This window comes from Perna viridis, chromosome 9 (assembly GCF_037379345.1).
Source record: "Perna viridis isolate PV_CMFRI_1.1 ecotype Kerala chromosome 9, ASM3737934v1, whole genome shotgun sequence".
NCBI lineage: Eukaryota > Metazoa > Mollusca > Bivalvia > Mytilida > Mytilidae > Perna > Perna viridis.
In genome coordinates this window covers 974,216-1,118,394 of record NC_142453.1, presented here as the reverse complement: position 1 = coordinate 1,118,394, position 144,179 = coordinate 974,216, and the positions used below count along the sequence as shown (strand labels likewise).

Sequence of the window (144,179 nt, the reverse complement as noted above, 5' to 3'; positions counted from 1 at the left end):
AATGGTTTCAGTGGAAGTGAATAAGGCGCAGAAAATATATGAGTGATTGATTATTGTTGAATGTCTTATGGCAAGCATTACATGCATTTCAGGAGGAGGACGATTGACTAATCAAAACAGACCCTAGTTTATACGAGTCCGACACACTGAGTTTGATATTTATTGTACTTGCTCACAGAAGCAATAGCCCGTAAGTAAGCATGCCATCCACTCGTTTGATTACGAGCCATTCAGTCGTCACTTTATCTCCTTAAATAGATACTGAATACACACGTTGCAATGAACCCACGACCTTCATTTGAGGCGCCGTACACATGTACCATCACGACCAACTTTCTCGACCACATGTTCCTATATTACAATTCTTCAGTTAGAGTTGTCCGAAGCTACGCTCTGATCATGAGGCACGCTAGATTGTTTTTTATTTTTAATTCTTCAACGAGAACTCGTGGATCGCTATATTTTACCATGATTAACGTTTTGGTCACCGTAAAATTGTCCTTTCTTAATTCGTCAATCTTCGTAATATTTTATTAGTAATTCGGAGGTGTGTCTACAGAAGAAAAGAACGATAACCGTTCCGTTGCAATCGATCCAAACTCCCATTTGTTTGTGGAGTATAGATTGCTCATTTGTTTTAAATTCTACATGCATGTTTTGTTTTTTTTATTATGTTTGTTGTTGTGTTGGTTTATTTTATTATATTTTTTTTTTGACAAGATGTTAACCTTGGACAATCAGAACTGCTCGTCCATTTCCGCTTAACTAATAAACAATCTCGTACGCAGAAAATTGAATTTCTTCTTGTCGGAATTGTATATATAGGCGACTCAAAGTAAGTCTATGCACCAGGTGGCACTAAAAAGATATCTCTAGAAATACAGAACAATAATTTTGTCAAGAGTTTTGGCGCGAAGCAAGAGTTGGGAAAAAAATAATGGTAAAAATTTCAACCAGTAAAACTATAGTATTTAAATAATGGAATCGGTAAAATTCCGGACAAATTCTTCAGCCTAGTGCCTCCGATATTTTTATTTTGTGTAAATAGACTGAGAAGTTCCAATTGGTTATTTGGATTATGTTTTTTTATTACTATGATAAAAGTCTTACCAAAATCTACACAAATGTACTCTAAATACTTTGAAATGGTACATATTTTACTTCTTGAGCATGGGTTTGGCCAGCAGACATTGCTTTCCTAAAACGTAAGCAATTACAAAAAAAAAGCATTAGCTTATATTTTAAACGTTCAGGCAAAAATTATGATACCCTGCCGCATGTCACCGTTGCAGAATGCTCTACAACATTAATATGTATGATCTTTCATTTAATTATTACACAAAATTAACTGTAGGGTAGGTCTTTGTCAATGAAGAATTCAATGTCTGCTCGGCAATGTCACTACTCCTTATTTCCAACGGCTGTCAGGAAAATAAACGACTTAGGTATTCTTATCATAATACATTTACATTAGAAAGCAAGCTTAAAAATGACATATGTTAGGCTCATGATTTAAAACTATATTCTATATTTATGATTAATGTAAGTGCTACAGGGAAGGCCTTTTACCTTTTACCTGCCTTATTGGTGGTATGTTTCATTATAATAAATGTAGCATTTGTTTGGTATTATTTAGCCCCGTGCATTACTGAAGTACAAAGACTCAGATTCCTGTGTTTGAAAATAACCATTCGTGATAAAAATGTTCCGAGGCAATATTTTCCCTCTGGTTGTAAGATGTTAAATACAGCAGTAGCCACTGAAGTTAAAATTTTGTAGATATTTTTAATATAGAGAAGAAAATATATGGCTTAGTCATTCAAAACCTATCCTGCTACAACAATGTCCATTGTAGAGAAAGCAAAAGCATAACACATTTTCATTGCATGTACTTACAATTCGAAAAGCTGATTTATCCAAACAATTGAATGTCTCATCTTCAACATATTTCCCGGACAGTGTATCCTTCACTAACTAGCAGTATATACTACTTCCTTTGAATGTAATCGCATTACAGTCAGACATTTTGCTGCATCTTTGCTCACACATTTTTGGTCCTATATTTTTAAATATTGCAAGGACATGTGACAAACTTTTGGTCCTCTTTCCCATTGACATATTTAACAAAAACTGACTTAAGATGTAAAATATATATGTGGTTTTGATGAACATTTCTGTCTGATCAAAAGTATCTAGTCCTTTTTGTAATACACGTACAAGAACCACTCGCTGGAAGTATTTTAAAAATTCAAATTAAAAGAGCATGTTCAAAAGTGTGCTATTGAAATATTAAACCAGACTTTTTGTTGGTTTGTCCTTCAATCGATTAAGTAAATTAATTTCATATGGTTCATAGATGCAGGCATTTCATATGCTGTGTTATACTTAAGGTAATAATAATTTTGAAACGACTTATTCGTTAAGTTAACGATTGATTATTTAATGCCAAGTCGTGATATATTGTATGAATTATTCTGCTGATTGCTTGCTTTTCAATTAGGATTTTACTTTTATTGACTTATATCTCCTTGGTGTTGGTTTTAATATTTACGTTTCATTCCATGTCATGCTACTTATAATATATTGAAAAACATTCTGAATTGTAACTCATCGTACATGAGCCTAAATAGACAACCCAAAATCATATTCTTAAAAAAGGTAATAGCAAAATGATCCTGTGTAATCATTTCAAACGAAATGGTGTGTTTAATCTAGTTTTTTACTGCACGCCAAATGTCCCTCTTCAGATGCGGGGTGAATGTACCGGTAGTGATTGGACAATAACAACAAAACAAGAACAAAAGCAAGAAAACGAAGACATAAATAAATAAATAAATAAATAAAAATAAATAAAAAATAATAATAAAACAAATCATTATTTTAGTAGGACCAAGGACTGTTTTTTTAAATAGAGATTTCTTCATACCCCATATTTAGGAGGCTGTTACGGAAATTTGTATGGCGTTCAGGGAAATTTGAGTAGTAAGTACTTGCTCAAGTACGAATCATTTGTGAAATATGAACACAAAATACAGTAGATGTACCTATTTAACTGCAAAGGTAAAGAAAATTTGTAATATTAAAACAAAAGTCTCTCATAAATATTAGTACTGAGAAAAGGTGTGTACAAACATTTTGTGGTTTTGAACTTCTTAAATGTAGATAGGTGGGCATACACATCAAACAATCCTTATCTTTTAGATTATTGTTATTGGGCTACATTCGCGTTTTATTTTTCAAATATAACAAAACCGTTGTCAAATCTTGTTAAGTGATAAAATTCAATAATTACTACAAGAAGAAGCTTACTCTGTCGTTATGTGTAATATATCAGAAGTCAATGAAATATTAACTCTTATAAAAACACCTAAAAATATATGCGATAAAAAATTAATTCATTGAGTCAATTAGTTATCAAAAAGTTTTTTTCTTCTGTCTTAGAAAGCTATGCAGGAGTGCACCAACCGACTACCTAACGAACAGTCCTATCGTATGTAAAAAAATATTATTGAAAAAGAGAGGATTATTGGATACGCAGGCTAGCTAGGTACTGCAATAACTTACAGGTGCTATGATAATATTAAAGGTATAGGAAATACTTTAAGTCAATATAGCAATAACGTTAATGTGATGAAATTATTCTATAATAATCTAAGACTGATAAGGATTCATAGCAATTTATATATATTTCACTTTATATGGCTCGGTTGTTTTCCCTTCATAATCAGTCCTTGCACTTCATTACATTCGCATTAATGTTTACTCAATCCTCCTTACTTTACTCCACTCTCTGAGCCTATCTCATTATTAGACATTCCTGTGACCATTATTTTCAATATTGTTTGTCACAGACTCTTTAACCCACTTAGTGTTAAAGATCAAGATAAAGATGAAGACACTCACTTCCTGATCATTTTGTCAAACATCCTCCATGATATAAACACCGTAAGTCAAATTTTACCCGTAATATAAAACAAATCCATATCAATTATTACATAATCCTTTACTTCATATGTTTGATTTAACTTTTTCAACTACACATGTGTAATACAGGACTTTGAGATTTAGGATTTGAAGGGTAAACCTCGTGACAAGCATTCTCTGAATATGGTCCGTCCGGTCACGTTTTTTAGATATATATGAAGAATTTCTCTTTATTTCCTTTAGGACCAAAATAGCGTGAACTATACTGTGGAATTATAACTTTAAAACTCTTCTGAATGATAAGAAGACAATGTCAGAGAATGGATGAGAGGAGAATAAGAAGACTATGATTTACTATCTGAGTGGGTAGAAGGGTAATCAAGGGAACCAAGATTCCAGCGGAAATAAAAATAAGGTAATCCAGAGACAAAGACCATACATGAAAAACAGATAACACAACAAAGAACACGAAGTAACCAAGATAATACACAAAACAAAAGTAAATAACTAACTCGGACTAAAAACTGGATGTATGGACCAGGTGCATTTGTCAGGAAAGCTGTGAGGTCTTTAATATTGTAACCCAAGAGAGATAAAAATGTGTCTACCAGTGTCAATGTTACATTTCGTTTTAAATATCCTGACGTGCAAAACAGATCTACCTTACAGTTAACTTTGTGTAATTTCAGGATTAAATAAAAAATCATATATATCAATGGTGTAGATCATTTTGTAACGGTGACTTGTTGCAGAGATCAATAAAATAAAATACCAGGGCATCATAATTTTTTTTTGATGACGACCAATAAACTTCTATAGTGATGACTTCAATCTTGTAGCAACATAACCCTGTTCCAGAGGCCTATTTGTTAGAGATTTAGCGCGATACAAAACGTCTGTGTAGTTTCGGCAAACTCTGGCATAACGTATGAGTTGTGGTATGAACACTCCATACGCAGGTGCCGAACGGATGTTGCCACAGATGAAAGGAAAGTTGACAATTCTGAATGAAAAGTCATCACGTTTGTCGTAAAGTTTGGTCAATAGTTTTCCTATACCATCGATTTCTAATGTAGGTCAAGATATGAGGCTTACTTCACAGTGTCTGTAGTATCTTTTATCTCTAGTTCTTTTGGGTAGATGCGATGTATCAAATCCCCGAAATTACGATTGTTTAAACATAATACGTCATCTATATAGCGGAAACAGAGATTGAAGGATCTAGCCAAACAATATATCAGATCAGCTATAAAGTCAGCCTCATAAGAGTGAAGGAATAGGTCAGCTAGTAAAGGAGCATAATTTGTTCCCATTGGAATGCCGACCGTTTGGTGAAAAACACGTCCACCACACTGGACAAATATGTTGTCGATTAAAAATTCCAGCATTTTGTAAACATCTTCCTCTGTATATTTGGAAGATGATTTGGAATTATTTCTTACAAAGTATGAGGAATCTCTACCAAGAACTATATATTTGTATCTAGGTGTACCATCTTTTTTGGAAAAAGAACGATGTATAATGTTTTTAAGTCGGGATTTTAACTGAGTATGGGGAATAGAAGTATACAGTGTTGACAAATCATAGGTTTTAATGCTATTATATTCAGATAATAGTCTTGGTATATTGTATGAATTATTATGCTGATTGCTTGCTTTTTAATTAGGGTTTTACTTTTATTGCATTATATATCCTTGGTGTTGGTTTTAATAAGTACGTTCCATTCCATGTCGTGCTACTTATAATAATAAGTCGAAAAACATTCTAAATTGTAATTCGTCAAAATGAGCCACAATGGACAACCCAAAGTCATACTAATGAACCATGAGACAAAATACCCTAACACTAATCCGATCTACAACCAAGTCAAGATAAAAACAAACCTGACAAAAATGTATTACACCACCGGAAAAAAATTGTGCCGCACTGATCCTTAATGCATTTCCAAAAGAATGGTGGATTATCGGGGAAATCATGGTAGTCAGTACTTCCTTTGGCGTAGCGAATCAATTGTGAATTATGAAAATGCAGGAGATGAAGTTATATAACTGCACAGGTAAGGATAATTTATAATATTTATAATAATAAATATAAAATACTTATAATAATAAAGTCATCTCTTTTATCATAAATCTTAGTACTGAGAAAAGATCATTATCCTTTCGATGATTGTTAATGTGCTACATTCGCCTTTTAGTTTTTAAATACGATAAAACCGTTGTCAAATCTTGCCAAATTACAATATTCATATTATGAATACAAGAAAAAGAAGCTTACTATGTACTATATATATCAAAAGTCAATGAAATATTAACTCTGTCTAATAAATATCGTTAACAAACATAGGCAATAAATATTCTATTCCTTTAATCAGTTGTCAGAAGGTTTTTCTTCTGTTTTAAGAAGCTCTGCCAGAATGCACCAGGTTGTGGTGCTCAACTGAAAAACATGAATTAATGATTTCATTTGCAGTCATATATATGGTAAAACTGAATACCTTTATACTAATTTCTGTTGCAAAACCAGGCTTGATTGAATTACACATTTGTTGATAAATCTGGTGAAAGCAAATTCATTTTCAAAGATGTCAAAATGAAAACATCGATTTTGTTCTTAGTTTACCATGCAGTTAGAAAACCTTAGACACCATCAACTTTTATACAGAAATTGAACGAATAGGCTTCTGTCGTTCAGAATAAATAAATAAATATATAAATAAATAAATAAATAAAAAACAAACAAAAACAAAAACAAAAAAACAAAAAAAAAAAAAAAAAAAAAAAAAAAAAATAAACAAAAAAAAAAACAAAAAAAAAAACAACGAGGACTAACCAACTACCAAACGAACAGTCCTGTCGTATGTAAAAAAAAAGAAAGAGAGGATTATTGGATACGTAGACTAGGTACTGCAATAACTTACGGGTGCTATGATAATATTAAAGGTATAGAGATACTTCAAGTCAGTATAACAATAGCGTTAATGTGATGAAATTATTCAATAATTATTCAAGAGTGATAAGCACTGGTAAAAAACCGATGCCCGTAGCTGCAGTTATAGGTAGCCCAAGGCGGACGAAATTACAGGTAATATGTTATCAAACTGTTAATCCTATGTAAACATTATATTGCTAAATTTTGCAGTCACGTTAAAAAGTACTAGTCTCAAGATTAGATACAGACCAAATCATGTCTAATGTGTTACAGTGATTTGTTTTGCAAGCTTGCAAAAAAAACCAAAAAACAAAAAACAAAAAACAAAAACAAAAACAAACAAAAACAAAAAAAAAACATACTACAATCGATGTGCCCGTAACTTGTAACGCTGATGTCCGTAAATGGTTAGTGTATTGATTGCAATTTGGACTAGCAGAGGTATATTTGTATATTATTTTTAGGGTTTATCGATCGGTAATATGTAATTTTCGCTATCGTTTCATTTCCATCATCGAGACTGTAAGTGTGCATTTTTGATGACGTCATCAGTGTTCATGAATATTTTGTAATATTACATATCTCTTAAACAGTTAGAATGGAAGACGAATTTCAAGAGGTGGAGAGTAGGACAGTAAAGTAACTTAGACTGTTTAGCGATTTTTGAAACAATCTAATTTAAATATGTCAATGTTGCATAGACGTAGAAAAAGGGGTAGGCGTTATTACTACTGTATAAAACAAGGGTATTCGTATAATGTGAAATTTACTAGTATATGTTTGGAACACATATATAATAATTTTTTAAAATTAAAAAAAGAAACAAATTAGGATGTGTCTCTGAACAGTATAAATGGTAAAATTCTCTCAGTATTTGATATGTCAATCTTAGTTTATGAAAATAAATGTAGACATCTTAAAAGCTTATATAACATCTTTGTCCTTGAACATATACCCAAGTTGTGTTTCGTTTCAATTGTATAGAGCATACATTTCTACGCTGAAATCCTTATTTCAAGTATGAACTATCGAGATTGATTGGACTTTTTTTTATAGATTATTACCCTTCTTAAAGAACAAAACAATGTGTTAAGAACGTTTTATAAACAAGCGGAAAAAAAGACACATTTTGCGTGAATACATATTAAGTCTGAAGGAAGAAGTACTGTAAGGAGTGTGTCTTTCTAATTATTGTTGGTTTCCTTTATTTTCTTTTTCCCTGGAACATTTTCTCCCCGGTTATCCAGAATGCTAATGTCTTTGCGCTATATCGGTAGCCGTATATACTAGGATGAGAAAAAAAATATTTCCTACATCTAGTAACTAATAAATGAAAGACAATATTGATGCGCAGAAATCCTTTTGAAATTAATTGCTGAGAAAACGTTGGTAAAATCCTCTAAACGGCCCAGTTCCTTTAACTTGATAATTACATCTGGCAGTAACTGGAGTATCTTTTCGTACCCTGTCTGTGTTCCTTTATTGTTATGTTCATCATCTTCTTTTGTCCTATTAGTCACTACTAAGTCTTTTAAATATAATCACTTTTCTTTCAAAGTGTATTCTTGGTTTGAAACCTTTTTGGACCTTATCATATAAGTCTTTTACATTTACATCGAAATGAAAAGATCTGTATGCCTCATATCCGGTGTTTTCATAGAAATTACGAAATCTCAAACATAACTTTTCTTGAGATCTGTGTTCTTCAATGGTATGGTAAAGTATCTTGTCTGCATCAGAAGATTTGACTTTATAGGATTTATAGTAACAGATGAATAATCTGAAAACAATATAAACACCAAATGTAATTTTGACCGTGTTAGAGATTTCACTGAAATTTTCAAGAAGAAGGGCAGATCAATATAGTTCGTTTATTTAAGATTCTGTTGGATGATATGCATGCTCATTGTAGCGACGAGATGATACGGATAATGCTTTAAGTTATTTTTTTTTAATTAAAAAAATTAGTTTCCTTCTCAGTTCTAACATTACTCAAGCGACTAAAACATTTGGAGAATCCATGGCTTCAATTAAAAATTAACCCGTTTAACTTTTCAAAATCAAAAGTTTTTTGGATCAATCATTATAGTAAAGATATAATAATTTTTGTTTTGGTCTAACAGTTACGGGTATCATCTCTAAGTTACGAGCATTCACTTTTCTAAATCTACGCTAGTTACGGGCATCACTATCGGCAGTTACATGTATCAGGACTAATTCTCATTTGCAGATATTTGCATGAGTCAGATGTAATTTTGTTCTTCCATCGCCATCTGCAGTTACGGTCATCGACTTCACACCAGTGCCACTTTGGATCACATGGGCTACTGCAGTTACGGTCATCGACTTTATACCAGCGCCCCTTGGATCACTTGGGCTACTGCAGTTACGGTCATCGACTTTATACTAGCGCCACTTTGGATCACTTGGGCTACTGCAGTTACGGTCATTGACTTTATACCAGCGCCACTTTAAATCACTTTATATGTTTCGGTTAATTTCTCTTCATAAAAAATAACCTTTGCTTTAAATTACTTTCGCATTAATGTTTACTCTATCATTTGTACATCACTACACTCTCTTAACAAAGTAGATCCGTGTGTCAAAAAGAATAGGCCTGCAGCAACGATAAGCTTGTCGTAGAAGGCGATTTAATAGTGAAGTTTGTTTTGAATCCACAATTGGTAGCTCAAAAAAAAGTTCAAGTTCAGTTATAACAAAGCAACCAAATATTGTTACAAGTAAAACGTTACCTTCCTTTTTTTTATTGAATTTCAATGCTTTCTATGTTATTTATTTCTCTTTATCGTTGCAGGTAGTCGAAACCAACATCACTCTTTGAGAAATGATGCATTTGCGATATGAAGTGGGCGACAAATGTTTGAAAACAAAATTTGTTATGTGCCACCAACTGCCTGGTTTTTGCTTGCACGCCCTCTTGACAAACAAACACGGGAATACAAAACAGTAACTGACCCAAATGAAACTAAACATAGGCATAATACGATTTGTTCAGACGCCTTCTTAAAATGGTTGGTAATATTATTTCTGGTGCTAAAGAAGGTTGATTTGTTCATGTCTCTTATCAATATTCGTGTTTTTTTTTATATAAATTTAATGGTTGTTTGAGGGACAATAAACACATATCACAGTCATTTGTCACGTGTCGGGAACACCATATTTGCCAGTTAAATAACTTGCGTCTCTCTTTCACCATAGTTCTTAGCTCGTCCTGTGTGATGTTTGTCCCTTTTGGTAAAACCAGAAAAGAACATATAAGACAAAAACTAACAAGAAAATGGACTGTTTTAAAAATTTCCTAGCATTACTGAGGGAATTAATTACTCACATCATTTTTCACAATTTTAATGTTTAATTGAGACGGATAGCGAAAGATGATATAAGTTCGATTAAGGATGTAGACCTAGGGTAAGGGGCATAACTCAAGAAGGCATTGATATTGTTCTTGGTTGCTTTTTCCGTTTTTTTCGGTTGTTTTTTGTTGTTTTTGTTTTATTTTTTTAATTTTTATTTATGATTGTTTTATTGTTCTGTTTCTGTTTTTGTTTTTTTCGTTTTTAATATGTATTTTTGATGACTCATACTATTAGTTAATATTAGTTCAATTTATGTTGCATAATTTATGCTTTTATATAAGAAGTCAAATTTCCTGTCATAAAATCCCTTTTTCGACATTATTTTTTTTCTAGGTAAATCAAACTTACGACGATATACACAAATTCCATATTGCATTAACCAACCAACATACTGACATTTACATGTATGTTAAGGGTAATCAAGGGAACCAAGGTTAAAGTGTCTTTATTCTGTATCGACATCAGGAGTTATATCCAAACTCAACATTGTTTTAGTTGTATTATTATTGTATTTCCCCCACCACTCTCACAGGTGGTAAGTTGGAGTGTTGAGTATTGAGTGTTGACATGTTAATTTCCCCCCAACTCACACACATATCTTATGCGTCTGTCCCAAATCACTATCTTTAGTCTGGTGGTTGTCGTTTTTTATTATCATTGTTTTTTCTTTTTTACGTTTTCCACATATTAGGTCATTTTTTGTCTTTTATGATTTGTTTCATTTCATTTATTATGGGGCCTTTAACAGCTTGCTTTATAGTGAGGGTTTTGCCCATACGGTTTTGAAAAACTGAATAACTTAGCTGTTCAGTCAATGAAAATTAGTGACATTGTTCTTATGACGGTAATCAGATCGTGTTAACTCGTGTTATATCCCTTACCCTAGATCTACCCCCTCAATACAATAATTCATGTAACTTAATGTAACAAACTTCTTAGAAGTCTATTCCAACATGCCTATGTGTTTTGAAATTTTGAAAACCAAACATATTTGTCATTCATGAGCAAAGTCATTTATCCCAAATATGTTCAGTCCTACCACAACACTTGTTACTCCCGTAGTGCTATTAATTCAATGTGAACCCTGAAAAATTCGAAAGTTCTTTTGGAGACAATCAATTCAAGACTATTATCTGAATATAATAGCATTAAAACCTATGATTTTTCAACACTGTATACTTCTATTCCCCATACTCAGTTAAAATCCCGACTTAAAAACATTATACATCGTTCTTTTTCGAAAAAAGATGGTACACCTAGATATAAATATATAGTTCTTGGTAAAGATTCCTCATACTTTGTAAGAAATAATTCCAAATCATCTTCCAAATATACAGAGGAAGATGTTCACAAAATGCTGGAATTTTTAATCGACAACATATTTGTCTAGTGTGGTGGACGTGTTTTTCAACAAACGGTCGGCATTCCAATGGGAACAAATTGTGCTCTTTTCCTTGCTGACCTATTTCTTCACTCTGATGAGGCTGACTTTATAGCTGATTTGATCCGAAAGAAAGAATATCGTTTGGCTGGATCCTTCAATTTCAGCTATATAGATGACGTATTATCTTTAAACAATCCTGATTTCGGGGATTTGATACATCGTATCTACCCAAAAGAACTTGAGATAAAGGATACTACAGACACTGTGAAGTCAGCCTCATATCTTGACCTACAATTAGAAATCGATGGTAAGGGGAAACTATTGACCAAACGTTACGACAAACGTGATGACTTTTCATTCAGAATTGTCAACTTTCCTTTCATCTGTGGCAACATCCATTCGGCACCTGCGTATGGACTGTTCATATCACAACTCATACGTTATGCCAGAGCTTGCCGAAACTATGCAGACTTTATGTATCGCGCTAGAACTCTAACAAATAGGCTTCTGGAACAGGGTTATGTTGCTACAAAATCATCACTACAGAAATTTTATGGTCGTCATCATGAACTCGTGGATCGTTATGATGTATCCATCAGCACCATGAAAACTGATTTATTCAACGGGTCATAGTTCACATTTCCTCGTATGTCTATCCCGAACTTGACTTTTTATGAGCAACTCGGTGAGTGTTTCCAGAAAAGCAGAGAACGCTTACCCTACCGGTGCACCTGGTCCATGCTCCCAGTTTTTAGTGGAGTCCGAGTTGCACATTTACTTTTGTTACTTTGTATGTATGATTTTAGTTACTTAATGTTCTTTGTTGTGTATGTCTGTTATCCATGTCTGGTCTTTGTCCCTGGATTACATTCTTTTGATTACCGCTATTACCTTGGTTCCCTTGATTACTCTCTCATACATTCAGTAAAACTGAAAGAGGTATCTGGATATTTCCTTTTTATCAAATAGTGATTGTACGGAACCGAAAACAAAATCCGACACTGTAAAACCTTTCCCGACAACCTGGTCGGCACACCCGGCTTAAATTGCGAATGGTTTAATTGAGGAGTAATAAAACTGATGAAACATTGTGTGATATATACCGAAGATGTTCGTTGACTACTTGTCGAAACGCTGTCTTGCTATCTGATCCTGCATTGGTATAATGCATTTATTGACTTCTAATTTCATTTAAAATTAACAAAATGAACTAAAATCAAAACTTCAATATTTACATGATTTAGAAGAATTCATTACAGTAAAGAACAATAAAATTCTGAACTTTGAGAGAAGATAGACCCCTTTTAGACATATTTTTTTTTCATAACTATTATGTCATATTAATATATATATATATATATATAGGCAAAACTTTTCTCTTGTATATTTTATTAAGCAAAGAACACAGTGTGAAAGCTGGGTGAGAGTGTGAGTGAAAGGCCTTTTCCTTCTTCCTTTTACCAGGTGTTATTTATTTGTATTAGATTTACACTAAAACTGATAGTCAGTCATGCTTTCTTTTTGTTTAAATACCCGAAAACACCCTAGCTCAGATGGTGGAGTAGGGGATTTTGTAAAATCCTGACTATGAAAAAAACAAACGCAATATAAGAAAAAAAAATTCCAGATTATATGCATCCCCGGCAGATCAGAATGTGCTATGTGTTATGCTACACGATTTCACTTTACTTCCATAAATATAGTACACGGCGAGCAAACTATTTTGAAAAGGTCAAACTGTGATGTAGAGTTTATTACGGTGAATCCTTTTTAACAGCATTTCGTTAAGACAGAGGTTCAAAATCATTGAAGATGAACAAAACAAATCAAGAATTTATTTTAATTTGAACCATTTCCAATGTACATTACATTTTCTCAGTGCTTGCAAATTTTAAACATGCTCCAATTCTGCTCAGTCAATATAGACATTTCATGATAGATTGTACAACATAGTTTGGACTATTACCCCCATTTAAAAGTGGATAGTTTATAACTCTTTAAAATCAAATATTAATTATGTTATCCAGGAAACTTCATGAACCGGCAATAATGATATTTAGGAAAACCAAATAGCATTCAAAATTTTATTTCAGGTGGATGCTCGTTTTTTTTCTAACAAAAGAGACATTTCAATGGAAAATGTGTTTTTCGATAAGTTTGTTTTCGAACTTGTTTGTGAGAAGTGTAGCATTTAGTGGTGTTTAAATATGTTCGCATAATTATTATTGCAATACTTTTGTGTTATAAATGAAAGGCAACATCTCAAGCGAAATCGAACGTCACAAGTCTGGTAAAACGAAAACATGAAGAAGAACAAAAAGAAGACAGGTTAAGGAAAATTGGTGAAATTAATAGAAAAAAATATCTCATTTGAAGTGGTCCATCCTAGTTTAAAAACTAAGGTTATATCTTCAATATTTATCTTCGTTATCTTTTCAATATTCGTCGAACTTCGTGAAACGAAAACGTAGTGCTGGATAAACTCTGAATTAAGAACAACGGACACTTGAATGAAATGCAAACAAAATAGTTCTAATCATTAAATAAAATGTATTGGAAACTTAAAAATCTTTGCAATCTTAAAAAGGGCGATATAAACTATGTACAGAAGACATTTGTCTTACAAAGTGAACCAAGTGCCCAATGTCACCGATTATTTTTGAATTCTGTGAGCCTGAAATTTTTTAATTGTTGAAAGATATAGTCAAATAAGGGGACATGCGGAAAACCCATGGGAATGAAATAGTGTGTTACTATAAGCCGAACCGTTCCTACATTCGTCTTTTTAAAGGGCTATTACAGAAAAAAAAGGAGTACCCCAGTCCATCAATTTTAGTTTTATTTTGTTTGTTTGTTTGTTTGTTTGTTTGTTCTTGTTTTGTTTTGTGTTTTTTCCGTTGTAAATATGATGTATTATCTCTGAAAAATGCTAGTTTCAAGGATTACCTACATCTTATCTAACAACATTAACTCAAAAGAGAAAACTGACTGATACAACTTCATCTGCCTCACACCTAGACCTTGCATAGAAAACAAAACAGGACTTTGGAAATTGAACCTTTATTACAAACGTATTTTATACGTAATGATGTATGAAAACATATCACTCCAGTTTGAAGTCTGTGAGTTTGTTGCTACATTCTGAAAAAAAACTTACTAGAATATCCTGAAAAAAAAACTTCTTAAATCATGTAAATGATTACTTTGGATCGTGATGTTATCTTGGAACTTTTGTTCATATATCAGCATTAAAAAAAACACTTGGAAGCCATAATTTTTAACAATCATACAAAATTTAAACAGAATCCTTTCAGCAAATAGAAAGGCTACATCACCATATCTATGTCCCCTTCCGCGTTACGGCGGGGACACATTTCTGGAAACAACTTATTTGTCCGATAATGAACTCAGGACCTTTTTTGCGTAGCAAAAGATTTTCCCAAACAAACTAATGTTGTTGTATCTGCATTTTAAATGAGGTTACTCGATGTATAAAGCCTGAACTTGCTATATATGGCTGGGGAAATCTAACGGGTACGTGGCATGGTAACAATTAAAGGTAACAACAAAATTATCAAACATTAATACGATCCAATATAAGTCAAGTCAAAAACAAAGCTGGTAAAATGGATATTTCACCGCCGGAACAGCTGGAACCGCAATGGTCCTGACTTGATACACACGATTTTAAGTCATAATTGGTACATCAGCGGTCAAATCAGCACAAAAACAAAGCAAAAAAACAAAAACAAAAACAAAAACAAAAAATGAAAATCATTACTCATTATTTTAGTATTTTTTAACAATTGATAATTTCTGGAATCATATTTGGAAAATGACCTTGCATATTGCTGTTTGGTTGGCTGTTTGTTTTCGGGTTTATTGTGATGAATAGCTGTTTAATGAGCTGGAGTTGTTTATTGTCGTAATATCTCTTCAAAGTTAAAAAAAAATATGATTTACAATTTTTTTTTATAATGAATACTTACCCTTTAGTAAGAATTTCCGATACTTTAATTTCGCCCCATCATGATATTTGATCAATTTAAATTACGAATATGACCACATATTATCGTCGCAAGTACTTTTAGAACCAGTTTTAGGAAAAGAAGATGATAGCGCTTTAATTTCAATACCTGTTTTGTTTTCATTATAATACACTGTTATTTGCTTTTATGTTTGCTGTCATTCTCCAATTGTCGCTAATTCTTTGTTGATAAAAGTCCGACCAGTAAGGCATGTTGTTGTTTTGCGACACGAATGAAATTAAAACAAATAATCTGACTAGTCAAGAGCTTGTTATATTCGATGGACAGCAGACAATGTAAAATATCATAAGCGGAATAATCGTAACTTTGTTCAATTGTTGTATTTTTTTAATGACCAGATTAAACCATTCATTATGTGCTTCGTTAGAAGTTTCAACTAACAAATGTCATACTAGAAATGATATACTGTGTTTCATGGGTGAAAATAAAAATCAATAATCATTAAATCTATGAAATGGTTATTACAAATTAACATTTCTATGGGATGTAAACAACTACATAAATAAAACCATGGAATAAAAACAAGATGTTAGGAAATAGGCTGGAACTTTTATTATGTAAAGTGTGACTTCAACGACGATGAAGGAAACCACATCATGCAAGCTTTATATCTTTCAAGTTTATCGGAGTAGAAATGCTAATTTTTTTAATATGTAGTACTTGAAAAGACAAAACAGACAAGGATTACACGGTAGTTTATTGTGTGACGTAAACGATTTTGCACATGCAAAACTCACAATTTATAAGCAAGATTATTATTCTTCCCATGATATTATATTCGTGCGTCTGTACATCTGTACGTATTAACTTTTCATTTTCAATAAACTTTGTTTTTCTATACCAATACCGGTCTAACCTGGAATAGACTCGGTTTTCACAAATGCTTCAGTTTTCATAAGAGCTGGATTTGTATCTGGAAAGTTCGATTATCACAGTAGTTGGTAGTCTACCATTACAAATTTAGCAATAAAAACTTATGAGTAGTTTACTCAATTCTTTATTTCAATTGTGATATGCTGTAGCAACATTTATCAGAGACGTTTACATAAAACTTTCAACATCAAAATCGACTTTTTTCAATCTGAAAGTTGCACACACGAGTGCAATGACTTGTACCTTCCTTATAGATTGAGAAAATTAAACACAAAACAACAAATAGTATGATGCACCAGTATAGATGACATACATCTATCCATATGCAAATACATGCATTTGGCCATTTTCAAAGTTTCTATATAAAGTGAATTCCGATTCGGGTTTTTAAACAGAAATTGTTTTGTTCATCTTCAACCTAATGTGTATCGTTTTGGAAATTATTTCGTTGAGGTTACTTCAAACAACCCAAAACGAGTCATCAACCATGTAACATTTTTAAAACTGATGTCAATCAAATTATATAAATTAAGTAACATTTACCATTTGGTATCAAACATATAAAATGGCATTTACCTTTTGATATCAACCATATTAGATTAATCACGTAACATATACCATTTGATATCGTTCATATGATATCAATCATGCAACATTTACCATTTGCTGTAAATCGTACGAGTCAATTATCTGTCCTCTTTGACATAACATCGATTAGCTTTCATTATTCATATTATTTCAATCATTAACATGAAACATGTGACAATAATGTTTTGACGTCATTGTTTTACATTATTCCCATGATATCATTAATTTGACATCAACCAATTGATATCAAGAAATAGATATCAAGCATTTGGCATAACATAAAAAAAAACAAGTGATTGTATCACGTCAAAATGATTTAAACCACCGTTTCACAAAGTACTGATATGTGCAAATAAGACTCCTGGGTCATGATCAAGGGCTTCGTCCTAGAATCTAATCGTTGCAAGCAATTTCAACCACCTGTCCATTTGTTTTAGGTCCAGAAAAAATTGACCACAGGTATCCATCTGTTCTGTGTTAGCTCTAACGATGATATTTACATCCCGAAATATTTGACCCGAAGATGAATTGAAACCATTACATTAAAAAAATTAGTGAGAACGACAAAACAAAGAGAGAAACAGTACTCAAGGGAACCAAGGTTCTAGCGGAAATAAATATAAAGCAATTCAGGGACAAAGACCAAACATGGAAAACAGACGTCACAACAAACAACATTAAGTTACTGAAATAATACATACAAAGTAACAAAATAAAATTTAACAATTCGGACTCCGCTAAAAACTGGGAGCATGGAGAGATGGACCTTTAGGGTAAGCGTCCTCTGATTTTCTAGAAACACCCGCTGGGTTGCTCATAAAACGTCACGTCCGGGGTAGACGAAAGAAAGAGGAAAGGAAAACTATGACACGATGAATAAATCAGTTTTTTATAGTGAATATGGATACATCGTAACGATCCAAGAGTTCATGATAGCGACCATAAAACTTCTGTAATGATGACTTCAATCTTGTAGCAACATTACCCTGTGTTTGTTGTGTGTGTCTGTTTTCCATGCCTGGTCTTTGTCCCTGTATTACATTCTATTGATTACCGCTATAATCTTGGTTCCCTTTGATAACTTTTCCAGAAGCTTAATTGCGCAGGCCCTAAAGAGATGTTCCAAATTGAATCCATTATAAACAGCTGTTATACTATTTTCAAAAAGTCAAAAATCACCAAGTGAAGTAGAAATATAATCGCCCACTCGTACAAAGAAAAAAGAATTACACACATAAAGGACAGCAGACTTTCGTCATGTGCTACGGGCGGGTCAGTTAATCTTGCATCTTGCAAACTAATTTTTAGCTATTTGTTGAAAGTTATCTGAAATGGAATGCATATCTATGACAGAGCTATATTTTATGGGACAACCTGTGATGTACCTTCCTACACCTTAAGTACAAAGCAATGAAATAAAATTTGACACTGCCAATTGAAGAGATGATCATTGCATATGGTGCAGAGAAATACACAAAAACACATCAATAAATTCAGGACAATTTCATTGGACGAATATACAGACCTTTGACTATGAAAATGTAGGGTTAGTCAATATGCTTTATGACAGTTCATATTCATTATATGTGAAGGAAAGAAGAAAATTCCGTCTTTATTTTTGATTGACGTCCATTTATTGATGTCAAATGATTGATGAAAAATTATTAAATAAACAGAAGGTTACCGTCAACACACATTTACTGTGCAGTCAATATTGCCTTTATAATTACAACGTTCAATTTTCTAAGGTTGACTTAATTTTGACTATCGTCATTTTTGATAGGCTGATTCACAAATATAACTGATCGAAAGAGTAATCAAGGGAACCAAGGTTATAGCGATAATCAAAGAGTAATCTAGGGAACCAAGGTTATAGCGGTCATCAAAAGAATGTAATCCAGGGACAAAGACCAGACATGGAAAACAGACATACACAACAAAGAACATAAAGTAACTAAAATCATACATACAAAGTAACAAAAGTAAATGAGCAGCTCGGACTCCACTAAAAGCTGGGAGCATGGACCAGGTGCACCGGTAGGTTAAGCTGATGGATACACCATAACGATCCACGAGTTCATGACGACGACCATAAAACTTCTGTAGTGATGACTTCAATCTTGTAGCAACATAACTCTGGTCCAGAAGCCTACTTGTTAGAGTGCTAGCGCGATACAAAAAGTCTGGGTAGTTTCGGCAAACTCTGGCATAACGTATGAGTTGTGGAATGAACACTCCATACGCAGGTGCTGAAGGGATGTTGCCACAGATGAAAGAAAAGTTGACAATTTTGAATGAAAAATCATCACGTTTGTCGTAAATTTTGGTCAATAGTTTTCCTTTACCATCGATGTGTAAGTGTAAGTCAAGATATGAAGGTGACTTCACAGTGTCTGTAGTATCCTTTATCTCAAGTTCTTTTAAGTAGATGTAATGTATCAAATCCCCGAAATTAGAATTGCTTAAAGATTATACGTCATCTATATAACGGAAACTGAAATTAAATGATCTAGCCAAACGTTTGTTGAAAAACGCATTCACCGCACTGGACAAATTTGTTGTCGGTAAAAAATTCCAGCATTTTGGAAACATCTTCATCTTTTTATTTAGAAGATGATTTTGAATTATTTCTTACAAGGTATGAGGAATCTCTACCAAGAACTATATATTTGTATCTAGGTGTACCATTTTTTTTGGAAAAACAACGATGTATGATATTTTGAATTCAGGATCATAACTGGGTATTGAGATTGGAAGTATACAGTGATGAGAAATCATAGGCTTTAATGCTATTGTATTCTGATGATAGTCTTGAATTGATCGACTCCTAAAGATTTTTCGAATTTTTACACACTACATTAATACCACTACGGGAGTAACATATGTTGTGGTAGGACTGCAGACCCTCTTTGAAACCTCACCTGAATTTATGTATGGGTAAGATCTATATTAATCAAGTGTACCGATATTCTAGCGGAAATCAAACGAATGTACAATCAGAACAAAGACCAGACAAGGCAAAATTGTATACACCGCCTGATTGATGAAGTGTTGATCTGAAAATGTCAGTTGCTGGAGGTTGCAAAAACGATGCATCCTATTACGAAAGGTGCTTGAATAAGACAAATTAATTTTGCAAATAAATGAATTAGTGTTTCAACATTTTAAGAAATAAAAAGCATCAGTGTGTTCTTGTTATTCTATGCGTGAGTGCAGTAATTTCTTTTGGTAAAATATATAAATGAAAACTTTACTCGGAGTTGAAATTTTGCTACTGTGTGTGCATCTTCCCTAAACGTTTATTGTAGAGTAATATTGTATTTCTAAAATGTGAGAGTTCGTGAATTTTTAAATTAATATAATACTAAAATTTAATAGCTTTTCTCAATATAATGCGTTTCACGTTGGACGATTTGTTTAATATTTACGGCATTTGAGATGGTCACTCTAAACCGACCTGTTGGTTCAGGGGTTACAAAATCGAATGCACGACGTATTTTTCCAATTGAAACACTCGGCCTTTTTCTTGCGAGGATGGATTAATATTCAGAATGAGCAAGTATTTAAGTCAGAAAAAAATAGTACTGTGTAAACACTTACTGTCAACCGATACTTCGATGAAGTTCAACGATATTAGTTCAAATAACTTAGTGAAATTCATTAGAAATTTTAAATATCCTTGCAATGCTTGACAAGGTGCAAAATAGAATATTTACCAAAGAAACTTTCCTTCAAAATATGATAAAGATGGTTAAAGGTGCTAAAAAAAGGCCAAAAAATGTATGCTTTTCTAATGTGCATACGTCATATTTTAACGTTAGTGTATATTATAACGTTCCGGTGCACTTGGTCCATGCTCCTAGTTTTTAGTGGAGTCCGGGTTGCTGTTTTACTTTTGTTTATTTGTATGCAATATTTTGGTAATTTTATATTCTTTATCATGTGGGTATGTTTTCACTGCCTGGTCATTTTCCCTGGATTGCATGTTTTTCATGTCCGCTAGCATCTTGGTCCCTTTGATTACTCTTTTTGCATACAGATCTATATTTTGGAAAAAAAGTTCAATTTTATCCTGATATATTAACCACATTTATAATGATAACTTTTGTCAAGGGCTAATCATGTATAATCGTTAAAATTTCAATACCCAATGAACGACACACGAATGCAAACTGAGACTGATTCATGTGGTTTTTTGCATTAATCAACTCATGTCTGCCATAAACGAAGACTGTTACTTGAGTACATGTAATACATTTAATACAAAACTGCAATATCAGAAATTAATCAATGGTTTTTAAAGAGAAACATACCAACTTATTGCAATAATCATGAATGTTACATTTTATAAGCCATCATGGTTAATACACCCTGAAAGTTATTTAACTGACTCTCTATTATTGTAAAGAAGTAAGTTCTTTGGATTGTCAAGTGGCCAATGTCATATAAAACAAAAAAAAAATGTAAAACATAAATTTAATAAACAAAACAAACTAAAGTAAATTCAAGATAAATGACATCATGAAATGAATAAACATAAATGTAACTAAATATACACGCACAAGACAGAACTAAATATAATGGAATGAAATAAACACATAAACTAAATGATTCGCAGTCTCAACACACCACCATTTTTTTCTGCACACCTCCCGGTAAGGTCGAACGTTGCATGTACTGTAAAATTAACGAATGAAATGGGTTGTTTCCCTTGGACTTTTGTTATAATTATAACTGGACGAAATTACCTTTGCATAATATGGCAATTTCTCGTACATTCTGGACCGCGAGCAAGAAATATCATCTCGACAGCAAAATAGACTATAATTTACCATATAAAATTAATTATTAACTTACCTGAGTATTGTAAACATTAGCCTAGGGATATCCATGTCCTGAATTGACAATTATAATTCCCCACTGCTACTTTACCAAACTCAATGCTTCACTCAATGACCATGTGCCGACTGATATAAAACTCACCTGTTAAATTTCTATACGTGTACAATCTCGTGATTTCACAAAAGGTCTACTTGATTCGATTTACCGGTGTTAGTGGTATTTAAAGCTAGGATAGTTTAAATAGTCCTGTATGGAAAAAACGTAAACGACAATTAACTGAAGTTTGTTACAATTATCATTCATCTGCTCCAGCTAAAATACATCTTCCATCACAAAAGTGTAATTTCAAACATTGTAATTAGCCTAAATTAAAACGGATAAAACAATAATAATATATATTACAAATTAGAATAACAGGTATTGGGGTCAGTGGCAGAATAAGACAGTGGTTGAAAAACTATATGAAATGAGTGTCACGTTGACAGAGTAAATTAATTATTTGTTTTGTAAGAATCAGGAAAATAAGGCTTGTTACACCATTTCTATGCAATGCTTTCTTTATTTTTTAACAATTCACTGCAAAATGATGTATAAAATATGATACATACATTAGTCATTCTACGCTGAAAACCTTAAAGAACCTTCATACCAAGTTTGGATCTGATTGGTTAGTTGTTTCAGATAACAAAGAGTTTTGAAAATAATAACATTGGAAATTGCCACGATACAAAAAAAAAAAAACAAAAACAAAAAAAAAACAAAAAAAAAAAAACAAAAAAAAAGCAAAAAAAAAATTGAATAGCGGTAAAAACCCTTACATTGTTTAACGGGCGAACATGGAAATTTCAAATATCAGTTCTATGCTACTATCAACATTATCTAGGAAGTAATGTAAAGCTAAAAAGAAGCTTTGATAATAATGTAACTTGTGTTGTTTAACTGTTAGTTCAGTACGTTTATGTGTGTGCCCTTGATTCTTCATAAAATTGTTTGTCCGTCGTTGAAATATTTTTTTATGTCGATGGGAGACAATTCAATCATAGTCAAGGGATTGGAAGGTGAGATTGGAGCTTCTTATGAATCTTGTTGATGAACCTTTTGTACAAAAGTATTAGAAAGCGAATTGAAATATTATTAAAATGTCGGTGTATAAGAGATAAGACTTAGTTATTTGAACTTATGACAGAGAAGATTAATACACTCTGAATCCCTAGATACAAAAAGTTAATGAGAATATATGGACAGTGAACCAATTTAAAGAAATGAAATCTTGTTGAAAACCGCTCTCACGATGGTTTTCATACTTTAAGATTCATTAAAATAGTAATTTAGATAACAATGTATTTGTTTGTTGACTGTGATCCATGGGGATATGATTTATACCATGTAATTGTTTTGATTTGTGTGTTTGTGTTATTGTTACAATTTGTATCAAGAAATAAGATCGTTTTGTATAATTGTAGGTGATTTATTGGACTTACTTGTTTTGTTCTCTTATAATTAATTTCTTATCTTCAAAAAATATCAACATAACAAAAATATATTATATTAAAAAAGCCTTTTAAGAGATTATGGTACAATTTTAATGATATATTAGGATCCAAGTTAATAAACAGGGGTAAGATATAAAAGAAAATTTTCATACAAATATCATATATTACTTAGAAAAAGGTTTACCAGTTTAGCTTAAATTTCAACAATTAGAATATGAAGCCATTGTCTCAGATACATGTATACATTATTTACCTATTGTCAGCGAATATCTTTTCTACATACGGGTACTCAGCTTCTGATGTCGGAAATCTACTCGACGATCTATTTGTTAAAAACAACTACAGAAAAAATGTTCCGCCTTTAAAGGACCAGGATGATGTTATAAGTCTTGACACGGATTTGTATATAAATGCCTTAACAAGTGTCAATGAGAAGGACCAAAAAATGGTAACAAACGGGTACCTGTTTATGATGTGGTATGATGAATACCTTAAGTGGAATCCGGAAGATTATAATGGAATACAGTCATTTCGTATATCACAAAAAGACATTTGGAGACCTGATGTATCGTTGAAGAACGGTTTCAACAAAATTTCAGAACTTGGTAATGACTTTACTCTTGTTAAGATTAAATATACTGGAAAGGTTTACTGGATTCCACCCGATGTTTACGAAACAAAGTGTACTATAAATATCAGGTATTTTCCATTTGATGAACAAAGTTGTGATATAGAGTTTTGGATTTGGATGTCCTCCAAAAACACAATAACATTCTCTTCAGAAAACAAAAAGGTGTTCGTGGAAACTTTTGACGAGAACGCTATGTGGCATGTTATAGGAAGCTCTCTTGTCATAGAAAATGACAAAGATGGCGAAGATCAAAACATTAAATTTACTATAAGATTGAAAAGAAGGCCTACATATTATGTCATAAATCTTCTACTGCCACTTATTCTTTTGGGTCTCCTTACAGTCTTCTCGTTCGCCCTACCAGTTGACAGTGGAGAAAAAATGGGATACAGTTTAAGTGTATTTCTGACATTTACAGTGTTTCTTTCTATTATCACCTCGGAACTCCCTAAAACATCTGGATCACTTCTTGGATACTATATGATATTTGAACTTACTGCTAGTTCAATAATTGTTTGCTTCTCAGCCATTCAATTAAGGTTCCACAACAGGAATGAACCAATACCGAATTTTCGAAATATTCGATTCTGCTTCAAGCCTTGTAGTTTGAGGAAAAACACCATACATGACGACGACAGCAACCATGGTAACAGTACCCCTAAGAATAAGGAAATAACATGGAGTGATGTTTTCAAGAAATTAGATATTGCCGTGTTTTGGATTGTAATAGTCGTTAAGTCTGTTGTTTTATTAACATTTCTTTTGTTTTTGATAATTTAACATTTGAAGTAACAGACACGTCGTTTCAATTACTTATTCATTGCTAAATTGAATTTTTTGACTAACTGTTAAACATTCCCCGTTTTTATTATCAATTGTTGACGTAGTACAATTTTGTTTTTCGATAACCAAGAAAAAAATATCTCTTTTCAGGTGAAATTGTATCACAGGGTTTTGAAATGAAAGGCAAGTAACTGTTTTTGAGGAGTTTGATTTATTCATGTTTACAAATATGACCAAATATAATTAACAACAAAACTACTGTTAGCCCTTTATAGAAAAAAAGATGAGATTAGTTCCTTAACTAAAAAACAAGCTACTAGCAACAAAAATACCGAACACTGATACATAATCAAGTCTTGTCCAAAATATATTTGACAAAATATGATGTTGCAAAGGTCCTAACTAAGTACATGCATTTCAAACGAAAATGCGGGTTAAATCAATTGTGGCATGAATATACGGTGTAGTCTGAGTTTTAAATTTGAATAGTTCCTTAATTCGTTTTTGGTGAATTTGCCGTCCTTTATGTTGGCGATTCTGGCGTTTATTCTTTGTAAATGTAAGAAAAGTATGGACAATTCACCATGCTGCTTGATGAACTAACGATCACACTCAGCCTGAGGAAAACAAACATAAGAGAACCACTACTAACACAACTTTGGAGATATAATAAAGTAATCCAGGAAATAGAAAAGTAAAATCAACACAAAATAACACCAAACCAAACAAAACAAAAGGCAAACAAACGAACAAAAAAAAAACAAAAAAAAAACGAAAAACAAAACAAAAAACAAAACGAAACGAAAAACAAAACAAAAAACAAAAAACAAAACAAAACAAAACAAAACAATAAAGAAATAAAACAAAACAAAAAACAGAGATATTGTTATTCTGATTTTAATTATTTCTGTCTAAATGGTTATTTTTGTTTTACTTCTTTCGGAAGCGGATCTACACATGCTTATTTAGCATATAATCATATAATAAAAAAAAGCGTGCCCGACAAGAAATGAATATTTGAACTATATCGTTTATCCGTTAAACGTATATGTAATAAAATGCCATTTAGCTGTGTTTACATTTTTCTTTCAAATGAATCTGGGTAATTACATAAGCCTAAAACGGAAGAAAATATTTAATACTTCGGGTGGAATATTTAATAATGAAATGTGACTTAGATAATAATGCTCAGAACCCTAGCCGGGGGCTAGGGCGCTCTGCCCACAGAGCAACTGGAATGTCTGCCCCAGGTGGTGGAATGGGGTACCCCTGGCGTGTTACGTGCTGGGGTTGTCAGGCTATGAAAGGAAAACCTGACTGCAAGCCATAGTGGTGCACCGTGTTGGGAAAGATGCCACGTTCCTCGCACGTTAAAGAACCCTACTGTGGTATTCTCTCGGAGTATGAACCATAGGGCTCCGCCACAGGAGGCTAAATTGCCCGACCCTACCCACCTCTCCCTATTTCCAGTGGCAATCAAAATTTGTCGACCCCATTGTCCTTATGGCCCCATCCCTTTTTCATTTCATCATCATTTCATGTTTGTTCTATCATCGTCTGATTTTAGCTGAAATATTGCTGATCGGACGTTAAACCCCAACAAACAAACAATCTTACATGTAGCCGTATATCTTTAAATGGTAGCCTCGAAGAAGTACTGTTTTTATTTTTATCCTTAACAAGACAATATAAAGCGAACAATTATTATTATTGAGCCGAATAAGCCATTTTGTAACTTTTGATTTTTTTAGTTCAAAAAGTGAAGTAAAAAAAAATACGCATGCAAATATAATGAAAAATATGCATGATTTTAAGTTCCAGTGGCTATCGTTTGCATAAGTACGTCTGTAATTTTGATTATTTTCTGAATTTATAGTTCAGTATAATAATGCTGTATATATCCTATACTTTGAGGGACATTTTCTTTAAAATTTGCACAAACAGGTTCTATCGGTTGACCTTTTATTTCATTAAAACATTCTTTTGAAACAGGTTTTCTGTTGTAATACCACAACACCCGGAATGTGTTATTCAATTAAGTTGCAACACATTATATTTGCGGATCATGAGGAGCTGTGGTGTCATAAGAACGACTTTTAGGTAAAACAAAAATAAGCTGTGAGATTATTGCTTTGTATAAAATACTTGTTTTTGGGATTTGATACATCGCATCTACCCCAAGCAACTTAACACAAATGATACTACAGACATTATGATGTCAGCCTCATATCTTGACCTAGACTTGGATATCGTCGGTAATGAAAACTATTGATCAAACTTTACGACAAACAAGATTGAAGTCATCACCATATAAGTTTTATGGTCGACATCATGAACTCGTGAATTCTTACGGTGTATCCATCTGCAACATGTAAACTGATTTGTTCAACGCGTCATAATTTTCCTTTCCTCTTTCGTCTACCCTAGGATTGACTTTTTATGAGCAACTCGGCGGGTGTTTCTAGAAAGGCAGAGGACGCTTACCCTACCGGTGTACCAGGTCAATGTTCCCAGTTTTCAGTAGAGTCTGAGTTGCTCATTTTTCTCTGTTACTTTATGTTCTCTGTTTTCCCTGTCTGGTTTTTGTCCCTGGGTTACACTTTTTCCGCTAGAACCTTAGGTCCCTTGATTACTCCTTAAAATCTTCATTGATGTCAATGCAATAGAGCTGATGTAGCATTTGTTGACTTAACTCTTTTGAGAGCAGTTTTTTTCTAAATCTAGATACAGAGTAAGCAGACAGAATATTGAAGAACAATTAACATTAATAATGCCAATAATCGAATATGAAAAGTGAAAAATGAACACGTGTAAAGTTATCAACGTATTTTATTTATCAATCAAATAGTTTTTGTTAATGTACAAATTAAACATAGCTCCAAATGTATTTTGAGGTGAAGAAAACATTGCTCCCACAAAACTCAAAAAATACAAACCATGTTAGCAATTTATAGTGTTATAAAGCTTTAACTGGATGACAAAACACCCATGAAGTATTTATATATATACCGTACCTATAACAAACAAAACAAAAACATGTCAATTACTTGTCAGTTGCAAGTAGTATTTACTTCTTTACGACTTCGCAATTGCATTCCTATTTATCGTTTAAATTTATGAATAGAATTACATTAAATCGATAAATATTATAAATATTGTAAAAACCAACCACCAAAGCACGGATCAGAAACAACCGAGATATTGGACAATTCATCCTTTTACGTACATTTATACCACATTTATAAAACTAGGAGATGTTGTGAGATTTCTAATGAGAAAGTCAATTACATGTACAAAATGTCAATCACTAAACAATTAAACATCTACATGTAACCAAATGGTCTTCATTGATGGACAAAACACATACAATAGCACAAGCTGTAAAAGGCCCAAAATAAATGAAGTGAAACTGTTCATACAGAAATAAAATTAATCTGTACATAGGAAGGAAAACGAAATAATTAATAAAAATATCAACGACAACAACCGGATTACAGGATCTTGGCTAAGGACAGGCACATAAAGTACTGTATGTTGCGATGTTAAACATATTTTTAAGCGCTCAATCCTCATCCTAACCATAGACAGCAGTAGGGAAATACAATAATAAATCTTACTAAACATTATTGTTGAATTCGGATTCGACTTTTGAAATTGAAACAGACGTAACTACTACAGATTCTTGAATATCAATCAAGAGTACGTTTATTTGTTCTGTGAATCTGTAAACAATTACTTTAGTGTTCAATTGAATTTGTGAATTAATGTTTCAGTCAAATCACTACGCTGTTGCTTTACTTCCTTTAAAATAATAACACATTCGATAACAGAAACACATAATTTATATATATCCTGAACGAGTGTCAAATTAAAAGGGCACGGCATCTTTTTAACATTAAAAATGGTCGTTTTAATTATTTTTTTGTATTAACATTAAAGAATATTCAACGCAACGTTTAACAAAACAGAGTCTGTCATGTTTATGAGTAATCAAAGAACAAAGGTTATAGCGGTAATCAACAGAATGTAATCCAGGGACAAAGACCAGACATGGAAAACAGACATACACTACAAAGAACATAAAGTAAACAAAATCATACATACAAAGTAACAAAAGTAAATGAGCAACTCGGACTCCACTAAAAATTGAGAGCATAGAAAAGGTGCACCGGTAGGGTAAGCGTCCTCTGCTTTTCTAGAAACACCCACCGAGTTGCTCATAAAAAGTCAAGTCCGGAGTAGAAACACAAGGAAAGGAAAACTATGACCCGTTGAACAAATCAGTTTACATGTTGCAGATGGATATACCGTAACAATCCACGAGTTCATGATGACGACAGTAAAACGTCTGTAGTGATGACTTCAATCTTGTAGCAACATAACCCTATTCTAGAAGCCTGTTTGTTAGAGTTCTAGTGCGATAAAAAATGTCTGCGTAGTTTCGGCAAGAAAATTTAACAAAATAAATCACTTATGGAATTGGAATCATATTTTCGATCTTTAACTTCTTATGATCGATGTACTTTGATAAATATCTTGCTCGTATTTTATTTATCTAGAACCATATTTAACATATGCTACTAAGATATTTAAGTAATCATCTGTTCCACGTTCAACCACTTTATAAGCTGAATAAATGTTTATACTCGTGATAACTGAAATGGATTGTACTAGACTTTTACCAGACTTTTGAAGCCATACCAAGGAAAAAAAGAGGTGTCATAAATATTGAACTAATTGTATTATACTGTTTCCTTTCAACAAACTATTCATAATAAAACTCTTTTGAATCTTCTTAATTAAAATTCCAATGGAATGGAAACAATCATAATTTGAATTTTACATAATCTGTAATCGTAAAGCGACAAAAACCTTGGGAATAAAATCGAATATTTTATTATGAATATTTATTATTGCTTTTGTATCGCGATCCTTTAAGGATTGTGTATTGGTAGCTGGTAAAAACTGGTTTTTCCATCCATTGTAGTTATTCATAAGAACATTAAGGAACCAAAAATCATTAATCCGTCAAAACCATCCCTATTACTTTTTATAGTTCTTGTGTCAAGTTGTCAATTTATAAGGAAAAAATATAAGAAAGATTTGTAAGACGTTTTCCAGACTACTGCTTACCTTTATTTTTATATCTAGACTAATTTCAGCGATACAGTTTGTTGCTCGCTGATCACATTAGTTTGACAAAACATTTTTTACTTTAACGTTCGATTAACATTGGTGAAGATTATTAGGACAGGATATTCTAAGTTTAAAACATCATAACAGGTTATTCTTCCGAAATGAGTGTATTTCGTAAATCAAGTGCTCTCACTCTTCTTTTTATGGCATTAAGTTTTCTAATTTCAATTCAATTTGTCACAGGGAAAAGGATATACGATGTTTCAGATATAATAAAGGTATATACGAACATTGGTCCAAAAATGTGCGCAGAAAGATGTAGTAAATATTTTGACTGTGGTTCTTTTGTTTTCAAACGAAGCAGTTTATATTGTGAACTGATAAAACCAGCACCCTCCATACAGTTCATCGACGACGAAAGCTTCACTTATACAGACATATCATCTATTTTTAGAGTAAGTATAGTGATACCTGTCTAAACCAAACACTTAATACACACGGATTATGTCAAAATTACCTGTCGTAACTGAACAAAAAAGTTGAGCTCTATGGGAGTTTGGTTTTATAGGAGTTTGCCTTTGAGTTTAAATATTTGTGTTGTAAAGGAACAAAGCTCCACTTTTCTATTTTAATTTTACAAACCTTACATAAAACAAAGACATGCAGTAACACACCACATAACCAGTCTTCAATAGTTTATCGGTTGTTGCCCTTTTGAAATAATTATCATATAAAATGTGTATGAAAATGGCACTTTGCAACACTTACCATTCTTGATTTGGTTGGTTGCAGTGGGGCATAAAATGAATGTATAGTATTCTTACCAATACAGATCTCAATACACAAAAAGATTATCGTTACCTAAAAAATAGCATTTGTAGTGTAAAAGAGCATCTGTTGTTCGTTGGGTTTTAATACACCATTAACTATATCTCCATGGTCAGTGTCTGAATAAGCAAATTGCTTAATCCTTTATCTTTACATACGGATATATTGGTGATGTGTTGTCCATTAACAACCCTTCTTTTGGTAATTGTTACCTTCAATATATTAACCAGATCTCGTTATGAAGGAGACTACAAAAACAGTTTTTTTCTGCACCTTTTGGCGGCATACATCTCGATTTTGACAATAGTGGTCATCTCAGCACTAGGTTGTTTGATTAAAAAGATGACTTTAAATTCAAAATCCTTACTTTTCTTTACCTGGGCAGAAATATATTTTCATCTCTTGCATATAGTATATATTTTTCACATTTGATTTGCTACACTAGAGCAAATACTAACTACTCTGAAGGGACATAATTCAGATTCTATGTGTTTGATATAATAGTATTTTAGACTTTGAACGAATAACTACTGGTTAGCAAATCAAACCACAAAACGAACGAATGTAACTATGACGTTCACACGTACTTGCTATTAACGTCATCGATGTTGTTTAAATGTGTACGAAGTACCCGCCCGATGGTTTCTAGAAAAGCAGAAGACGCATGCCCTATCGGGGTACCTGGTCCATGCCATCATTTTGTATGGAGTTGCTCAGGTTCTTTTGTATCTTTCTACGCATTATTTTTGTTACTTGTAATTTGTGATTTTTTGAATGTGTATCTGTTTTCCCTATCTAGTCTTTATCCTTGGAATATTCTCCTTTGATTTCCGGTTAAAACATGGTTCACTCGATTATTCTTTGACAGTTATTTAAAACTTATCGTCAAGTTATCTTTCGTTTGTAACATGTTTTTTTTTTCTTAGATTTGCTTCAGTGCTTGTATTTTGTTGCAGTCTGAAGATAATATTTGCTGGCCAAATCCTTGCTCAAGTGGGCAAATGTGCACCATGCCGACAAAAGGGAAACATGTTTGTTTGGACATAGGTAGGTAAAGATGATATATCAATTATTCAACAAAAGGTAGGATGAGAATTAAAACAAAAACGGATATTGTGAAGCCCAGCATATATTATTATAATTTGAATTCAAAATATTCACACTTTTGAAACGTTGCATAGATAATTCGTAACTTTGTTTTTTTTTCCCAACATAATTGACAATTTTCTTTATGCTTATTTGTTACATATATTGACATATTTTTCCTTTTGGACATATGTTTATGTTTTGCGTGTGTTGACATATAAAATTGACACATGTTTCTCTTCATTCCTGTGACGTTTCCGTTGGTTGCAATTGGTTGATATGCCTTTTCTTTTATTCTATTCAACTTTCATTTCCAAGAATAAATCTTAATAGTTTAAGGTTGAAAGAGTTAAGATTGAAATATCATTGTGATTTTCCTCTATAATAATGGCATTTGTACATTCGCTGTATCTGTTTTCAGTGTATTTCATAATTGATCCATTACAGACACTCACTTCACAAGTACTGAAAAAAGTTTCATAACTGCAGAACGAGGTATGTTGAATCACAACAAATATAAACTATACAAAACTTCCTATAATAAGGATTTCATTGGATAATTATATAATAATCAAACGACAAATTATAATAAGTTTATCGTTTTATTACCATATTAAGATATTTGTTGGCAGGCATACGGTCTTTATATGATAATACAAATAGTTTAATCTGTCTAAACCAAACCCCAAACTATGAAAACCTGGCACTGTTGAAATTTCATTTTATGATTTTGAAAGCCGAATACCTGTCTAAACGACGCAAATGTTAATGTCAAAATGGGTCGGTTATGCCGGTTCACTGTAATTTTATTTCAAAGAGTAATCAAGGGAACCTAGGTTATAGCGGTAATCAAAAGAATGTAATCCAGGGACAAAGACCAGACATGGAAAACAGACATACACAACAAAGAACATAAAGTAACTAAAATCATACATACAAAGTAACAAAAGTAAATGAGCAACTCGGACTCCACTGAAAACTGGTAGCATGGACAAGGTGCACTGGTAGGGTAAGCGTCCTCTGCTTTTCTAGAAACACCCGCCGAGTTGCTCATAAAAAGTCAAGTCCGGGGAAAGGAAAACTATGACCCGTTGAATAAATCAGTTTTCATGGTGCTGATGGATACACCATAACTATCCACGAGTTCATGATGACGACCATAAAACTTCTGTAGTGATGACTTAAATCTTGTAGCAACATAACCCTGTTCCAGAAGCCTATTTGTTAGAGTTCTAGCGCGATACAAAAAGTCTGCGTAGTTTCGGCAAGCTCTGGCATAACGCATGAGTTGTGATATGAACACTCCATACGCAGGAGTCGAAGAGAAACAAAGTGAAGGCAAACAAAGTTCGATAATGCCGAAAATGTTACAAATCAATTGTAACTGCAATTAATTTATTATAAAAAAAAGTGTCTCCAACTATATACTATATATTCTACATATACATGTTAAACAAAAAAAACAAAAACAAAAACAAAAACAAACAAAAAACAAACAAAAAACAAAAAACAAAAAAAATTTACCCTAGAATGACATTGCGTGTTCTTTTTTCCCAGCAGTTTTTTTGTTTTTGTTTTTGTTTTTGTTTATAAAAAATGTAACATAGCATCGCTCGTTGCTTTTATAATATATTTAATATCAGATTATCAAATCTATTCAAAGGTTCAACAAACTTACTATATATAAGGGTCTGAAAAATTCTAGTCGATGTTAGAACTGTCAAATTTGCGAAGTGAATTTATGGTCTTTCCCTCCGCGGGACTTGAACTCGTACCGCTGTGACATCTATGTTAACACCGCCTGCACTAAGTCCAGCGCCCTAGACTACTCGGTCAGCTAGGCTATATGAAATACAATTGTCGCTGGTTAGGTCATTCCTCCTTGTAGGATTAATCTATGGCTGTAACTTAGTACACGATGTATGGTAGTACGGAACAGTTCATATAGGTGTTATTATGAAGGATATAGAATCGAATAAATGATACATGTCACAACAAATCAATATCATACAGCGTCTTAGAATGTAACGACTCTATTCGCTACATTGTTCCATCGTATCAAATGGATACAGGGAAGTTCTAACATCGTTTGGAATATTTCAGACCCTTCTATAAGTTTACATTATCTTCCCTGTATCACTTTGATCCACTTGCATTTGTTTTTACTATTTCTACATAAGATCATTTATAATCAAGTGAAACAGCTTTCACAAATGGAGTATTCAGGGAATGCATTTATCTAAAACATAAAACATTATATCTAAATTCGACATTTTGCCTCAACGCATTCAAATTTCCGATGCATATATTTCATAATAAGAAACACAGTTATGGAGATACTCACGGATTTTGTATTATATATCTTCTTATTATAAGTACTACTCTTTTAACTATTGTACCGGTCGCACCTTTCAGCTGTATGTAATACAATATACCAGTATCAATAATGGAGAACAGAGGTTAAGTGCGCAATAAAATTTATTATAAACGACCATTTCAATTGAAAAATCTTTACAAATCAGTGTCTTTGTGGTTGTTAATGACTTCCCGTTTTTACCGTGATATTGCGTTATACTGACCTATTTTGACGATTGCCTTCGGTTTGGTATTTTTGCTATTTTCCAGTTTTCCATATTTTTAGAGCTACAAAACGTAGCAATAGGTAAAATTGCATCCCAACACCCTGATGACATCGATGAATATGAAGGCTTATATCGTCCAAATGATGCAATTGATGGTAACATTGAGAATATGGCTCATACAACGTTTTATAACGAGTCTCTCCATGATGGAATCTATTGGATCGTTGATCTTCTCACTAATTTTCTTGTAAGAAAGGTTGAAATCTTCAACCGAATATCCGAATGCTGTTGTAAGTTATATTTAAAAAAAATCATTCGAGCATAATTGTTTTGCAGTCTTTCATGCACGCTGTTGACATAACAAAATGTTAATTTGTAATTTTAAAGGAACGATCGGATAGTTTTAAGCTATTACATGAATGGAAAAAAATATTACAATAATGGTTTTCGGTATGACGTCATAATTTTAGTTTGTCCTTTTACGTTTATCTGCAAGTATCTTTTGTTCATATATTCTTTACTGCTTTAATCACCGATTTCGACATGTGATAATTTTATGTTGCCCGTTTGTGTTGTTATATATCGGAACCAGTAAATACAAATAAAATGCGACAGTTAACGCGCTATAAAGCATATTACATTATTATTATATTCTGTTTTATTATCTTGCAAAATCATACAGACATACATATTTTCTATGCACTAATAGTGATTGAAAGGATGTAAAATTAGTATCTTTTAATAATAGTTGCCACAAAAAATAAATTGGTAAATTTAAAAACATTATTTTTTAAAAAAGAATCTGTCCAGGAATACTAGGCGGGAAAATTTATTGAAAAGGAAGATAATTAGCAAGAACATGTTTTTACAGAATCCATATAAAATATAGTAAGATATTGGCTATAATAAAGCTCAATTAATTTAAGAAAAAAAAACAAAAAAACAAAAACAAAAAACAAAAAACAAACAAGCTCGTTGGCCTCTGCTTTCTACATTGAATTTCTAAAGTATGTTCATTTAGAGTCATCCTTGAGAAAAAATTACTAGAAATATCAGGTATGATCTACCTTAAATCTACTTTTCCATCGAAATTCCTGTACCAGGTCAGAACTATTGCAGTGTTTCCAACTATCTTGTTTAACCTTGACATTGCAATTAGCCTGCATTGCGTATTTTCTTGTTTGACCTTTTCATTTGGCTATGGCTTAGACTTTATTTGTTCGCTAATTCTTATATTACCCTTTATTTATTGTAGCTCATAGAATGCAGGATATGGATGTTACCGTCGGCTTGAAGAGGGAAGAACAAGTATTGTGTGGACATTTTGATGGCCCTGGAACGTCAGGACAACACATTGTCATAAATTGTCCCGAAATATTTCTTGGTAGATATGTCAAACTTGAGTTACTCAATCCAAATGTAAACAGAGCATTAAATGTAGCAGAGGTTATGGTTTTTGCATTTGTGTAAAAGTCAAACATCGGAGAATATATTTGTGTTACATCATAAGTCCGTCAATCTTTCCGTGCAAATTGCATGCTACTCATGAATTGTTCTCTTCATATGTTGGTAATGGATTCATCATGATATGTGGTTTACAGATGCATTTCATTTTTAGGTGATTTTAGATTTAAATGCCTCCTGCTGTGACATGCATGATCGTTCTATGTTCATCAAAAACAAATGCTGTAAATTTCCGAATCGCAATTACTAAATTAAAATATTAGTGCATTTTGTGAATACAAATTGTGTGTTAAAATAAAGTGATGTACACTCTACAATAGTCAATGATTTTCAATCTCTCAATTTTCCGGTAGGAATCGATTTTCTGTACATTGGATTTATCCCCACTTAATATTTCAGAATCTCCTTGCGAGTCTGCCCGTTATTCCGCCAGTTTCATCACAATTATCACGACTTCGAATTGATAGTTTGATTTCAAATATAAGATTTGGCTGAATATAAATGTTCCTTAAATTGATTTGTTAGCGATAGTGATAGAGAAAGTTCATACTTCATACTTTAGACAGGAAATTCAATTGTTTTTGTTAGTTTGAGTTATGGGACTTATTTATGTGATTTTTTTTTTCATATATCGCACTTTTCTTTAAGAACACCCCTTTCCACATATGAATCCTAATTCCTTTGATTACTCTTGGAAAGGGTAATCAAGGGAGCCGAGGTTATAGCGGTAATCAAAAGAATGTAATCCAGGGACAAAGACCAGACATGGAAAACGGACATACACAACAAAGAACATAAAGTAACTAACATCATACATACAAAGTAACAAAAGTAAATGAGCAACTCGGACTCAACTAATAACTGGGAACATGAACCAGGTGCACCGGTAGGGTAAGCGTCCTCTGCTTTCCTAGAAACACCCGCCGAGTTGCTCATAAAAAGTCAAGTCCGGGGTAGACAAACGAGGAAAGGAAAACTATGACACGTTGAATAAATAAAGAAGTATTACATATAGTTAATAATTATATCAATACAACATATTCAGTATTTGTGTACAAGACTTTATTTTAGCCAAGACATGATTTGAAATAGCAGTTACGTGCGTCTTTCAATACTATATAAATAAGGGAGTTATTATATTATCTAGTGGAGCCTGCATAAAAAGCAATATTAGCAATCATCCCGAACTTAAAAAAAAGCTTTATGTACTTAGAAGTTAGTTATGAACGAGAGTAAAATGTATGCTAGTTAACGTTGCTAAAGTAAAACATAAGTTTGTTTAGAAATACTATTAACGCGGTCAAAAACAAACCTAATACAGTTAGAAATGTTTTATTAGTAGACAGATTTTTATAAATTATTACAGATGAATTATATATAACATACCGAACGGAAGGCGTTTAGGAAAATAAGTTATCACACGAAGCAAAATATTGTGTATTAAATGTATCTTAAATACACGACCAGTATTTAACATCGTATGTAAACAAATCGTCCCGTAGAAACCAACATATTAGTTGGTTATTATAGTCGGCGTCACATAAATAACATACTGTTAAAATTTGAATAAAAATATTTTCTACGACTTTATTGACACCTACCGTCGTTTAAATTGTCTTAAATGACTTGCTCATTCGTTTAGCCAAACGGCTTCTCCCTAAACATTGAATCGTTAAATTCCGGTCAGATTTTAATTCTAGGTGGCAACATTTACATTGTAAAAAGTCGGCCATGTTTACTGTGATCAGGTTGCTAGGAGATGTTGTTTACGTTTAAATGGTTTGTCCAAAAACCGAAGAACCCAGAATGCAATTCGGCGTTATTTCGGATATCTCGGATTTATTTTACGCGAACAACGTATAATACCGAGAAGTTGCTCAAGCAGACGATTGTCACCGGAGTTCGACGGGAACTTACGCACTTCGTTTGTAAACAAATCGTCCCGTAAAAACCAACATGGCGGATATTAGTATGGGATTTTCCCGTAAGGATTTGTTACGCATGATTTAAGCTAATAAGCGACTTGTTTTTGAGAAGCTGTTTGGCTAAACGAATGAGCAAGTCATTTAAGACAATTTAAACGACGGTTGGTGTCAATAAAGTCGTAGAAAATATTTTTATTCAAATTTTAACAGTATGTTATTTATGTGACGCCGAGTATAGTATGGGATTTTCCCGTAAGGATTTGTTACGCATGATTTAAGCTAATAAGCGACTTGTTTAGGGAGAAGCCGTTTGGCTAAACGAATAAGCAAGTCATTTAAGACAATATAAACGACGGTAGGTGTCAATAAAGTCGTAGAAAATATTTTTATTCAAACTTTAACAGTATGTTATTTATGTGACGCCGAGTATAAGAGTTTTCAGTTCAATGTCGAATATGCTTGTCTATACATACCATGATTTGTGTAAACCTCTTTGATTTTTTTCTTCTCATACAAGATCTATGTCATTTATGATTGTTTTTGTCTACTTCCTTTACAAAATTATGCACACGGTTCCCTAATTCAAAGCCTGATATTCTAAAATTAAGAGGATTAGGGCCCGTAAGGCCTTATTCGACTTACTGAAATAATCGGTAAAAAATTATCATCAATTCGAAAGACAACTAAATAATATTGTAATTCATTTTGTTAATTTTCAATTTTATGATTAAATGATTTAAGATTGTGATTTGAAATGTAAATATTGAGGATCAAATGCACAAAAAAAAAACGAAAAAAAAAAACAAAAACGTTTGGACCGCTATTCAGTAAATGGAATAGCACTTGGTAACTCTTTTACCACTTGTATTATAGTGAGATCAAGCGTTAACCCGCCTCCCGTAAAAAAATAAATACTGATATTGTGCATTTATTCATTTTGTTCTCAAGGAAAAAAGAAGTTTTTGGTTCACCCTGGGTCTCTTTGTGCATTTAGCAAAACAACGTAAAAAATTACGCTTAAAATCGCTTCAAAACTTCTTAAGTCGAACTTAACTGTACATGTATCATGTGATTTAGTTAACTATTACATGATTAAGCACGTTGATTTTTATGGTTTTAACATTTGAATCTATCAGTTTTCAATATTTGTGTGTTCTTATTCCATAAAAATCCTCGATAAAATTAAATTATGTTCTACACCATGATTTACTTTTGCGTTGACTGTAATACAAACATGAGACGCTAGAAATACAGTTATGATATCAAGCGGGATTAAAGCTTTTGAACTCACTCCTGTTTTTTTTTAATTAAATTTTGAAAATATGAAAAGCAAACACAACTTGCATTGTTTGCCCGTTAACAAACATCCAGGCTCTAGATATTAATCTTATGCAATTATAAAGCACAGATCTATCAAAGTTCTTTCAAGACTGCTTTCTCTATCCGAACAAAATATCTCCAATACATGTACATTTTTACTTTGTGCAAACATATTACTACATATATTCAGTATTGCAAAGTTAATATATGCTAAACGTATGATAATATTTCGCGCATGTTTGCATAAACTCATATTGCTTAAGTTTTGTTTCAATGATTTAGATTTTAAAATATTGTACATGCATCAGTCTGACTGTCTGTCTGTAATTTAGCGCGATAAACATTAGTTACTTTTAAACTTTTTACTTTCTACTTTTTATTATCTTTAAACAATCCTAATTTCGGGGATTTGATACATCGCATCTACCCAAAAGAACTTGAGATAAAGGATACTACAGACACTGTGAAGTCAGCCTCATATCTTGACCTACACTTAGAAGTCGATGGTAAAGGAAAACTATTGACCAAACTTTACGACAAACGTGATGACTTTCCATTCAGAATTATCAACTTTCCTTTCATTTGTGGTAACATCCCTTCGGCTCCTGCGCATGGAGTATTCATATCACAACTCATACGTTATGCCAGAGCTTGCCGAAACTACGCAGACTTTTTGTATCGCACTAGAACTCTAATAAATAGGCTTCTGGAACAGGGTGATGTTGCTACAAGATTGAAGTCATCACTACAGAAGTTTTATGGTCGTCATCATGAACTCGTGGATCATTATGGTGTATTCATCAGCACCATGATAACTGATTTATTCAACGGGTCATAGTTTTCCTTTCCTCGTTTGTCTAACCCGGACTTGACTTTTTATGAGCAACTCGGCGGGTGTTTCTAGAAAAGCAGAGGACGCTAACCTTACCGGTGCACCTGGTCCATTTTCCCAGTTTTTAGTGGAGTCCGAGTTGCTCATTTACTTTTATTACTTTGTATGTATGATTTTATTTACTGTATGTTCTTTGTTGTGTATGTCTGTTTTCGATGTCTGGTCTTTGCCCCTGGATAACATTCTTTTGATTACCGCTATAACCTTGGTTCCCTTGATTACTCTTTAACTAGTTATTAAGATTTAATCACTCATGTTATGTTACCATGTAACGGTAACACATGATACGTATATTTGCTTCACCACAGCAGATCATACTCTGAAAGTCGATGGTCACCGAAAATAAGCAAGTTTGATTCAGGTAAAAAGCTATTTTACGGAAGGGGACGAAATGATTAGTTGCCTAAAGCTGTATAAAGTGTAGAAATAAAGACACAAATGCAGAAATTCTTTACAGGGCTTAGTAACGTTTTATATACTTTATATACCATTCTAACAAGCTAAGCACTACCCTTCCCTGTGCCTATGGGCTTAGGGCGCGACTATACCAATTCGAGTCTACCCAACGCATTGTTCTTCACATTCATATCGGGCACTGAAGGTAATTTGATATATATGCCTTCTTAATGAGTGCTTCATACGCAGACAAAAAAAAAAAAAAAAAAAAAAAAAAAAAAAACGCTACAGGAAATGTTTCTCTGGCCGATTCGAGAACACAAAACCATGAAATATTACCGTTACATGTATTATATGATCATAAACATCATTCACTTGTAAAATATTGTGATATCGGAAGTTCATTCATCTAACATATCATTTAAAATACCGCACACAACAGATGAAAACGAACCAAGAAGAAAAAAAACTGCATTAGCTGCTAAATTTGATCATTTGATTCTACTGAATTTTGTTTATTCAAATGAAATAAGCTTGTAGTAATGCAATTGAAGCAACAAATTCCGATAATACCTATAGAATATAGGATCCTGGCGTTATATTTATGGCTTGAGTCCGTCGGTTTTCCTTGCCGTTGATAAACCCCTTTCACTTTGGAATCAGATTTTGCAGCACATACGCGAATAAAGTGAAAACCAGAAGAAAGTCGCACGCATACGAATTTATTTAGGTCGAAATTGAGTCATGCAAGACAGTAATTATATCGACACCTATTTCATGTATTTTATACATTTTATGTATGGCTATCAATTGAAATCATGCCGGAAATGTACAATTTAGTAGAAATAATTCATAGTTAACATAAACATATTAATTACAAAAAGGACATCTAATGCAGCTGTGAGTTATCTTACTTTGTATGCCTCTCAGACCAGGTTTTCCTTCAACATCATTATTATATATGTCTAACGGATAGCATTAAACATATCACTATAGTCGGCGTCACATAAATAACATACTGTTAAAATTTGACAGCTTTGCTAACCTGGACGGACTTTATATGTACAAAACGAAATAAATATTGTACTTCAATAATTCTAATAAAGAAAAAAATCAATGAACACAATTCTTGTAAACTGAAAATTGAAAAAGATAATTTGAACGATTGTCTACCTTAATTTCGTATACTCTTTGGTCCTGTAGATTTATGAAGGACTCACTGAAAGAGTAATCAAGGAAACCAAGATTATAGCGGTGATCAAAAGAATGTAATCCAGGGACAAAGACCAGACATGGAAAACAGAAATACACAACAAAAAACATAAAATAACTAAATTATACATACAAAGTAACAAAAGCAAATGAGCAACTCAACCTCCACTAAAATTGGGAGCATGGACCAGGTGCACCGGTAGGGTAACCGTCGTCTGCTTTTCTAGAAACACCCGCCAAGTTGCTCATAAAAAGTCAAGTCCGTGGTAGACGAAAGATGTAAGGAAAACTATGACACGTTGAACAATCACTTTTCATAAATAACACATAAGAATATTTTATGTGTTAAATGAAGTCCTCAGTTCTTTTAATCTATGATATTAACGATTGAATAAACTATCATCTTAATAACGAAACAACATAAAAAAACTGAAGTCATACATGTTACCAGTAAAACAATTCTCTAAGTTGTGGTAAGTTGTACCTTAAATTGTCTTTGTTTTAGTAAAATACGGTTGTAACTGTGTGCAGAACCGGCTCGACCGGTGTTCATCTATTATTGACCTACTAACATACATCGAGCAACTGTCATAATCAAAGATTTAAAAATCTTCATCTGCCGATATGTGTATTGAAATGATAAATATATTACAACCCGATCGAAAAAATGTAATTTGATACTAGTAAATGTCTGTTTATATAATCTTCTTTAAATGGTTTCAATTAACTTGTAAAGTACTTTTTTTAAAAGAACTATCTAACCAGGGATGCAAATATTGTTTTCCTTTCAATAATATTCAATTGTATGTGAAATTGATTATCTAATTCATTTTAACCCGTGTGGCCGTACGTGTGGCTTTTTAAATGACTGACCAGTAATTAAATTGCATGACAGATAAGCTGATTTAAATTATACTATCTTTACAGAGATATTTCCCAACTCCAAACTGCAAACCCGTGGACAGCAGGACAACTTTACTAATGGTTGATATTTAAATCACTTTGGTGACGGTATGAAATCTCGAGTTAGAATATTACCAAACTTCAGCAGTTTTCAGCTCAGACTGACAGGGAATTTGACTTTTTATTTGTGAATAAATATTCCCTGGAACTTAGATGCAGGATTCAATTTTGATTTCAAGAATTGTATATACAGTTAACAGAAGGAAGCATTTAATTGCCATATTTCATGTGTACATTTTACATGTGCATTGAAATTGGATGTATTAGTAAAATACAAGTAATTATTTGTGTTCAATGGAAAGTGCATTTGAAAAAGTTTTGTGTCACATTGTGTTTTAACTGCATTCCAATGACTGGATAGAGGTGTTAATGGAATCATATCCTATAGGACAGGTACAATGATCAATGTGATTAACATAACTTTCTATAATTGTGCTAACATTTAATAATGTTATGTATACATAATTATTTTGAAATAAAATGTTAGAAAGAACATAATTCATATCATAAATATTTTGCAGGGAATTTCGTTTACAGTACATGTTCAAAATATGTTCAGTCATAAAATTAGATCATACCTTTCCTTTTGTAATCTTAATCTGAACAAAAGTTAAAAACTCGGAAATTTTGAAGAAGCATGATCCGTCCTGTGAATCATACATGTGTTAACTATGAACATTAAAACAGACTTTGAAGTATATTCATAGCCATATTATATAAGAGAAAATCATTGAACTATTGCATGAATATACATGTACATGTATAAACACTTAGCCCGAGCATCTTTTTATAACAAATATTTAAGTAGCGTTGAACAGATATATATAAATTTAAATAAAGCTAAATATAGCTTGTTATGTACCCACTGCAAGTAACTGTTTTTAAACATGTATTCCTTGAATGATGATACTTCATTTGGTACTATGGTGAAGTGTATTTAAGTCTGTGTGTGTGTTGGAAGGGGGGTATGGGGCTATGTCAAAATCAATATCAAATTTCATTTTGCATTTGTATAACTATTTTATTCTTGTATTGAGCAAAATCACCACAATGTTGTCTCCTCTTAGTTGACACATTGTTCATCAAGTTCAAATATCTATGATACCTTTTGTTCCTTATGAAAAAATACGTGAGAGAGTTCAAAAAAAAGATACATTCATGTAGTGGCTTAAACATTCCACGTTTACACCAAATGCTAAGCGCTACTTACTTTAGTTATCCCCAAAAAATTTTGCATTCATTTATGCAAATTTTGGAGAATCATGACAGATTTTGAATGAATGGAAACATTGCAAAGAAATTTTGGATATGGAATATTTCCTAATATACCATACAAAAGGTATGGGAAAGCATGTTTTGTTAAGCAGAAAAGGGAATCATCTTAAACACAGGTTATTGACTTTTCTGCAAATTATTATATAATTTATAATTTCTACAATATTCAATGAAAAATGTTTTTATTCGTCGAAATATAAGTAACTCGAAGCGTAGTCTACTATCACAACTAAATCGGTTATTCACACATATCCGTCACATGTCAACGTGTCTGAGGTCGCCAGCGGCTTGTTTCAATGTCGCCACTATGTATAAAAAATATATCGTTTAGAAAATGCAAATATGCAGTGGCATGCGCTATGTCGATTTACTTGATTTATACTTCATTTCAAAGTGCATATTTTATTTTGCCTAAAAGCTGCTGCGGGGAGTTATCTATCGATAGCGTTTTGTTTTAATATTCGTTGAATATACAATTAAACGCAAAAATATTTAATTACAAGCAAGTTACGAGCCATTTTCTAACTTTCATGTAGATGTTTCACACAAACCGCAGCACTTTCTGAAAAATATACATATTCATTGACCTACTATTAAAATTTGGATGTACAATTTTGTCATCTTCCCACTGCACTTTTGACATTGGTCCGACCAATGCTATGTTAACCGATCACGTGATTCATATATATTGTACATTTTGACATTTTGCTTATCTTTTTGTGTTTTGGAAGTTTTATTTTTATGAACTTGTATACTTAATATATGATCATCGACGAAATTTCATGTCTTAAGATGAGTTTAAAAGTAGCTCGTTTCCGTAGATGAAAATGTGATAATTTATGACATTTCTCCTTTATACACCAGCGTAATTTTCAAGATTTAAAAAAAAATATCATTCATATTAATGTATGTAGGAATAACACTTAACTATTTGGCACACATTTTTTTTAATGTCTTTATCTTGGAATCCTATGTCAACAGCAAACAAGGCACAGTTTTAACAAGACAATTAACAAAAACACAAACACAAACAAAACACAAACAAACAAAAAACAACACAACACAACACAAAAAATAATGTTAACAAAATAACCAAATACGCACTAAAAAACACTTTTATTGGTTGACCCGCCATTTCAACAGTTGACTATTCGATACCCACTTTCGATACTTATAAAAGGAGTGAAATAACACGATTAACTAGAACATGTTACATCTTGAACAAAAGATAGAATAATAACAAATAACTTGTCTCAAAGGTGTAACAATTATAAAGTAATCAATCCTTGGATACTAACTACAATTAAGATACTCAGAATAAGTACAATTGAATATACATTGTAAAACTTTAAACAAGAAAAAATCTCCACCATTAATTGTAGCTACTAAATCCAATTTCCAAGACCTCGGTTAATAGCTTATAAATCAACTGAAATACAAAAGGATATTAAACCTCAACAAAAACATATTCAATCATGGTAAATGGAAATTTTATGAATATACTCAGGTCTAAAAAGGTTCATCGGTTGTTATACTCTCTTTTTAAATTAAATGTTTCAAAATCTATCGGTTAAGAAGGATACCCGATAGGGATATACGCCCTTGGTCGTATGATCTAAATAATATCCAAAAACATACGTTGAATAGTTTGGAACAGTACATTACAGATGGAATTACATCAGGAGAATGCATGCCAAGGAAAGAGAGGTACGAAATACACACATAAATCAATATTTAAAGTTTGTTTGAAATATGAAGCAAATATATAGCTTAAAAGAAACCATACTGAACTCAAAAACTGAATATAAATATCATGAAACAAAATAACCATCAAGCACAATGAACACATATACGTTGCAATAGAATTATCAATCGGAGTGATAAGACAATCATTTATCTAATATAAATATGAAACTTATTTCGAAAGGCACATGGATTGAGTTTGCATGGATGGAAATAGGTTTACGTTTATTCCTTCAATTTGTTTCGAGTTTCGGACCTCTCTCAGAAGTGTATTGGTATTTCAGTTATGTATGCTTTAACATTTTGAAGTAGGTTGACCTTTTACTCTCACTATGAATATTAGATAAAGCTTTACTTAATATCACATGATAGGGACGATGAAACATTCACTGTCTTTAAAGTGAATATAATTTGACATTACTTTTCTATTGCCTGTGCAGAGGGTATATTCGCTATTTTAAAGCTGTTGTATTTATATGTTAATTTTGGCAATAGTAGAAGTCTTATTTGGTATTAAAAAAATATATATAAGCATTGTGTCTGCTAATTAGTACACCTACACCCAAAGAAACGTTTTGATGTAGTATATGAATTAAATTAAACTATTCGGTTAGCATACGCTGCATAATTTCAATACATGTGCAAATTACCTCGTTATGAATAAATACATTCATCACACATGGTGCCTGTGTCACTGCTAATAATAAAACACGGTTACATGGACCATTTAACAATTTGATTGTATAACTAATCTGAGCTTACGTCTGAAATACTAATTGTCGGATTTAAAGTATAAATAGAAGACTTATTTCAATAATTTCATGTTTGGCAGGTGATATTAGCGTAAAAAAAAACATATAAGTAGCAATGATGTTGCTGTTTGACATTTGAAAGACTGAGTTAACTAATGTAGAATTTTTATTTTTTTTTTACAATTTTAACCTTTTTTCCTCGGATAAGAAAGCCAATTTCATCTACATATTGTAATTCTCCTATCACCTTGTGCGTGTGGTGTGTCTATCAAGACTATTTATTTGCAGAACAAATATATAGTTTTTGTGTAGTTTGTCTTCAATGCCCGGTAAGAGAGAAATGTCAGTGTATTAATTTAATTCATTATTCAAGGGAGCGCTTATAAACAGAAATTAAAGATCATCAAAATTTTAATATATCATTAACAGACCAGCTGCAACACCGTATCTAATGACATTTCCTAATATTACTGATTTAGCCACAAATATGTGGCACAGGACGAACTGCGTTCTCATCGCAAAAAAAAAAGAAACAAAAATCAATTCATTAATGCTACATTGACTCATTCTTGTAAGCAGAGTGTCAAGTGACCTACTATCGATATAATTTACATGTAGTCCTCATCAAATAATACTTACATTCAGATCAAATATTCGTTAGTTCCAAATAATATTTTTTTATTATATACATGAATTATTCAATAGTAGCGCTTTGCGAATTCAACCTTTAAGTGTAATATTCTGCATATGCATGCACAATAACACAATAATTCTGCCAACTGCTGTTCAAATCGATAGTTTCTTTTTTATCGCGAAAAAAAACCGTAAAACTTCATAACTACAAAGGACCTATTATAAATCCAATTTAAGGACGTTAATACTGATGAACACATTTATAAGAACACTAATTCAAGCGCAATCATTTTAGGTTCAGTCTATACAATTATATTCATTAACATTGTACACGGGCTACAGTTCCTCCAACTAAAACACTATTATGCCATAATAAATTAATGCGCACGCCACCGATTTTCAGTTTCGCGTTTTTTTTATATGTATATTTTTGACGATTGTTTTTGTTTATATTTTTTATTGTTTTTTATTAATTCTCAGTCGTTATTTATTTGTGTGGACCCCTGGCATGCCTACATTTGTCACTTTATCTTTCCACATTGTAAAATGCATTTGTCGATTTTTAGCACATCACTCACAACAGTGAACAATTTGTGACAACAAATTGAAACATACATAAACAGGATAAAGTTGTTAATCACGAATTTTTAATCTTTAAATAAATATAAAAGGTATCCGCTGTTTTGCTACCTGGCAAGGAAAAAAAAAGATAAAATATCCAAGACATATGTTATTACATATGAATAAGATTAACCTTTGTTTAATGGTTACTAACTAGAATAGCCTAGTTAATACTTTTCTGTCGAATTTTTGCAATGTATAAAACCAGTTTCCAAGAGAAATACTATTTCATTGCAAGCCTTAAATTATAACAGCTATGTTTTCGATCAAGTTATTGTTATTAGGGCTTTGGTTTTTGAATTTTATCCCTAAAACATCCACTGGAAAAGGAGATGCTATAGGTAAGAAATAATTTTTAACTCGATTCTTTATTTTTTTTCTAGAAGATACCGTAATTTGGAATGTCTCAACGATTGGCATTTTGTCAATACTAATTTTATTTGACACATTTTCTAAATCTTCTGATAATAACTTTTTTAGGGAAACAACATTATTTTTTGTTCTTCCCTTTTTGTAGTCCTAGTTTTGTAAATTAAGATATTTGTATTGATACAGTACTTCTATAGAGAAAACATCCAATTCTACTAAAATAGGTAATATTGAAGCGTAGAAGGGGATTTTACATGGTGTATCTGTAGGGAATTTTGTATAGGGAAAGCGTAATCAAGGGAACCAAAGTTATAGCGGTAATCAAAATAATGTAATCCAGGGACAAAGACCCGACATGGAAAACAGACATACAAACAAAGAACATACAGTAACTAAAATCATACATACAAAGTAACAAAAGCAAGTCAGGAAAATTAGTTTTTTACGCATTTATTGATATGATTAAAGTATTTTATCAAATCAAAATAACACATTAAAAGTTGAAGAAATCCAAATGTGTTTGTTTAGAAGACAATTATATTTTTTGACTTCAATTTTCATATGTTTTTAGATAACGTTTTTTTAATTAGTTTTGTTCCTTTTCACTTTTAATTTTCATTGATAATTTTACATAGAAATCTAATTGTAACCTTGATCTAGTTAAGATAAGATAGTCGTTGTTTGTCTGGTCATCCAGTACATGGAACTAATTAATTATTTTGATAGCGGTCAGCTGTTTAACATATTTAATGGTCTGTATCAGATGGACAATGAGAAAGTAAAAGTTCAAATTGGTAATTTGGGGAGTTTTCCGATACATTTAGGTTAATTGGGGAGTTTTCCGTTGCATTTAGGTTATTTGGGTTTATTTTGTTCAGATTCGGCACATAATTATGGTCAGTTAGAAATCAGAGTTCGATCGGTAAACATTGTATTCAAATATGTGAATGTATATATTGTGTAAATAAACGTAGGGTTAGAAAGATCGAAATCATGGTCGTAGACAAAAGTTATAGTGCTCGTCGTCTAGCTTCCCAATTACATAATTGAACAAACAATCGTAAAATCGCTTCCACTGCGCAATCACTCTGCTTCAGTGTTATACAATTTGATAATGTAACTATTTGGTTAAGGACACTGCAAAGGGAGTCTCAATACAGAATAGGGATGAGGACAATGGAGATTTTGGGATGTAGAGTACCTTAATTGGATATATGTTCGATTTTATTGGGTTTTGGGCAATGGGGACAAGGGGACATAGCGTAAGGGTGATTTAGCAACAGCGAGTAATGGGAAATGGGGAGTGTGGACTATGAATTGGACAATTGGGAATGGAGGAAGGACATACGTTTGTTTCGTAAATAGGTAAATTTGCTATGCATTTTGTAGCTGCAAGAAAACATACTTCCTTAATTACCTTTGTTAATTTATTTACATTATTTTGGGTATGTCATGTTTTCTGTTTAGTGTGTCTGTATTCCATGTCCAGTATTTTTCCCTGGATAACATTAGTTGGATGTCCACTAGAGTTCTGGTTCCCTTGATTACTCTCCCTTTTCAGGGATTGAAAGGGTTTGAAAAGAAATAAATGTATTGCAGTGCAATATTTAATTATATTTGCAATATGTTTTAGTAGTTTTTAGTATAATAGTTGTAGCATGCCCTATTGTGTGAGGGTTACCTTGTTTTTCATTAAAGACTCATGGGTGCCCATTAACTGACATTTTCCATTTCGATGGGGGTTGTTTTCTATTTGTCATTTTATCCGTATTCTTTCTCGTTTTATTTCACCATATTTTATTAAAAATTATCGTGTTTATACAATTTATAGAAATTGTACTTTTTTGAAAAAATGGACTGAAAAAATCATGCGCCAAGACATGCGAATTTCATCAATATTGGTATAATTAACATTTTATCAAATTTAAAACCATTATAGAAATTTAATGTGCCACACATATACACTTTGCAGAACTGTGTAATATTTAAGAAAAAAACTGACCGAAATAATTATTCATCAGGGACATTCGCATGATACTGACATAACTGTACGTCAGGGACATTAGCATTATAGCGGTAATCAAAAGAATGTAATTCAGGGACAAAGACCAGACATGGAAAACAGACATACACAACAAAGAACATTAAGTAACTAAAATCATACATACAATGTAACAAAAGTAAATGAGCAACTCGGACTCCACTAAAACTGGGAACATGGACCAGGTGCTCCGGCAGGGTAAACGTCCTCTGCTTTTCTAGAAACACTCGCCGAGTTGCTCATAAAATGTCAAGTCCGTGGAAGACAAACGAGGAAAAGAAAACTATGACCCGTTGAATACATCAGTTTTCATGGTGCTGATGGATACACCATAACGATCCACGAGTTCACGTTGTCGACAATAAAACGTCTGTAATGATGACTTCAATCTTGTAACAACATTAGATAAAAAGTATTTGCAGTCATATGTTAGTGAAAACATGTATATCTTTTTAAAATTTGGACTGAAATTTATTTTTTCTGCCATTTACATTATTGAGGTATCTATCATTTTCAAAAACAAATAATATCGGACCATAGAAATTAAAAATATTTGCACTCATACTTTTTACAAACATATATATGTGTAATAGGCACAAATATATGCATATATTCACAAATTCAACATATAGTTTTCCTTTTCTCTTTCGCCTACCCCGGACTTGACTTTTTATGAGTAACTTAGCGGGTGTTTCTGAAAAAGCAGAGGACGTTTACCCTACCAGTGCACCTGGTCCATGCTCCCAGTTTTTAGTGGAGTCCAAGTTGCTCATTTGCTTTTGTTACTTTGTATGTTTGATTTAAGTTACTTTATATTCTTTGTTGTATATGTCTGTTTTCCATATCTGATTACATTCTTTTGATTACCTCTATAACCTTGGTTACCTTGATTACTCTTACATTAATTTGTCATCTTTATCTTTATTTCGTTTCTATTGGTTTTTGTTCAGTTATTCTTTTATTTTCAAAGGTACCGCATTACAATTTTTAATTCGCATCAATGTACAATTTATATATCAGTTTATATTTCATTCGATATATTGCAAAATTTTGATTGAAATAATTTTGTATGATTTCAGATAAGTCAACTGTACAATCAGCTTTAAAAATTTCATTGACCCAGATGAAAATTACGCCATGTACAATTTCAAGGATAACATGTGTCATGTAAGTTTTGTTTTAATGCCTTTAGCATGAAACTGTACTCTTCCGATTGAAATTCCCGATAACTTTATCGTTTCCAAATTCAAAAAAAAAAATAAATACCCGTAAATACGGCAACTTAATCTTTTTGATAGATTGTAGACAGTATATAACAACATATTATATGGTTTATCTTTTAGCACCAGTATAATACCTACGAACACCCCGACGATAACTGTTACACCTTTGAATGGTTTAATTAAAATTGTTATCAACGTGATATTAAGAGTAGACGGAACATGGACATTTTTATCTATGTAAGTATACAAGTCGATTCTGAACAAATGACAAGCACTGCACCAAGTAGAATTTGACATATCACAATTTGCAATATTAATACACGAATAATCATTTTTCTAATTTGATTTGTTAAGCGAATCCTTTTTGATGTATTTGGTTTTTTTTTGGTTTTTTTTGGTTTTTGACTTTTTAGTCATAGATATCACATTAAAAATAATTTCTGGTTGTAAATTGGTTCAAAGAACAAAACAGTAATATTGCTTGTAAGTTTATTAACAAACAAGCACAAAAAGATTGTCGTCATCTAGGTTTAAAAAATAAAAGAAAACATTTTGAATCAATATTGCTTGCTACACATATTGCTAAATCAATAAGTCTATCGTGGTATATTACTAAAAATCCTCGTCGAAAAAAAAAAAAAGAAAAAAAAAACAACACATTATGATCATTTAACCCAAAACAAATATTCTAATTTTGAAAATGTAGTTATAACATTGAATTATTTACTATTCCCTAAAGATCATGGCATTAAACATATTTATGTCTATCTAATGATAAAAATGCTTTCTAAATTTCGACTATCGTTAATAAATCATAAACTTCCAATTGAATACCGAATGACTGGATGTTTTGCGGCAGTCTATTTTAGCTTTTTTTCGCGATTACCTACATGTAAGGCAGGCAAAATGTAAAATGGTAAAATATATCTTCCTTTTAATCTATGAAAAATTGTCTTATGTACAGCAATACCCCTAAGCTATGGTGGATTGTCTACATGTAGACAATTACCACACCTAACTTTCTTGTTTGCCTTTATGGGGCTGTCTATTTGTCGTATTTTTTTCGTGCAAATCAGACAGCCCCACTCTTTTGTTAAAGTAGATATAAGAATAGTTTTCATAATGCATTACTAATGCTACCACGGTTTATTAATTAAAATGATACGATGTTGGTTCTTTTCGACAAGTCAGCTCAAATATTAACGATAAGTGTCTTGTTTTGAGTTTACCAAGGGTATCAATTAAATATTGATAACAACACTTTTATTTATAAATATTTTGACATCTGAAATCAGTTCATCAAATGGATTAAAGAATTAGTGACCATTGTTTTTACTGTCATCTTGTATTATCTGCAAAATTAATGGCAAACGGCTCAAGGAGAGCTTGGCACTTCGTTTTAGGTGTATTACACGCCGTGTCGCACACATAGTTGAAGTTGCCATGAGAATGACTTTAAAAACATATACTTGATTGAGTATATGTGAATTTGAATTCAGAGTTATGTATGTTCCTTTTTCCCCCACTGAAAAAGAAATGTTATTCTTTTTTTCTTTTTGCAGCACGTAGGAAACCGTAACAGATTAATTAAGCGGAAATAAAATACGTATACTATGACACACAACTGCAAACAATTGTTTCCCAACTTACAGGTTATACGGTATAAAAGTGGAGAAACAAAATATGCCCTTTACATAGCGATAGCGATAAAGGTGATGAATGTCATTTATCCTAAGATGCAAATTTTACATTAAAGTAAAGTTTATGCATAATTTTAAACAATAATACTTTTGTTAAATAAGCTGTTAGATAAAATTATGATGATCAGATGAATTTCATATATGGATTCTAGTTCGATATTCCGAAATTGTAACATATCTATATGGCTCAGTGCTTAAACATTCTTTTTACTGGTGCAGAAAAAAATCTGCGGAAAACAAAAGATATACTGTTATGCATTTTAAGAAACTTCTCTTATAGGAAATCAAAACATAGAGAAGCGATACATAATAGACCATTACTTGGTGGTACAAAATGCAGGAAATCATGTACACGTAGGACAATGAACTACGTGATTGCGAATATATCCAGCATTGGGGAAAATGGTCCCCGTTAAAACAAAAAGTCCGGTTTCAACAGCAAAACCATCTTTGTTTGACAAATAAACTTGACAACTTGAAGAAGGAATTGATTTCGGTGATTTCCTTTTTTTTTTTTTTTGTCATTAAATCGTAACTTTTATGTATTCAAACGTATTTATTTATTTAGCTCTTGTGCTTTCTGTCTGTTTTAGGAATGGCACATTTAGGTGTATTACTACTGTGCGCATAACATTAATCTACGGTAGGTGTCATATGCCTTGTTACATTTTTTCGTAAATTGCGCATTCCCGATGTCTTGATTTGAAAAAAACTCACCGTTCATTGATTTTATGTTGTTTCTATGTTTTTCATTTGCTATTTTGTAGTGCTCGTTTTGTCTTCTTATCTGTTTTGTTTTTCTAAATTTAATTTCTGAAAAAAAAATGTTTTGTTTCTTTTTTTATGTTCAGTGTTTACTGGTATGTGATATTTGAACTATTTGATTTCAAAACTTTACAGCGGAAATACTACAATGTTGCTACAAGTTAGTTATGTTGCTACTCGATTAAACTCATAACTACAAAAGTTTTATGGTCGTTATCATGAATTCGTGGATCGTTATGGTGTATCCATCTACGCCATGAAAACTGACTTTTTTTCAACATGTCATAGTTTTTCTTACCTCTTTCGTCTACCCAGGACTTGACTTTTTTTATGAGCAACTCGGCGGGTGTTTCCTGAAAGGCAGAGGACGCTTACCTTACCGGTGCACCTGATACATGCTCCCAGTATTTAGTGGAGTCCGAGTTGCTCATTTGCTTTTTTGCTTTGTGCAAATGATTTTATTTGCTTTACGTTCTTGGTTGTGTATGTATGTTTTCCATGTCTGGTATTTGTCCCTGGATTGCATTCTTATTATTACCGCTAGAAACATGGTTCCCTTGATTACGCTTTCTATCTTATACCCAAAGAAAATTCTTTCAAGCCATAATGGCTTTTGCGTATGGTGTTATTTTTCGATTGACCGTTTCTGTAATACAGGTGTCACTTATAAAAAAAAAGAAGACAAATACAACCAATCTGAACTAATCATGGCTGATTTCTCTTCCATAGCAAATCACAAATTTGATCATAACTATTACAAGTTTGAGAACGAGACACTTAAATTTAATTCTGCATATATTGTAAACACCCAATTACGGCTTATTATTTTCAAGAGTGCAAACATTATTGTCTTGAGTACTTATACTAAACATTTGGCGCCTATCTAAACACTATTCATGTTTATAGAGCACAAAATGATCTAAAAAAAAAACGTTTCTGAACGGGGAGATGTTTTAATTATTCGCCATATCGAATTTGGTTGATATCCAACAGAAAACAAAAATATGCTCGATGTTATATAATATGAACAATCTTTTGTAGACGTTCAAAAGAAAAGGATTATTCGTTGTAGTGTCCGGTTCAGATCCTTCAAGTGTACATGTAAACCTGAAAATCCTGCAGTTATAAAGGTTAAAAAACGTTTGATTCGGTGCCTGAAACGGAAAATTAGAAGAGCGGTTCGTAGTTATAATTATTTGTATCCATACAATTGACTCGTTACCCCTATAAAAGCTAGGCGTTTTTACTATTGTAGAAATGTATCATGTCCGTCTCAATTGAAAAAAAACATCAATAAACATAAAGAAAGAATACATGTTGGAAAAAGCAAATTTCAATATGAATTGTTGCATTACATTTCAATGTAGTAAAGTTTCAAAATGCAAAACATGGTAATGTTTGTTTTCTCAAATGTATTGATAAATAAATCAAAATTAATAATTAATGATTTCAAATCGTCATAAAGTTAAAAGTTACAGCAATTGATGCAAGTCAAAAGTTGATTTTTCTTTGTTAGTGTTAGTTTTGTCTCGAAAACATTGAATTTAGCTGTAAAATTGCGTGATTTTCAAATAATTAATGAATCCCATTAGATAGTCGTCCGCATTTTCTCCGCTACTTTCCCCTCATATGCCTTTTTATCTGGTTAAGCGGATGTGTATCTTTGTTTGTCTTAAAAGTGTCAATTTTAAGTTTCAATAAACCTAGAACGGTAAGACGGTACTTATTGAGAGGGTGAAAAATTCAGCGCGTTACGAGTCAAAACATGAGGTAGTCATGAGAGTTAAGGCTGAAAAAATTTCAGTCATTCGATTTTTTTTAAAGCCTGTGACCAAGCGTATATCTAACTGTTTTGGAACCGTCCAACACCACCCTGCGAACTAAGACCGTTTTTTTTTAAATCAAATTTATCAAATTAAATGTTAAATATAACAGTCAGCTTCTTTGGAATCTAAAACGGATTGCCTTATGAAACAAACCATCTACCGCCATCATCTACTGAAAGCATGTACGTAATTTGAAAATGCCACATGCCAAAATTTATTTTAAAGCTTAAATAGGATGAAACCAAATAACTGAAAGACCTTTTTAGACATATAATCTTTGTATATATTACTGCATCTGATTTTTATTTTTTATTTTACCTCCGTGATCAGAAATACCATCAAAATATTTAACGTTATAGTACTTTCCGTATTATACATGTCTTGTTTTGTAGCTGTGTCGACTGTTGAAGAAAAGAATAGTGGACGGCAGAGGTTAATAGAACTTGGTTCAAATATTGAGAGTAGTTGGAGTAATTGCCGTGGTATTAAATACAATTTAACTTTTTGTTGTACATGGACAAAAAGATACATGGAATTACATGGTTTTACTCAATTCATTTTTTATTGTAACGAGAAGAATTTTTCATTTAACTACCACGTTCATTTATAATTAGGAAGTGGGTAAAGTATGGTTTTACAAGTTCACGGAATTAACTGTATAATCTAACTATTAATACAATAAAAAACACTATTAATTATAATATTGTTAAACAAGTTAAAATGAAATTGTTCTAATTTATTTTTAACTTTCTGCTCATTTATGCATATTGTCACTGTTAAACATAATAAAAAAGCTCTTTCTACATACTTGTTTTGTTCTTCGGCAGATCATAAGAAAATAGAGAAAACGTATTTTACAATAAACTCTCATGTTGCCCAAGTCAAGTAAAATGCTGAACTTTTCAGTACTAGCTTAAACAGTGCTGAAAAGTTTGTGAATACCGTCATAGTATGCTGTCTTAATATCTGATTGTTTTGCCAGTACGATTAAGGTTTATTACATTTATTCCAGATTCGATTTGCTGTACACATTTTTCAAGGAGTAAACTAGTTTAAGCAGCACTATAATAAAGTAAAGTGGCGTAATAGTAATCAAAGAAGCAAAGATTCAATCCGAAATCAGAAGAATGTCATGAAAAACAGACACACACAACAAAGACCATAAATTAACTAAAATAATACATACAAAGAAACAAAAATAAATGGGCAATTCGGTCTGCACTAAACACTTGGAGCATGAACCAGGGGCACCGGTAGGGTAAGCGTCTCCTGCATTTCTAGAAACACCCGCAAAGAGTTGATTATAAAAAGTCAAAGCCGAGGAAGACAAATGAAAAATAGAGACTATGATACATTGAACAAATCAGTCTTCATGATGCCAATGAATACACAGAAACAATCCACGAGTTCATGATGACAACCATAAACCTTTTGTAGCGATGACTTCAATCTTGCAGCAACATAACCCTGTTTAGAAGCCTAATTATGAAAAGTATAGCGCAATACAATGAGTATGCGTAGTTACTGCAAACTATGGCATAGCGTTTGAGTTGTTAGATGAAAACTCCATAGGCAGATGCTGAAGGGATTTTACCACAGATTAAAGGAAAGTTGACAATTCAAAATAAACATTCAAAACGTTTGTCATCAAAGTTGGTCTATAGTTTTCCCTTACAATCGATATCGAAGTGTAGGTCAAGACATGAGGCTAACTTCTACTTTGGGGTAGATGCAATGTACAAAGTCCCGAAACTAGGATTTTTGTTTACGATAATACGTCATTTATAGAGCGGAAACTGAGATTAGATGATGCTGCTAAACGATGTTTTGTCTTTCGGATCAGATCCGCTATAAAGTCAGCCTCATAAGTGTGAGGGAATAATAGGTCAACAAGTAGAGGAGCACAAATTTATTTGCAATGGAATGCGACTATGCCGTTTGTTGTAAAACTCGTCCACGACACTGGGCAAATATGTTGTCGATAAACAATTTCAGCATTTTGACAATGACTTCTTCTGTATATTTGGAAGATGATTTGAAATCTCTACCAAAAATCATATTTTGTATCTGGGTGTACCACCTTACTTGAGAAACAACGATGTACAGCTTTTTTTTTTTTTTTGGCGCGATTTTAACTGAGTATGGGGAATAAAAGTATAAACTGTTGAAACAAAATAAAAGGTTTTGATTCTTTTATACTCTGATGATAATCCTGAATTTAGAGTCTTCAAAATATGTTTCGAATTTTTCAGGATCCACATAGAATTAAAACCGATGGGGGAGTAATAAAGTTGTGGTTAGACTGGAAAACCTCTTTGACAGCTATGAACACAAAAAAATAAAGTTTTGGAGGTTTGGTTGTACATTTCGCAGACCCAGCTATGTTTCATGGTTTGTATGGATTCTTGCGGAGTTGAGGTATCCCGTAAATGTACAGTAAATCATAGTCATCGTCTTTGGTAGACTGTATTCACGAAATCAATTACGTACAATACCCCCATTTCCTTATCAAAATTGGATACATAAAATAATACATGAGTTATACTGTTAGAAATCTTCAAAAAAAATTTCATAACAATCTTTGTGTGTAATGTCAAAAAGCAAAAAAAATGTTTTTTTTTGTGATTTCAAAATGAATTTTAATTCGTTTGTTCAGAGCAAAATGTCTGTAAATGGAATATGATGGTTTTTTTCAAAATCAGGTCAGAATATTGAGATTTGGAAATCGTCTAGAGGATAGAAATGAGCACCCAAGAACCAAAACATCGTATATATGTGATATCACAAAGAAAAGCATCAATTGTTAAATCGCTATTATTTTTCAACATACACCATACTAACAAAATAATATAGCCTCTAAAGAACATTCTTATTTACTGAAAGTTATCTGAGAGCAAATTAGAAACGTATAATACAATCAAAACTACGAGCTTTTAATCAATCGATTATTGCTCATTTACTTTTGTTACTTTGTATGTATGATTTTAGTTGCTTTATGTTCTTTGTTTTGTATGTCTGTTTACCATGTCTGGTTTTGTCCCTTGATTAAATTATTTTGATTAACACTATAACCTCGGTTCCCCTGATTACTCTTTTCAAACATCCAGTGTAGTGAATATTTAGTGCTTGCATCAAATACTAATAAATATATAAGTAAGTTTTGATGTAATTCAATACTTTGACAAATGTCATAGTCTTCACGTATACGCAGGAATATAAATTGGATCATATATCACTATTTACGAACATAGGTTTCAAAGATAAGAACATATGTTGAACCTGTGTTCTTTCTGAACATTCTACTAAGGGCAGTTGATAAATCCATCTGATTTTGTTTAAAATATTGTGTTTTTACAGGCTATACTTACGTACAAACTGGATGAAAAGGACCCCAGCAAGTGCTACTATTTTTTTTGGATTACACCTTTGTAACGGAAATAAATGTTGTTTTTTTTTGGGGCGAAAACAGTACCCCATGATGCAAATACGTTGATGTAAGGAATATGTAACGTTAATTAAATTCTGACATTTTTTTGTATAAATACGAGCAAAATGGACTACTAGTGAAATGTTACTAACGTAGAAGGGTACTCGAAGGATATCGCGAACATGGAATAGACGATTTACAACAGAAAAACAAAATGATCCCTTTTGTCATAAATTAAATTGAATGAAGAGTGTCGAACATCAACTTAAATACGAGAACGTGTGTACCAGTACTTTCATTGGTAGGCTGGGTCAGCTAATGTTTTTTGAAAACAAACCTAGAACATATTTTTCGAAGTTTAAATTTATTTTTGCCAAACCACCAAAATATCATAAAGTATTATTACATTCATGTATTTGAATATAATAAATACTTGGGGTATATTTCACCCCTTATTTTGCTAAATATTCAACTTAAAGCACGGAAAGTTCAATATTTACTTACTCATTCGTGAGGGATAAACACTCATCAATATTTTCCGAGACATATTATCGTTAAAAAACCTTAATTTCGGGGATTTGATACATCGCATCTACCCCAAAGTACTTGAGAGAATAATCAAGGGAACCAAGGTTATAGCGGTAATCAAAAAATATAATCCAGTGATAAGGACCCGACATGGAAAACAGACATACACAACAAAGAACATAAAGTAACCAAAATCATACATACAAAGTAACAAAAGCAAATGAGCAACTCGGACTCTAAAACTGGGAGCATGGACCAGATGCACCGGTAGGGTAAGCGTCTTCTGCCGAGTTGCTCATAAAAAGTCAAGTCCGGGGTAGGCGAAAAAGGGAAGAAAAACTATGACACGTTGAACAACTAAGTTTTCATGGCGCAGACGGATACACCATAACGATCCACGAGTTCATGATGACGACCATAAAACTTCTGTAGTGATGACTTCAATCTTGTAGCAATATAACCCTGTTCCAGAAGCCTATTTGGTAGAGTTCTAGTGCGATACAAAAAGTCTGCTTAGTTTCGGCAAGCTCTGGCATAACGTATGAGTTGTGATATGAACACGCCATACGCAGGTGCTGAAAGGATGTTGCCACAGATGAAAGGAAAGTTGACAATTCTGTATGAAAAGTCACCACGTTTGTCGTAAAGTTTGGTCAATAGTTTTCCTTTACCATCGATTTCTAAGTGTAGGTCAAGATATGAGGCTGACTTCTAAGTGTCTGTAGTATCCTTTATTTCAAGTTCTTTTGAGTAGATGCGATGTATCAAATCTGTATTCCATTTCTTGCCTCAGTATGAATATAAAATTAATCCCTGGTCAATCTAGATGGATTCTTATACTTTAATCTGAATATTTAAACATCCCAGTATATTATCTATAAATGTTTTAGCCTCTCTGTATATTAAACCACTTCCTATTTAGCCTATGTGCACTTTCATACTGCAGATTTTAACAATTTCAAATTAAAATTATACATGCTTTTATTATGAAATGAATACTGGCACTCGAGCATAATTTTGACAACACAATTGGCAATTATGTGGTTAATACATTTACACTTGACATAACTATTCCATCAGATGCTATTAAAAAGGGGAGGGGTCTCATTTTTTTCCTTCATATTTTAGTACATTGTAGTTCAAACCCAAAACTATCAATGCCATAGATTTTCCACTTTCATGTGAATTTTATTCTTCTTGCTCTTTTAACATTGAATGTATACAAATGGACACTTATGTGGGTTCAAACGAAAATGTACAGGTACAGGTAATGCTTGTGTAAAATTATTCATACAGTGGTAGATAATGAAATAATATGTTACCATCTTCATTATTGTGTTACAATATTCATGTACATTTGTTGCTTTGGTAAAATTTGATAGACAGTAGAGTGCCTTCACTTATGTGGATATTAATAATTCACATGTTTATTTACAGACTGTTAATACATGTATGTACATAATTTTAATAACTAACATTTTTGTACATATATATATATATAGTTCATCTAGGTGTTATTATGTATTGATTTGTTGTGACTTGCAGCATTAATTTGATCCTCTGTCCTACATCATAACACCTAGATGAACTGTCCCGTACTACCCCTAGATTAATCTTACGAGGAGGAATTACCCGGCCAGCGAAAGCTATATTTTTATATAGCCGAGCTGGCCGAGTGGTCTAGGGTGCTGGACTTAGTGCAGGCGGTGTTGCCATAGATGTCACAGCGGTACGAGTTAGAGTCCCGCAGAGGGAACGACAAAAATTTGCGAAATTTGACAGTTCTAACATCGTTGGGAATTTTTCAGACCATTCTATAAGTTTACGTTATCTTCCCTGTATCAATTTGATCCGATGGAGCAGTGTAGAGAATAGAGTCGTCACATTCGACTTTATATATATATATATATATCTTTTTAACTTTGTGTGGTTATACTTAATGCCCACAAAGTATAATCACTGCATGTCATTTATATTATTTGCATTTGTATTTGTATTTATAGACATACATTTTGTGTTGTTAATAAGGGCAATTAAGGGAAGTTTGTGGAAGATTCCATACAGAAAAAAGCAAGTCTCTTAAGCAAACCAGATCTGGGTCTGCTTAGTTATCAAACAGTATCTTATGAAAATTTTTAATCATACTTGTAATGCATATCAACTGAACAGGTCATTATGTACTTTATCAGTAACATAAAGTCCCTGATGAAATGTAAAATCTATACTGTCCTATAAAAAGTGTCCGAACAACATTCAATTTAATATATATATTTGTAGAGTGCTCCGCTGTTAGTGGAGGAATATACCAGACGCAACAACTGTAGCTTTTATCAGAAACGGATTCATTCAAAGGAGCACTTTTTATACACATGTAGCTTAGATATGCCAATGCATCCTGCACAGGCACTTGTTACAGTCAAAAAAGAGGGGTTTGTCCGTCCACATTACTGTTGAGGGTAATAAACTATGCTATAAACAAGTGAGTGTACCGTGTGACACCAAACAATCAGAAAACAAACTCTATAAATAATGTACAGAAGGAGAAAAGAAAGTCGAGTCTGCCTGGCTTTACTTTCCCTTCTATACTTAGCATTTTGGGTGACAAGCCTGTGGATGTGGACGCTTTTCCCGAACCTGCGTTTACCTTGCTGAAAAAAAATCACCCGCTTTTGACTTCAGTTAATGGTGAACTTACATCGACTTACGTGAACATACGAGCTGACATCGTAGAAAAGATTCACATTGATCCTTATGAATGATAAAAAGCCCTTGGTTGGTCGAAAGTTATCGGTGGGGGTGGCAAGATTTGACAAGTTTACTTCAGAATACTCTGTCCGATCAGTTTTATACAGAAACATAAGAATCGTTTGTCCAATGAGAAGTTGAAATGTATCATATGAACCATGACATAACGTTTAGGCGATGCTTGTACGATGGCATTTGAATTTTTTTTTCGAAAACCCCACTCTTTACGGTCCCGACATTCTGATGTCACAAAAGTCAATGTAAAATTATTTACCTTAACTTAGACATAACGTACGATGTTGGTGTCATATTTGGTAACGTCGAAATCGGCATAATTTCGACGTCTTTTTTGTATTGCAACGTACATCGTTATATAATTGTGATATGTAAAAAGAAGGGTGCTTATTTAATTGTTTACATAAAAAAAAAAAAAGACACACGACATGTTTGATTATTTAATTATCCAATTCGATATTGTTTTTTCGTACGTTTTGGTCAATTAAAATTACCATATTACATCCTCATTTGGTAAAGAGTTTGGCATCAACCATCCAAAAATTATTGGAAGGAAATTTTATCCTATGAGAAAAATGTTAGGAATTATGAAAACGAATTTCGTAATGCACAAAAACAAAGTTAAACACCCTCACAAAAACAGAAAGCCAACAATTCTACAAGCAAAAAAGTCAGTAGCACCCCAACCCCGTAAATAAAATTGCGGAAGCGTATAAAGTGAATTTGTATCTTTCCTGTTTGGTTTTATATCTCTAATGTAGATGTATGTTGATATTTCCGAATATATGTACTAGTTTCGGAATTTTATAAGGTATGTTGCTAAACATGAAACATTGTTAAACATTTCGAGATTTGCGATGCAATTTTTTGGTCGTTCCCTCCGCGGGACGCGAACTCGTACCGCTGTGACATCTATGGCAACACCGCCTGCACAAAGTCCAGGGTCTAGGGTGTTGCCATAGATGTCACAGCGGTACGAGTTCGAGTCCCGCGGAGGGAACGACCAAAAAATTGCATCGCAAATTTGACAGTTCTATCATCGTTGGGAATTTTCAGACCTTATATATACATATATACAACGTCTCGGAATGTGACGACTCTATTGGCTACACTGCTCCATCGGATCAAATTAATACATGAAAGATAAGGTAAACGTATAGAAAGGTCTTAAAAATTCCCAACATTAGAACTGCCAAATTTGCGATGCAAATTTTTTAATCGTTATTTGCGTACAAAACATACATAAGTTACAACGGTGTTGGTGTTTGGCATTTAAAAGATTGTGCTAAAGAATGTAGATTATGCAATCCTTTGATTAAATGCGGATTTGATCTACATTTTGTAATTCTCCTATTGCTCTGCTAGTGACGTTTCTTTCAACACCTGTCAAAATTTTATTGGAGAAAAAAAATGTTTTTTTGTAGTATGTCTTTAATACATATTCTCAAAATTTAGATCTGCGTATTGCCTTTGAATTAAATAAGCATTCTTAATTTACATTTTTATTGATGGGGAATGTGGATTTATACATTAATATATATATATATATATATATATATATATATATATATATATATATATATATATATATATATATATATAAATCATAAAGCTTGACAAGAGTAACCTGGTATATCACATAGAACATCATTATTGTTTGTTTTGAAAATATTTGACCTGTTTCAATGTGTAACTAAATTGTAAGAACATATTAATTGTAAGAATAATAGATAATACTAACATATCAAAAATAAGGTAAGTAGGTAATTACTTTTTGTAGATGTCGGGCTTAATAAATAAAAACGCATATTATGGTTGCAATACCATTACATCAATGTTATTTGGAAATGTGACTCATTCCTGTAAGCAGATTATCAGGTGACCTATTTTGATCACGATTTGCATGTAGTCCTCATTAAATAATCATTACATTCACGTATAATATTTGTCAGCTACAAATAATGCATTTGATTATATGCATGTATTATTCAATTGTAGCGCTTTGTGAATTCGACTCTTAACTGTAATCTTTTACATATACATGCATAATTACAATTGTTATGCTTACTGTCATAATTATTGTTCATGAAAAGTTTTATAAAATGTAAAATGTTATAAAGGAATAAGACTTAAACACCAAGAAAACTAATTTCCGGAAGTTTATTACTGATTGACACATTTAGATGAAATTAAATTATAAAGTGTGATAATTTTGGCTGCATCGAATAAAATGATACTGATCAGCATTGTACATGCCTGCACACCCTCCTATTCAAACGGAATTACAGCAAAAAAGGTTGATGTGTACGTCAACTATAATCATTGATCCTGAATCGCGATCCTTTTATGGTTAGTGTTTCTTTGTTGACCGTTCATTGCTTTGTTTTTCACTTTGAATGGTCCACGATATACCCATTTTTGTCACGCTAGTATTTCACGTTTAGTTGAATTAATTGCCTTATTTTATTCTTTTGAGGTTCCTGCTGTGCTGTTCATTTCTCTTATTTTTTTTTTTAATTTTTACTATTTATCGTACCTAAATTGACAATTTTGTGTTCCTTGTTCGAAGCGTTGGCATCACAATTTTTTTTCTCTCAGAATACGAAAATTAAAATTGCATTAAGATGTATGCTAAAACACCGCGTGCTGTATTGTAAAGACGAATTGAAGAAGGAAAAAAAATAATGTGTAAACAGGCGCCTTAACATCGGTGTCTGCCAAATGAACTTACTGCACATTCTACCTCATAGTTTTTTTAGTTAATTATGCGTTCTTAGATAGTGCATGTACTATGTACAAAATTATGCTTCTAATAGTAATGGTGTCTCTAAAAAGTGTAAAAAGCAATTTTTGATATGTGTTAGTTATTTTACAACATTCCGAAGCACCATTTGAATAAAATAGGAAGCGAAAAAGTGAGAAAAGACAGCAAACAAAGATACAGTTAATTCAAACGAACTGTTCAAAGTAGTGATTAAGTGAAATGAAGAAAACCTACACAGTTTCTGTTATTCGTAATATGACACGTTTCAAAAAACGACATATATTTGTAGTTACCTTCATACATTTTACCAGTCAACTTCGTCCTTATTTTATTTTTTGCTGTTTCGTTTGTTTCTTCTGTGCACTCTCAATATCGCGTAATGTGGGAAGTTGGTGTCAGATTTCCAAGTAGTATTTATCATCAATTATAGTGAAGTCGAAGCCCCCATTTTATCACTACTATCATGTTCTGCTTTAAGTTAAATTGATGTTTGTTTGAACAAATACCAAGTAAGAAAAACATACATATATAATATATAACATGAAAAAAAAAAAAAAAAAAAAAAAAATCCATAATCGAAAGAAATAACATTTTGATAAGATTTTACATCCACGAATTTGCTATAACAATAACGCAAAATTTGTATGTGGAAGTTTAAGGAAAATAATCACTTCTACTTTCCTTGTTTGTAACATTAAGTTTTTTTCATCGTTTTTTCCTTCGACGATTATATTTATTATGTTTGAACTCAAACATTTACTAACTATTTTTTATAAGATTTACATGAAATGATGTGACTTTTTAAGAACAACTTGTGTCCTTGTGCGTGCTATTCATTTTTTGTTGGTTGTATTGTGAGTGTAGTATGCGTCTGTTTACCTGCCTAGTTTTTATCCCTGGATTACATTCTTTGATTTTCGCTAGAATATTGCTTTCGTTGATTATTTTTCACCGAAGTCATATGAAATTCACCTTCATTTACCTTATAACATTAAGAGTATTAAATTCTTTTGCATGAATTGTATAGATTTAAAAAAGATAAAGTGGCAGCAGCCGTATAACGTTAAAAACAAAAATGATAAAACAAGTATATAAAAAAATGTCAAGCAAAATTAAACAAAAATAAAATCGTAGAAATATGCGATTACTGTGTATATAAACGTGTTAGAGAACCAACATTTATGGCATGTTTTGCACAGTATAAACCAGTCTCCAAGTAGGAAATGTCATTTCATAACAGGCGTTTGACCACTTCAGCTATGTATCCTATCAAATTTGTGTTCGTAGGACTATGTCTTTTTATGTTCATTCCTTATACATCAACTGGAAATGGTGATACAGCTAAAGGCAAGAACCATTTGGTTATATGTTTTTTTTTTTTTTTTTTTCCGTTAAATATTTTGACTATTTCTTATTTTATTAAGCACTTTCTACATGATTCAAAGTGTTCTACAGTCTTCAAAATGGACTAATTAAAGATCTAAATATGAACAATGACCTCTCTCTATGACATGTCTATCCTTTCTATTTCACTGGACGTGACATTAAACAGCGGTTGTCTTGTTAAGGCAATAACTATTAAACCTATCTGAGTTTACTAGTTTTTAAGGATCTTGGAGCACTTCATTTTTGACCGTATACGTTTTGCTTCGGTCCATTGTTCGTTTTATTTTAATATGTGCAGCTCTTTTTTCTAAACTATGTTTTAGATTCATGCGAGTTATTAAGCTGATAATATACAATTAAAAACAAATGCAATAGAGAAATAAAAAAAATTGTGACCAAAAGTTTCCTTTTTATTTTCAGTTAAAACGACCGTACGTAAAGCTATAACGGGTTTAGCTGCAAACACAAAAATAACACCATGTAAATTTGCAAAGGTGCAATTCTTCATGTAAGTATTATAATAATGACTTCAAATTTGCACTTTTCCATTTTCGATTTAAAGTCATTAAAAAATCTTTTTTTAATACAAATCTAATGCATATTTGATAAGACGTATATGGAAAATCACAAATTATGAAAACTCTTCTTAGTGCAGTTGCGCATTTGTTCCTGAATTACATTACTTTGATTTCCGCTATAATCTTGGTTTCCATAATTACTCTTCCATATACCATGGTTGCTCCTCTATATAAGTGGACATTGTCTGTCAACCCAAAATGATTCATATCTAATGACGAGGACTGGTCAACATTGAAGAGCACAGTTTAAATTATGGATTGTGCTCCCGCTTTAGTAGCTTTGTGTTGTATTTGGCCATTGCTTTATAATATGATAGGTCTCTATATGTTTAATATCACAATCATTCAGCAGAAAATTCTATAATGTTAAACTTAATTTCACTCAACCACACAGAAATACCCTCTGAATTCGTTCGGGCTTTTCATCAGCTATGTATGCCTTTTTCTTCTTCTGATACATTCATGATTGTAACGCAGAATAGGTTATTTTATTTATTTGTATGAGAAGCTTAAAAATGAAATCAGTTTTAAACTACCATAAATAAAATGTCCCACCTAAAAGTCTTTCAAAAGTATTACTGAACTGTTAATAGATCAGCCCTTCTGATAGTTTTAGGAAAGCCAGCAGTTGACCTCAACCCTTTTCAAGAAGTGTCTGACAGGCTTAAAAACTCCTCTTTTGATGTTGTAATAAACAAATAAATTCCAGAATAAATTATCTTGAGAGCACATCTTAATTGTTCCCCACTGTTCTTGGATCATCTGAACAGGAAATATAACATAATGTTCTTATGACAAAGTATTTGTTTTATTTATTTATTTATTTATTTATTTTTTATTTTTTATTTTTTTTTTTTTGTTTCTGTTAAAAAATTTGAAACGGGTCAATTTTCGTCTCGCTTCACAATTAAATAATCACATTATTTTACTGCAAATATGTCATCAATCACTGATAATTTTGTGATCAGTTTTCGATCCATCTTCCGGTAAACCGGTGACAGAGTGGTAAACATTTCTTACGGGTTCAGTTGTTTCGTTTGTCAATTTCTACACATATCAACTTCATTCAATAGATTTAAACATCAATTAATGTTTTCATTTTATATTTGTCTTGTGTTAAACAAAATATAATTGGTGGATTTAATATCTTAAAATCTTAAATTTCAAATCGGTTCAAGGAATGTTGATATGAAATCATATACAATATCATTTTGTATGCCCAAATTCCTGAAAAACGTAATGGTGTATACTCATTAATCTAAAGTGCTAAATATTGTAAGGAGGTGTTTTATAATTTCTGTGATATAATCCACAGTTTTTTAATCAAATAAACTTGAATATTTATGCGGTAACTCAGGACAACTACCTTCAATCTTAATGAAAATAAATTATATAAAGTATTTGTTTTTTTAACGTTACTGTCAAACCGTCTCTTTTACTTGTAATCATACAACTGATTCAGTTTAAGTTGTATCCTTTGTATGCCTCTTATCACCTTGAAGTATACTACATGAAATTTAAGTACTGAATATCATAATTTAGTGTGTTTGAGAGATCTTCCAAGAAATAATGAATGAAACAAATAAGCGAAACTGAATAATTGAAATAGCTGATGTTTGCGTTTGTAGACTTTGACTCTACAAGTATGTTATGGACACAAAGTTTTAAAGCTAATGTTTGATAATGACAAGGTTGATCAATGATTTATTTTCAGTGGTTTAAAGGTATGAATGTACGAACAAATAGTACAGAAAACAGCTACACAATCAATACTTTTTTTTCTTTACAACAAAAAGTCTTGAGATTTTGATATTAAAAAAATAAAAATAACACAAATTGAATATAAATCAAGAACAGAATATTTTATTTTTCATATCATTTCGGGCGGAAGGGGGTGGTGGTGATAAATAGCAAAGCAAACACATTTCATAAATTATAGAAAATTGTTTAAATGTTTAGTTTTGGCTAATTTACTTGCAATTTTAACAGGTTCTTATTATCAAATGCATGATCAATCATGTAGTAAATACTTTCAGAGATCAGAAATATGTATTTGTTTTTTAACTTCAAATTATTATTTTTTTTTTTCAGCACCGAAATCGACAAAATTAATTTTGGAACGATAATGGTTACAATGTCGAACGATTTTATCTTCATCGTTATAAAAAACTGTAAATTCATAGTAAAAGGAAAATGGACATTTATGTCTGTGTAAGTATACAATGCAGGATAAATGACATATATTATGACAAGTAGTAAAATATTGGATAGATGTACATTCCAATTTTAACGAAAGATATCATGTATAAACTAGCAATAACTACATGAAGGATTTTGATATCACAAGCTCCTGAAATATTCACAGTTTTTTGCAACAAACTTATTCTGAAATACAGATGTAATTGCAAATGATTAATGCATGCAAGTATCTTTCATACTTTATGTTATGGAAACATTATTCACAAATCCCAAAAACAGTAATTATCCAATAAGTTTAAAAACGGTTGAATAGGTCAATTTTGCAAGGGATATAGTAATGATGTTTTTTTGTTTTGGTCAAATTGTTAACGAAAGCTTTTTTTTTGGCATTAACATTGATTCTCGCAACTGCAGCCTGTTCAATGGTGTAAGGGTTTCCTCGTCGTTCATTAAAGACCTATAGATGGTCTAGAGCTGACTTTGTCATCCCTTTTTTTGTGTTGTTTCATTTTGACATATTTTCCGTTTTCATTCTCGTTATATCAACAATATATTCCGGTTTCGCGTATAAGGCATGGTTTACGAAGGCTAGAAGTAAGTTCTATATCCCATCTTCTTTCCGAAATATAAAGTGATATGACTGCAAGTCCGTCCATTCATATTTCTTGAAATTAAATTTAGAATGATCTTGTGAATTCTAAATACAGTTTTCGATTATGGTGGGGAGCACGCTTAGTTTTCTTATTTTTTTTTAAACTTTCGGACTTTAAACATCCGAAATATGGTTTGGCATATCACGGCTACAATATGCACTACTTGTCTTTTTTCATTGCAATTACGTTGGTTTAAGCTTGCATGAAAATAGTTAAGTAATCAAATTAATAACTTTACGACAGTTTGAAGAAGGAGTATACAGAGGACTGACCACGCGACAGAAAAACAAACAAGTTTTACACTAGAAAATAACACAGTTGCAATGGAAATCATCGAAAAATCAAAGTCTTGAAGCACTCAGAGCCCACCTCCTACTTTACAGAAAGTGTCTTTTAAGGAAAAGGCGTAGGATTGGGATCCTTATATTTGAATCGAAAACGATTCGAAAAATCATACATGTAATATAGGAATTTCATACATTGACATAAGGAATTTATACAATTTATACACAGGTCAATTGGCATGCCCTCCCCTGAAACAATTAACTTCCATTACTTCTAGAATATGTTTCCTATCTATTTCAGAACTGGAACATTTGAGTGTTCTGTAACAGTGATTATATATATAACATACGGTTAGTGTTTTATGTCTTGCTTTTTTTTTTATATTTATTCATTTTTTTCACTTTGGTTTCATGGGTACACAGCGTATTCCTGATGTTTTGATTCGTAAAATGTTCAATGTTTTTTACCTTGTTTCTATATGTTTTTTTTTCTGCTTTTGGTTTTGTTTTGTTTTCTTTCCTTTTCTTTCAGTTTGATTATTTTGTTTTTGGTTCTGATATCTGTTTATTTTTCGTGATGTTGCTTATTCATCAGTGATACATATTTTAAAGAAGACCGTATATTTTTTGTCATATCTTAAGCACTGATATTGATCTTTCACATTCGTGAATATGGCTCGGTGTAAAATTGGGTTTTTGATACAACAAGCATACTTGTCTAGTCCATAATGGTTTTGTTTGTGGTGTTCAAGGGAAGGGGTAGTTATTGACATTTCTGAAGTTTAATTTTCACTTAAGCAATGTTAGTACTGTATAATTAATAAACTATACATTAATTTGTAGGTTTTAATTTTAGTCATTGTATAAATCCGGGCCACCATCTCTCCGTTGACTAATGCTTTTAAACAAGATGAATGTTTTTTGATAAAACATACATTGGCGTTATAAATTGTAATTGCTGACTCTGCTAATTAATGTTATCTTTACACATAACTTTGACATTTGGATGCCAATTATAGTTTTCATGTGTATTGGATGAATAGAAACATAACTTACAACTAAGTTTAAGGATCACTTTGCTTGATATTATAATAGCAATATAATAATTTGAGTTATAAATCATCATATTATAGTTTCCAGATTTTATTCCTCTTTTTTAGATATAAAGAAGAGGGAAGTTGTTGCTTGCAAGGTAGTAATAATAATTATAAGGTGTAAATTCAAAGCTAATAAGTCTGGTGAGTCTACTAGTGGACCAACGCGTAGAAGGAAACGTTTTCTTACATGCCTGAAAAGGAAAATTAGAAGAGAGGTTTGTAGTCATAAGTGCTATGTTTTTTTATAAGATAAACAGATATTTTGAATATATATTTTTATAAAAAAAAAATACATAGAAAGAACACACAAAGTTATGAAAATGTAGATGAACGAAAATAGCATTACGAATTGTCTCAATATTAAGTAAGACTATCGAACAAAAAAAGATATAAACAGCGAGGAGGCGTTTGTTCTCTCAGACTTACTATATATCTGCTTACATGTTTTGATGTTAAAGAAGCAAAATGTTCACACAATGCATTTTTTTGGTCATTTTCTAAGACAGTTTTACCTTTTAATGCAGTACTTGACTTGGGTTGCTGAAATGCACCATTTTGTGCTGAATGAAGCGCCTAAATTGATATTTAACATTTTTCTGATGAATTGCGTAATTTGTTTATTTAAAAAGTGTCAAATTATCAATATGAAAATAAAATAGTAAACAGTAAATAATGGTCTTTTGGAGATTTCTTAAAAGGTTGAATATTCATAGTACGAGGTTGTGAGTGGATACACGAAGTAAACGCTGAGACAAACTTTATGCTGCTCCATCTTTTGTCCATGAATAAGAAAGTGATTGATACCCTATTTAATATTGTTAAATTTGTTGTGCGGTACCCAAATTTAGATTTAGAAGTAATAAAACAACAACACAAAAATGATTCTAGCTGAAATCAAAAGAATGCAATTAAAGAATATGCAAGGAAAAACAGCAATAATCAACAAAGTATATAAATAACTAAAATAGCATGTACATAGAAACAAAGGTAAATTACATACTCGGACTCTAATAAATTGGAAGAGTAATCAAGGGAAACAAGGTTATAGCGGTAATCAAAAGAATGCAATCCAGGGACAAAGACCAGATATGGAAAAAGACATACTCAACAAAGAACATCAAGTAACTAAAATCATACATACAAAGTAACAAAAGTAAATGAGCAACTCGGACTCCACTAAAAACTGGAAGCATGGACGATGTGCAATGGTAGGGAAAGCTTACTCTGCTTTTCTAGAAACACCGGCTAATGAAAAGTCAATCCAGGGTTGAAAAATAAAGAATAATAAATATGACGCGGTGAACAAGTCGGTTCCCACTGTACAAATGATAGGCTTTGGCAATCCACGAGTTTACGATGATGCCAATAAATCTCCTGTAGTCATGACTTCAATCCTGTGGCAACAAAACCTGTTAACGGGTTATACAAATTCCGTAAAAGTTCTAAAGAGATATCAAGAGAACCAAGGTTCAAGCGGTAATCAAAAGAATGTAATGCAGAGACAAAGACCAGATATGGGAAACCGACATACATAACAAAGAAAATAAAGTAACGAAAATCATACATATAAAGTAAAAAAAAGCAAATGAGCAACTCGGACTCCACTAGACACTTGGAGCATAGACCAGGTGCACCGGTAGGGTAAGCCTCCTCTGCTTTTCTAGAAACACCCATCAAGTTGCTCAAGGTTATACAATTATAAGGACTATACAACCTATTAATCTTATTCGTCCAGTCGTGTCCGTTGTAAGGTAAAAAAAAACGAAAAAAAAAAAAAAAAATTGAAGTTTAAAGAAAGTTTATCGTGTTCACTTACAAGAATCTAGTCAAAAATTTAAGTACTTTTTAATATTTTTGTTTGTCTAATGTATTCGCAAGCATATTCATAGCTTAAAATTTGTCCAATTGGACGGTTTTTACCAACTTGAAAAAAGACAGTTCCTTTTACTAATTAAAGTTTTAAGAATTAAGATAATAATCTATAGACGTTTGAACATCCTCAGGAAAGATCTGCAATTTATATTATCTTGAAACAAATGTTTGTTCCATAAGTGTCACGTGCAATGGAATTTATCAAAATTTATATAATTCCAGGTACATCGATAATGGTTTTAAAAAATACTTTATTCCTTTTGATTATTCTCACACATATAATGATACGCAGAACGGTTTTATCGGGCCAATACTCACGGACCTTATACCTTCGTGTGATTGTTTCAGTGTTGTAGAAGATTGAAAAGAGCCCTAGACGGAACGCTTCCATAAGGAACACGCTTAGTTTGTTGACGTAAGTACTTTCAAGGAGGATGATTTGTTTTTAGTAATTTGAAAGGACATTACGTTTTTTTTTTATTGTTTTAAAATGTAACGGCTGAATAGTACAATTCAAGGTAACAACGCGATTTAAAGCCACTTATCTAAATTTTTTTGGAACTCTTAGAATACGGCAGTAAGTGTAACATGGTCAAAAATATAATTTCATTATTTTGACAGTGTCAATTCACTAGTCATGCTATCAAATCAAAGGGGTAAAGTCGTAATTAGACTCGCAAACAAATACCCAAAATTAATATCTAAAAACAAAATTGGACAGAAAGAAAAGACAAATATGAAAAGCAACATGGTCAACTGTTTTTATATCGTCACACCGTACATTGTTATTTTTAATATTAAAAGTAATAAAACCTTAGTTCATAAGTACTAAATCTAAGACAAAGTACGTGCAAATTCTATCAACTACTAGTAATTCAGCCTTGTTTTTCTAATTGTAGGTAGACTAGGGAGTTTTACTTTATTTATTAACAGTCGAAATAAAACCCTGTTACAGGGAAAAAAACTTGTTTTGTTATTGACAATTATTACTTTAATTCAAAGAAACTCCTTGTATTGGAGTGTTTTATGTATGAACTTGGTTAAATCAGCGAAAAAGACATATATAGTACGTGGGCTGAGATAACCCCCCGTGCACACCCTCCTCCCCAATCAACCAAAGTATGATTTTTAGGTATCCCCATTCGCCATTGCATCGACTTATTTCGGAAAGAAAATCAATAAATGGGTATTCTACTTTTATGTCCTATTTAAAATAGGAAAACACATATGCCGCGTCAGTTCCACATAATAATATATTTCTATAAGTTGTATGGGTGCTAACAAATTCAATTTCAATGATGGATTGATATTATTGTTTCAAATGTAAAATTGTCAAAATATGAATCATATGTGTGGCCGTGGCACATTATTTTCAGACCAATTTCTCAAAAATGACATATTTCTGCAGATTGAAAGGGTGCGAACAATTTTAATTTCAATAATGGTTCAAAAAATATTGTTAAAAATATCAAAACTTGCAATATTAGTATCCGATTGGTGGTTGCAACACTCATATTTCAGTCAAAAGTATTCACAATGACATATTTTTGCAAAGTTTATATTTGCAAACACTTTTAATATACCTATTAGTCATTCAATTTATAAAGAATGTTAAAATTATCTACATCAGTATTATGTTGAAGGTAAAATACATGTATTTCAAACCAAATTTTTGAAAATGAGATATTTTTACAAATTTAATGAATTCGAACACTTAAAATTATCTTAACGGTCTGATATTATTCTTTAAAATATTAAAATTGTCAAAATATGAATCATGTGTGGCTGTGACATATTGATTTCAGACCAATTTCTCAAAAACGACATATTTCTGAAAATTGTAAGGGTACGAACAATTTTAATTTCAGTAAAGGTCCGAATCTTTTTGTTGCCAAGAAATAAACTGAAGCATTTTTGGTCACTTTTTATACCTCGTTGAGGCAAAAATCGAAGTTTTTTTATTCTACAAACTTTTCCTTCTACAGAAGTTAACTGTCATATATATATGTATTAGCATGTAGTTCAGTATCATAAAAGAAAATTTTAGTCGTTTTTTTAATTAATAACTTGAATGGTTGAATTTTTGTGACTATTGGCCGAAAATCGAAAATCCCATTTTTCGCATTTTTTGATAAATTTTGACCTCGGAAAATCACCAAAATTCATCGAAAGAACTCTAGAAGTATGAATTGTGATAATGCTAAACAGAAAACACTAAATAAGTATTTGTTACTAAGGCGTAACTTTCAAGGGGTTTTAACATTGAAAAATATGTCAATTTAAGCGATTTTTCGGCGCGGTATGGGTACTTTTTCCATTTTACCGCAAAACCTTAAGTGCTACCGCAACTTTCGTGGTATTATTGTAAATCTGAGACATATGGCTACACGATGATACCTAATTTGTTAGATTTTGTACACATGCTATCCCAGGAAGGCTAAGACGTTCAAACAATCAAGTCACAAAAATCATGGCTTTTTGACCCAGTGGGGTACAAATACAGACTTATACTGAACAAGGATCGGAGAATATTCTTTGGCGACAGATTGATTCGGTAATGGGAGGTATAAAGGTACCTACAAATCACCATGAAGTTGATGACTGGAGCGGGTATGCACGGTGGACCCTCCAAGCCCAAGGACTATTAGTTTAAAGTAAAGGCGGCAGTGTTGAAAAATAAATGACATGTTGCGACTTAATATAAAAAAAACACAAACAATGAATGTTAAATGTCATTGTGGGATCCCGCATAAAAAAAAAACAGATAGGATATACAAAGCAAATCGGATTACTTTTTTGTTGTCCGAGGCTTCCAGTGCTTACTTGAAGGTGTGTTTACTCTTCTTGAACATCTTTTGGTGATCTCTGTAAGTATTTACAAATGTTATAGTGGTAATAAGATGGTGTATTTGCTGCGTTTCACAATTTCTGTTCCTTTTTCCATTCAAACAATGCTCTTTTTAAGTTTTTTCCTGTTACATATAGTATTTAATGGGAATGTAAAACATATGGATTTCTAGATCCTCAGATAGCAGATTGATGTATCATTTTCGTCTGTCAGGTTTCGTAAACATAAGTATATATTGTTTTCTTTTTCTGAATGGAAACTTTGATATGGAGATTACACAACTTGCTCAAAACAGATACCAGTAAAGAAAATGAGTATCATAGCTTCTTTGTCTTGATATGACATTTAGATATTTTATGTACATTTACAGGTTTTAATTTTTTGTTTTTTTTTTATTTTTCAAATAAATGCGAATGTCGACATTGCAATGTAATATTTTAGTTAATACCTGTTATGAATAATGATTATTTAATAAATAAAATGGTATTACATCGTATACGTTTAACTCAAAGTATCAACAATAAATAATCAAGCTATTAGTTTACATGTATTAATGAAATTCAATTAAATTGTCAGCCATCTGAAGTCCAAAATTATATTTTGCAATGATTGAACTCACAATCTAATTACTTAAGTTCTTGAATGGTGTGAACTTCAAATTCACACCGTATGCCACCCCATTCCCTATTGTCCTCATCCCGATCTCAACAGAATATACTGTGATTTTCATTACATCAATGTAGATATTCGTATTATCAAATTAAAATTATACTTTAATCATTCAAAATGTTATTCCTAATTTTCATATATTTATCATATGAATTAATAATTTTCAAGATGTATTTTCAAACTTCCATATTAAAAATCCCCTCTCTCATCCATACTCCCAATACATGAACCAATTACGCATCTCTACATTTCCACCCCCTAAATGAAATAGAATATCATGTTTTATCTATATAAGTACTTGATTTATTCTACATCTACTGAGACGAACATAAGAAATATATTACATGTATATGCATTTTAGTTTTTTTAAGCGGAAATCAAAACATTGTAGAGACAATAAAAAAAGCCGACATGGAAAACAAAACATAACATAAAACAACAAAAAAAAACTGTTAAACATAACAACGTGACCAAAATAATACAGGCAATAAATGTATATGTCTACAGTCACTATATGGGATAAACTTCCGAATGGCTCCATACCCAATTGCCCAAACCCCCATGCCTCATTGACTCATACCCCATCCCCCATGCCCCACTGTTCCATCCCCCATTGCATCGACTTATTTCCTATTGTCCAATGTCTATTCCCAATTCAGAAAAGAAATAGTAATGTAAATGCTTTATCAAACACAAATAATGCATTAAGATGCACAAGGTTTTATGCAATCAATATTGAGAAATAATCATGCAAAATATTCCCTTAATAATTTCCTTGTCTTTTTTTTTCAAATTTTAAATAGGGAAAATCAACTTCCAAATGTATACATATACAGTTCCATTCCCACAAAATACCATACTTATGTAATTTCTACAAGCGCAAGCAAAAGTAATATGATTAATGGACTAATATTATTGTTAAAATGTCATTTTTTGTTTTAAAATAAGCTTCAAATGTGTCGCTGTAACACATCAATTTCTGCCCAATTTCCAAAAATAACATATTTTAGCAAAATTGTAAGGGTGCTAACCGTCTTAATTTCAATAATGGTTCAAAACTATTGTTGAAATATTAAAAACGGCAATATTAGTACCGAGTTGGTGTTTTGCAACACTCATGTTTCAGTCCAAAATCTTCAAAGTGACATATTTTTGCAAAGTGTATGTCTGCAAACACCTTTAATATACCTGTAAGTCTAAAATTATTTTTAAAAATGTGAAAATTGTCAATATATCAGTATCATGTTGAGGGCTGTGGTAAATATAATTCAGATCAAAAACTCTTTAAAAATAAAGGATATTTTCTTTTTCAAATTAAATGAGTGCCAACACTCAAAATATCCTTACTGGTCTTATATTAATTATTGTTTAAAATGTAAAAAAAAAGAAAGATATAAGCATCATATGTGTTCCCGTGGCACATTAATTTCAGACTAATTTCTGTAAAATTACATATTTCTGACGACTGTAAGGGGACAAAGAGTTTTAGTTTCATCAATGGTCCACAATTCTAGTTTAAACAATAAAAAATGGCAATAGTAGTATCAGGTGGTGTTTACGACACTCATATTTCAGTACGAAACCTTCAAAATGACATATTTTCGCAAAGTGTATGTGTGCGACCACTTTTAATATACCTCTTAGTCTAAAGGTTTTGTAAAAAACATGTTAAAAGTATCTATATCAGTATTATGTTGATGGCTGTGGTACATATATTTCTGATCAATACTTAAAATGAAATCTTTGTGCAAATTAAATGAGTGCAAACACTCGATGGTCTTAGGTTATTGTTTAAAATTTTAAAATTATTAAAATAAGCATCATATGTGACACTAATTAATTACACACCATTTATTTTTAAAATAATATATTTCTGCAGATTGTTAGAGAGCGAATAATTCTAATTTCATCAATGGTCCAAAATCATTTTCTAAAATATTTGAAATGGCAATATTAGTATCCAGGTAGTGGTTACGGTACTCACATTTCACTCCAAAATTGTCTAAATGACATTTTTTTTTTTTTGCAAAGTGTACATTGTATTGTGCAAACACTTGTAATATACCTGTTGTTAACTTTCCTTTTATCGGCGGCAACGCAACATCCCTTCAGCACATACATATGGAGTATTCAAATCACAACTCATACGTTATGCCAGAGCTTGCCGAAGCAACGCAGACTTTTTATATCGCGCTAGTGGTATAGCAAACAGAATCATGTTGCTAAAACATTGAAGTCATCACTACAGAAATTTTATGGTCGTCATCATGAACTCTTGGATCGTTACAGTGTATCCATCTGCGCCATGAAAACTAATTTGTTCAACGTGTCATTGTTTTCCTTTAATTTCCTCTATCGTTTACCCAGACTTGACTTTTTATTAGCAACTCGGAAAAGCTAGACAATCAGACGACGCTAACCTTACCGGTGAACCTGGTCCATGTTAGTTTTTTAGTGGAGTCCGAGTTGCTCATTTGCTTTTGTTGCTTTGTGTGTATGATGTTAGTTACCTTGTGTTCTTGGTCGTGTATGTCTGTTTTTCTTCTCTGGTCTTTGTCCCTGGACTGTATTCTTTTGATTAACGCTATGACCTTGGTTCCCTTGATTACTCTAACAATATTGTAACAAACAATGTGAAAATTGTCAGTATCAGTATTATGTTGAATGCTGCGATACATATATTTCAGACCATATTCTTAAATGTTCTTAAAAAGGAGTTGTTTCTTGCCAATGAAATGAGTGTAAACACTTGAAATTACCTTAATGGTCTAATATTATTGTTTAAAATGTTAAAAAAGGGATCATTATTGTAACTCCAACACAATCATTTCAGTTCGATTTCTCAAAAATAGCATATTTCTACAGATTGTAAGGCTGCGTTCAGTTTTAATTTCAATAATGGTAAAAGCAACAATTTTTTTTTTCGTGTTGCGACAAATGACATATTTCTGCGAATGGAAAGTAATCAACTTTTTATTGTTTTTGTAAATGGTCTTGTTATTATTGCTCAATATGTTTAATTTGTCAATATTAAAATTATGCTAGTGTCTCTGACACAAAATTACTTCAGTCGAAATTTTCAAACATATGTTTAGAAATCGTATTAGCAATGTACTAAATTAAAAATAAATATTAATGAATAATAACTACGACACCTGTAATCATTAAAATTCTTTAAATTGTTGTCCTAGGATTATGATCGGTGCGTTGCTTGCAGAAAACGGCAGCACATTTTTTTAATTGACCAATCAAAATTAGTCCATCGCCCTATTCACCTTTGCCTAATTCATATATTCCATTCCCCATATAGGTACTGGGATCATGGACAAGGTGTACCGGTAGGGTAAGCGTCCTCTTCTTTTCTAGAAACAACCGCCGAGTTGCTCAAGTACAGGGTAGACGAAAGAGGAAAGGAAAACTATAACAAATTGAACAAATCGGTTTTCATTGTGCAGAAAAAAAAACATCATGTGAGATTCCAGTGTCAGAGAATGTATTTTGTGATTGACAAAAATTATGAAATATTCCAAATACTCATTATTTGTTTGTTTAATGAAAATATTTCCAGATCTTTCATCATTTTTGTTCAGTCTGTTTTTAAATGTTAAATGACGATATTTGTAGCAGATGGCACAGAAAAAAAAGAGTAAAAAACCAAAAATAAAACACTTTTGCTATTTATTCATCAAGCAAATATATAAAATCAAAAAGTGCAACAGGAGGCAATTAGATTGGAATCAAAATGCCGAATTATCCCAAAATAAACACTTATTAGGGAAAAAAACGGTTAATACATATTATATTTGTTTTGTGCTTAAGAAAATTAATTAATTGTGCATGTTTTCTTCTGCATATAAAAACCTTATCTACTGCAAGCCCAACATCACAACAGACATGTTACCTATTAACGTTTGGCTGTTAAGTTTATGTTTATACATTTCCATCCCTTACACGTTATCTGGAAATGGAGATGGTGGAGGTAAGATGTGTTCAACACTTGTTGCTCTTTTAAATATAATGATGAAATCCTGTGTTAAAACTATTATACTACTTATATTACTACAAGCAACATATAACAATTAGAATCATATAAATATTACATGTTAGTCGATATGCTGCATACTTGATACAAACGATTTTGAATAATATTGTTACAAGATGAAAAAACGCGGGAATTTCATAGACAACATATCTTTTAGGCTTTGTTCACGTGTATTTCAATGGACGATAATAATTTTAGTTGGAACAACGAAAAGGAAGCACATTACAAGCTTTACTGGTCAAGCTGTCATCCCCCGGACTTTGTTCCTTTTGGTTATGAGTCGAATTCTGAATCACTTGTAGTCTCTTATAGGGGCTGATACTTGACAAAAAATCATTTAGAATATTTCTGACTCCGTCAAAATCCATGGGTAATTGCAAAATTTATTTTAAGTAAAGTTAAGCTTAAATTGCTTCATATTTTTTTTATTCTGATCGATTCTTACAGTTCGCCCTATTAAGTGTATTTTTTGTTTATGATATGGTTGTTCTTTTTTTTATATTTTGACTTTTCAATGATGTTTTTTCTTCGTTCATTCAATTTATGTGGTTCTCCGTCTTTTAATTGTATCGTTTGGTTTATTGATATACTGAAATACCTAAACTGTGTTGTGTTATTTTTGCTATATTTTCAACTAGTGCTTAACTTATTTCTTTTTTCAGTTGAGTCTAAAGTAAAATCAGCTTTATCCACTCCAGTAAGCCCGGCACAAATTGGTTCATTTTCTATTCTACCAGTTCAGTACACCATGTAAGTAATATTTATGATGTTCGTACCGTAATATATTTTATCAATCAAATATTAGTGTGCTTGGTGAAAATTATAAATGTTTTCATCAACTAGATATGTTAAGCAGATCAAACTTGTATTCAACGTGTAGCCATAAAAGCAAGTTTAAACTATTGGTATCGTGATAAAATCCTCTCGAGACAGAAAACAATAGAACGCCCCTATAAACATTGCAAAACTCAAACAAAACTTTTTAGCTTAACGAAAATATATGTGTATATGTATGTTAAATCAATTCATAAATAGTCATAAAATCTAAATAATGATATTACATGAAGCTACCTTAAAATATTTATTTATTTCTCTTTTTATTTCTCTCTTTTTGTTATTTTGCTTTTCAGCACCAGTATCATCACTACAAACGTCCCAACGATTACGGTTACGAACTCAGCAAATTTTATTTTCATCAATATCGGGGGACTAAGATTGTTAATACTTGGGAAATGGAGTGTTTTGTCCATGTAGGTATAAATATTGATGTATTATATATTGTACTTGCCTGAGCATTGGGAAACTATAAGAATGTATTATTGACCAGTTGATTACATAATGAATACGTTTGACTGATTTATATATTAATCTTATCAATTCATCAAAGGGTCACCCGGTCTATTATGGTTTATCAATGTTTTCATTCTACCACATTTTGACATTCTATAACTAGGTAATCGTATCATAATTTTACAAAACACGGATGCAAGTATAGGGTTTCAGTGAATGATTTTCAATTGACATATGCATGTATTTTGCATCTTGGTTTGTTCTTTTTAACCGACATTTCGAAGAAAAATGAATTGTACAGTAAACTATTGTATGTGAACATAAGACAGAAACAATGATGTGTAATTAACTGGGCGAAAAGTGTATAACAAGATATGCTTTTCATTATGGTAGAACAGGCAATTGTCCTTCATCAGTAACTTGAAAGATTGCTACAGTCGTCAGCATTGCTTCGGACCATATCAGTTTTCCTATGGCCATTAGCACTAAAATATAACTGGCTAATTATGGAAAAAATATACGCATGCCAGTTAACAATTAGTAGTCTTTAGTTTGTACATTTGGATAATGTATATTCCGTTGACACGAGGGTCCCATACATATTATACTAGATTTTACGTGTTTAATTGTGTAATACTTTTCCACAGTGGCCAGATCTAAAAAGGGAATGGTTGTGATTACGCCAAAGAAGTTCAACCTCCGCACATGTTTGCGCATGTTTCGAGTCAGGAATATCTGGCCTCTGTATATCTTGTTTCGTTTTCTCCTTTAGTTTATCTTTATGTGAATTGAGTTAAATGCGGCAACGTTTTGGTCGTACATGTGTTTGATGATGTTTGGGGCAAGCTATAGCCTCTACTGGGGCGGGAGGTCTTCCTCGTTGTTTGTTAAAACGATTAATTGGCATTAAGCTTGGTATAGGGTTTACGTTAAAAGGAGTAACTTTTATACGGCTGCATTGAATCAAACACCTATGAATATGAATAGTCTAACCGAATGGGATATTGATAGTTAGCTATATGGCATATAGCAATTGGTATCGACGTATATTTGGCCCATATAGTAAAAAACAACAAAAGCTTTGAATCATAAATTGATGTGAAATATATGTGAAATTACATCACCTGTCATGATATGTATATATGGACTGACAATGTTTTTTAATCAATGAGTTGAGAATTCGTCTATAGATCCTAGGATTTTTTTGTGATTTGTCGGCAAGATAGGATGGGTTAACTAAGTGCTTTAGTGAAAAGCAAAAAAAAAACCTGAAATACAAAAATTAATATTTGAGAACACAAAAATATACCGATATATATCGAAAACATTATCATGCCACTTATTGTAAGCAAAGTTTCTAGGAGCAGTGTATCAAATACAATCGATATATCAAATACCAGGTTGATATACTTGTTTTTAATGCCAGCCCAACACTTACAATACCGTAAAGTAAGTTTGAACAACATTTAATAATCAGTCAAAATGCAAAAGGAGGACAATAACTAGAAAAAAAACGCCTATCGTTTATTAAAGAATAAGACAGCTATGGATAATAACAGTTGTGAATACTCAACTTGAATAACAATGGAAACAAAGGTGTTCTTACCCACAAAAATGACATTTATGAGTCTTTACTAATCAAGATGTTCAGAAATACTTCTTTACATTAGTTTTCAACATTTTGTATAAAGATGAAGATTCGTTTAGATATAATTATAGATTCTGTACAAATGCGCAGAAAAAAACAATACAACATATGTTTTCTTTGGACCAGAAAAGTACAAATATGTTTTTGTGCCGTAACATCCCTATAATGGGTAACATTCCCATTTTTGGAGCTTCATTTGGGTATTTCGTTGAATCAAGCAATGTGCAACAGTAATCCAGGGTACCAAGGTTGTAGCGGAATTCACAAGAAAGCAATCCTTGGTCAAAGACCAAAACGAAAGCCAGACATGCAAAATAAAGAAAAATAAGTTACTAAAGTAATTCATACAAATTTACAAAAACAATTAAGCAACCCGGACCCCACTAGCGTAGGATTCGTGTGCATGTGCCCTTCGTGTGCTCACTTCGTGCTTCTTTCTTTGTGTATCGTGAAAATTTCTGCGTACAACGGTTTTGTATTCTGATGGAATAATAAAATAGCTCCTATCGTAGATCAATTTTACGAAAAATCGTTGTAATTTCGTTTTCCATGACAAAATTCAGGAAGCAATACATGTAGGAACTTTATGTGTAAAATGATGGACGATTAAATGGTCGGGGAAAGTTTTTCAAACTGTAATAGCTTTTTTTGTCGTTGGGGAATAAAAATTGAGTATATTTCACCCCAGTTATATGACATGTCAATTTTTGAATAATCCTATTTTAGTGAAAACGCTTTCGGAATGTACCATGTATAGTAATGATAGGCACTTATATGACAGATATACGTTGTATCAACAACGCCTTGTTTTCTTCTTCTTTTTTTTTAGACAATTAAGATAGTATCACATTAGTTAAAATAGCTAAATCATTTAAGAAAAAGTACGTTTTGCCAATACTTTCTAAATTGTGGTATTTTTTTTTCTCCTGGAACAAGGTAAATGTGTTCGTAATACTCAATAAACAATAAATATTGGCATTTTTCTCATAGATCAAAAATACCTTATTATTTAACAATTTTGTATATTTTACCCCTTATTGATGACATTTTAATATTTTCTGTTTCCCACATCAGTGAAAAAGTCTTAGCTATGTACTATGTATAATTAAATGGATATTTTCCATATCAACAATTCAATAGTTCGTATATCTGGCTTTGTGCAACGTGTTTTGTAAGACTTTCGTAATTCGTATGCTTCGTGTGCATGTTTTGTTGGGATCATGTGCGTGTTTCATGTGTGAGGGATTGGGAAGTTTACATGTATCTGAAGGTGGAAAGAGTAATCAAACGAACCAGGATTCTAGCGAAAATTAAAAAAAAATTAAAATTGTTATCCAGGACTAAAAACTGGGAGCATAGACCAGGTGAATCGGTGAGGTGGGCGTCCTCTGCATTTCAAGAAACACCTATCGAGTTGCTCATAAAAAAATCAACTCCGGGTAGAGAAGAGAGGAAAGAAAAACTACGACACGTTGAACAAATCAGTCTTCATGTTGCAGACGGATACACTGTAACACTCCACGCGTTCATGGTGGCAACCATTAAACTTCAGTAATGATGACTTCAATCTTGTAGCAACATAACTCTTTTTCGAAAAGCCTACTTGTAAGAAGTCTAGTGCAATACAAAAAGTTTGCCTTGTAACGGCAGGCTCTGGCATAACGTATGAGTTGAGATATGAAAACTCCATACGAAGGTGCTGAATGGATGCCATAGATCAAAAGACAGTTGACAAATTTGAATGAAAGGTCTTCACGTTTTTCGTAAAGTTTGATCAATAGTTTTATTTAACCATTAATTTCTAAGTGTAGGTCAAGGTAAGAAGTTGACTTCACAGTGTCTGTAGTATTCTATATCTCAGGTTCCTAGGGATAGATGTGATGAATCAAATCCCCGAAACTAGGATTGGTTAACGATAATACTTTTCTAACACATGTAACGGTTTTGAAAAAAATGTGTTGGTAAATTTTGATCCAGCTATGTAACCTTCTTTGTATGGATAATGTGAAATTAGCACATATTTATTTTTATTCACTAACTCTTCTTTGGAATGTATAGGTCTAATCACTGCTATCATTTTTTTTACGTCTACCTCTTATAATAAACATTGGATGTAATACCTTTTGCAGACAAAATACAATGTTGTTTTTGGCATTGTCCAAATTATAAGTCTTTTTTCAGGTGTTTTGGAAACATACGGAATGATATGTTTTAGTTTTTTCAGTGTAAAATATTAGTTAGGAGTACATTGATATGCAATGTGTTTCAATCTTGCAATTACTTTCATTTAGAACAGGAACTTTTAGGTGTACTGCAATTGTGAACATATTTCTGCGCTACAGTGAGTATGTTTGAGATACAATTTTTTGTATATTGTCCTTAGGCCATATGACAAGGTGTTGTGGATGGAGATGTAATGTATTTGTAGGGTTCTGGTTGTTTTTGTTTTATTTCATTTTATATTTTTTTTACAATTTTTGGAAACAATAGTTTTACAATTCGCAAACAATATTTTTACTTTTTGATTGGCTATTTCCCCTTTTCCTCATATGATTTATCATTATCAATTGAATGTTTTATTCCTTCATGATAACTATTTCGATAGTTTTCAGAATAACAGTTTGAAGTAAGCGCTTAAAAGAACTGTTCATAACTAGTTTTATAATAATCTACATCTTTAAAATTCTACTACGGGGAATGAAACTAAAAATGAAGAATTCATTTTGAAGTCTAAAATATAGTTAGTTTATGTTTATGGTTTGCGTACTTGTTTCTGTCTTGCTTTGCCTTTTTTAATGTTATGTTGTTTTCTTGTGTTGTGTTTGTTTGTTTCTTTTTTTTCTTTGTGTGTGTGTGTGTTTTTGGTTTTGTTTCTTTTGGGTGTTATTATCAAAATATATCATTATGCTCTTTATTATAATGAATATTTCAAACATTGTTAGAAAAAAAAATGCTATTAATAATAAATGTAATTCATAGGTCGGTGACTCAAATTGTGTGTGTGTTTTCTTTTTTATTTATTTAGATAAGAGGATGAAACGGATAGATATCTGTAGGGTACGGATAATATCTTTGAGATGTGTCTTTAGAACGGACAGACCTGGTGCTTCTACCTCAGAGGTGACTAGTCGTAGAAGGAAATTTAACGCAATATTAAGGCGAAGAATCAGGATAGAAGTTAGTAGCTTAAAGTGTTTTTTAAGCATCTATTGAGCAAATGTTACTTGTTAGCGTCATTTATTTCGACAGTCTGAACGGTTTATTCGCTGCTAGAGACATTTAGCATTGCTCTTGCTCAAACGTTTTATGCATTCAAACAATTGATTTAATGAGGAGTAATAAAACTATTACCGCGCTTATAAACTCTGAGCAATAGCCAAAAGGATTTAACGACAGAGGAATACATGTCAGTATAACAAATGGCAATATCAAAGTAGCACAGACAGTTTGAAATCATTGCAGTGATCCTGGCATGGTACGGAGTTTTCCGATAAAATGGGAGGGGTAAACAAGATGGTATAGCGCACCCTACATTCCGCTTACATTACGTTAAGTAATTCAGTAATATTACAATATAAACGGTCAACATTAAATTGTCACCGGTAAAATCATCAGCAGTCAAAACGGTACAAATTCGAGCAATTGAAAGAGTAATCTAGAGAACCAAGATTTTAGTGGAAATCAGAAGAATGTAATCAAGGGACAAAGACCAGACATGAAAAGCAGACAAACACACCAAAATAACATAACATACCCAAAATAATAAGTAAGAAGCCATATGATTAAATGAACAGATCGGACTCCATTACAAACTTGCGGTGTGGACCAGGTGCACCGGTAGGGTAATACGAGTAAAAATACATTAAGTTAGTCGTGGGTTTTGCGGGAATAACGTGTCGAGTTAGTGAAAAGTAAAGGGACAGAAAATAAATGTTTTGATATAATAAAAATCCACCTTCTACCATCAGTATGTAAGAAACAGAATACATCTACATAAAATCTGTTTATTTTTTTATAAAACATTGACGTTATTGAAACTTGAGTTCGTTTTTGAGAAGTTCTTTGTACATTAGAAACTTATAGTCAATTGAGATTTTGGTTATCTCACAATGTTCATTAATTCTGCATAAAACTTTCATACCGATATTCATATGATACACTTAGACATGATATTTTTTTTAATATGCCAGACTTTAACTATTATACAATCTCAGGCGTCGATATTCATATAACGCCATACCATAACCACGATTAGCTATACATTCAACAAGGGTATAATTTCAAATAAACATTTGTAATTATTCAGATATGTCGACGCTTGAGAAGATTGCTCAACGGAAAACTTTAAATTAAATAATGATGTCGTGAGTATGGTTTATGTTTACAGTAACATTTCATCACGGTCTAATATATTGTTTCGTGTGACTTTTTTTTATATTTATCAAAATATCACTTGTTTTAATAAATGGTGTAACATGTTTATTGAGATACGGATCTGTTTAAAACCCGGATTTGAGGTTTTTTTATCATGTATCATACAAAGGCAGCTGTTCAAATATATTCGTTACGTCCTTGAAACAATGTTCAAGCTTCCAATGTATATTTTTTTTATCTGCTATTTATCGTAAAATAATATTTGGCTGGTAAGTTTGTAATAATTCGAGCTGAAAATTTTACTTTAGATTTTTGTTGTAGAATGTAATCAAAGTTTAAGTCTTTATATACTTAATATTCTGCCGCAATTTATCATTTTAAACCTCGAAATATTAGAAAGAGTAATAAAGGGGACCAAGGTTATAGCGTAATCAAAAGAATGTAATCAAGGGACAAAGACCAGACATAGAAAACAGACATACACAACAAAGAGCATATAGTAATGAAAATCATACATACAAAGTATCAAAAGCAAATGAGCAACTCGTACTCCACTGGGAGCATTGCCTAGGTGCACCGGTAGGGTAAGCGTCCTCTGCTTTTCTAGAAACACCTGCCGAGTTTATATATATTATTTGTTAATATTATAATAATCATTTTTTTATATTAGAAAATGTTTTTTAGTTCATTTTGTATTATTAAAAATTCATTTTATATTATTATCATTTTCTGATATTATAAATTCCTGATGTAGTAATATTATAAAATTTCACAGATTTAGTAATTTCATAAATTTAATTTGTGATGTTAGAAAATAAATGTGTAATGCTATAAAATAAATTTGTAGTATTAGAAAATTCCTTTTCAATAATGCAAAATCAGTCACACTTTTTGATATCACAAAATGATTTTTGAATATTAAGAATTGAAATCAACAAATCCATTTTTAACATTAACAAAACATCAATTTTTAATGTTAAAAAATCATTTTTTATACTATGACTTCAATTGATTTTTGTAATATTAAAAAGGGGATTTTTGATATAAGAAATCAAATCTGCAATTCTAGAAATTTAATTTGGATTTAAAAAAATCATTTTTTTTAATATTAAGAAATACTTATTTTATAATATTAAAAACAATACTTTGTTGATATTATAATATCATTTTCTAATATACAAAAATATTTTTTTTTACATTACAAATTCATTAGATAATATTGAAAATTCATTTTCTAATATTGAAAGTTCATTTTCTAATATTGAAAATTCATTTTCTAATATTGACAATTCATTTTCTAATATTGAAAATTCATTTTCTAATATTGACAATTCATTTTCTAATAGTGAAAGTTCATTTTCTAATGTAACAAATTCCTGATTTAGTTATAGATATTAAAATATCACACATTGATTTGTAATAATAGCAAATGAACATATACTATTAAATAATTGCTTTGCAATATTGCAAAATCATGAAAAAAAATTGATATTACAAAACGATTTTTCTGTTATTACAAAAATCGTAATTAAATACAATAAATCCCTTTTCTAATATTAAAAAATAAATTTCTAATATCAAATTTCATTCTTATAACTAGATATACCATTGAATTTATGATAGCTAAAAATGTTTTTCTTTTAATATTAAAAAGGGGTTTTGTAATATTAGATATGAAATTTGTGATTAAAAAATTGCATTTTTTTTTAATATTATAAAACATTGCTTTTTGTTCACTTTGGCGTGCTATAAATATGAAACTCCAAACATCTACAAAAAACTAAAAGATTAAAATATTTACATCGGGGGTATCTTGTGGTATGAAGTTGCTGTTTTTTTCTTCTTTTGTAATTCTGAAAACATTTAATCTATTGTTAAAAAAAACTTATTTTTTTGTGTTTAGGGATTGAAATAATCTTTTTGGTTTTGAAAAATTAACTGTCTGTTTAACGATTTTGTGTTCAATTCTAGATCTGCTGGAGAGTTATTCGGTATTCAAGAAACAGTTGGAAGTCGAAATAAAGTGTCTTTAAAGAAATTTCTTGTTTTTTACCACTGTTAGTATTCAGAACAATCTACTTTCGATTGAGTGAAACAAAATTTATACTTTGTTTAAGTGAAGGTGAAGGAAATACTGTCAAAATTTCTATAAATAATAATTGGTATATCATTTTGTATAATTGTAGGAGAAAAGGTTGACAAAGAGAGTGAAATATATAAGTACGTCGTTTGCTCCTTTAAACAAGTAACAACTAAAACATGCTAAACTTGTTGCCATGAAGACAAATACGACGTTAAAATTACTCATTATATAGAGAGCAGTGCATTATCAAATTTTCCTGTGTTATACATTTCGAAGTATAACCTGCTAAATAAGAGTTTTCAAGGAAACTTAGCTTCTATGGGAAATTCAAAGAATGTTATTCAATGACAAAGACTACAATAACAAAAATTAACCAAACTAATACGTACACGAAGCAACATAAATAAATGAGGAACTCCACTAAAACTGGAAGTATGGACAAGGTGTCTCGGAAGGTTAAACGTCCTCTGCCTTTCTACAAACGCAAACCGAGCTGCTTAAAAAAATCAAGTCAAGGGTAGACGAAAGAGGAAACTGTAAACAGTCTCATAGTACCATCAAGCTCTGGCCTATTGAGTTTTATTATGAAAACCTCATATGCAGGTGTTGAAGGGACGTTACCACAGATGAAAGGAAAAGTTGACAGTACTGAATGAAAGTCGTTAGTTTTCCTTCACTATCAATCTCTAAGTGTAGGTCAGGCTATGTTGATTTTACAGTGTCTTGATTATCGTTTATCTCATGTTCTTTAGGGAAGATAAAATTCGATGTATTACATCCATGAAACCAGGGTGTTTAAACGATTACATGTCATCAATGTAGCGGGAACTGAGATCAAAAGAAATGACTCAGCGATGTTCCTTTCTTTTGAATTAGATAAGCTATAAAGTCAGCATTATAAGAATTTGACAAATGGACACCGCGCCAAACTGGTCCAAATGTAAAGTTAATTGGTATCTGGCATGAAGTTAATATATATTGATCTTACATTCGTTTCATTCATTTCATTCTTACCCTATCCTACACATCTACAGGTCTTTATCAGTTACAATGCTTGATTATAAAACATTATTCACAGCGTTATTAAATTATTTAGTCTTTAGAAATATAAGCGAATGGATTAAAAGCAAATATAGTTTAAAGGTGAAACGGGATTGGAATCGTTTGTTTAGATTTTAAGTACTACCTCGGGACACTCCATACGCAGGTGCTGATGAAATGTTGCCACAGATGTAAAGAAATACTGTGAAAGTACTATTGTTCGTAGGGTATCAATTTTCGTGGTTTTCGTAGGAAGGCTAAACCATGAAATTTGGTTCCCACAGAAATGGAAATTTCATTGAAGTGTATACTGATAACCTCAAAGCCATGAATTCAAGAATCCACTAACTTGTGGTTCTTCCCTAATCCATGAAAATTGATATCCGCAAATTAAAGGGCTTTCACAGTATGACAATTCTGAGTGAAAAGTCATCACGTTTGTCATAAACTTTATAGTGTCGACTGTATCCTTCATCTCCAGTTCTTTGAGGTAGATGCGATGTATCAAATCCCCAAAATTAGGATTGTTCAAAGATGATATATCATATTTATAGCGGACACTGAGATTGAAGGATATTCTTTAATTCGGATCAGATCAGCTATGAAGTCAGTCTAATATATGTGAAAAAAATGGGTCAGAAAAGAGAGGAGCACAATTTGTTCCCATTGAAATACATTGCACCAGTTTAGCTTAAAACTTAGAGTAGATACCTTAATTGAAATGTGATAGCATCAATCATTGTAGTCATAAAAACACGAATATAAACTCCCTGCTTCGTTTACAATTTTTTTAATCCTTGTTAGTGTTTTAGATGTCCAGAAAATTTAATCCTCTATCACCTATTGTCATTTCAATAATGGTACAAGCATCCTACAGTGTTAGTACAAACTAAAAAAAAGTTATAGTTGATTAAAATACGTATTAACATGACTCAATGCCAAAACTGAACTACCGTACCTGTATGGGATAAATTTCCCATTTTATTGGGTAATGGGGCATGGGGAATGGGGGATGGGGCAATGGGAAATGGGAAAATGGGGATTGTGGCATTGAAAATAGGGTAAATAAATAGGGGATTATGGAAATGGGGCGAGGAAATAATTTTGATTGGTCAATAAAACAACTCGTTTTGCCTTTTTCCGCAGGAAACGTAATCCTATGACAGCAATTTAAATAATTTTTAACAAAGCTCGTTTTTGAGTAATTTTAATCATTACAAGTGTCGCAGTTCATTATGCACTAACATTCTTTTTTTTAAATATCAACCGGAAGTACATTTGTACAATATTAGTTTCTGGTCATTATAGATTGCAAATGTTCGCGCTCATACGATTTCTAAGTGTAAATCATTTTTGAACATTTGTACAGAAATGATTTTGTGTCGGAGACACTCGCATGATTTTAATATTGAAGAATTAATCACATTGAGCAAAAATAACAAAACCATTTCAACAAAAATAATATAATGTTGATTCCCTTACAAAGTATGAGGAATCTCTACCAAGAACTATATATTTGTATCTAGGTGTACTATCTTTTTTTGAAAAAAAAACAACGATGTATAATGGTTTTTAAGTCGGGATTTTAACTGAGTATGGGCAATAGAAGTATACAGTGTTGAACAATCATAGGTTTTAATGCTATTATATTCAGATAATAGTTTTGAACTGATTGTCTCCAAAAGACCTTTCGAATTTTTCAGGATCCACATTGAATTAATACCACTACGGGAGTATCAAGTGTTGTGGTAGGACTGCAGACCCTCTTTGACAGTTGCGAGTATAGAAGTTAAAAGTTTTGAAAGAGGTTTGGTGGTATATTTGCAGATCCTGCTATGAAACATTGTTTATATGGATTCTTGTGGAGTTTAGGAATCCAGTACATAGACGGTAAATCACAATCATCGTCCTTGGTAGAGAGAAAAAAAGAGGATAGCACAGATTTATGGTTTTCCACAATCTCTTCTTTGGAGAGAGTGGTAGCAGTATAGGTCTTATCACTGCTATTATTTTCTACGTCTCCCTCTAATAGAAGGAATGTGATGATGCTTTGAAACAGATGCTAATTGGAAAGAGCCCTGGCTCTGATGGTTTTACTGTAGATTTTTATAAATTTTTGTGGAAAGATTTAGGAGCCTTCTTATTTAGATCTTTATCTTATGGGTACTCTTCTGGATGTTTTTTTTTTTCTGATTATCAATGCCAAAGCATTATCACCTGTATTCCGAAAGAAGAAAAAGATAGCGATACATTAAAAACTAGAGGCCAATAAATTTAATGAATACAGACATTAAGATTGCATCATCTGCTATTGCATTTTGGCTCAAAAGGGTTCTTTCTTCTATTATTACTGACTTTCAGAAAAGTTTTATGCCTAATTTTATTGGTGAAAATATCAGCCTTCTCTATGACTTGATGCATTATCTGGAGAAAAATAATGAGTAAGGTTTTTTTATTACTTATTGACTTAGAGAAGGCTTTTGATTCTATTGATTGGGAGTTTCTTAAATCTGCTTTACAGAGTTTTAATTTTGGAGCATCTATTTGTCGATGGTTTGATACATTGTATACTGGATCTAAGAGCTGTGTGGTAAAGAATGGACACTTATCTTCTTTTTTCCAATGTAGGTAGAGGCTGTCGCCAAGGTGATCCACTGTCTTCCAATCGTTTTGTATTGAGAGTAGAATTACTTGCTATTAAGCTTAAAAATAACCCTCATATTAAAGGGGTTACGTTTACAAGGGGTGAGCCTATTGTAAGTTAATATGCAGACAGTATGTTTTTATTGATAGATGGGAAAGAATCATATCTGAGAGAAACACTGTCATATTTTAGAGACTTTCATGGAACCTCTGGTTTGAAAATGAATAGTAATAAAACCAAGGTACTGTGCATTGGAAGTAAGAAATACTCAAATGATATTTTATGCCCAGATGAGCAGCTTGATAGGTCAATTTCAAATTTTAGATATTTAGGTATTGACTTTTCACTTGATCTGACCTCTATGGTCAATTCAAATTTTAAGAAAAAAGTGCTGGAAATTTCTAGATTATTAAAACGCTTGCAACACAGGAAGCTTACTCTTCAAGGAGGGATTACTGTGGTTACAAGTTTGGCCTTGCCTAAATTAATTAATTTATTAATCACAACCACTCTACCTGATATTAATCAGAATTTTATAAATGATTTAGATAATTTTAAAATTGCTAATTTCTTCGATGAGTGGCATGATTTCCTAGATCAACTTGTTGTAATTCCAGGGGGAAATTGTCTTAACTGGTGATTTGAATTTTCATCTTGACAATCCGAATGACGTCACTGCCCGTCGATTTCTCGTATCTTTGGAAGACCGCGGATTAGTGCAACACATTCAAGGTGCGACTCATATCAAGGGACACGCTCTCGATGTAGTGATCACAAGAGAGATTTCGTCAATCCTTTCTGATACACCTTCAATATGTGATCCATATCTCTGTGATAAACACGTTAACTTTTCTGGCGACCATTACGCCCTCCACTCTAAACTTCGTATATCAAAACCATCGAATCAGAAGAAAAAAGTTTCCTTTCGCAAATACGGCGAAATATCAATGGACGCTCTTACTATCGACGTACAAATTTCATGTGTTCAGGATATCGATAAACCTGTTGAGCAACTTATGAAAGCATACGACACCGACATGAAAGCGATCGTTGATAAACGTGCACCGTTAGTGTCGAAAGATATCATAATTCGACCAAATACGGAATGGTATAACAATAATCAGATCAACGGAAAACCGAGCGTAGAATGAGGAAGACTGGGCTAACAGTAGATCGTGAAATATTCAAAGATAAATCTAGGCAAACAAACAGACTTCTCATACAAAGCAAGAAAGACTTACTCTAATAAGATATTTGAAATTGGCAACGATCAGAAAAAAACTTTACAGACTTACTAATAATCTAATGGAAAATATCCATCAAACAGCCCTCCCTTCACATCAGAGTGAAAAGGATCTTGGGAACAAATTCGGAGAATTATTCCTTGGGAAAATACAAATAATTCGTAACAAACTCAGTGCTAAGTCAATCACTGCGGACACTACACTGGATATCTTAAGAGCTAATATAAAGTTCACCGGTGAGCCATTGACAACATTTTCACCTGCATCATGTGAGGAAGTACGAAAGATCATCTCATCAGCTCCGTCTAAATCCTGTGAGTTCGATCCAATATCAACAAATATTATCAAAGATTGATTAGAAACATTGCTGCCTACAATTACAGGCATTGTGAACAAATCCTTATTCGAAGCAACAGTACCACCAGTATTCAAGAGAGCAATAGTGCGTCCACTACTCAAGAAGAACAATTTAGATAAGGAGATAATGAAGAACTATCGTCCAGATTCAAACTTACCTTTCGTTTCGAAAGTAGTCGAAAAAGTTGTCGCATCGAGAATTGAGTGTCACTTAAAATCGAATTCCTTATATGATGATGTTCAATCAGCATATCGAGAATTCCACTCTACTGAGACCGCCCTTCTACGCGTCCATCATGACATCACGTCTGCTCTTGACAAAAACTGTTGTACCGCACTTTTGATGCTAGATTTATCAGCGGCATTTGATGTCATTGACCATAATATTCTCATGAATCGTCTCGAATTTTCTTTTGGAATATCTGGAACAGCTTTATCGTGGTTACAATCCTAGTTGACGAACAGGACTCAATGTGTTTCGATTGGATCTACTCTTTCCGACGATAAGTGTCTTCGATATGGTGTACCCCAGGGTTCCGTTTTAGGACCCAAACTTTACTGCATGTTCTCAAAACCGGTCAGTGAAATCTGCAGACGCCATGATATGTTGCATCATTGTTACGCTGATGACACACAAGTGTACTTGGTGATTAAGCCTCTCGATGGCTGGTCCGATATATCAACTAGGTTAGAAAACTGCCTTTCCGACATTAGTGCTTGGATGATTTCTAACCTCCTTAAACTCAACCAAGACAAGACTGAACTGATCGTCTTCTCACCGAAAAACAGGCTTAATAAGTTATCAAATCTTGAGCTCTCGTTCGATGGAAATATTATTAGCGATGTACCAAGTGTGAAAAACTTAGGCATATTTTTCGATCGCTCATTAAGCATGGAACTACAAGCTAGTGCCGTCAGTAAAGCTTTCTATTATCAAATTCGCAACATAGGACGTATAAGACCTCACATTTCCGAAGATGCCTGTAAAACTTTGATTTGTTCTTTAGTAACATCAAGGCGGGACTACGGCAATGCCTTACTACATGGAGTTAATACTGGTGTCATCACAAAATTACAGCGAGTTCAAAATTCAGCGGCAAGACTCATTTCAAAGAAAAGGAAATACGAACACATTACTCCTGTATTGATGTTTTTACATTGGCTTCCGATTCAATACCGCTGTCACTATAAAATACTTTTATATGTGTTTAAAGCTCTCCAAGGTAACGCCCCGGTATACTTACAAGAACTGATTTCAATCTATAGGCCTGTGAGAACTTTAAGATCACAATGCAGCAATCTTCTTCAGGTACCGAACGATATAAGAAGAAAAACGTACGGTGATAGACAAATCAGCAGCAATACTGTAGAACAATCTACCTCCAACCATAAGAAATTGTACCTCTTTCGACATTTTCAAGAAAGACCTGAAAACATACCTTTTCAGATTGGCTTTTTCTTAGTTTTGGACAGCTGTGTTTTTGGTATAGATCAACCGTATGTGATGGATATGTTTTTTTTTAAATTGAACTGACTTTATTTATTTCTATTTTTAGATTTGTAGATATGTATGTATATTTTTTTCTATTTTTTTTCTCTTTTCTGTGATATCGAAATAATTTTATTTTTGATCAATCCAAAAATTATTTCTATTTTTATTTTTGCTTGCAATCCTGTAATATTTTTATTATATTTTCGACCATTTTATCATTGCTCTTAATTTTTGGTTTATTTTAACTGTTTACTTTGTTTTTAAACTACAGGTCAGTTTTTACGTCATTAACTTTTCAAATTTTTTCAAATATCAGATTGGTATTTTATTTCATCATCATTTTTTAATACAAGTGATAGATTAGATTTGTTTGTTTTTTTCCTTTACTTTGATTTTCATTTTTATATGTGATTTGCTATATATTTTGTATGCATGTGTTGTTGTTTTGTAAAGCGCTTAGAGTAATTACTATTATATAATGCGCTCTATAAATGTTGTAATAATAAAAATAATAATAATAATAATAATAATAATAATAATAATAATAAAATGTTTTATTGGTTTATTTGGGATGGAAAAACAGAAAAAAATAAGCGCAAAACTCTTATAGCAGACATATCATATGGAGGATTGCGCATGGTTCATCTGCCATCTTTTATGAATTATTTAAAAGTGGGATGGGTGAGAAGGGTTTTCCTTCATGAAAATGGGGATTGGCAGCATTTATTGAATTTATCATTTAAACATATTGGTGGTTTACGAGTTTTTTTTCTCTTAATAAAGAGAAACTTCTTGAAGTTAAAGATTATATCAAAAACCCTTGTGATTTGTTTTTCCAATCCAATTCCTAAACCTGATGATATTAAACAATGTTTATCAATTGATATTTTGAACTATGTATCAGTATAAGATATACCTTACTACATGAGAATGCCAATATGAAATACATTTGTAACATTATTAATGCATCAAGAAACAATTTTCTTTCTTTCCAAGACATCAAAGAAAAGACAAATAGCCATAACTTTGTTAACTATTTTTCTTTGATTAGCTCTATACCTTCTAGTGTTACAAAATGAATAAAAGAAGTTGAAAATATCGATTTAGAAAACTTCACCCCGTGTAATGAATTTTTAGATAAAGTTGTTCATTGCAAGAAAGTAAAATTTTGTTTATACACAACTTATTAAACAGCAAAGTTATTTCCCAAATGAAAAGTTGAAATCCCAGAATGGAACAAACTATTTGTACTCAATAAGAAGTGTTGTAGAAATGTTTATTTGAATAATTTCCAATATAATTTTTAGACAGATTTGTTCCTACTGCAGTAACTGGTACTATTTACTTGGCAGTCACTTAGGGTGTTTCTAGGGCTCCAGTATCTGTATTATTGCAGGAACTGTCAAATATCATGTCTTGTCTGGTCAGTGTCTGAAGCTAGAAGGCTGGTACCTAATAAGGGAGAAACCAGTGTCATCATCTGGGGGATTCTCCAGACTGACCAGGACTTGCGTCAACCTAAACCTAAGATCACTACACAACAAATGTATTTTTGTACAAAATTCACATTTAAAAAAGTGATGTATGTTGTTTTTGTAACAATGAAAAGGAAATAGTTGAACTTTTATTGTTTTGATTGTGCAATCACCTTTACGTTTTTGCAAAATGTTTATCACTGTCTGCAAAGATTTTTTATAGGCTTGGTTTTGAAAAAAAAATGTTTTCCTTTTGGGTGATCCCCAAGATTCTATTCATGTTATATTTGGTATTATGTTATAAGGGTAAACTCTATTCATGTTATATTTGGTGTTATGTTATAGGGGTAAATTGTATTCATGTTATGTTTGCTGTACATTTACTGGGGTAAACTCTATTCATGTTATACTTGGTGTTATATTATAGGGGTATACTCTATTAATGTTATGCTTGATGTAAATTTATATAGGTAGACTCTATTCATGTTATGTTTGCTGTAAATTTTTAAGGGTAGACTCTATTAATTTTTTATATGGAGTTCTGTTAATGGGGTAAACTCCATTTATGTTATATTTGGTGTTATGTTATAGGGATAGACTCTATTCATGTTATGTTTGATGTAAATTTACTGGGGCAAACTCTATTCATGTTATATTTGGTGTGATGTTATAGGGGTAGACTCTATTCATGTTATGTTTGGTGTAAATTTACTGGGGCAAAGACTATTCATTTTATGTTTGGTGTTCTGTTATAGGGATAAACTCTATTCATGTTATATTTGGTGTACATTTTTAGGGATAGACTCTATTCATTTTATATGTGGTGTTATGTTATAGGGGTAGACTCTATTCATGTTTTGTTAGGTGTTTTTTATAGGGGTAGACTCTATTCATGTTTTGTTAAGTGTTATGTTATAATGGCAGATTGTATTCATGTTATGCTTGGTGTTATGTTATAGGGGTAGACTTTATTCATATTATGTTTGGTGTTATGTTATAGGATTAGACTCTATTCATGTTATATTTGGTGTTATGTTATAGGGGTAGACTCTATTCATGTTATGTTTGGTGTTATGTTATAGGAGTAGACTATATTCATGCTATGTTTAGTGCTACTTTAAACGTGTAAATCGAGGTGTTCTCCATAAATGTTTCTATTATTGTTTTTTGTACTACTTTTATTACAAATTACACATGGATAATCTATCAAACTCATAATAATTTATAAAAACGACTATAAAATTGATATATCCTGTACATTTTTTAGAACATCCTACTTTGCATTATGTTTTAAAAAAATATGTTTAAAACAAATTGGAGCCAAACTTATGTAACTACTTTGTTTAATTGATGTGTTCTGCTGACAAATGTTTGATTATCGTGAGATACATTAATTGTCTATGAGTTAAAAAAAATGACACACACACACACACACATACATACATACATACATATATATATCTAAAAAAATCCCAACGATTTTTTTGGTACTCGTACCGTTGTGACATCTATGGCAACACCGCCTGCACAAAGTTCAGCGCCCTAGACCACTCGGCCAGCTAGGCTCTATAAAAATACAGCTTTCGCTGGCCAGGTCATCCCTCCTCGTAGGATTAATCTAGGGCTGTAACTTATGTTTGGTAATACAGGACAGTTCATTTTAGATGTTATTATGTAGGATAGAGGATAAAATTAATGATGCATATCACAACAAATCAATATTATACAAACGTCTTAGAATGTGGCGACTCTATTCGCTACACTGCTCCATCGGATCAAATTGATATAGGGAAGATAGTGTAAACTTATGGAGGGGTCTGAAAATTCCCAATAATGTTAGAACTGACGAAGTTGCGATTCAAATTTTTGGTCTTTCTCTCTTGGACTCGAACTCTTACCGTTGTCACATCTATGGCAACACCGCCTGCACCAAGTCCAGCGCCCTAGACCACTCGGCCAGCTAGGCGATATTAAAATAGGGCTTTCGCTGGCCGGGTCATTCCTTCTCGTAGGATTAATCTAGGGCAGTAACTTATTGCACGGTGTATGGTAGTACGGGACAGTTCATCTAGGTGTTATTATGTAGGATAGAGGATAAATTTAATGATGCATGTCACAACAAATCAATATTATTCAAACGTCTCAGAATTCGCCACACTGTTCCATCGGATCAAATTAGTACAGGGAAGATAATGTTAACTTATAGAGGGGTCTGAAAATTCCCAACGATGTTAGAAATGTCGAATTAGCGATTCAAAATGTTTGGTCGTCCCCTCCTCGGGATTCCAATTCGTACCGCTGTGACATCTATCCAAGTGCAAAAACCAATGATAAACTAAAACTGATTGATGTTTTGTAAGTGTTTCTGAATGCGAAATAAAATTGAATTCGATTTGTGTTTCACAAACATTAATCACCTAGTTTTATATTTTTCCTCACATTAAATACCCTTTAAATGAATATCTCAAAATCAAAATTGTATGAAATATCCCTTTGAAATTCTTTAATTGGTTTGTGTTCTTCTTTGCCTTTTTGTCTATAATGCATAATATAAAAATTCCTTTCGTATTGTTTTTATTATATTAACAATCAAGGTCAAGGTTGCATTGATTAACTAAGTTTATACTTATATATTTTCTTCTTGGTTAACACTGCTTAGTAGAATAAGATAAGATGAAATATTTATCATTTTATGTATAAGTCACCTGTTAGAATCAGGCAATATGCGGCACATCATTTTGATCAATTTGATATTTCCTGCTGCAAAAATATTCAATATATCTAGAAATTGCTATTTAAATTAATCCTGAAACATCTGTGATGTAGATATATTTTGACTTCTTATATAATGAAAACTTGCAAAAATATTTTCCCGCCTTTTTTTCATGGTGCATTTCAACCAAATTTGACCTATTTATATCGTGAACATGCAAATTTTATAACTCGAAAATAAGCACCATAACAATTGAATTATCTAGAAAGATAGGAACTATGATCAAGTTGTAAATGAAAAAAATGTCGATTACTCGTTGAGACTGCTTTCAACAGATAGTCTCAATTTTCCACTTATATTTTATCTGTTCTCGTAGTGTTGTTACTTGTACTTGATTTGTATTGAATGCTACAAAGGCAAAGTGCATATGCGTAACCGTTGTAGCACATTAGTGGCTGTATAACTACATAACGAACAACATTCCAATTTTTCATCTCGTTGTCACCCCTATTACGATTTCAGGTCATTTTTAGAATTTTGGTTGTATAAAAGTAAGAGAAAAAAATCACAAACACACAAATTTTCATTTCACAAGAATCTACAATAAAGACAAATTAATCTACTATTGAATTAATCAAGCAGAATTTCATTTTCACCTAATTTACATACGGACAATATTAACTTCGCAATATTCGCAATCATATTTCCGTTCATTTGTAAACGTTGAATCGGTATATCCTTTAATTTGTAACGTGTGTTGAATATGGCTATGTTTAAGTAAATTTTACAACAGCACGATGAATTATACAACACTTTAATGCTTTGTGTTTATAGATCTTTTTTTTTATATTGTCACGTTCAGACAGTTTACCTGGGTTTGCTATATCTAAATTGTCCTTTTATTGACGTGTAGGAACTTTTTGGTATTATTTCGTTTTTATCTCCATTACAATCGATTGTTATTATGGTTATGAGAGAGTAATCAAGGGAACCAATATTATAGCGGTAATCAAAAGAATGTAATCCAGGGAAAAGACCAGACATGGAAAACAGACATACACAACAAACAGCATAAAGTAACTAAAATTATACATACAAAGTAACAAAAGTAAATGAGCAACTCGGACTCCACTAAAAAACTGAGAGCAAGGACTAGGTGCACCGGTAGGGTAAGCGGCCTCTGCTTTTCTAGAAACACCCGTCGAGTTGCTCATACAAAGTCAAGTCCGGGGTAGACAAACGAAGAAAGGAAAACTATGACCCGTTGAATAAATCAGTTTTCATGGTGCTGATGGATACACCATAACGATCCACGAGTTCATGATGACGACCATAAAACTTCTGTAGTAATGACTTCAATCTTGTAGTAACATAACCCTGTTCCAGAACCTATTTGTTAGAGTTCTAGCGCGATACAAAAAGTCTGCGTAGTTTCGGCAAGCTCTGGCATAACGTATGAGTTGTGATATGAACACTCCATACGCAGGAGCTGAAGGGATGTTGCCACAGATGAAAGGAAAGTGACAATTCTGAATGAAAAGTCATCACGTTTGTCGTAAAGTTTGGTGAATAGTTTTACTTTATACGGCATTTCAAGTTGTTCATGTATGGTGAAATCAATCTCGTATTGCCATTTATGTAGATAGGCGACAATACAATATTAATGTACAAAAAAGGACTTATGGCATCTGTCGTTTATTTTAACAACAGCAGTTATATTTTCATCGATTAATTGATCTCGCATGGTGGATAACCTGATGGGTGTAAAACTTAAGATCATAATTAATATTTTGAGTGAGTTAATTTGGCCTTGTTTTGTCCAAACCAATCCTGGCTTGTCAATATATTTACTCATAACATAGTACAACCAATGTATTATAATAATTATCTTAATATCTTAATAATCTTAATATCAAAGAGATTCAGTGAATAAACGTGTACATGATATCAAAGAGGTTCAGTGAATAAACGTGTACATGATATCAAAGAGGTTCAGTGAATTAAGTGTACATGATATCAAAGAGTGTGTACGTAATATCAAAGAGGTTCAGTGAATGAACGTGTACATAATAACAAAGAGGTTCTGTAAATGAACGTATACGTAATATCAAATAGGTTCTGCGAATGAAAGTGTACAAGATGCCCAAGAGGTTTAGTGAATGAACGTGTGTACGTGTAAATAATATTAAAGAGTTTCAGGGAATGAACGTGTAAATAATATCAAAGACGTTCGGAAATGAACATGTACAAAATAGCGAAGAGGTTTAGTGAATAAACGTGTACATGACATCGAAGAGGTTCAATAAATGAACGTGTAAATAATATTAAAGACGTTCGGTGAATAAACGTGTACATGATATCAGAGGTTCAGTGAATAAACGTGTACATGATATCAAAGAGGTTCAGTGAATGAAAGTGTACATGATATCAAAGACGTTCAGCAAATAAACGTGTACATGATATCAACGACCGAGCCTTGGGGAACTTCTGCGTTTGTGTAACATTCCATACCTTATCGAAGGCATTGGATATGTCACATAACACAATGCATGTATTATATTTCTTGTTAAGTGATTCACATATATTGTAGTTCTCAGTGAGTTAATGTACTGTAATGTGACCAACAATGAAACCTGACTGAGAATAAGCAGGTAACTCAGACTGTCTATAAGGGCTGCATTATGTACCAATGGCGCACACACACACACAAAGAAATACATTAACGAGTTGAAGAAGTTGAAGACAAACACAGTGATCCCCAGCGCAAGGGACTATAGGGTCGATATTTACTAACATACATAAGGTTTCCTTAGACAAAAGAATATATTTGCCATCAAACAAGCCTGTAGCAGATATGTAATTCAGCTATATCATTACATCATTGCATTGAATAAGACACCACATGATAGGCCGCTAAATGACAAATGAACATAATAAAATAAATCAACAGTCAGTTTCAGCGCTCACATTGTAGTTCATTTGAGAGGATCAATTTTTCCCACAATGAATCAGAATAAAAAGAAAAATTGTATAGACAAAAAAATGGGTAGAATTCAAACAACTAAGAGTCACCTTATTTATATTATTATGCATTCATTCATATACAATAAAATATATAAGACATGTTAACTAAGCCCGAATAATTGACAATATTTCGAGTTCACAGCAAATCGATACTATAAAAATTCGTAAGAAGAAGTAAAGGAAACTTCTGATGTAAGGATTTCGAATTCAAATTATTGTAATGGATTAGGAGAAATTATATAGTTATGCGTTAATCCACGGTGAGATTATTGCTTCGAAAAAGTCAACTCATGGTTCACCGAAAGTTTGTTTACAAGAAACACGTGCTATGTGTCAATAATAACCTTATTCATCCAAAAAATTGATTATAAAACAGATTAATTTAAATATATACTTGTTGACATATAACCCACTGTTTGAGAATTCGTATCGTTTCAAATGTATGGATTCGTCAATATTTAATCGTATAGTTGTAAATGCCTGTATACATGTATGCATATTTATGTCTGTGTCATTTTATTTCTGAAATTAACAGGACTGTAGAACAGGACATTGATCTGGAAAAAGAACTCATTCATTATTGATGGTAAAAAAAAGTTAGATGGAAATTTGCAATCTGATTTAAGTCAGTTACATAAATATTAGTACCAAAAATTTATTGGGACATTCTCTAGAACTTTACCCAGCAATTCAGATGTTTTGACAAATATTTTATCGTCATTGGTCCAGAATGAGGATAGTATATTGTTTCTGCGGGGAAGATTACAATGATATACAAGGCTCTGTCTATATTTTGTGATGTGTTCCGTGCTTATGATTTTACCCTTCAGTACCTCTTTTTTCTGTAAAAAGCGTTTTATGGTCTCCAGTTTCAAAAGCAGTATATTAATTGGGCCCTTCCGTGTCTATCACTATCTCCTATAATTTGGGACCTGAACATGTCATCTTCGGATATTTCAACACCCAATTTGAGTTTGCATATATCGATACTGTAATGCCTCAAGCTTTACGAAGTCGTTCATAAAGTAAACATAATAATTATCTTAAATATTGAATAAGTATTGAATAAGATAATTCGTTTAATTATGAATAAACAGACTGTTATGACTCTATCTATTACATCACTTCACGTTACGCCTTATTACTAGAAAACCATTTTTATGTGATCAGTTACTTTGGCTCATTTCAGAAAAAAAAATGTTGTTATGAAGGAAATAATAAAATTTCTAAACTGATACAATCTGGACAACTGTCAAAAATAATCGTCAATAGGAAAGTCCGTATAACAAATGGAAATATCAGGATAAAAATCAGAAAGTTGGAAACTACTATATTTGTGCAATGTGATGACTAATGGCCTATTATTGATTGTCTGTTATATATGACCTAATTTGGGTATGTAAGATTGATTGATTGATGTTAACACCGATATGACTGTGTACGTTAAATGTCTTTCTTAATGTTACTTTTAATTTAAATGGAATTATTAGATGGACAACCGGGACTGTTCATAGGGGTGCAATTTAAGGGGATATTCACCTGTCAAAAATTATTTGATTGATCTTTCCTATCTATATAATGGTAATGATCCTTTTATTGAGAGCAAATATTATTTTTTGGAATGATATTGCTGGTATGTGTTTAACTGATGTAATCCCGTTGTGTTATATTCATATTTAAGATAATTATTATGTTTACTTTATGAACGACTTCGTAAAGCTTGAGGCATTACAGTATCGATATATGCAAACTCAAATTGGGTGTTGAAATATCCGAAGATGACATGTTCAGGTCCCAAATTATAGGAGATAGTGATAGACACGGAAGGGCCCAATTAATATACTGCTTTTGAAACTGGAGACCATAAAACGCTTTTTACAGAAAAAAGAGGTACTGAAGGGTAAAATTATAAGTACAGAACACATCACAAAATATAGACAGAGCCTTGTATATCATTGTAATCTTCCCCGCAGAAACAATATACTATCCTCAATTTTCTTTTTTTTTTCTGATTCATTGTGGTAAAAATTGCTCCTCTCAAATGAACTACAACTTATCATAATTTTGGATTAGATCTTTTCCAAAAAGCGTACTACAGATACGAAAATTATACACTCATTTATAACTTGAGAATTTAACATTAGAAATTTGAATATAGAACAAGAAAATGACATAGCATAACCGAACTTTTCCGCGCACTATAGTTAGAGTTCTATTTGTCACTTCTAATGGCAGAGTAAACATTTTGTTTTTATGTTATTTTTTTGTTCTGTTTTCTGTTTCATTTTGTCTTACTTGTATGTGAGCGCTAAAACTGACTGTTGATTTATTTTATTATGTTTATTTGCCATTTAGCGGCCTATCATGTGGTGTCTTATATCTCCTTATTCGTTGCAATTGTGTAATGATATAGCTGAATTACATATCTGCTACAGGCTTGTTTGATGGCAAATACATTCTTTTGTCTAAGGAAATTTTATGTATGTTAGTAAATATCGACCCTATAGTCCCTTGCGCTGGGAATCACTGTGTTTGTCTTCAACTTCTTCAACTCGTTGATGTATTTGTTTGTGTGTGTGTGTGTGTGCGCGCGCGCGCCATTGGTATATAATGCAGTCCTTCATAGACAGTCTGAGTTACTTGCTTATTCTCAGCCAGGTTTCATTGCTGGTCACATTACAGTACTTCAACTCACTGAGAACTACAATATATGTGAATCACTTGACAAGAAATATAATACATGCATTGTGTTATGTGACATATCCAATGCCTTCGATAAGGTATGGAATGTTACACAAACGCAGAAGTTCCCCAAGGCTCGGTCGTTGATATCATGTACACGTTTATTTGCTGAACCTCTTTAATATCATGTACACGTTCATTCACTGAACGTCTTTGATATCATGCACACGTTCATTCACTGAACGTCTTTGATATTATTTATACGTTCATTTATTGAACCTCTTCGATATCATGTACACGTTTATTCACTAAACCTCTTCAATATCTGAACGTCTTTGATATTATATTCACGTTCATTAACTGAAACTCTTTAATATTATTTACACGTATACACGTTCATTCACTGAACCTCTTGGGCATCTTGTACACTTTCATTCACTAAACTTCTTTTAATATCATGTACATTTTCATTCGCAGAACCTATTTGATATTACGTATACGTTCATTCACATAACCTCTTTGTTATTATGTACACGTTCATTCATTGAACCTCTTTGATATTACGTACACGCTTTTTGATATCATGTACACTTAATTCACTGAACCTCTTTGATATCATGTACACGTTTATTCACTGAATCTATTTGATATTAAGATTATTATTATACATTAGTTGTACTATGTTATGGGTGAATATACTAACAAGCCAGGATTGGTTTGGACAAAACAAGGCCACATTAACTCACGCAAAATATTAATTATGATCTTAAGTTTTACACCCATCAGGTTATCCACCATGCGAGATCAATTAATCGATGAAAATATAACTGCTGTTGTTAAAATAAACGACAGATGCCATAAGTCCTTTTTTGTATATTAATAATGTATTGTCGCCTATCTACATAAATGGAAATATGAGATTGATTTCACCATACATGAACAACTTGAAATGACGTATAAAGGAAAACTATTGACCAAACTTTACGACAAACGTGATGACTTTTCATTCAGAATTGTCAACTTTCCTTTCATCTGTGGCAACATCCCATCGGCTCCTGCGTATGGAGTGTTCATATCACAACTCATACCTTATGCTTGCCGAAACCACGCAGACTTTTTGTATCGCGCTAGAACTCTAACAAATAGGCTTCTGGAACAGGGTTATGTTGAAGTCATCACTACAGAAGCTTTATGGTCGTCATCATAAAGTCGTGGATCGTTATGGTGTATCCACCAGCACCATGAAAACTGATTTATTCAACGGGTCATAGTTTTCCTTTCCTCGTTTGTGTACCCCGGACTTGACTTTTTATGAGCAACTCGGGGGGGGGGGGGTTGTTTCTAGAAAAACAGAGGACGCTTACCCTACCGATGCACCTGATCCATGCTCCTAGTTTTCAGTGGAGTCCGAGTTGCTCATTTACTTTTGTTACTTTGTATGTATGATTTTAGTTACTTTATGTTCTTTGTTGTGTATGTCTGTTTTCCATGTCTGGTCTTTGTCCCTGGAATACATTCTTTTGATTACCGCTATAGCTTTGGTTCCTTTGATTACTCTTGCAGCATTTTGAATAATCATATGATAAATTGTCTCTCACATCGTTTCAGATACAAAAGTTACAGTGTTAATTATTCAAACCACAGAGCACACAAAGTTTTTTATGATACCTATTCTGTAAGAAGAATTATGTATGTGAGATTTATCTTGAATATATTAATAAATGATGATTTTTATCAGATATAAAACCACTCTGTTTGCGTAAAATTGCAAGATACAATAGATACATTTTAATGAGTGACGTTCGAAATGATTTGGTTTATTTTGTTTAATTTCTGTCCTGGAATTTATGGTAAGTTAAAAACCATTTTTTTACAATTTTAAATACTAATAAGAACTGTACAAGAAATTGAATCATTTTTTTTTTTTTTGCTACTAATGATAAATTTTATTTACTCGGTTTTCGTCATCTAATATTAATTCATAATTTCGTAAAGGGGCATTTAAAGGTTATTTATTACAATGTTATTTCATATATTAAGGACATTTCAGGGAAAATACTGATTTAAATAACTGCATCTTACCCAAAACAACCAGCAATAATAATATATTGATTTGGTAGTTTCAAATAAACTAGTTTACTTTATGATAAATGATATTGATAATAACATCAAAACGTAAGAAACGCAGGACGGTTAAGGTCGCTTTAAGTAAAATTTATAAAAAAAAATTCTTTTAAGTCGCATTCTACAGTGAAACTATTTTAAAATGACTAAAACTGCTATTTTAACATTTTCTATGAGGTTTGTTTGATAAAACAGGAATACAAATATGCGATTATTCTACTTTCCATGCTCCAAGTTTTTAGTGGAGTCCGGGTTGCTCATTTGCTTTTGTTACTTTGTATGTATGATTTTGTTACTTTATAATCTTTGTTGTGTATGTTTGTTTTCCATGTCTGGTCTTTGTCCCTGGATTACATTCTTTTGACTTCCGCTATAACCTTGGTTCCCTTGATTACTCTTTGATTACCGCTATAACCTTGGTTCCCTTGATTACTCTTTGATTAACGCTATAACCTTGGTTCCCTTGATTAATCTTTCGATTCATTTTGATTTTCCCTTGTGAATCACGTGATCATTTCCTGACATCTCGCAAATCAACTATAAAATACCTTTGCCCGATTAGTCAAGAAAATCACATTAAAATATGTTGTGCGGTGAAATTTGTTAATCTGTCAAAGTCGGCGAAAGATTTTTTGTTTCACTATCCCTCGCAATTTTTTGCTAGACACAGATAGATTCCTTATTTCAGTCCGGTTCGATTGATGTATGACAAAAGAAATTCAGTTGAGTGGAACAGGGCGGGATGAAAAACCGACATAGTACGTGTCCAACTTTCGTTTCTCTTTTTATTACAAACGCTCAAATGATATTTTAGATTCAAGATAAGGGACAAAGTCGGTTATATGATTAAGATATCCGGTGTTTCGTTCACTTATGGGCGTAATTATAACCGCGCTAATTCGTACCTTGTCCAATGTATCACAGTGAATGCTTTCAGTTTGTAATACAAGTGGGCATGATGCTGCACATTACGTTGATCTATATATAGTACTGATATGAGTTGTTTAGGAGATGCATTTTATTGCCTTTACACGCCTTTGTTCAACATTGTATGGATGTTTTCATGTTGTAAATGTATAGACTATTATGATTATGTGGGTAATATTCACAAACAAATGAAACACTGAGTAAATAATTTTACTAATAAGGGGTTGCCGTGAGTTGTTCAAGAATGTAAACAACGCCGTTTTCCATATATGGAAAATAAGCCGCGCCTACTAAAATCGTAAGAAATGTTAAATAAGCAAAGTTCTAAAGGTTATTTAAGCTGAAAACTGAAGTGATGATTGAAACATTTTATTTATTTTCTTTTTTCTTCCAATATATATATATAACATTTCCGAAAAGTGTCTGTTAAACGGAAACTTGTAACCGTCTGCAGACGTTGACGTAAACATTACTAATGACATTAAAGCACTTTATGACAGTTATTTTTTATAGTAGAGAATACACTTGAAATGCCTTAACTTTCCTGCGAATGTGGATAATATAACCACAACAATGCATGAAATAATATTACTGATTTTTTTCTATTTCTTTCAGGAGAACTCACATATGATGTTAAATTGCCGACAGGAAAAACGCCGGCACGCTATTTAATTCGTGAAAGATATTTATCAAATTACAACGCTTTCCCATCCAATGACAATTTTATTCGATTCCGATTAAGAGGGAACGGTGCTGCGTTCTATCTCGAATCTGCTAATAAGACGGTACCTGTATCAAATAAGAAAATATTTTACTACATCTTCATATCTGCTTGGAACAATTACAAGTCTGCAATTTTATTAGTTAACAAAACTTGGTATGTTAATGGCAATAAAAGAGAACACATGGTGACAGAGATTATTGGCGCTCAACTTTCTACCACAGAATTCCGTGAGTTTTGGTTGAGCTGGCGTGGCCACACAGTTAAGGTTGGAAAGGGAACAGAGTACAACAAAAACTTGATCATGTCCTGGAGAAATCCATGCCCGTTTAAAATAGTTGATATAGCAATCTCATGCCAGTTTTATTGTGATTGGGAATTTCAGTCTAACGGTAAATTATTTCTATATTCTTATTCAATTTCTGTAAGGGTTATGTTATTCATGGTGAAATAAGTGACTGCAAGCAACAAACAAAAATTAATGAAAATCGTTTTTAATCAAAAAAATTAACGAGCAACATGGTATCTAACAGAAAATGAACTGGGATTAAATAGGCATTCTAAAGGACCACAAACCCATTATTTGTGTACTATCGGGCATATTACGACCGAGGTAACATAAAATGTACTATATAAATGTAGGATAAGACTCAACATGGAATGCAAATAAGAATTAAAATGAATTGGTAATATTCATATGAATGTATTTTTTTACCACAGTTCAGTTATTTTTATTACTTGTTTACAATTTACAGCTCAAATTGGTAATTTACAAGTGTATTCCTCGGATAGTCTGTACAACTCTTATTCGAAGACTGAATGCCCGAAATTCCAAAAAGTCAAGTCATTATCTGCATCTACACCAGATTGCGCATGGGCATGTGTTGATGATGAAAGCTGCTGGGCATGGAAATTTGACAACGGAAGTGGCATGTGTGATTTATTTTCGGGAATCGTTGAGCAAAATATTGAAAGAATGTCTCTCTTTGTGAAACAGCTAGACGAGTAACATTTTGTCTTTTTAATTTTCCCTACTTGCGCGAAACATATGCATACCTTATATTTGATTGCTTAGTAGCGTTTTATTAGCAATGCTGAGTTTATTGATTAGTTAATAAATGTGCTGTTGTTATTTTTGTCTTCTTTTGTAAACCAAAATTGAATAATGTTAAGAGTGGAACGTGTGATCTAACAATTCAATAATTCATATCAAAATTAGTTCGGAGAATATTGAGTTCAGAAGTTATAAATCAAACGTTACTTTTTAATACCTATTTAAATATCTAAATCCACGCGTGTCACTATACTCGGCGTAACATATTGTTCAAATTTGAAACAAAACAAAAATGGTCAACAGTTTAATTGACACCTACAGTTTGTTAAAATGTTTTAAATAACTTGCCCATTAATATCCCAAAATGGCTTCTCCAAAAATATTAATTGTTCAAATCCGATGATTTTACGTTGTCAAATCGGCCGTGATTTTGTTACCATGACGATTTGGTTGTTGGTAGTTTGACGAAAACACAGATGTACTGCCTTTTATGGTATAAAAAAATTCTTCTGAAGGTTATCGGTCCTACTAAATGATTGCTTATTTTCAAATTAGTGAGAAATTACATTGTTGTAAACATAAAAAATAAAATATACAATTATCACCTGTTTTCATTATACAGCTTTGTCGCCGTTGATCTGTGTGTTATTGTTTGTAATATTTGCATTTAAAGATATTATGTTGTAAAATATTATTTTGTTTTATTGCTTTGTAAAATAAAATAAATGTGTACTGCATGTTTGTTATGTTAACCTTCGCAAATGTAGTTCGGATAATTTTAAAATGTAAAATGTAAAACTAAATGTGTCTAGCTACATTTTTATACTTTAAAAATCTGATCCTTGATATTCAATTAAATAGATTCATTTCAAACTTATTTCCTTTCCTCGTTTGTCTACAAACTTGACTATTTACGAGCAACTCGGTGGGTGTTTTTAGAAAAGCAGAGGACGCTTACCCTACCGGTTCACCTGGTCCATGCCACCAGTTTTTAGTGGAGTCCGAGTTGCTCATTTGCTTTTGTTACTCAAGGCAACCAAGACTACAGCGGTAATCAAAAGAATGTAACCCTTTAACAAAGACCAGAAATGGAAAACAGGCATACATAACAAAGAACATAAAGTAACTAAAATCATACATACAAAGTAACAAAGCAAATGAGCACCTAAAAACTGGGTGCATGGACCAGGTGCACCAGTAAGGTATGCGTCCGCTGCTTTTCTAAAAAAAAACACCCGCCGTGTTGCCCATAACAAGTCAAGTCCGTGGTAGACAAACGAGGAAAATAAAACTACGACCAGTAGAATAAATCAGTTTTCATGGTGCCAATGAATACACCATAACGATCACGAGTCCATGATGTCTGTCAAGAAGCCTATTTTTTTGTAGAGTTCTATCGCAATGCAAAAGGTCTGCATATCCTTTATCTTAAGTTCTTTCGGGTAGATGCGATGTATCAAATCCCCGAAATATGGATTGTTTAAAGATAATACGTCATCTATATAGCGGAAACTGAGATGAAAGGATCTAGCCAAACAATTTTCTGTCTTTTTTATCAGATAGCTATAACGTCAGCCTCATAAGAGTGAAGGAATAGGTCAGCAAGTAAAGGAACACAATTTGTTCCCATTGGAATGCCAACCGTTTGTTGAAAAACACGTCCATCACACTGGACAAATATGTTTTTGTAAACATATTCCTCTGTATATTTGGAAGATGATTTGAAATTATTTCTTAAACGTATGAGGAATCTCTTCCAAGAACAAATATTTGTATCTAGGCGTACCATCTTTTTTGGAAAAACATCGATGTATAATGTTTTTAAGTCGGGATTTTAACTGAGTATGGGGAATAGAGGTATACAGTGTTGAAAAAGCATAGGTTTTAATGCTGTTATATTCAGATAATAGTCTTGAAGTGATAGTCTCCAGGATCCACATTGAATTAATAGCATTACGGGAGTACCAAGTGTTGTTTTAGGACTGCAGACTCTCTTCCTTGACAGTTGTGAGTATAGTAGTTAAAAGTTTTGAGAGAGGTTTGGTGGTACATTTTGCAGATCCAGCTATGAAACGGTGTTTGTATGGATTCTTGTGGAGTTTAGGAATCCAGTACATAGACGGTAAATCATGTTCATCGTCCTTGGTAGAGAGACCAAAGGAGGATAGCACAGATTTATGCTTTTCCACAAACTTTTCGTGGTAGAGTGTGGTAGCAGTATAGGTCCTATCACGGTTATTTTTTTCTACGTCTACCTCTGATAAGAAGCATTGGAGTTTAAACGTTTTGCAGACAAAAAACAATGTTGTTTTGGGCTTTGTATGCTGGTACGACAACATATTTGTCATGTATAGTAGACAATGTTTTTGCTACATCGGGTCCTTGAAAACTAATGTAGCCTTGGCACTCACTGACCTACTTAAAACTTTCATCCGTTTCAAAATTATAGACCACACGACCGTTAACCACCCTGACAACGAATCAATGTCTTCTTGTGCTCGTTTTATTCATTTCCTTGCATAGTCCTCCACGGCATCCATAAGAACTTTAAAGTAATAATTCCAATTTATGGAGCGCGGTTCATTGTACTTGGGATCTTTAGAAAGCATATTACGCAGAGATTCGTTTTCGATGAAGGTTAAATCTCCCGTAACGACGTGACCAGAAAGACCATATCTGGAGGGCGTTTACAAGAACTGTCAAATGGTTTAGCCTTGAAGTTGGATTCTAATCCATATATTGAGTTTGTTGATTTGCAGCTTAAATCATCGTGACTTCTTGTATGGAAGGTTTTCTTTGTAAGGGAACTGGAGAGGTAAGAGTCGGTTATAAGAATGTTGCATGTTTTGCAATTTTTAATACCACATTTTGATATTGTGGAATGTTGTTCGTCATCGTTGTAGTCAAATATATCATTTAAAGTGATGGAACATGGTTTGATAATTTTAAAAAAGTCAGAATTTTTGTGCTAGAAATTGCAGACTGAACGTGTGATTAGGTACTTTTTGTTGAATTGGTCGGGGCACTTTTCATACCAGATGTGAGATATATAGTGTAACAATGAGTTTTCCCACTTGGTTTTAAGGAGACAGACCTTGGGTAAGGAATATAAATCTTCCAATCAGTGATATGTTTGCTTCATATACAATTTCAACAAAGCCTTTCAAGTTTGCCTTTGAAATAGAATGAAATAGGTCAAAATGACTTTGATGCTTACGTGAGATTGGTGTAAAATGCTGGCTACAAACATTCCAAAAATTTGTAAAAGTTGTGTCCCTTACCATAGGTCTACCTCCTTAAATTTCAAATTTCAAATAGTCATAGCTACCAATGCGAACAGAAGACAAAATAAGTGGATTGATTGTAAAAGATACATGTCCAAAACAAATAAGAAAACAAATAGATGTTACTCCACTGGAGTAGCTTGCATTGCAATGTTTCTGGTGCAAGAATTTCAAATGCAATGGTGGGTAAAATCTATGTTTCACAGGATGCCAAACCTCTCTCATCTATTGTGACGTGAATTTACCAACAGTGATTAAATAGCATTGCATATATAGTGTCATTACTGGCAAATCAGTGGTCATATCAGCATAAAGAATAAATTACGAAAAGCAATCATTACTCATTGTTTAAATAAAAAAACTGACTATTTAACTGCCATATTTCTTATTTTAAGTTTGATTTTATCATCCCACTTCTTTAGTTTTTAGTGCAGTCCGAGTTGCTCATTTGCTTTTGATAATTTGTATGTATGATTTTAGTTGCTTTATGTTCTTTGTTGTGTATGTCTGTTTTCCAAGTCTGGTCTTTGTCCCTGGATTACATTCTTTTGATTACCGCTATAACTTGATTACTCTTTGATAAGGAATACGCTGTGAGGATTGTATCGGGGGGGGGGGGTTGGGATTTTCAATGGGAAATTGGGATGGGTATAAAAGGGAATGCGGTATTGGGGTGGTATGGGTTTAAGTGGGACGTTTTTATCATATAAGAACTGTACAATAAATTGTGATTTTGCTCATTGAAATTCAAATTAAAAAGGGCTGTTTGGCAAAAACGAGAATTGTGTAAATTATAATGTAAGTTAGATAGCGAAGGAAGTGTTGCCCTAAACAATATTCATTAATTTGAAGACACATACCTTATATTTACGTAGTAATCGCCAAAATTCACTGGGCAAATCAGGGATTTGAGTGTGACCCTGGCGATGTGACCCAGAATATTGTCTTATCTTTTTAAATAATGATGAATCAAATTGATTAAAATGTACTTTACTCATTGGATTCCGCTGTTGGTTTCCGACAAGGATATCCTCAGATCCATTGTGTCTTTGGTAGTAATATAGCGTTAAGACAAAAGTACAGGTGTAGGTCACTGTGATCTACATTTTAAGGTTCATTAACCATGGTTAAGTATATTGTCCAGTCTCAAATACAAAAACTGCCAGTTTTATATATTGTAAATTTCGATATGATGTACATATGTTTCAAGGAGTAACCTCTCATCAACAGCATCAAAATTCCGACTACTGGGTTGGTGAATACTGTCGGGAACCTCAGGACCACCAGTAGTAGTATCCATCCAGTGGTTCTTAAATAAAAAAATACCAGTTTTATATATTGTAAATTTCGATATGCTGTACACGTGTTTCAAGGAGTAACCTCTCATCAGCAGTATTAAAATCAAATATGTTGGAAGATTATAATCAAAATAAAAGAGGAGCAAAAGGTAGGATCATCTAAAAACAAGTGTATAAAACTTTACATTATAACACTGTACATGAACATACATGTACATGCAAGATTAGATATTATTGATAGAGTACCATAAACAATCATTCAATATTTAAAATCAGTAAAAAATCAGTTATTTCAATTGGATAAAACCTTTACCCGTGGTATTAATTAACCTGCAGTATAAACTTTTACCCGTCAATATCATATTGCCCGAGGGCATTATTACATTTTGGTATTGCCTGGTTACGAATTTAGAGTTACTTCCCTTTTTTAGACGCATTTGTGATCAAGCAGTTGTCAATGTTAATATGTAGAAATACGATTTGCATGGCTTTCTGAAAAAAAAATCAAGGCTATGGTTCCTCAATGAAATAAACATAATAGTTGTTGATAAACTTGTCATGCTGTGATATTTAGGCTGCCCGTTGGACAGTCGTATTTAGTTTTGACTATGGGTAAAAACTACATGTTGAAGTCAATGCAGGAAGACACTGTGTAGGGCTGTTTTCTTTCTTCGTATGTGACTGCTACGAAAGTTGTCAGGCAAAGATAAATACTTGTAATGCTGTCTTGGAATGCTGATTGTTGTACACGTAAATGTTTATTTACACGACATGTACATGTGTGCCGAAAAAACGAGTGATCGTATTTTGGTTATTCAGGATTACCAATTGATTATCCTATATATCATACATATTTTCTTTATTTTTCTTTGCTATTTTCAACATAAACTTTTAATTTCGTGAACGGCGGATTGACTTTTGTGTTGTGACGTTTCGTGGGAGAAAAACCGAGAGTTAAATTACCGAATTTATTTCACTGTGTGAATTATCGATTTTTTTTTCTCTCACTTGAAACATTCGGTAAATCGCTCTTTTCTTTATAATTGTTATAAATACTAATCTAACAAAGAAACTGGTGTAAATGTAATTCATAGGTGGCTGTCTGAATCACATTTCCTTCCTTTACTTTTCCGAAAAAGATGACAGACGCTCGCGAGACTTGAATGACTATTCGACCCAATTTTGGTTGTCATTTCAGTGATTGAACGACGCGATTATTGATTGTGATTTTCTTCATTTATTTACTTTGTTGAAATAAGCTTTCTTAACTTCAGATTATTCTTTTTAAGTTTGTGGTAACGTGTTATAAGATGATTGACCAATTTTAGCGAAAAGACGAATTGACTGAAAGGTTTTGAATTACTTGCCGGCCAAAACAATTGAAAGTAACTTGGAAAAAGGAGTTCGAAAATCTCAAATTTTTACTTGACTTTTGAACTAGTCAGACTTCCAAACAATATTTTGTGAAAAATCATGCGCTTCGGTTGGGGATCGTCTGAATTGAGTTTCTTGTAATCTCATTTGGATATGTTTTCCAACAAAAAATAAGTCCAACATTCAGATAAATACTAATTAATCTTAAATCCGTTGTTGAAGAAAACAACGTAACAACAAAATAACCGAACACGAATCCGATTTACAATCAAGTCAATCCCAAAATAAATCTAAAAATAGATATTACACTACCGGAGCAGCTGGTACCGCAAAGGTCCTAACTTGGTACAGATACTGCAAGCAAAATGGTGGGTCTAATCTAGATTTCACAGCGCTCTAAACGTCCCTCTTCCATTGCGGCGTGACTATACTAGTGGTGATTAAAACATATTTATATGTTATTGTCATAATCGGTAAATCAGCAGCCACATTAGTACACAGAACATTTTCCAAAAACAAAAACACAATCATTGTTCTAAAAAGAAACTGAGTATTTTTCAACCAAGGAATATTATCTTTAAAAAAATTCGTAAGAGACCTATTAAGTCGCTTTCCTCATTACACTGATTCAGGAGTCTGTTACACAGACATCTATGGTGTTCAAGAAATCAGCGTAGTTAGTACTTGCTCTAGCGTAGCGAATCAATTGTGAAACATAAACACCATATGTAGAAGATGAAGGCATATTGCTGCACAGGTAAGGAAAATGTATGATATCAAAATTAAAATAGTCTCTTTGTCATAAATAGTAGTGCCGAGATAACCACCGTTGTCACATTAAAGATGTACGATTGTTTGCAATAATATTTCAAATGTTATAAACATGTGAATCGCCAAAACGAAGGGACATAATTGATATTCATTCAATATTATTCTCAGCGCCGCCATGATGAATTAAATATTTCGGTGAATATCTTAATTGTTGTCTTTGTCCTTTACCAAACATGTCTTGGTGTGTGTTAGTAGTCTAAGTAAATGTTTATAAAGAGTAATCAAGGGAACCAAGTATATAGCGGTAATCAAAAGAATGTAATCCAGGGACAAAGACCAGACATGGAAAACAGACATACACAACAAAGAATGCAAAGCAACCAAAATCATACACACAAAGTAACAAAAGCAAATGAGAAACTCGAACTCCACCAAAAACTGGGAGCATGGAACAGGTGCACCAGTAGGGTAAGCTTTTAGAAACACCCGCCGAGTTGTTCATAAAAAGTCATGTCCGGGGTAGACGAAAGAGGAAAGACATGAAGAGTTGTTGTTGATTTTCATTTATATGAAACAGTCTATGTTACAAACTTGTTGAACATGATGAGCTTCACAGGTATAGGATTATGGAGAAATACAAACAAAATCGTACAAGAATATTTTATTTGTGTAAAGTGATGTACATGTACAGTACTGTATATTCTGTATATTTTGAGAACAAAATACAATCATGTACAAGGTCAAGAAAACTTGTTTGATAAGTAGTCGATCAAAAGCGATTAATCATAATTCTATGTACTGTACATGTAAAAGTTACACGAGAACGTTTCATACATAACTTGAGGTACATTATATGATTTGAAAATTAATCTTAACATTCACAATTCAATTCAATATGTTATTTCAACATTTATTGGCACAAACTCATCAACAATAAATTAAATGGTCAAGGCCCATAGTATTTAGATATGTGACCATATACATGTTTATACTTCAGAAACTTTATTGTGCTATTTTTTTTATGTCTATAAATACAAGCAGTTGATACAAGAATAAGAAACTTAATACAATGTATGTCTGTCCTTTAATTTCTTTTGCACTATATTGTTATGAACAGTACATGGCCATTGTACCACAGTTATGACAGTACAATAAAAGTCTATCCATGTTCATTTTCAGTATCTTTTTTATATTGACGGATACATGTTTTGATTTTTTAGAAGATTTTGTATGCAGCTATCATGCTTCACCTACCAATTATACAAGTTACTACATAAGTCTTACATTGCAGGAAGCTCTGTTCAATGGAAGTATGATTGTGTCAGATTTTGAGGTACTATCATTAACACATATATGCCTCATATTTTGGGAAAAAAATAAAAATCAGTGGAAATTGTGTGGTGTTTCGGAGATAGAAACCTTTTCTTTATTTTTCAGTTTTTATGTTGGAAGTTATTGCAAAATTTTAGCACAAATTACAAAATTAATAGATTACTGTGAGGTTGTGTTTGAAGAAAAAAACATGTAATGAGCCATATTTGAGGTTTACTTTAATACCAGTCTGCTTTAATACAGGAATCATGAATCACGGTGACTCTGAATGTGAGTATTATGAATTTTTAGTGATGAATTCCAGTATATTTATGGCATATATATGACTGAAAGGGCCAAATTGTTTAATTTATACATGTGGAATTCAGATTATCTCTAATGCTGTTAAAATTTTGTCTTGCACTGCAATGAAAATTGATATGAAAATGAAGTTTGAAAAGAAATATTTGCTAAATCATAATGTACAAGTTATCAATGTGTTGTTCTTCAAAAGTTATTTAAGTCATTTGCATACATGCATGCAATACTTCATGACTGTAGCATCCAGGAATACAACCTGGAATGCTTGCACTGCACGTTAACACTCTATCAACTGAGCAAAACGATTACTTCATTGTTAATCATTTTACGGTTTTTTTTCTGTAGATTAGATCGATTTTGTCATTATTTATTTTGGGAACTTTCACAGCTTGTTTTATGATATTGGTTTGCCCATCATAGTCGGCCGTGTTGTGACTTCACTTGTAGAAATTGAATTGCCATTTTTGACTATTTCATTGGCAATCATACCACATCTCCTATTCTTATATTCAATAGTAAACAACAATGACCATGCTATTTAAGGTTTTAAAGGATTAATTGTGAGACACATTGTATCATTATAAAACTGAACAATTATGTGCTATATTAAACCAAAACGTTTGGAATTTGCTCTCATTGCTCCTCAAACAAGCATGTTGCGTATAACTATTTGACTTTGGTAAATGCTGTGAAGTCTTTAATTTTAAAACGTATGAAAGGCTACTTCGGTTTTCAAAGACCTCGATGTAGCAAAAACATTGTCTATTCTACATGATAAATAATTTTGTCTGCTCAACGTATTATATCACATGCTTAATATCAGAGGTAGACTTAGGAAACATTAGCAGTAATAAGACCAATACTGCCTCTACAATCTCCAAAGAAGAGATAGTGGAAAACCATCAATCTGTGCTACTCCCGTAGTGGTACATTGTACATTGTATTAATTCAATGTGAATCCTGACATAAAAACTCACAGCTGACAAAGAGGATCGCTAAAGAGGAAATTAGTCGAACACCATAAATCTGCACTATCCTCTCTCTACCAAAGACGATGATTGTGGTCTACTGTCTACGTACTGGATTCCTAAACTTGCACACAATGCTACATAGCTGTATCTGCAAATTGAACAACCAACCCTCTTTTAACTTCTATACTCTCAGTTGCCAAAAAGAGTCTCGAGTCCTACCACAACACTTGTTACTCCCATAGTGGTATTTATTCGGTTTTACATGAACATTACATGAACAGTACATTTGTAGCCAGTTATGTTCTCTTTACTCAGATATTCGAACTCCGTTCTTGTTTCTTATTGGTCAGTTCACTTTTTGGCGGGAATTTCTTATTTAGGCAGTTGACTCTAGCTTTTGAATATGTGAAGAAGACATTTTGGTCTTGTTGGAATTTCATATCTTTATTGATTTGAGAGTTACTTAAATCTAATATAAACTTGAGATTTACTAGTAAATAATATCCACTAAATAACTTTATCATATCAGTTAGATTTACATGAAATTGATTTAAAACATCTAACCTATTTGAATGCATAATTCCATAGAATTGTAGCATATTTTTGGTGAAATGTATGAGTGAGTGCTACACCATTTACATTTGTACATCTTAATAAACTTAATACTGCTTCACTTTGTTTATATATAAGGGAGATAACTACTTTCGCTATATTTATCACGTAGTATTGCTTCTACTGTTAATGAATGACCTAAATATTTATGATTATAAATGTTGGTGCTTCAGGTTTATATAATTTTGATGAACTGGGACTAAGGGTCAAAGGAGACACAGCTTTTACACACGCATGTTAGGTAAGTTATGTGTTTATTTGCTGCTTTGCTTGTTACTGCAGAAACATTTGCCTTTGCCTGTATTCATATGTTGCTATTTTTAGTTATTTGAATAATTCACAGATTAATATTTGTGAGAATTGACTAATATGTGTGGTTAACAAATGCATATATTATACATAATATCATTTACATGATCTATACATTTTGAATGAGAGGTTATAATGGGATATTTATGTACTAGAGACTTACCAGAAATTAGTTTTAGATTATAAGGAAAATATTGTTATTTCCGCTATATAGATGACGTATTATCTTTAAACAATCCTAATTTTGGGGATTTGATACATCGCATCTACCCCAAAGAAATTGCGATAAAGGATAATACAGACGCTGTGAGGTCAGATTCATATCTTGACCTACACTTACAAATCGATGGTAAAGGAAAAGTATTGACCAAACTTTACGACAAACATGATGACTTTTCATTCAGAATTGTCAAATGTCCTTTCATCTGTAGCAACATCCCTTCAGCGCCTGCGCATGGAGTGTTCATATCACAGCTCATACGTTATGCAAGGCCTTGCCGAAACTACGAAGACTTTTTGTATCGCGCCATAATTCTGACAAATAGGCTTCTGGAACAGGATTATGTTGCTACAAGATTAAAGTCATCATTACTGAAGTTTGATGGTCGTCACCATGCGAGATCAATTAATCGATGATAATATAACTGCTGTTGTTAAAATAAACGACAGATGCCATAAGTCCTTTTTTGTATATTAATATTGTATTGTCGCCTATCTACATAAATGGCAATATGAGATTGATTTCACCATACATGAACAACTTGAAATGACGTATAAAGGAACACTATTGACCAAACTTTAAGACAAACGTGATGACTTTTCATTCAGAATTGTCAACTTTCCTTTCATCTGTGGCAACATCCCATCGGCTCCTGCTTATGGAGTGTTCATATCACAACTCATACGTTATGCCAGAGCTTGCCGAAACCACGCAGACTTTTTGTATCGCGCTAGAACTCTAACAAATAGGCTTCTGGAACAGGGTTATGTTGCTACAAGATTGAAGTCATCACTACAGAAGCTTTATGGTCGTCATCATGAACTCGTGGATCGCTACGGTGTATCCATCTGCGCCATGAAAACTGATTTGTTCAACGTGTCATAGTTTTGCTTTTCTCGTATACCCCGGACTTGACTTTTTATAAGCAACTCGGCGGGTGTTTCTAGAAAAGCAGAGGACGCTTACCCTACCGGTGCACCTGACCCATGCTCCCATGTTTTAGTGGTCCGAGCTGCTCTTTTGGTTTTGTTACTCTGTATATATGATTTTAGTTACATCATGTTCTTTGTTGTGTATATCTGTTTTCCATGTCTGCTCTTTGTCCCTGAATTACATTGTTATAACATTGGTTACCTTGATTACTCCTTGATTACCGTCATAACCTTGGTTCCCTTGATTATTCTTTGCTATTCTTTATTTTTACTTCAAAATTAATGGTTCGGACATTATGAGACATTGAACATAATAGCTGAATAAATATAGAAGGCTATATTCTCTGATAAATCATTTCAAATAATAATGTAGAAATTAATTTTCTTCGTTAAAATTGATTGATTTATCTCAGCTCAAGCCATTTTACAATTCGATTACTTTTTGTTGTTTTAATTCACCAATGAGCGGTTAATTACGAATTTAAAAGTATATACTTGTATTTGAACATTAATATGATTCTTATCGGTATTTTATTGTCTGTAAGTATCAAAGCTTATCGCGTTTGCATGGCGTGCTTTAAACATTACGTTAATTAAGCATACTTGTCTTAAACAGTACTTACATTTATTAGTAATTACACACTGTAAGAGCAATATGTGGACAATGCTGCAATAGTTAGGGAGAACAAATATCATACCAGTCTTTTGATAAGATTATAAATTATGAATACTATTTCGTTCAATAATTTTTTCATAAAGAGACAGCCATAAAACAATTGACACTCATTTCTAATTATAGAAAATATGAAAAGCACAAACAATCCTTTATTTTAAATATGGCAGTGCAAATGATAACTGCCTGATATTTTGTCTGTAAGCGACGTTGACGAAAACGGCATACCAAAGACATCATATCAATACAGCGCAGATCGCATGCAGCAATTTTTATACAATCGTCTTGCCTATCCCTTAAAAGATGAGATTTGAATGTTGCTTCTACCTTGTCCATCTTTTTTATAATGATACTTGGATGTTGACTCTGACTTGCATATCCTTTGAATGATTAGGCCTGAATAATGTTTCTACCTTACCTATTCTTTGAATTACACGACTTGGATGTACTTCTTCCTTGCATTTTCTTTGAATGGTGAGACTTGTATGTTGCTTCTACCTTGCGTTTCCTTTGTATATTGATACTTGGATGTCTCTATTACCTTGACTATTTTTTTAATAATGGGACCAGAATGTTGCTTCTACCTTGTCTACCTTGTTTAACCCGTAAATGATCGATCAGGCATGAATGTTGCTTTTACCTTGCCTATCCTCTGAATTATTTAACTTTGATTCTACTTTGTCGACTGTGAATGATCGATGAGGCTTAGATGTTGCATTTACTTTGCCTATTCTATGAAATCTTAACTTTGCTTATATCTTTTCGACAATATTTATAATGAGACTTGGATGTTGCTTTTACCCTGCCTTTCCTTTGAATGATGAAACGTTGACGTGATCCTACCTTGCCTATCGTTTGAGCGATAAGACCTTGATATTTCTTCCACATTGTCTATCCTTTGCATAATGCGACCTTGATATTGATACTATCATATGTTATCATTGTATCATTAGGATTCTACATTGCCTTTCTCCTGAATAGTAAGACGATTTTGATATTGCTGCTACCTTGTCCATCTTTTGTTTAATGAGACTTTAATATTGCTTCTACCTAATATTTCCTTTAAATGATGATACCTGTATGTTGCTTCTATCATGCCCACACTTTCAGTGATGTGACTTGGATCTTGCTAAAATCTTGCATATCCTTCAAATGATGATACCTGGATGTTACTTCTATCTTTGCCTTTCTTTGAATCTAAAATTGCTAATTAAGTTTGCTTTAAAAGTAATATCCGTATTTAAAACGTTTTGTTGCCCAAAAAGAGCTCTTAATACCGAGTTTAAATGATACAATTATTTCTAGACATGTCATTTTGCTCCTTTTTAATGAATTATTTTACTTTTATCCTGACAAACAAAACCAAATGCAGTTTAAATTAGATATAATAATGACCATGAACTTATTTCCCTTTCAATCATAGTGATTATACTTTTATATATATAAAACAATAACAATTTTATAACAATAACAATATAATTATAATTATATAAGTATATAATTATGTAATTTAATAACAATAACATAACAGTAAGCGTATGAATGGTCATTGCAGTGACCACAAATGCAAACCAGACCTCCCTCTAAGTCGCCATATCAGATCCGCCGGACACACCCAGGGGGATCTCCGCAAGATTGTTGTTACGATCATAGAACATAATAAAAACTGGTCAAAATGTAAAAGAGTATCTCGGGAAAGCTTTTGGATGAATAAATTGCAAACAACTTCTCCAGATGGAATTAACGAGAAAAAATAACTCATTTTTAGGTCTTGGTCTAAGGCTGGTACAGCACTACTTGCTATATATCAATACGCCGTACTACTATATTTGGACTTTTTATTTTTTTAAACTGTTTTCCACAGTTAATTGTAACTCTGATAGAAAGACCCACTTTGTTATTTTCATTCAGGCTCCTTATCAGTTGTTTTTGTGAGCCTTTGATAAAGGTACAATCATCCACAGCGTACGCGATTCAGCTTCTGAATCTGTTTTGATCTTGAACTTTGTGAGTTTTATGCTCGTGAAGTTTTGTGAGTTTTATGCTGAGGAAGGATATCAGTTATCCGAAATATTCAATTTAAAGTTTACCATCTTCTGTTGATGTTAACCATATTTAGACGTATATATATATATATATATATATATATATATATATATATATATATATATATATATATATATATATATATATATATATATATATATAGAGAAAATCGACACGACAATGCCGCTGCTATATTCATTAATAACATCATCTACCTTACACAACATCGACATAAACTATAATATTTTAACATATAGATCAGTAGACGCATTAAAATCAAAAAAAATGTGTGCCAAACATTGGTAAAATCTTGCCAAGTCCTATCATCCTTGTGTAATAGATCTAAAACTGAATTGGAGGGATGGAGGTAGATTTAGTTTACGTTTTGACGCCGTCGTGCTGAATGACCGAAAACGTAATTTGGCGGGAAAACTGTAGTGCGACTCACACACCACCTCAAAACAATGAATGACTGCAAGAAAAAGTATTTTCACTCTAATTCACTATGTTCAAACGCATGAAATTATATTTCTCCTGTCCAACCCTTTATCATATTATCTCAAAGATACGGTATGTTACCAAATTCCACAAAACTCCTGAGTAGTTTCATTGATACATACTTCATATCCCATATATATATAATAAAAACCTATGTAAATAGTAAATGGCTTTATAAAACAACTCAAAATAAAGTGCAAAACTACACAACGACGCATCTGCTGAGCCAAAGAAAGGGGAAAAATATATATAATATTTAATGGAATATTAAATATCTATAGTCCCAAATTTAATGAAACTAGTATTTTTTTTCAGAGAAAGAGTCCTTCACGTAGCCGTCTTATGCAGCTTCCGACTTCCACCTTCCATGTCCCTTTACAAAATAAGTCTTGACACTCCTGTTTCTGACCCCACCTCATCATTATACAGACTTGTTTCCATCATTTTGAATATTGGTTTCAACATACTCTTTAAACCAGTTTGTGTGGAAAGTCAAGATGGAGAAAAGCGATTATTTCTTCCACTATCGTTTGTCAACAAAGGCATAGATGCAATTAATTTGGCTAACACCCTCTATCACAAAAACATTACTAACAAATTTCCTCATATTTCAAAGACAAATCCATACCAATCATTCCATATTCCTATACTTCACCCATTGCATCCAAAATTTTCAATTATAAAAGACTATTGCAGAACCTCTAGATTAAGGACTTGAAGGCTAAACAACCCGACTGTTCTTGCAAAAACTCTTCATTAAAATATGGCCCTTCTGGTCATGTCGTTACGGGAGATTTAACCATCATCGAAAACGAATCTCTGCGTAATATCTTTTTTTAAGGTCCAAAGTACCACCGTGAACCACGCTCCATAAATTGGAATTATAACTTTAAAGTTCTTATGGATGCCGTCGAGCACTATGCATAAAAATACATAAAACGAGAACAAGAAAACATTGATTCTCTGTCAGGGTGGTCCATGAGATCTTTAATTTTTTAAACGAATGAAAGTTTTAAGTAGGTCAATGCGTGTCAAGGCTACATCGGCTTTCGAAGCCCCGATGTAGCAAAAACATTGTCTACTATACATGACAAATATGTTGTCGTACCTGCAAACAAAGCTCAAAACAACATTGTTTTGTCTGCAAAAAGTTTTAATCCAATGTTTATTATCAGAGGTAGACGTAAAAAATAATAGCAGTGATTAGACCTATACTGCTACCACACTTTCCAAAGAAGAGATTGTGGAAAACCATAAATCTGTGCTATCCTATTTTGGTCTCCCTACCAAGGACGATGATTGTGATTTACCGTCTATGTAATGAATTCCTAAACTCCACAAGAATCCATAAAAAATAACGTTTCATAGCTGCATCTGAAAAATGTACCATCAAACCTCTCTCAAAACTTTTAACTTCTATACTCACAACTATCAAAGAGGGTCTACAGTCCTACCACAATAATTGTTACTCCGGTAGTGGTATTAATTCAATGTTGATCCTGAAAAATTCGAACGATCTTTTGGAGACATTCAGTTCTAAATATAATATCATTAAAACTTTTGATTTTTCAACACTGTATACTTCCATTCCCGTACTCAATTCAAGTCCCGACTCAAAAACATTATACATCGTTGTTTTTTCCAAAAAAAGATGGTACACCTAGATACAAATATATAGTTCTTGGTAAAGATTCCTCATACTTTGTTAGAAAACTTTCTAAATCATCTTCCAAATATACAGACGAAGATGTTTACAAAATGTTGGGATTTTTTAATCGACAACATATTTTCCAGCGTGGTGGACGTGTTTTTCAACAGACGGTCGGCATTTCAATGGGAATAAATTGCGCTCCTTTATTTGGTGACCTTTTCCGTCACTCTTATGAGGCTGACTTTTTAGCTGATCTGATCCGAAAGAAAGAATGTCGTTTAGCTAGATCATTAAATCTCAGTTTAGGCTATATAGATGACGGATTATCTTTAAACAATCCTAATTTTAGGGATTTGACACATGACATCTACCCCAAGATACTATAGACACTGTGAAGTCAGCCTCATATCTTGACCTACAATTAGAAATCGATGGTAAAGGAAAACTATTGACCAAACTTTACGACAAACGTGATGACTTTTCATTCAGAATTGTCAACTTTTCTTTCATCTGTGGCAACATTCCTTCGACTCCTGCGTATGGAGTGTTCATATCACAACTCATACGTTAAGCCAGAGCTTGCCGAAACCACGCAGACTTTTTGTATCGCGCTAGAACTCTAACAAATAGACTTCTAGAACAGAGTTATGTTGCTACAAGATTGAAGTCATCACTACAGAGGTTTTAAGGCCGTTATCATGAACTCGTGGATCGTTATGCTGTATCAATCAGCACCATGAAAACTGATTTATTCAACGGGTCATAGTTTTTCTTCCCTCGTTTGTCTACCCCGGACTTTTCATGAGCAACTTGGCGGGTGTTTCTAAAAAAGCAGAGGACGCTTTCCCTACCGGTGCACCTGGTCCATGCTCCATGTTTTTAGTGGAACCGAGTTGCTCATTTACGTTTGTTTCTTTGTATGTATAATGTTATTTACTTAATGTTCTTTGTCTGTTTTCCATGCCTGGTCTTCATCCCTGGATTACATTCTTTTGATTACCGCTATAATCTTGGTTCCCTTGATTACTCTTACACTTTACGGAACAATAGACATCGCTATCCGAAGTGTTATTGCTCCATTCTTAATAAATTTCTTAATTTATAACAGGGCGCAATTTATTTCCGGTTCTACTAATAACTATGCTATTTAATACTATATAAAGCGTGATTGATAGGGCTGGGTGAAACACTTTGTTGAACTACGCAGCCTAAATATAAAACAACATACATTGGTTCAGACCGTAAAATAAATTCACTGGAAATTCCGTTTGACAAAGCTTTTTTTTCCATCTTAAGAAGCCATAACAATAATTTTGAACTGTATTAATCAACAATCAAGGAAGTAGTGAAATTTTTTCCACAAGAGTAGCGGGCAATTGCGACAAATCGCTCTGGAAAGCCTAAAAATCATTAATAAAAATTAAGTTATTACAAAAAACATAACAATGCAAACTTTTCAAAATGTCATACTCTGTCATCATACATATCATACTGTTCATTTTATACAATACAACTACCACTCCTGCCTAAATGAGGAATAAAACCCACCACAACTACCAAGCTGGTCATTAACACATTGAAAAGAGGTACTAGTACTTTGCTTCCACCGTAATTATATACTAAAGAAACCATCACCTTGTAAAGGAATCCATAGAAATTAGTATATGTTAGTACCAAAATCCATTTTCAGAGCCAATACCCAAAACGGCAGATCAATATTTCCAAATACCGATTTGTTACCTTTACCAATGCATGTAGTACAGTATTCTTTCTTTGTTGGTAAATCAATACACTCCTTAACCGCTTTAATAATCCCTTCACAAGTAGAACAAGTTGGCCAATAATTTTCCGATTTCCACACTGTTCCATGTGCCATACATTGCTTCATACAGTACCTGAACTGATCCGTGGAACAAAAATTGGGATCGGTCATCGATGATCAACCAGTCATCGATCCGTCAAAACGATCCATTAAACTGCTATCAATGTATTTTACGGTTTTTGTTGTTTTCTTTGGACATTTTACACATATTTACATAATATAGCAGATCAAAATATCAATGTATACTATTATTTTACATTTCTTTTATTTCAAACGGATATTACGTCATTTTACATAACAAAACTGCGATCAGATCGGTCACCGGTCATTGTCAAAGATCGGTCAGAGATCAATTAGTCAATCGTCATCGATCCGTCAAATAGTTGCGTGGATCGGTTCAAGGACTGTATATCGTAACACTCTCGCTACTAAACAAATAGGAGGTACGAACCATCCATTTATATCGTTCCAGTCTATAGTAAATGCACCAATGTCCATCGAGTTTCCCATCCAGTAGCGAGAATAAAATACTGGTAGTTTGTCATTATGATTATTTGCAAACCAGTCTATTTCATGTGGACCCATATGGATTCAAAATAATCAAAGATTCCATGAACCACACCTCAATCTTCGTAATCAATAATATGACAGATATAATCAGCCTTGTCGTTATTAGTTCTAAGACCCATTCCACATGAATAGAAATGATATTATGTACAAAGTTCTCAAAAATACAAATTGCAAATCCTGTAATTCAAACTTCATGCTACCTTTAACGACAATGCTTACTACATTCTGATTATCAGTAAACCATTTAATGTATTCATCTTTCAATATATTGATCATCGACTCATGAATATGTTTAACAGCTGTGAGTTCTTTCAAAGTAGAACTCGTACTCGAATTCCATTCAGACCACATTTTCATGCGCAGTATCATTGGATATTTCTACAATATAATCATCACATCCAGTACCACCCGCGTCGCTATAAACAATAGATTGGATTGATAAATCTGAAGTAAATGGTTTACCATTAACCAAACTTAAGTTACTTTTCCAAAACCTGATTTCGTGTAAACTATTTTCGGTCAACTCGATACAACTGTGCCATGGGGTTTTACCTTAAATGTCAATACTTATATGTTTGGTCATGTTACAAGCAACATTCCCGATAACGTAGGCCATAGATATTTTTGTCCGACCAAAGATGCAACTGATCTGGAATGGAATTTACCATAGTTTGTAATGTAAAACTCAATATTATCAATAGTTGTAAGAACTTGTTTGAGTCTATCATCAGGTATGTTTATAATACATTTGTTAATAGAATAACCCAAAAAAGTAACATGTTGAACTGGTGCCCACTTTTTTTTTTTTTTTTTTTTTTTTCGTTTTTAGGAAGAAAACCACTCATAATAAAATCTTTCTTTACTTGTTGACATAGCCCTGCTTACTTCAACATCCGTATGAGTACCTAAACCATTATCTAGATACATTAACACCTGCTTCCCTTCACCTCACAACATTTTATGAGTGGTCTGGTTATCTTAGTGAATATGTACCTTGCAGAACATAAGCCAAATGGAAGTACTAATAATTTACACCACTTTATAGTGTTACCTTGCTTCCACGAGAAAGCTAGAAAATATGTATGAGGAATAAAAATGTTTATGTGGTGATACGCTGATACAATATCAAATTGAAAACAGAAAGAATTATACTAGTAATAAATACCATCGCTATGCAAATATCTTCGAATTTAATACTAGTTTTCCAAAGATGTTTGTTAACGTGTCTAAGGTCTAAAATTAAACGTTTCTTTCTAGTGTCCGATGCAGAAACAGTTAGTGGATTAACAACGTATGGTTGATTGTCACATTCTTCAATTAATCCTTTAACCATGTATACCCCTCAATGGATTTATTTGCCAATCAAAATCAAATCAAATATCAGTGATTACATCACGAAAACCTCTTTATAAAAACATGGTCGAACATGGCAGCCTAGCCCCACTTATATACAATGTTCAACTTATCGATGCATGATTTGAATTTCTATGGCGATTGTTTTGGTTTTGATTACTTCAGTTGATTTAATTTATACTTAAGTCATGAAATTCCTTTCATATTTTCATATTAATATACTGCTAATGAGCGATTACTTATTTCAGCTTGCTAAGCAACCTAAATATGACTGATATTTTTGGTATAACATTAACTTGACACTGACCTTTAAAAAACCATGTAAAGTTCATGTCCGCATTTAGCATCTGTGACTTTATAAAGAATTGCACACTGAAATATAAATAAATTACATAACAAATGGTTGAAATATATCAGAAACACCAGCAAAATGAAACCAGGCACAAAAAAAGCATATTGCACAGAGGAGGATGCGTTCTCTGCTTTGAGCTCGAATGAGAGAAAAAGAAAACAATGGCTTTTTCAGCAGATAAACAAACACATGATAACCAGCCTGAAGATCATTGACATATCCCTGGTATTTTTACTACAAAGATATGGTCCAACAAAGGCAGAGGGCAAACTGGTCACAGTACCAAACAGAATTCTCATTCACATCAAACCAAGAGTGTAAAACTCATATTTTAAGCATTTATAACTAAGATAAAGATGTAAAAACAAACATATCTGATCAATTAAGGCGCTTAGTTGCTCCTTTTAAGGTGACAATTACTATAAAATTGGAAAAAGTAGGAAATTTCAGAATTTCAGAATTATCCTCTATATCACCCGTTATTGGCTTTTTTTCAGTATTCCGTACTTTAAACAAGCTTTTATGTAATGCAGCAAATTTATATTATATCTAAGCTTCAAAAAGAGCCTAAACAATAAATATTTGAATATTTTCATGCCATACAAAGTGGGTAAATGTCACCCATACCCATGAAAAAAAACCAAACCACAACATGAATGTCAATGTTATTTATTGGAGAATAAAGGGTGTACAATAGACATGTTGGGTTCTTTTGTTTAAATTAGCGATGCATCTAACATATCTTCTCATTTCATGCGCCATTATTTTCAATTTCAATGTAACAGTAATGAGTTTTTTGATAAAAAGGGGAATTTTTGGAATTTACACTTTCTCCTATTTCACCAATAGTTGTCTTTTTTAAATATCGTACATCAAACAAGCTTTTGTATATTCAAACACAATTGTATCGTGTATTAGCTTTCGAATGAGCCCTAGTTATAAATATTTGAACTTTTTCAAGACCAATTAGGTCAATTGCCACCCCTACCCATCAGAAGAATACCTCGACTTGGGCCAAATATAAATTTTAAGCATATAATCGATGCAAAAAAAGACATGTTGGGTACTTGTTTTTTATATATCTATGTATTACACATATGTTTTCTTTTTAGGCGAGTATTTTTCAGTTTGAAACTGACAATAATTAGTTTTTCATAAAATGGGGAATTTTCGGAATTTCATATTTTCTTCCATATCACATGTAATGGGTTATGTTTCTTCAAGTATCCTACTTCAAACAAGTTTTTGTGTATTCAAACACCACATTTATGGAGCAACATGTATAATGAGCCCAATCAAAAGAGTAATCAAGGGAAACAAGGTTATAGCGGTAATCAAAAGAATGTAATCCAGGGACAACGGCCCGACATGGAAAACAGACATACACAACAAGGAACATAGAGTAACTAAAATCATACATACAAAGTAACAAAAGTAAATGAGCAACTCGGATTCCACTAAAAACATGGAGCATGGACCAGGTGCACCGGTAGGGTAAGCGTCCTCTGCTTTTCTAGAAACACCTGACGAGTTACTCATAAAAAGTTAAGTCCAGGGTAGTCGAAAAAGGAAAGAAAAACTAAGACACGTTGAATAAATCATTTTTCAAAGCACAGATGGATACACAGTAACGATCCACGAGTTCATGATAACGACCATAAAACTTGTATACGACTGACTTTAATCTTACTCCATACGCAGGTTCTGAAGGGATGTTGCCACAGATGAAAGGAAAGTTGACAATTCTAAATGTTCACGTTTGTCGTAAAATTTGGTCAATAGTTTTCTTTTACCGTCGATTTTTAAGTGTTGGTCAGGATATAAGGATATTGCAGACACAATGAAGTCAGCCTCATAATTTGATCTATACTAAGAGATGGTAAAGGAAAATTATTGATCAAACTGTACAACAATCGCGATGACTATTCGTTGTTCGTTGCGATGTATCTATCTGTATTACAGTATTCATTTCCTCTTTAGTCTACCCCGGACTTGACTTTTTTTCGAGCAACTCGGCGGTTGGTTCTAGAAAAGAATAAAACGCTTAGTTTACCGGTGCATTATCACAGTTTTTATTCCGAGTTGCTCACTTTATTTGTTTACTTTGTATGTGTCATTTAGTAAATTTTATGTTCCTTGTAGTGCATGTCTGATATTTATGTGTGGTCTTTGTCCCTGGATTACCTTCTTTGATTTCCGTTAGACCCTTGGTTTCTTTAATTACCCTTAGTTATAAAACTGCATATTCAAAATAACGGGAACTGAAACCAATGAATGATATTGGTTGACGTAAACATTTTAGTATCAGCCTATCTAAAATGCTGATACTGTCTATGGTAGAAGTGATTCATGGTGGAGAAAAGTATGCTGCAGTAGTTTTGAATTACGACAGTCCCCATTTTCTACAGATTTGTGCTTTTAAGAAAATCTTACTTTCATCTCCCACTTTATTCAACCACCCGGTGCAGGTCCGGGTGTTAAAAGAATAGGCCTGCAGCACCGCTAAGCTTGTCGTAAAAGGCGATTAAATAGTGCTCAGAAACCTAGCCGGGGGCTAGGCGTTCTGCCCACAGTGCAACTGGGATATGTGCCTCAGATGGTTGAATAGGGTACCCCTGGCATTTTACATGCTGGGGTTGTCAGGATATAATACGGAAAACCTGACCTCAGACCATAGTGGTGCACCGTGTTGTTATAGATGTCACGTTCCTCGCACGTTAAAGAACCCTACTGTGGTATTCGATAGGAGTAGGATCCTTTGCGCTCCGCCACAGAAGGCTATATTGCACGACATTACCCATCCCTCCCTTTTTCTAGTGGCAATCAAAATTTGTCGACCCCATTGTCCTTGTGTCCCATCCCTTTTTCATTTCATTACATTTCATTTTCATTTTATCATCAATTTCATGTTCATCGTCTGAATATCGCTGAAATATTGCTGCTCGGACGTTAAACCCCAACAATCAGTCAATCACTTAATTCAACCAAACTAATCTAAATCAAGAACTATTACTCTAGTAATTTCAAAAAGCCCAACAAGCAATTGAAAACAATAAAAATGATTATGAGGTCAGTATATATTTCTGAACAAAACTAAAAGTGAATTCTGTGGTGTTTCGGCTTGCATAAATCGTCTCTGGTGTGCTTTTGTAAAGATGGATACTTAAAAAAGTATTTAATTTTTTTTGTGACGTTTCTTACGACAGTTATTGTGACAATAAGGACAGGCACAAGCATAAAACCATATATCACATGTATGTGCATAGCAAAAGTGAGAATAATTTTGAAATACTATGAGTATAAGAAAAAAAAACATCAAAAACATCAAAACATAAGAACGATTGACGATAAACATTGAAATTAGGGTACAGAAACGATTCATGCACAATGCATGGAACACAACACAATAAAAATAACAAATTAAAAACCAAAAATAAGAAAAACGACATTAATACGACATATAATTCAGTGTTCTGAAAAAGTTAATTTATCATACATGTATTACGATAGTTATATACGTCATATTGCAATTGATGAAATTGTGGTGAGCGTGAAGAGCGGTGAGTTGTTTAAATGAAGGAATATCAGCTTTTGAATATCAGCTTTTATACGTAACATGAATTAGTAAAATCAAAGGCAGGAAAGTTAAAAGATAATTAAATAATTACAATATTTATCATAAAGATAACAGTGATATATCTAATGGTGCGTGTATAACAATGTTCGACTCTCTGACTTTCTCTCAACAAAACGTCGACACAAATATCAATTCGCAAAATTTGAAATGTCTATTGAAATGATAAAAGGAACATTATAAATAGGATCATCGATAAAAAAAAAACATCATACTAACCAAGAACGCTTGAAAATGCACCACGGCGCGGTAGTGTACGGTACGTGTAGAATCAGGGAGTTTCATAAATATCGTGATCGCAATTTGCTTAATCAGGCTCTATTCCATATTTGTGTGGGTTTATTAATGAATATTAGAGTTTTAGTAGAGTTTGGCCATATGCTATCTTATAAACTTTTACCATGTTATGTTTGTCATAACTGCATACCGTATGAAAAGCATTTTTGAATTGTTATTTGAAATGACATGAAACGTAAGTTTGTTGTACTTCAAAAAGTAGTTGTCTGAAATTGTGTCTTTTTTTAGACAAGAGCAAGAAAAAGATTGTAAAATGTAGAGTGAAGTTTTCATCATTAACTTGTCAGTTTAATCCTGATAACGCTCAAATAACCGAACAAGAATCTGCTTTCACCAAAATGTTAAAAAAGAAAATAAGGAACAGGGTTTGTAGTAATCTGAGTTTTATTAAATCGATAACGACTAGAGCTGTAGCAAAATTGCAACGATGCTCTTAAGTTACATGCACGTTTTAAACTGCAGCAATTATAAGAACGACATAACAAAATCAATGTATTTCATGTATATTTATTTCAATTTTTAAAGACAAAAGACAGTATACCCCTCTATATTTCATAGGTCCTTAAAGTAAAGTATTTACCATCATAAAGATTTGCATATAATTTTATTTTAAAAGATATAAATATATTTCAATAATAATTTATTTATTGTGAATGAGATTTAAACAATTTCAAAAGTCATTGATCTGTTGAATACGACTGGTAGATTTTCATGCCGGCTTCGATAAACTAATGGTTAAATATTATATCAAGTAAGTGACCTGATTTACTTATAGAATTCAGGAAAACATATCGTTGGACCCAGAAGGAATGTACAATTTACTAACTTTAAGAGTAACATCGATAACTCTGAACTTAAGAACATCTGGTAGGATCTCGTGAAATACTTATCCAAGCTGAGACATGGGAAAAAAAGATCCAAAAACAGGTATTTAACCTTTAACTGCACTAATCCAAACCGATGTCTTTCGGCTTAGTGTACTCAACTCGACCAAGTATACGCAAATATTGGTTCAATTAATCTTGAAAAAAACCTTATTAGACCATAAATTGTGGCAATAAGCAAAGAGTAATCAAGGGAACCAAGGTTGATAATCAAGACAATGTAATCCAGGGACAAAGACCAAACATAGAAAACAGACATACACAACATAGACCATAAAGTAACTAACATACATACATACAAAGTAACAAAAGGAAATGAGCAACTCCAAAAATAAAAAAAAACATGGATCATGGACCAGGTGCACCGGTAGGGTAAGCGTCCTCTGCTTTTCTAGAAACACCCGCCGAGTTGCTCATAAAAAGTCAAGTCCGGGGTAGAAAATAGCCATCTTCACCATATTCAAGTGCCTTGTATTTCTTACAGAGTAAAAAATGGAACTTAGAGTAATCAAGGGAACCAAGGTTATAGCGGTAATCAAAAGAATGTAATCCAGGGACAAATACCAGACATGGAAAACAGACATACACAACAAAGAACATAAAGTAACTAAAAGCATACATACAAAGTAACAAAAGTAAATGAAGTAAGATTCAAGTGGAAAAGTGGAAACTAATACATTCAAAGTAACAAGGGTAAATGAGCAAACTCGGACTCCACTACAAACTGGGAGCATGGACCAGGTGAACCGGTAAAGTAAGAGCGTATTCGGTTTTTCTAGAAATCCCCATCGATTCACTTATAAAAGTCGTCCATTTTTGTTTAAAGAATTATTTTTTTAATATAGAAATACTAATTTCAAGCTCCTAGTCTAATATTACATATACACATATCTTTAATTGATGATCTCAAATTTGCTTGCACCGTGGAGGTGAGTTTATCACTGAAATACACGTTCTGTTTTTTTATATTTATTCCATGAGGCATCTCTAAATCTTGCATTGTGGTTTTCTCGCTGATTCCGCTTTATTTTTCACTCGATATAAACACAAATTATTTATACACATGTATACATAGCTTATGTAACTGATCGAAACAGATAGTACTTCGATTATAAATGGTATTACTCAGTGGGTGATCTATCTGCTGCATATTTTAAACCCCAGCGCGCAAATTAATTGTTCGTGTACACATTGACAATTCATCATACAGGTACATGTACATACACGAAGTCCCTTTTAATTTGATACAGGTCAATAACCATACAAATGTAAGAAAGGACATCTTTGACCTATATACCCCCGCGTTACTAGCTCCTCTCTGATACCAATAAACACATGTTCGTTTAAAATAAAATCGATCTAAGTACTACACCGAAACTACCGTCTACAAGGAATAGTTCATAAACCATAGAAATAACCTGCTTACATCTCAGATGATTATATGATTGTGTTTTGTTGTTAACATATTCAAACATTCGATTTTATAATGCACAGTCAAACTAAAAGGAGTCAATAATTGCATGTTTTTTATAACATGTATATTGTTAAACATGAAACTGATACAAATTTGCTGCATGCCACTTGTCTGGTTTTTTCTAGTGAGATAGTTTATAAACCTTTTGTATATTATGTCAAACATGTACATGTAACCACAGAGGCTTATTAGCGTTAACTAAACAGTTTATTATTATATGTTTTGCATTATCATGCGAAATTATGCATCTACGAAATTAACGCAGAACATCCGCTACAGATTTTGAATACATATCTTGCAATACTTATACAAGTTACATCTTAACAAAAAAGATAGCCAGACACATTGTTTTCGGTGCAATCGAGAGTGTGAATTATTTTATTTGGCTGTACGAATAGTTTTAAGAGGGTCTGTTCGATTGGTATTCATTCTCGTCCTTTTTGCCAATAGACGTGAAACCATATCATTAAATGATCAGGCATTGAGATATCGTAATACTTAAACTTGCAAAATGAGGATATGTAAAGATGTAGGGTGTCTGTACTTCCGTCAGTCCACACTATCTTCCTTCCTTATGCTATATAGGGGATGCATCTCGCATCTCTCATATCTTCAATTATTTTCAAAATGCTTAAAACATATTTTGGTTTCTCTTCCGACCATACATAGATGTACTTCAGGTATAGAAAATTAATTGCAAATTAATTTAAAAAAGATAATACTATCATTGACAGGCATGATTTTAACCCGTTTTCTTCTCTATATACACACTTTTATAAACTGTAATTTTTATTTCATAAAAAAAAAACGCACACAAAACATAAAAAAACAAATGAAAGAAGAGAAAAGAAGAATTATATATATATTTTTTTTTGGTAATTAATCTATCACACGAACATTATATATCAACAAAGATCTGTATGATAATGAAACAACATTATCATTTTATACGGTGCCATGTTTATCGTTTATGTGATTCAAGTAGTTGATGTAGGTATTGTGATTTCGAGGATTATAACAAATGCCACGTGGCGGACCGATTGTACGGTATATTGTCTATTGTCTGAATAGCGTAAATACTCGTATACAATTGTCTCTGGTATAATGATGAACGTCCCATACAGGTATGTAGTGTTTCATCTGGTCCTGTGTGTACCCACGACTCATGAGCGGTGTTAAGATGCACCGAATAGCGATTCAGATTATTTTTGAAAATAATTTCGGGACTGAAAAGGAGTGTGTAAAAAAGACTGGCGTCAGATGTTACTACAAAAGGGTTTTCAAGCTATAATCTGCACAATTTTGTTCAAAAACTTATGAAAGTAATTTGTGTATTGTGATTTCGAGGATCGTATTAAATACCAAGCGCCAGGATCGGTTGCACGGTATATTGTATATTGGTTGAATAGCGTAAATACTAGTAAACAATTTTCTTTAGTAAAATGATGAACATCCCATACAGGTATGTAGTGTTTCATCTGGTCCTGTGTGTACCCACGACTCATGAGCCGTGTTAAGATGCACCGAATAGCGATTCAGATTCTTTTTGAAAATAATTTCGGGGCTGAAAAGGAGTGTGTAAAAAAGACTGGCGTCAGAGGTTACTACGAAAGGGTTTTCAAGCTATAATCTGCACAATTTTGTTCAAAAACTTATGAAAGTAATTTGTGTATTGTGATTTCGAGGATCGTATTAAATACCAAGCGCCAGGACCGGTTGCACGGTATATTGTATATTGGTTGAATAGCGTAAATACTAGTAAACAATTTTCTTTAGTAAAATGATGAACGTCCCATACAGGTATGTAGTATTTCATCTGGTCCTGTGTGTACCCACGACTCATGAGCGGTGTTAAGATGCACCGAATAGCGATTCAGATTCTTTTTGAAAATAATTTCGGGGCTGAAAAGGAGTGTGTCGAAAAGACTGGCGTCAGAGGTTACTACGAAAGGGTTTTCAAGCTATAATCTGCACAATTTTGTTCAAAAAATTATGAAAGTAATTTGTGTATTGTGATTTCGTGGATCGTATTAAATACCAAGCGCCAGGATCGGTTGCACGGTATATTGTATATTGGTTGAATAACGTAAATACTAGTAAACAATTTTCTTTAGTAAAATGATGAACGTCCCATACAGGTACTTAGAACTTTTATCTGGTCCTGTGTGTACCCAGGACTCTTGAGCGGTGTCAAGATGCACCAAAAAATGATTCAGATTTAAAAAAAAAAGTAACTTCGGGACTGAACAGGAGTATTTAAAAAAGACGGGCTTCAGAGGTTACCACGAACGGGGTTTCAAGCTATAATCTGCACAATTGTGGCCAAAATTTTACATTTTTCAGTTGTTACTGATTCCATTTTGTCAGCACAATATTGCTTTTTAAATCTAAGAGTAGGTAGAATGTGTTATCTACTGAAAATGTTTGTATGCATGCATTGATTTATATAAGGCAAAGTAAATTGTATATAATATATTTTTTTTCATTTCACAGGCAGGGGTGAAACATCAAATTTTTCAATTAAACAGTTTTTATTTTACTTTCTTTTCAAATTCTTCCATACAAACTTTTCATATGTTTTCCATATCATAGTATCACAATGAATGTTCTTTCCTATAACCTGAATAGTTAAGTCGCAGTCTCCATAAAAAATATGCAAAAGGCAATTCATGCATACAAGAGATACAGTGGTTTTATCTTTGAATTCTTAAAAAGTGCGAAATTGTCGAATATATGTTATTGAAATTCATTTGAGACTGGTCGAGACTTCTTTAAGACTATTCAAGACTGGTAAGACTGTTCAAGACTCTTCGAGACAGGTTGAGGCTTGTGAAAACGTGGTCGATACTGGTCAAGACAAGATAAGGCAAGTCGAGACAAAGTCAAGACTTTTTGAGACTTGATTGGACATGGTGAGACTCAGTCGATACAATCCAAGTATTTTTCAGACATATTTAGAAAAGTTATGACAGAGTTAGCACAAGTTAGAACAAAATGTACCCTATTCAGACTTAACTTAGTAGTGCTACTTAAAGTTCCTTTTGACATCTGGCCATGCTTCTCTTTTCTTCAATATGAGTCCATTTTGGCATGTCTTCACTGGTGATTTGAATATCCTTAAGAATGAACTTCTACGTAAAGTAGTTTGGTATGGTCCAAAATTCAGAGAACCACAGTGCCTCAAAAGGAAACTTAATTTCAAACCCAAAGTGGATGCTGCCGTTGGTTATACCAGAACCTGGATGAAGAGAGATAAGGAACAAGAACCAGAAATCTAATGTTTATAAGATTGAATGTGTTCCATTCTATTGTATCGTATTGACAATCTCAAAATCGTGTCAATAGAAGACCAAGTCTGTCTTAACTTGAATGACTTTCCTCACTTCATGAAAAAGTTGTTATCGTTTGTGAGGGCGGGGCCTCAAACAACATTGAATTTGTTTGTAAAATCCAATACCTCGTTTGCTTTATTAAGGAATTGGGCATTGAGAGTAAACCACCTAGTAACGCCACATACAAACTACTACTTTTGCAAAGACGAAATCCGCAACAGCCATTGGTCTTTAATGTCTTCCCTCAAACTCAAAGCAATATGTGTGGACTTACCTTACTTCTATTGCATTCCCGTACTTCATTAGAATCCACACGAAGAATGGTATATAGCTGGATTTTCATCTTCCTTCACCAAGGAGATGTCATGTTACAAAGATATTGTGAAGAATGGATAGCAAGCTTATGCAATACCAGTTCTCGTGTAGTGGCATAAATCATATGTGAATACTTAAAAATTCTAAAGATTTACTTCAAGAATACTGCAGTTTTTCGGAAATTGGTTCTCTCCAAACTTTTTACCTCTCAGCTTTTATTCTACCTTATACAATGATAAATGGAAATCTCGTTTGATAGGACTTATTCGTAAATCTTTAGCTGTTTCAAAAAAGTCTTAGTTATAAATCAACATATTTTTCTAAACACCGCAGTGTGTGATACCCAGAAAGACAGGTTTGCGATATGCTTGATAGATTACATACAAAACATATTTGGAGGAGCTATTTTTCAACAACAATTTGGCATTCCACTGGGCACTAACTGTGCTTCTCTCCTAGTTGATTTGTTTTGACATTCATAATGGACTGAATATCTTCAGAATCTCGTATAGAATAAATATATATATAAAATGCTAAATCCTTTAACTATGCATACAGATATATTGATGATATATATTCCAGTAACAAATCTTTACGAAATGGTAACAGTCAATATATATTCATCTAAGCTAAATGTAAAAGATATTACAGAAACAGCTTGTTCTGCATCTTTTTAGATCTACATCTCGAATTTGACAAATGGTGGTCAACTCAGCACTGCGATTTATGATTACAGAGACGACTTTAAATTTAATAATATAAATTTTCCCTACCTGTGCAGTAATATAACTTCATCTCCTGCATATGATGTTTATATTTCACAATTGATTCGCTAACCTAAGGCAACTACTTACTACTTTTATTTTCCTGAACGCGATAGATATCTGCGGAACAGGCTCATAAATCAGGTGTATGAGGACATGCTTCTCAAAAGGTCTCTAACAAAATGTATTTTTAAACATCAGACCTTGGTTAAAAAATACTCCGTTTATTCTGGAATAATGAAAAATGATTTTTTTTGTTTTGTTTTTGTTTTTGTTTTTTTTTGTTTTTGTTTTTTGTTTTTTGTGCTAGTGTGACCGCTGACTTACCAAGCAGGACGCCATATCATGTAAATTCTATTTAATCACTACCGGTATATTCTGATCGCAATAGAAGAAGGAGGTTTATCTTGCTCTAAAATCTAAATGTAATCCACCATATCGTTTGAAATGCCTGTACCATTCAGGGCATTGCAGTATGAACATTTTTATACTAACCATGTAATAAGTAACTTTGTTATTATATGGGCAACTCTGATTCTGGCTTAAGTATTTGCATGATTTGAGTATTTTTTTTTTTAAATGTCATATCGGAACAGCCACGACCCAAACCCCAAACCCCTACCGACGGGTCCAAAATCACGCACCAAAACACCTTTGATGATACATGTACAGGTCCGTTTAAACATGCAAAAACAGGTGTTAATGCACTAAAACCAGTTCAAGTTTTAACTAAAATCCTTGTTTTGAATAGGCAAGACATTTAAACAGCTGATTTGTGTAGAATATATAAGTCAATTGCTAATAAGATGTCACATTTTAATTTTACTATATTTTGGAATTTGAAGTTTCGTTTTATAGTGTGGTGAAAGAAAAAAATGACGAAATTGTATGTTTGAATATTTATTGATATGAATCAGTAATCCAGGGAACCAAGGTTATAGCGGTAATCACAAGAATGTAATCCATGGACGAAGACCAGACATGGAAAACAGGTATACACAACAAAGAAACAAAGAACAGAGAGTAACTAAAATTATACATACAAGGTAACAAATCAAATGAGCAACTCGGACTTCCCTTAAAAAAAACTGGGAGCATGGACCAGGTGCCTCGGTAGGATAAGCGTTCTCTGCTTTTCAAGAAACACCTGCTGAGTTGCTCATAAAAAGTCAAGTCCTGGGTAGACAAACGAGGAAAGGCAACTATGACTCGTTGAATAAATTAAGAAATTAGGAAATGAATGTTTTCACAAGAGTGAAGTCAAAACATTCATTCATGAATTGATACCAAAGTACTTAATAAGAGATCGGTTCAAATTTTGCCAGAAACGACAATCGCGTAAAGGAAAACTATGACCCGTTGAATAAATCACTTTTCATGGTGCAGATGGATACACCATAAAGATCCACGAGTTCTTGATGACGACTGAGAACAATAACAAAATGTGGATTTAAAAATTGCAATACATGCAATATCCTATTCCG

At 32.5% G+C, this 144,179-nt stretch overlaps 5 protein-coding genes, 1 long non-coding RNA gene and 1 pseudogene across 6 annotated transcripts; 6 read left to right on the top strand and 1 right to left on the bottom strand.

The window, feature by feature from the left end:
* Positions 1 to 23,675: 23,675 nt before the first annotated feature.
* LOC148606038 (acetylcholine receptor subunit alpha-1-A-like) lies at positions 23,676 to 24,872 on the top strand. The gene has a single exon (XM_088546059.1). It carries the CDS (start codon positions 23,676 to 23,678, stop codon positions 24,870 to 24,872), a length of 1,197 nt encoding a protein of 398 aa, XP_088402185.1.
* Positions 24,873 to 29,964: 5,092 nt separating this feature from the next.
* On the top strand, positions 29,965 to 36,288 carry LOC148606037 (uncharacterized). Its single transcript, XM_088545250.1, has 5 exons — positions 29,965 to 30,466; positions 31,796 to 31,886; positions 32,373 to 32,420; positions 34,567 to 34,797; positions 35,763 to 36,288. The coding sequence occupies exons 1-5, from the start codon at positions 30,173 to 30,175 to the stop codon at positions 35,975 to 35,977; spliced, it is 879 nt and encodes a 292-aa protein (XP_088401376.1). The 5' UTR covers positions 29,965 to 30,172; the 3' UTR covers positions 35,978 to 36,288.
* An 11,598-nt stretch (positions 36,289 to 47,886) lies between these two features.
* Positions 47,887 to 53,904, top strand: LOC148606036 (uncharacterized). The gene is made up of 5 exons (XM_088546055.1): positions 47,887 to 48,044; positions 51,193 to 51,280; positions 51,457 to 51,573; positions 53,630 to 53,679; positions 53,888 to 53,904. The coding sequence occupies exons 1-5, from the start codon at positions 47,960 to 47,962 to the stop codon at positions 53,902 to 53,904; spliced, it is 357 nt and encodes a 118-aa protein (XP_088402181.1). The 5' UTR covers positions 47,887 to 47,959.
* Positions 53,905 to 54,841: 937 nt separating this feature from the next.
* On the top strand, positions 54,842 to 56,430 carry LOC148606035 (uncharacterized). Its single transcript, XR_015915111.1, has 2 exons — positions 54,842 to 54,979; positions 56,020 to 56,430. It is a non-coding gene; the product is annotated as an uncharacterized LOC148606035 (long non-coding RNA).
* A 9,811-nt stretch (positions 56,431 to 66,241) lies between these two features.
* On the top strand, positions 66,242 to 74,143 carry LOC148606034 (uncharacterized). Its single transcript, XM_088546302.1, has 7 exons — positions 66,242 to 66,453; positions 66,913 to 67,000; positions 69,162 to 69,281; positions 70,508 to 70,557; positions 71,367 to 71,518; positions 73,524 to 73,590; positions 74,075 to 74,143. Exons 1-6 carry the CDS (start codon positions 66,330 to 66,332, stop codon positions 73,566 to 73,568), a joined length of 579 nt encoding a protein of 192 aa, XP_088402428.1. The 5' UTR covers positions 66,242 to 66,329; the 3' UTR covers positions 73,569 to 73,590; positions 74,075 to 74,143.
* A 6,387-nt stretch (positions 74,144 to 80,530) lies between these two features.
* On the top strand, positions 80,531 to 90,084 carry LOC148606033 (uncharacterized). The gene is made up of 7 exons (XM_088546527.1): positions 80,531 to 80,671; positions 81,397 to 81,484; positions 81,865 to 81,984; positions 85,964 to 86,013; positions 86,698 to 86,849; positions 87,979 to 88,036; positions 90,018 to 90,084. The coding sequence occupies exons 1-6, from the start codon at positions 80,587 to 80,589 to the stop codon at positions 88,018 to 88,020; spliced, it is 537 nt and encodes a 178-aa protein (XP_088402653.1). The 5' UTR covers positions 80,531 to 80,586; the 3' UTR covers positions 88,021 to 88,036; positions 90,018 to 90,084.
* A 39,471-nt stretch (positions 90,085 to 129,555) lies between these two features.
* On the bottom strand, positions 129,556 to 131,473 carry LOC148606032 (uncharacterized; annotated as a pseudogene).
* Positions 131,474 to 144,179: the final 12,706 nt, after the last annotated feature.

Excerpts from the sequence above, each read along its gene's own strand:
- LOC148606038 (XM_088546059.1), top strand. The coding sequence starts at position 23,676 with ATGAAGCCATTGTCTCAGATACATGTATACATTATTTACCTATTGTCA.
- LOC148606037 (XM_088545250.1), top strand. The coding sequence starts at position 30,173 with ATGAGTGTATTTCGTAAATCAAGTGCTCTCACTCTTCTTTTTATGGCA. Across the intron at positions 30,467-31,795 it reads ACATATCATCTATTTTTAGA|TCTGAAGATAATATTTGCTG; the intron begins GTAAGTATAGTG and ends ATTTTGTTGCAG. Across the intron at positions 31,887-32,372 it reads ACATGTTTGTTTGGACATAG|ACACTCACTTCACAAGTACT; the intron begins GTAGGTAAAGAT and ends GATCCATTACAG.
- LOC148606036 (XM_088546055.1), top strand. The coding sequence starts at position 47,960 with ATGTTTTCGATCAAGTTATTGTTATTAGGGCTTTGGTTTTTGAATTTT. Across the intron at positions 51,281-51,456 it reads TCAAGGATAACATGTGTCAT|CACCAGTATAATACCTACGA; the intron begins GTAAGTTTTGTT and ends TTTATCTTTTAG. Across the intron at positions 51,574-53,629 it reads ACATGGACATTTTTATCTAT|GAATGGCACATTTAGGTGTA; the intron begins GTAAGTATACAA and ends TGTCTGTTTTAG.
- LOC148606034 (XM_088546302.1), top strand. The coding sequence starts at position 66,330 with ATGTCATTTCATAACAGGCGTTTGACCACTTCAGCTATGTATCCTATC. Across the intron at positions 69,282-70,507 it reads AAATGGACATTTATGTCTGT|AACTGGAACATTTGAGTGTT; the intron begins GTAAGTATACAA and ends TATCTATTTCAG. Across the intron at positions 70,558-71,366 it reads GATTATATATATAACATACG|ATATAAAGAAGAGGGAAGTT; the intron begins GTTAGTGTTTTA and ends CCTCTTTTTTAG.
- LOC148606033 (XM_088546527.1), top strand. The coding sequence starts at position 80,587 with ATGTTACCTATTAACGTTTGGCTGTTAAGTTTATGTTTATACATTTCC. Across the intron at positions 80,672-81,396 it reads TGGAAATGGAGATGGTGGAG|TTGAGTCTAAAGTAAAATCA; the intron begins GTAAGATGTGTT and ends TTCTTTTTTCAG. Across the intron at positions 81,485-81,864 it reads CTACCAGTTCAGTACACCAT|CACCAGTATCATCACTACAA; the intron begins GTAAGTAATATT and ends TTTGCTTTTCAG.